The sequence below is a fragment of the Triticum dicoccoides genome, chromosome 2A, assembly GCF_002162155.2.
Source record: "Triticum dicoccoides isolate Atlit2015 ecotype Zavitan chromosome 2A, WEW_v2.0, whole genome shotgun sequence".
NCBI classification, from domain to species: domain Eukaryota; kingdom Viridiplantae; phylum Streptophyta; class Magnoliopsida; order Poales; family Poaceae; genus Triticum; species Triticum dicoccoides.
The window spans coordinates 523,091,738-523,235,916 of NC_041382.1; positions in this window are offsets into that span (position 1 = coordinate 523,091,738).

Sequence of the window (144,179 nt, forward strand, 5' to 3'; positions counted from 1 at the left end):
ATGCAAAGAGTATATTGGCAGCGGAAAGTAAAGCATGCAACTTGCAAGAATGTAAAGGGAAGGGTTTGGGGAATTCAAACGCAATTGGAGACAAGGATGTTTTTCCCGTGGTTCGGATAGGTGGTGCTATCCTACATCCACGTTGATGGAGACTTCAACCCACGAAGGGTAACGGTTGCGCGAGTCCACGGAGGGCTCCACCCACAAAGGGTAACGGTTGCGTGAGTCCACGGAGGGATCCACCCACGAAGGGTCCACGAAGAAGCAACCACCCACAAAGGGTCCACGAAGAAGCAACCTTGTCTATCCCACCATGGCCATCGCCCACGAAGGACTTGCCTCACTAGCGGTAGATCTTCACGAAGTAGGCGATCTCCTTGCCCTTACAAACTCCTTGGTTCAACTCCACAATCTTGTCGGAGGCTCCCAAGTGACACCTAGCCAATCTAGGAGACACCACTCTCCAAGAAGTAACAAATGGTGTGTAGGTAATGAACTCCTTGCTCTTGTGCTTCAAATGATAGTCTCCCCAACACTCAACTCTCTCTCATAGTATTTGGATCTGGTGGAAAGAAGATTTGAGTGGAAAGCAACTTGGGGAAGGCTAGAGATCAAGATTCATATGGTAGGAATGGAATATCTTGGTCTCAACACATGAGTAGGTGGTTCTCTCTCAGAACATATGAGTTGGAATTGTGTATGTGTTCTGATGGCTCTCTCCACGAATGAAGAGGAGGTGGAGGGGTATATATAGCCTCCACACAAAATCCAACCGTTACACACAGTTTTCCAATCTCGATGGGACCGAATCAAAAAACTCGGTCGGACCGAAAAGGTAAACCTAGTGACCGTTAGAGATTTTCGGTGGGACTGACATGCAACTCGGTAGGACCGATATGGTTAGGGTTTGGGCATAACGTAATCTCGGTGAGACCAATTACACAAACTCGGTGAGACCGATTTTGGTAATTAGCTAACCAGAGAGTTGGTCAGGCAAACTCGGTGGGACCGATTTGCTCTTTCGGTGAGACCGAATAGTTACAAAAAGGAAACACTGAATTTACATTGCAATCTCAGTGGGACCGATTCGCTCTTTCGGTGAGACCGAAAAGTTACGAAAGGTAAACAGAGAGTTTGCAATCCCATCTCGGTGAGACCGAGATCCCTATCGGTAGAACTGAATTGCTAGGGTTTGGCAGTGGCTTATGATAAATGAAACTCGGTGGCGCCGGATAGAAAGAATCGGTAGGACCGAGTTTGGCTTAGGGTTTAGGTCATATGTGGATATGGGAAAGTAGTTGAGGGTTTTGGAGCATATCACTAAGCACATGAAGAAAGAGGCTCATTAAGCAACACCTCATCCCTCCTTGATAGTATTGGCTTTTCCTAAAGACTCAATGTGATCTTGGATCACTAAAATATAAAATGAAGAGTCTTGAGCTTTTGAGCTTGAGCCAATCCTTTGTCCTTAGCATTTTGAGGGTTCCACTTTCACATCCATGCCATGCCAATCATTGAGCTTTCCTGAAATAATCATCTTGGAATAGCATTAGCTCAATGCGCTATATGTTGTTATGAATTACCAAAACCACCTAGGGATAGTTGCACTTTCAATCTCCCCCTTTTTGGTAATTGATGACAACATATAGATCAAAGCTTCGACAAATGATAATAAGCATGAAATATATCGTCGCTTTGAGAAGTATGTGACAAGTGAGAGCTCCCCCTAAATTTGTGCATATTTAAAATTTGCTTTGGACTGCAAATGCACAAAGAGTTAGAGTCATGGGTTACTCTTCCATGTCACATACATCTTGGTGGAGCGCTTAAAACGATAAGAATGAAATACATGCACTCATCACCAAGAATAGTGAATGATCACATAAGATAGATAAGATATATCAAGCATGCATAAGTGTAGCTTATGATCAAACACATGATCATCAATGTCTCACGAGCAATGACATAGTATCTCAAGCACTCAAAAGCAAACAAAGTTTGAAAAACCACCAAATAAAGCAAGAGAGAAAAAAGCAACACTCTCTCTCTCTCTCGAAGCCTATGATCTATACATTTTCTCCCCCTTTGGCAACAAGTTACCAAAAAGTTCCTAGAAAATGCATAGTGCTAAGTCGACACTCAGGCTTGATCTTCAGGTGGTGGTGAAGTCCGGAGCACTCCAAGGACGAAGCCTTCTGTAGACGTGGTTGGAGTTGAGGCTGAAGTGGATGCTGGAGCTGGTGGAACTGAGGCTGTAGCTGGTGCAGAAGTGGTGGCTCTGGTGTCAGCAACTGGCACTGCATATGATCTCTGAGCTCTTGGCGCTCTGGCAAATGCATCAGTTGTAGTCTTGCCTCTCCTCTCCTGCATGTCATCCTGAAGTTGTTCCACTGCAGACTGAATCTCTGTTACTTTGACATCCAAGTCATAGAACTTTTGTTCCATGATTCTCTCTAGGCTCTGCTGATTCTGAGTGAGGGTGGCCAGTCCTTGCTCAATCCTCAGTGTGGATGCAATCAAGTAACCAAGCTGCTCTTGTTTGGTTTTCAAGAAATACTCAGATGCCTCCTCTTGAGTTGGCATCTTGGCAGCTTTCTCCTTCCTTGCCTTCTCCTTCTTTGCTTGTGCTTGTGCAGATGATGGTTCATTCTCAGTCATGACCACTTGATTATCTTCAAAATCTGGACGGATGGGCAGGTGTTCCTTGTCCAGTAAGTATATGCCTGTGCCCATCTTTGAGTTGATGAGCTCCTGAATCTGTGGGGCATATCCACAACTCCTCTTCTGGTCTGCTACAGTCCTCTTGATGGTCTCTACCATGAGGCTCATCACCTTGAACTTATGTGGCACATCAAATATATGAAGCAAATTTATTGCATGGCCTCTGATCATCTTGTGATCTCCAGACTTGGGCAACAAGGTGTGCCTCAGTATCCAATTGATAGTTGGCAGCCCTGACAGAAGATAGTGCACTGAGCCAAATTTGAAAGTTTCAAGAGCCTCGTTTGGAATTTCCTTGTACATATTGGACATAGAGTTGTGGTCCATCTTCTTCTTGGCATAAATGTCCAAGTCATCTGCTTGCTCCTCTGGGGCATTAATGAGCTGTGCCCACTCAGCAACTGTTGACTGATATCTGGTTCCTTATGACATCCATACAATCCTCCCATTTGGATAAAAATGTGTTGTGGAGTAGAACTGCATGATAAGCTCCTCGTTCCACTTTGTGAGCTTCTGCCCAACAAAGTCTGCTACTCCACAAGTATTGAAGCTGTCATACACTCCAGGGTAGTGTTCTTCATTGTCCTTGATGTATTGCCAGTCAACCCATCTCATATCACAGACTATTGGCTTCTTATCAAGCAGCACTGTCTCATAGAAGTCCTGCTGTTCCTTAGTGTGAAATCTGTAATCCACAGCAGTTCTTCTCCTTGAAGCATACGGGTCTGCTTCTCTCCGCTTCCTCAGCCCTGAGTCTCTCCTGAGCTTCATATCCTCAGCCACAGGATGAGCATCATTGTGGTCTGGGATCTTGGGCTTTAGTTTTCTGAGAACTTGCTCTTCATCATCTTCTTCAACAGCTTCAGGCACTAGGGCCTTGTTCTTCTCAGAAGCTGGGATGCTTCTTGTATTCCTCTTTGGTGCTATCTTGAGCTTTGATGCAGCCTTGGGTGCTTCCTTGGGCTTAGATGCAGTAGCCCCTGATTGGATAGCATCACCCATTAGCTTGGGTACCTTAGGTGCTGGTGCAGCAACCTCTTCTTCTTCCTCTTCTTCCATGATGGAAGCCTTTCCAAGCACTCTGGCTACGGTCTTCTTCACCCTTTCCTTCCTTTTCTTGCCTTCATCAGCAACTGGCTCTATGGGAGTGGGCTTCTCAGAAATCTTGATTGAAGCTCTCGCCTTTGGCATAGGCTGCCTGCCTGCTGGCCTTTTGATCTTTAACCCTGGCTTTGTGCCCTGAGCTGGCTCAATTCTCTTGGAAGTTGCTTCATCTTCCTCTGCCACATAATCTTCATCCTCAAAATCTGAAGTTCTCTTCTTCCTCTGTCTGGTGGCAGCTTTTGGCAAATTGCTTGGGGTACTTCTGCTGCCATCATCTGAAGAGCTGGAGGGACTAGTGCCCTCACTCATCTGCACTTGCTACTCTGACAAGTTCTGGCTGTCACTCTGATCAGACATGTTGCAAACTCTGACTGCTGACCCTGTGAATAGGTTATAGATGAGATAGAGTGGATGAGCATCACAAAATGCAGAGATTTTTGCAAAAGAATGACTCAAAAACTTAGTTTTAGTTTCCCACTGAAATCATCTCGGATCTACCGATTTTTAAACTCGGTGATACCGAAGCAGTTTTGGAACCTAAACTAGTGAACTCGGTCAGACCGAGTCACAGTTCGGTGGCACCAAGACTGCTAGGGTTTCGCAGAGTTCCAAAATCGGTCACACCGATAAGTAATTCTCGCTTAGACCGAGTCTCACTTGTGCAATGGCATAAGCCAAATCAGTGGGACCGAGTTTTTCAACTCGGTGGGTCCGAGATGGTTTCGGCGGAAACCTAACCCTAAAATTTTCGAATCAAAACTAATCTACGAACGCATTGACTGGACAGGAGTGTTTCAATCATGGCAAGAATCATGATGATCACAATGTGCTAAGAATCAGATTAGGGAATAGCACAAAGATCGAGTCCATACCCTAGTTCGGCGGAGACTCGCTACGGCGGCAACGGTAGGGTAGAATTCCGTTGACGGTGATGGAGACCAGCGACTGGAGGCGGCTGGCGGCGAGGAGACGATCCGGAGACCAAGTTGGCAGAGCAGGCTATCGCGCGGGCGAAGGGGTTCGGAGAAATTTCCAAATTTTTGCCCGTGACTATATATAGCCCGACCCTGTCGGTGTGACCGAATGGAACGACTCGGTGGCACCGAGATGCAAAACTGTACACAGTTATTGTAACTCAGTGTGACCGAATGGTTCAAATCGGTTGCACCGAGATCAAAAACATAGATCAACTTAATGATCTCGGTAGGACCGAAAGTAGGGTATCGGTCAGACCGAGAATCATAAAGAGGTTTTGGAAGTTTAAGTCTATGAAGAATCGGGGACTCCAAGCGCTCCTCACACAGAGTGGTTCGAATCTGACTTGATCAAATTTTGTGATGTAGCATGAATAGAGTTTGAGATGAGAAAAGCATAGATAGCTAGAGGAGGTTCTTAGGCATTCTTGGTCATCCACTTGGCAAAAGGAAATAAAACCGAACAATCAAAACAACAAGTGGATGTCCTCGAATGAGTAAAATATGCAACCAGCATGCTCACACAATAAGATGGCAAATGAAATATGTGACAAGGCATGCACAACCAATTCTAGCATCTACCAAGCAATTTGCGATGACAAGGTCATCTATATATGAGTATATTGACTTAGGAGTCAAGTGAGAACACTTGATCATAGGTCATACTCATCGTTTAAGCTCAAGTGGGGTTACCACTTTTACATAAAGCATTGTTGTGTTCACATCTTTAGAGTTGCTTTAGCTCAAGTCTTAGAGTAAAGCTCCCCCTAGATGTGATATCCCCCCTTAGAGGGATGAACTAACCTCGGGTTTTGTCGATGATGACTTCATGTAGATGTTGAAGATGTGGATGCTCAATGTTGATGTAGATCACTTGGAGCTATCCCTTTGAGTGAATTGCACTTTCAATACCTACATGGGTTAGTCCCGCAAGGAACAAACAAGGATATCCATAGACATAGAGTGATGCACACACAAGATGATGTCCATGAAAACTTTTAGGTTACCTTGTCCCTTGTCTTACCAACAAGAGGGTTTGTGACTCCTTGAACTAGTGCAAGATGTGGAAGTTGATTGCACTTGTTCTTGCCAAAATGATAAGAGTGAAGTATGTTGGCGGAGTCACCCTCAAGAACTCTCTAGTTCTTCTTCTTTTGGATCCACACCATCTTGATGGGAATCCTTGGAGTTGTAGTCGTACTTGATGAAGTGGAACTTGAAGTAGTCTTGGGAATCCACTTGACTAAGGTCTTAGGAGCTTCTTCAAATGTATCAATTTCCTCTTGAAGCTTGTCCTTGCCTTTTTGCTTGTAGTCTTGTGGTGGAAGATCATCTTGAGCTTGTGTCCCCTTGAAAGAAGTATCATACTTTTCTTGTTGAGGAACAAACTTTGTCTTGGGGTATTGATCTTCTTCCCACTCAACTCCATTGGCATTGAACTTTCGTTCAAAACCAACACCTTGATTCTTCCGGTGCATTCCTTGCTTGCGCACAATTTCCTCGAATTGCTTACTCCTGGCAAGGCTTTTGTACACTCCTTTCTCTATAATTCCCTTCAATAAGCTATTTTCTTGCTCAAGTGTAACTTGGCTAAGAGAATCATTAGTGGAATCAAGAGAACTACTAGAAGCAACAATATTGGATTTAGCATGATCATTGTTACTGCTAGAGGAAGAATCTTTCTTGTTCTTGTTACTAGACTTGACTTGAGGCATGTAAGTCGATAAGAGTAAATGCTTGGCAATGTAAGGAGAACTTTTCTTGCGGAGATCATCATTGATTGCTTTTAAGAACTCATGCTCTTGCTCAAGATTGAGCTTTTCAAAGCGTAATTTCTCATGAGCTCTTAAAAGTTCTCGATGATCTTCGAAGATAGTTTCATGAGCTAACTTAAGAGTGTTTAGTTCTTTAGTTAGAGCCTCAATCTTCTCCTTATCATTGTCATTCATTTTATCTTGATTAGCATGATTAATTGACGTTTCATCATAGTATTCATCACTAGAGTTGTCAACAAGCAAATCATCACCTAACAAGTCATCTTCATCACTATTGAAATCAACATACTCGGGGTGTGTTACCTAGGACCTTTGGTCATGAAGCATCTTCCGATTCCTTCATTTGGTGAGTCAATGATGTCGTAGGAGTTGGTTGACACAAGTGCTAGACTGGCAACACCTTCATCTTGAGTATCTTCGGAGTCGGAGTGATAACTTCTCTCGGAGTGGCTGTCGGAGTCGGAGCCGGATACCCATTCACCAACATGAGCTTGATGTCTTCGTTTTGTGTAGCTCCTTGATGATTTTTCCTTCCTTTCCGTATCCTTGCTTCTCCGTGAGTATCTTCATTCATAACGATCATCTCTACTCCTTCTCTCTCTTGGTGGTGATTCTTTGCTTCTTCTTTTTGGAGAATCTTCTCTTCTCTTGTAGGGAGCCATACACTCATTGGAATAGTGTCCGGGTCTTCCACAACTGTAGCAGTTTTGCTCTCGACTAGAAGATCTTTTGTCATTGTAGGACCTTGACTTGAAGCTTCTATCTTTGCTTCTACTCTTGTAGAACTTGTTGAAGTTCTTCACCATTAAGCTCAATTCTTCATTGAAGTTTTGTTTCTCACTTGATGATGTAGGGGCTTCACATGAGGCTTTGTAGGCACCACTTGATTTGTTGTGAAGTTCCTCCTTATCCTTAAGTGACATCTCATGAGAAACAATTCTTCCAATCACCTCCGTTGGCTTGAGATCTTTGTAATTGGGCATCATTTGGATCAATGTGCACACGGTATCATATTTTCCATCCAAGGCTCTTAGAATCTTCTTGATGATGAATCTATCGGTCATATCTTCACTTCCTAAGCCGGCAATCTCATTTGTGATGAGAGCAAGCCTAGAGTACATTTCAGCGACACCTTCACCATCCTTCATTTTGAACTTGTCAAGTTGACTTTGAAGCACATCCAACTTGGATTCCTTGACGGAGTCGGTACCGTCGTGCATATCAATCAAAGTGTCCCAAATTTCCTTTGCATTCTCAAGATGGCTGATTTTGTTGAATTCTTCGGGGCACAATCCGTTGAAGAGAATATCACAAGCTTGAGAATTGTATTGCAACATCTTCAACTTATCCGTGGTAGCTTCACGGTTTGGTTCTTTCCCATCAAAGAAGTCACCTTGCAAACCAACACACACAATAGCCCAAACGGCGGGGTTATGTCCAAGAATATGCATTTTCATTTTATGCTTCCAACTAGCAAAATTAGTACCATCAAAGTAAGGACCTCTACGGTGATAATTTCCCTCGCTAGACGCCATACTCTCCTAGGTTGTGAAACCAAGGCTATGACCACCAAAAGCTATGAAGATCAAAGCAAATGGAGACCAAAGCACTGATACCACTTGTAGGATCGAAAGTATGTCTAGAGGGGGGGGTTAGACTACTTGACCAAATAAAAGCTTAACCTTTTCCCAATTTTAGTTCTTGGCAGATTTTAGCTATTGTAGGACAAGTCAAGCAATCATCACACAATTCAAGCAAGCATGCAAAGAGTATATTGGTAGCGGAAAGTAAAGCATGCAACTTGCAAGAATGTAAAGGGAAGGGTTTGGAGAATTCAAACGCAATTGGAGAAACGGATGTTTTTCCCGTGGTTCGGATAGGTGGTGCTATCCTACATCCACGTTGATGGAGACTTCAACCCACAAAGGGTAACGGTTGCGTGAGTCCACGGAGGGCTCCACCCACAAAGGGTAACGGTTGCGCGAGTCCACGGAGGGCTCCACCCACGAAGGGTCCACGAAGAAGCAACCACCCACAAAGGGTCCACCAAGAAGCAACCTTGTCTATCCCACCATGGCCATCGCCCACGAAGGACTTGCCTCACTAGTGGTAGATCTTCACGAAGTAGGCGATCTCCTTTCCCTTACAAACTCCTTGGTTCAACTCCACAATCTTGTCGGAGGCTCCCAAGTGACACCTAGCCAATCTAGGAGACACCACTCGCCAAGAAGTAACAAATGGTGTGTAGGTAATGAACTCCTTGCTCTTGTGCTTCAAATGATAGTCTCCCCAACATTCAACTCTCTCTCATAGGATTTGGATCTGGTGGAAAGAAGATTTGAGTGGAAAGCAACTCGGGGAAGGCTAGAGATCAAGATTCATATGGTAGGAATGGAATATCTTGGTCTCAACACATGAGTAGGTGGTTCTCTCTCAGAACATATGAGTTGGAATTGTGTATGTGTTCTGATGGCTCTCTCCATGAATGAAGAGGAGGTGGAGGGGTATATATAGCCTCCACACAAAATCCAACCGTTACACACAGTTTTCCAATCTTGGTGGGACCGAATCAAAAAACTCGGTCGGACCGAAAAGGTAAACCTAGTGACCGTTAGAGATTTTCGCTGGGACTGACATGCAACTCGGTAGGACCGATATGGTTAGGGTTTGGGCATAACGTAATCTCGGTGAGACCAATTACACAAACTCGGTTAGACCGATTTTGGTAATTAGCTAACCAGAGAGTTGGTCAGGCAAACTCGGTGGGACCGATTTGCTCTTTCGGTGAGACCGAAAAGTTACAAAAAGGAAACACTGAATTTACATTGCAATCTTGGTGGGACCGATTCGCTCTTTCGGTGAGACCGAAAAGTTACGAAAGGGAAACAGAGAGTTTGCAATCCCATCTCGGTGAGACCGAGATCCCTATCGGTAGAACTGAATTGCTAGGGTTTGGCAGTGGCTTATGACAAATGAAACTCAGTGGCGCCGGATAGAAAGAATCGGTAGGACCGAGTTTGGCTTAGGGTTTAGGTCATATGTGGATATGGGAAAGTAGTTGAGGGTTTTGGAGCATATCACTAAGCACATGAAGCAAGAGGCTCATTAAGCAACACCTCATCCCTCCTTGATAGTATTGGCTTTTCCTAAAGACTCAATGTGATCTTGGATCACTAAAATATAAAATGAAGATTCTTGAGCTTTTGAGCTTGAGCCAATCCTTTGTCCTTAGCATTTTGAGGGTTCCACTTTCACATCCATGCCATGCCAATCATTGAGCTTTCCTGAAATAATCATCTTGGAATAGCATTAGCTCAATGAGCTATATGTTGTTATGAATTACCAAAACCACCTAGGGATAGTTGCACTTTCATTGTGGCAGTGTCCCGGGGAGTTGAGCTCCGAGGTGTTGTCGTCACAATTTTATCGTTGCAATTCTGGAATACCTGAGTTTCACCGACATCGAAAATCTCTTTTATGCAGTTGTTGGTGAGATAACCTCGACGCCACCCAGTACTGGGGCGGGAGTTCGGGAGTATTGCCATAACTTGTATAACGGATGCTTTTCGAAGGTTAAGGTAAATGATTTCCAAAGGTTTCTTGGTTATGTGTTGAAGGATGGATACATCTGGATGTAGGATTTGTTAGTTTTGGGTGAGATATTATGCTTCCCCTGTATCCCCAACACCTGATTGCATAACCGGAAAATTTCGGGAGTTTTTAAGTGGGAATTCAAGTAGCTCCTAGGATATCTCTCCGACAGATGTATGATATGAAATTGGGGTTCGATGTCTAGTGGTCCGCCTATTCACGGTTGGTTTTATAGTGGTCTCGTTGTGTCTTAAAGAGTCCTTGGCTATGCTGACTCGGGGACGCTTCGTATGTCATGTGTACTGCCTTGTAGATGATGGTGATGTACGATCGAGCCCGTGTAGGCACCACCACGAATACTTCGGACGAAATGTCTATCATATGTTTGTTCCGGCTTATTTTGCAAGCCCATCCTTGTTTTGTTTTGATTGTGGTATTCGAGTTGCTTCGAAGTCAAATGTTGATTCCATACCTTTCCTAAGTGTTGTTCTCATACTCCTATGTGAATAATAATCCTTCTTGATAATCGAGATTGTCATGTCAATCTTGTTCAATCGGTGTGTCTCTCTTCAAGTGGATCCGATCACTTCAACATTCGCAAGATCAATTATCAGTTCTTCTCAACGGTGTTTGGTTCATTCGTCCCAAATTGTCTTTGTTTTCCCACCCTTTTTCTTCAAGGACTTGGATTCCTTAATCAAGTATCTTTTTATGGATGTGAAGTCTCTCCGTTCTTTTCAATCAATGTTCTTACCCGGTGGTTCTCTTGAAGATGCTCTACTCATTCATCATTCTCCATTCTTTTCCTTCTCCGGTGGATTCAATGCAAGCTTTCGGTGTTGATCATATCTTTTTCATTGTTCCACATGCTTTCCAGGTTGGAAGTCCTTACCGAAGACTCTCTTAATCTTTCACTTCTCGCTATTGAATTGTTCCGGAGTGCTGAAGATATCTCGAAGATTCGTGTTTCCACTTTGCTTTCATTCAAGCTCTTTCGAGGATGTTATCTCATTCAAGCCATTTAATTCAACCGGTGCAATCTCTCTTTTCAAGCAATCTCTTAAACGGTGTTTCTTTTGAGTGAGCCCTAACCCACAGGTCTTTTCCCAGGATCTTACCTGACTCTTCTAATCTTCCCGGAGTTACTCTCAAATTCTTTTCCAAGTTTGACATAAGAATGAATTATCATCAGTCATATGTCCTTCTCCAAGATCTTTCAAATTCTTTTCATTGTTGGTTCAACCTCTCTAATTTTCATTCCGGAGTGCCTCAACAATTCATGGTGGTGTTTCTCGTCGTCATTCTCAGATTTTGAAGACCGAAGAAGAGTTTCTCTTTAAACTGTCTCCATTCTCTTCAAAGACTCGTGAATTCTAGCCTGTTGCCATCCTCTCATAATTTTTGATTGTGAGAATTCTTCTTACCCATCTGGTGCAATTCAAGAGTATTTTCAGTTTGATTCTCCGAAGCCCATCATTTTAGAAGATTTATTCATTCTAGCTTTCAGCTCTCGTTCTTCAAATCTTACCGGTGCTTCATTCAAGTTTTCTCTAATCAGTTCATGATCTCTTCGTTCTCATGTATCTAGATTGTCTCAAGTATGTTCGTTCATTTGCTAATTCTTACCGGTGATTCATCCTTTTACTTCATTCATTGTTCAATTCTTACGGTGGTTCTTCCAGGATTCTCTTCCGCTGTTGTCATATCAATTCATTCGTTGTTCCAATCCTACCAACGGTTCATTGAAGACCTTCCCAAGTTTGCGCAATATCTATCTTAATCTTTTCTACGAGAATAAGTAGTATGCCAAATCCATTGTTTGTCATCAATTTAAATTGGTGAAGGATAAGCATAATGTAGTTCTTATATTTGCTTCATTGAGTAAATTCAATTCCTTATTCCAGAGGTTCATCATATCACATTCTCGGTTCGAGATGCTTTATCTTTTCTTTTTCCTAGAGTTCCAACCTTTTTCAACTATTTCACCACGGAGATTCATCTAAATCGGTACAATGATTCACCTTGTGTTTTCAACTTCTCTTTGCTCCTGTTTGATCATTCTTTTGTTTAACGGAGTTCTTCATGAAGGTTCGACATGATGGTTCATCAAGGATTTAATTCCTTCTCGGAGTGTTCATCTACATTCTTTTCAGAGGAGCTCAAGCATTCTTCATCTTGCATCTCAAAGACCAATTCATTCTATCTTAACTTTTGTGGTGGTGTTATGTCATTTTCGATAATTTTCCTTCATGTTTCATGATTCACAAGTTATCAAGAATGAGATATCTTAAATCCATCAATCTCTTCATTGAAGTTATCTTGGGTTATATTTCACCTAAAACTTTCCCTAAGGATTGTTGCTAATTATGGTGCTTATAAATGATCCAAGTTTTTCATTTATCCTTCCGGTGAGATAGGTTTCTCGTCTCCTTGTTCTTATCAATCCAATTCTTTTTCCCGTGAGTGGCAGGTTGTCACCTCATAATTTGAGATGTATTCCATAAGACCATATCAATCTTATTCTTTTCGTTGTTGGTTTTCCAATAACTCCGTTCTAGCATTTGTTGTAAGCATGCTCTCTCAAGATCTTGTTTCCCTTCGTTCATTCCATTCCATTCTTACTTTTGTTCCGGAGGCATTGTGATGTTGCTCTCGTCAACCCATCTTCTTGTTTTGTCAGGATCGTGTTTTTTTCTTGGTTTAACCATTTAACCGGAGTGTTGTGTCCCTTTGCTCAAGCTTTTTCATTTTATCAAGTCTTCCATTCTCTTTTCAACCGAAGTGCTACCCAAATCAGTTCTTTCTTTTCCTCTTTCTTAATGGAGTGCTTTCAACTTTGTTCATCTCCATTGTATTCTTTTCTCGAAATGGCTTAACCTTTTCAAGGTTCTTTGGTTTCACTCGTTTGTACAAGAAGCAACTTAGTTTTACCTTTTCTCTTCCTCTTCCCTTTCCCTCCGGTGCCATCCTAGATCTCGGGACGAGATCCTCTCGTAGTGGTGGAGTGTTGTAACGCCCCAATATCGGAGCTTCAGATGCCTTCCAGGGTTTCCAGGTTTCGTCGTGTGATTTGTTTGGTTCATTGCAATCATCATTGCATCATGTGCATTGCATCATGTCATCATGTCATCATGCCATCATGTCATTTCTTTTTCTTAACTCAACTAAATAAATGGCATGGATCTGTGATCCATTTAAACCGAGGGAATTCACATGGTGATTCTCTTTATAACATATCCTCCCGATATTAGGGAGCTATATTAAATATTCCATTTGTTGAAATTAACCGGAACACACTTGCAAAATAAATCTCAATGCCTTTGTTATCACAACTCTTGGCCTTTAACTTTGCTATTTATTCTTTCATCATATTCCGAGGTTCCTCCAAAATCCGAACATTTTTGGGCACTGCTAAATCCAAGTTCTAGTTCAAACCCATTTGAATTAAATTCAAATGAGTTTGAATTTACATCCTTCAATCTTGGACTTTTCTATTTTTCTCGGAACAAACTCATTTTTACGAGTCCAGGAAAATTATCTGCTTGCTCAAATTTTTCCCTAATCCTCTCTTTCTTTTTCTTCTTTCTATTTGTTTTTCTGATAAAAGAAAATAGAGGAAGAGAGAAGAGTGCCAGCCCAACTTCTTTCGGCCCAAACCTCCCTAGGCATAGCCTTCCCTCTCCCTAGGCTGGCCTCCCTAAGGCCCAGTCACACTCCCCCCCGTAACTCTAGGCCTCCCGCTCGATGCCCTGGCCTCTCCCTCTTGTGTTCCCCTCGCGCCGCCAGAGAGAGAGCCCTGGATCGATTCCCATCTTCCTTCGCTCTCTTGCGCCGCCCGAGCCTCTGGCTCGATCTCCCCTCCCTCAGCGCCATCTCTCCCTCGATCCCATCTCTCGCTCTCTCTCATGACCAGCGCCGGCCTCGTCCCCCTCTATCAATCACGTCGTCGCCTTCCTCCTTCCTCTCCTGCAGCTCGTCCCCGACCACCTAAGCCGAAGCTCCCGCTGTTGCGCCTTGGACAGGAGGTCCCCCATGGAGGCCCGCCTCACTTGTAGCGCCCGCTCCTCCCTCTACCCCGCCTCTGCGCCGTCGTTCCCCATGGCCCCTGCCGGCCAAGCTCAGAGGACCGCCACTCCACATCCGGAGTGCCCCTGCTCCCTTCTCCTCCTCGCTGCTGCTCGGCGCCTCATCAGCGAGCTCCTCTGTCCCCTCCTTCGTCAGTGTCCCTGTCGGGCCCCTCTTTTTCCACGCCGTCTTCATCGAGCACCAGGAGCTCGACCTCGTGCCCTCACTGCTGCACTGCCACACCACGGCAACCGAGCCCTACTGCCGCTGCTCTTCTGCACGCCATCGTCCGCGACCACCAGGGGGCTGTTGCTCGCCTCACACCCCTACTGCCGGCGACCGGGGCCACTGAAGCATGTCCGCCGTCGACCCTTGTTGCTATAGGACCCTCCTCATCGTGCACCTTCCCCATATTGTCTCATCTCGGTCAAGAATGAGACCGCAAAGTATCCGATGACTTAGATGTGCCAAGTACCTCGTCGACAAGTGTACAACTACCGTCGAGTTGAAACCACCAAGTACGACGATGTCCCCAAAGGGTTCGGTTTCATCAAGTTCGACTACAATGACTAAAACATGTGTATCACTACCGTCGACCTCTGAAGAACAGGGTTTTGCCGAGTACCCCTTCGTTTTGTCAAGACCATCAGGTCCCTCGACGACAAGTGCACGACTACGCGGATTGTACCAAGTACCCCTTCGTTTCGACGAGACCGGCGGGTCCGAAGACCCTAAGTACCACGACAACCCCGAAGGGAGTCGAGTGTGTCAAGTTCACCTTCGGAACATGTTCCACTACCATCGTCGAGATCGCGAGAACCGCTACCTTCGACCCTAGAGCATGCGAGAACGTCTACTTCCCTACACCGCATCGAACTCGAACCCCTCCGATAATGCACGCTTCGAAGGTATAACCCCGAGACGACCACCCGTGAATGAATGCATGTGTGACGTATGAAATGCTCGCGTTTGCACCATGCCTGACGTGTTTCTTGCATACTTAGATGGTGTAGTTTTGTTATGCCTCACCTCTTGCCATGTTAACCAACATTTAATTTTGTTGAGTACATAACCGAGAGAGAACTAAATAATTGATGTGGTGTTCCTCAATATGCAACTCGTTGCATATTGAGCTCCAGTTAATTTGTAGGATTCCTTATGCACTTTGACATGCATGCTTCATTAAACCGGACATGCATCATACTTGGTTGTGCATCATGCCATGTTTATGTGAGGGTTGTTTACCATGTTGTTTGCTTTTTCCGGTGTTGCTTCTTCGGTCTAGTTCCGATAACATCGCGTTTGTGAGGATTCATTCGTCTACGTCCGTTTGTCTTCTTCATGGACTCGTTTTTCTTCCTTGCGGGATCTCAGGCAAGATGACCATACCCTCGAAATCACTTCTATCTTTGATTGCTAGTTGCTCGCTCTTTTGCTTTGCCTATGATGCGATACCTACCACTTGCTTATCATGCCTCCCATATTGCCATGTCAAACCTCTAACCACCTTGTCCTAGCAAACCGTTGTTTGGCTATGTTACCACTTTGCTCAGCCCTCTTATAGCGTTGGTAGTTCCAGGTGAAGATTGGAGTTTGTTCCATGTGGGAACATGGATATTGGTTGGGATATCACCATATCTGTTATTTAATTAATGCATCTATAGACTTGGTAAAGGGTGGAAGGCTCGGCCTTATGCCTGGTGTTTTGTTCCACTCTTGCCGCCCTAGTTTCCGTCATACCGGTGTTATGTTCCTTGATTTTGCGTTCCTTACGCGGTTGGGTTATAATGGGAACCCCTTGACAGTTCGCCTTGAATAAAACTCCTCCAGCAAGGCCCAACCTTGATTTTACCATTTGCACTAACAACCTACCACCTTCCCTTGGGTTCTGCAGACTCAAGGGTCATCTTTATTTTAACCCCCCCCCCCCGGGCCAGTGCTTCTCTAAGTGTTGGTCCGAACTGAGCTGCCTGCGGGGCCACCTCGGGGAAACTTGAGGGTTGGTTTTACTCGTAGCTAGTCTCATCTGAGTGTGCCCTGAGAACGAGATATGTGCAGCTCCTATCGGGATTTGTTGGCACATTCGGGCAGCTTTGCTCGACTTGCTTTACCATTGTCGAGGATGTCTTGTAACCGGGATGCCGAGTCTAATCAGATTGTCTTAGGAGAAGAAATATCCTTCATTGACCGTGAGAGCTTGTGATGGGCTAAGTTGGGACTCCCCTGCAGGGATTGAACTTTCGAAAGCCATGTCCGCGGTTATGGGCAGATGGGAATTTGTTAATGTCCGGTTGTAGAAAACCTGAAGTTGCACTTAATTAAAATGCACCAACCGCGTGTGTTACCGTGATGGTCTCTTCTCGGCGGAGTCCGGGAAGTGAACATGGTGTTGGAGTTATGCTTGACATAGGTTGTTCTAGGATCACTTCTTGATCATAGTTTCTCGATCGTGCTTTTGCCTTCTCTTCTCGCTCTCATTTGCGTATGTTAGCCACCATATATGCTAGTCGCTTGCTGCAGCTCCACCTCATACCTTTTACCCTACCTTTAAGCTTAAATAGTCTTGATCGCGAGGGTGTGAGATTGCTGAGTCCCCGTGACTCACAGATACTTCCAAAACCAGCTTGTTGGTGCCGATGAAACCGTACAGGTGACGAACCAAGCTCAAGGAGGAGCTCGATGAAGATCGTGTTCGTTATGTTGTTTCCGTTTCCAGTTGATCAGTAGTGGAGCCCAGTTGGGACGATCGGGGATCTGTGTAGCTTTTGGGGTAGTCTTCTTTTATTTTGGGTTCCGTAGTCGGACCTTGATTGTATTTGGTTGATGTAATGCTTTATTCATGTAATTGTGTGAAGTGGCGATTGTAAGCCAACTATGTATCTCTTTCCCTTGTGGATTACATGGGTTGTGTGAATATTACCTCACTTGCGACATTGCTTTCAATGCGGTTATGCCTTTAAGTCCTGCTTCGACACGTGGGAGATATAGCTGCATCGAGGGTGTTACACATGACCTCTTTTAGTGGTGGGCTAGCAGATGTAGGGGAAAGTAGGTGTTACTGTCCACCCAGGGTAAAGAGTTAGTGTTTCTGAAAGACTGTGTCTCGGGCATCCGTTTCTCAAACACCAAGTAGTGTGATAAATTCAACGGAGGAGATCGAGTCTTGTGGGGAAAAGTGCGCAAACCTCTGCAGAGTGTACAATCTAATCATGGTTAGCCGTGTCCCCGGTTATGGACATCTTGAGTATCTAGTACTTGGATTTTCCTATTGTATCTCGTCACTCTTAATTAAATTGTTGGGTTGATAATTACTTTTAACTGGGATTGAGTTGGAGGAACCTTCTCAATGATGTTTCAATCACGATGATAGTTAAATAAAATTTATTCCTTTGTTGTAGGGAAAAATTGGCTTTTCGCAAAAACTATATAACCATAGAGCCTCCACCAGCCATATATGCATATAGTGATAGCCTATTTCTGTTCATTGTTGTACTATGTTATTTTGCCAGCATATTCCATGTGCTGGCCCGTTTTCGGGCTACAACCTATCATGTTGCAGACTTTTCAGACGAAGAGTAAGGTTCGCTAGGTCGTTGCCGTACAGCTCAACTATGCCGTTGGAGTTGATGGACTCATTTTATCTTCTAAGCCTTCCGCTGTTATCATGTTAGATGGCCTTAATCCATATTTATTGTAATAAGTTCTCTTTGGAGACATTCGATGTAAGAAGTGTGTGATTGCTACTCTGTTATAAATCCTTCGAGTACTGTGTGTGTCAGCATTACCGATCCAGGGATGACACTGAAGCACATATACTTGACCGTTTGACGTCGGGTCGCTACGCTTTTACTGCCAGAACCATTTGCAAAGTTCCATGACCATTTGTTCTCTTTTTATTTTTGCCAGTAATTTATTATTCGAATTGGAAATTTTGAAATATGAGACGTGCAATTCAAATTCTCAGCACAATGGTTCAACAACGAATCCATAAATAAAATTGCCGGTACAATATGTTCAGTAATTATAGGATTAGGCAGCAATTAACTATGATGAACCACAATATTTAAAGGCGGTAAAGGTGAAGAGACAAGTGTAAATCATTTTGACTGCCGACGGTGTTGAAGAAGCGGAATGCCCATAATGTGCCTTCCTGCATGCCGTAGGCACGAACCACTTTTCTCCAACCCCTTGTGATGATCACCCGCCTATCCTTCACCGGCTTCACGAAGACTTCTAGAGCATTATCATGGTAGCATGCATTATATACTTTAACCTTAGTTGCCTCCACTCCGTTCATGTAGTTTACAAGGTAATCATCAGTAAATAGCTTCAGAAACCATTGAAAAGAGAAAATATCAGATACTAAGGTCTAATAGAGTAACTTGTTGTGGGCAGGGGGAAAAGGCAACACATTAGTTACCATCCTAAAGTTCACTGTTGTCTTTGACAAAGTGTAAATAAAGAGCTTAATTCCAATCACCTGTTTCTTTCGCCTAACAATCTTTCTTAGTTTCCTCCCTTGACGCTTGTTCATGAATATCTCATTGCCCCATACGCAAAATGGATCGAAGCGTGGATCAATACCGCTCATATATGTACCTACAAGCAACCAGTAAATGTTAGAAGATAAACTGAGATTGCATAAATGATGTAAAATACAACTACCTATGTTCCTAAGTACAATTTTTTTTAAGATTTCAATATGAACTACATACGGATGTATATAGAATTATAGATATAATTTAGATTAGAATCTAGATTCACTCATTTTGCTCCTTTTGTAGTCTATATTGGAATCTCTAAAAATACTTATATTTCGGAATAGGTGGTGTATAAGACATGGGATACAGCTAACCTCGACGGCAAACAACAGCATCGCCCATTGTAGCCCTATGTAAGTACATGGAAAGCCAATGCTAACTACAACAGGGTTAACATCCACCAAAAATAGCAAATGGTAATAAAATGGCAGCATCTGTAGTGATATCTTCATTTCAAAAGAGTAGCACAGTAGCAAAGGGACGGATTAAAAAATGGATACAACTGTTAATGGCAACAGGCTTAACAACATCCCAATTCATGTTTTGTAAGTTTGTAGCCATTGAAATACAACTCTTTAAAAATGGATAGAACTGTTAATTGCAACAGGCTTAATACACATTGAAACTGGTACTGATAAAAATGCAATTAGCAGAGTTAAACATCATAGGGCAGGTGCTGCCAGAGTAGATAATGGCCCAGTTGTCTATAAAAAGGTAGGGAAAATAGCTAAAACGTGTTAGGCATGTTTACTACAACATGCTTAATACATCAACCGTACAAAACATAGCCATTAATTGCAACTAGTATTGGTAAGATTTAACTGGTGAGTACATACTTGGTAAGTCCTGAGAGGTAGTTGCTGGGGCACTTCATCTTGGCCAGAGCCCGCCCAAAGTCAGCAATGGCGGAGGCGAGCTGTTCCTCCGGGTCAAAACGTGGATCAGTGCCACTGACATGTGTACCTATAGGCAACCAGTAAATGGTAGAAGTTAAAGTGCAATTGCACAAATTTTGTGAAACACTGTAAGACATGGGATGCAGCTCACCTCGACGGCAAACAAAAGCATCGACCGTTATGACCCTGCATAAGTACATGGACAGGCATGTTAAGTACAATAGGGTTAGCATCCACTAAAAATAGCAAATGGGAAGCATCTCTAGCGATATCCTGAGTCATGTATTGTAAGTTTCTTGCTGGTATTGGTGAAGTTGAGCTGGACACGGTAATATTTGAACATCACACAATGTGCAGTACTGAAATAAACAAGGCATGACCATGCTTAGCTTAACACATCAACCGTACAAATCATAGACGTTCCAAGTGGTATTGGTAAGATTTAGCTGGTCAGATCTTACCTGTTAAGTCCTGGAGGGTAGTCGTTGGGGGACTTCATCTGGGCCAAAGCCTGCACCATGTCAACGATGGCGGCGGAGGCGAGGTGTTCCTCCGGGTCAACACGCACAGTGGCCATCGCGCCATGGACTGCCATCAGCTCCTGGCGGTGGGGATTTGGAGGTATGAGGATGCTTCACAAGCGCCATTTAAGCAATCAGGCCGGGGCGTGATAGAGATCGGTGGGTTACCTGACTGGATCCGAGCAGAGCGTAGATGTGTTTGAAGTTGTGGTTGCGGCGGCGGTGGTTTGAGATGCCGGTAGGGGGAGGCGCGAGGGGGGGATACTGAGGGTGGGGATGTGGTTGGAGGAATAAATTCTGAAATCACGCGCCTAATGAAAATTTCGCTGCGAAACTTGAAACTTGGGCGGGGGAAACACACAACACAGACGAAGCGTGTAAAATACTCCTATGCGAGAAAAAAGAAAGTTGGTAGATCCCGTCTCCAAAAAATGTACACGTGTACTTGATTTTTTTGGTGAATGGTATGCCTGGTTTATTAGAAAACATCGCATAGGTAACTGACTTATGGGTCATTAACGGAAAAAAATGCAGACGGGTACGGCATAGAAATTGTGTGTTTTGTGATCTAATGATTAACACAAAAAAAACACGGGCACACATGCTAATCAACGCTCAAAGCCCTCAAAGGATGCTCTTACTGACATTGTATGTTAATACTACAAACTTAAAGTACTATTGGTAATTTGCTCTAATACTACAAACTTAAACTACTTCTCACATGCTGCCATCGGGGCATGCTGGCCAGACGCTGGTGTTCTCCTGCCTGGCCTTGTAGGCGGTAGCCCACCGTGCTTCGATCTCCGCCAAGCTCTCCACACCACGGTGTGTAGCCTCTTTTTTCTTGTGGCGGCGGGACTCTCTTTTCTTGACTGCTTTCTACCTTTTCCACTCCTTCTATGCGGCTTTGGCCGCCTCTAGATCCACCACCCATTCGGCCATGGCAGCCTCAAAGTCCACCCATGTAACTGTCTGGCCGCCAGCGATGCTGAACTCAGCGCGGCCAGATGCCATCTCTTCCTTACCATGTGTGCGGCCGCGGGCGGCGAGGAACGGGAGCGGCGGGATGCCATCGCTTCCTTACCAGTTATTGTGCACCACGGTGCCATGGACGACACATGGAGAGAGCTTTGGGATGGAGGGGCTGGGCAGCCGTATAGTGCTATGGTATTCAAGAGCTCAACGACAAACGACAACAGACATTTGGCTTCCCTTATAATTTTGGTCGTTCATTATCGCACACGGTTCATCTCCGTCGCTTTCGGAAACACTGTGCGCTGAGCCTATTGTGTGTAGCGTTATGATTGGCCGGAACCCCAGCCACGCGAATCGTGCATGTGCACCGTAGGATGCGCCGCGATCGAACGACAATCCACGTCCCTCACATCACACCCGTGCACCTATAGCTGGATTGGATTAATATGCGCTAAATGCCTAGAAAATGCACATAATACCCTTAATATGGTAAATGAGCCTGGAAAAATGCCAAATTTGAACACTGTGATTTGCATGGTGTATGTTTGTTGTAGAAAAAAACTCCAGGGCAAAGAACGAAGAAAATTTGGATCCCCCTTCAATCTTGGTGATTTCCCTCTCGAAAGCGTGGAAATTCTTTGGTGATGGTTCGATTTATGAAGGCCATGCATGTAGACATAAGCCAAACCTTCTCTAATTTTTACCAGTGCACGGTGAGGTCATACCATGGCACACCATGCTAGGCGTCATGTTTTTCAAGCATTTATTTAATTTTTCTATAGTTGAAAACCCAATAAACAAACGTTTGTGGTTGACTATTGCCACACGTTTCATCGAAATATCTGTCCCTTCCTTGTAAAAGGCATGAGAAATTTACTAAATGGCATGAGCATGGTTTTCCATGCCGTTCTTGTGCACCCTTTCATGCACCGATTGTTTGAACTTGAATTATGTGCATCAATGCCTAGGAAATGCACATAATCCCCTAAATATGGCAAATGAACCCGGAAAAGTGCCAAATTTGAACACGGTGATTTGCTGGTTGTATGTTCATCGTAGAAAAAAACTCATGGACAAAGGAAATGTGGACCCCCCATTCAATCTTGGTGATTTCCCCCTCGAAACCATGAAACTTCCTCAATGATGGTTTGATTTATGAAAGGCGTGCATCACGACATAAGGAAAACATTCTCCAATTTTTATTAGGGCATGGTGAGGCCATACCATGGCACCATGCTAGGTGTCATGTTTTCCAACCATGTGTTTCATTTTTTGTACAGTTGTTAACCTAGTAAACGACGCGTTTATGGTTGACTATTGCCACACATTTCCTTGAAATATCTGCCCATTCCTTGTAAAAGGCATGAGAATGTACTAAATAACACTAGCATGGTTTTCCAGACTATTCTTGTGCACCTTTTCATGCACTGATTGTTCGAATTTGAATTATGTCCATTAATGCCTAGAAAATGCACACAATCCCCTAAATATGGTAAATGAGCCCGGGAAAATGTCATATTTGATAACGTTGCATTTGAGGTTGTATGTTGATCGTTGGAAAAAAACTGAATGACAAACTAGAACGGAAAGTTGGATTCCCCTTCAGTCTTGGGGATTTCCCTCTCGAAAGCATGGAACTTCCTCGGTGATGGTTCGATTTATGAAGGGCGTGCATGACGACATAAGCCAAACCTTCTCAAATTTTTACCAGGGCATGGTGAGGTCATACCATGGCACCATGCCCGACATCATGTTTTTAAGCATTTATTTCATTTTTTCTATAGTTAAAAACCCAAGAAACAAAAATTTGTGGTTGACTATTGTCACACATTTCATCGAAATATTTGTCCATTCCTTGTAAACGGCATGAGAATTTACTAAATGGCATGAGCATGGTTTTCGAGGCTGTTCTTGTGGACCCTTTTATACACCGATTGTTTAACCTTGAATTATGTGCATTAACGCCTAGGAAATGCACATAATCGCCTAAATATGGCAAATGAACCTGGAAAAGTGCCAAATTTGAACACGATGATTTTTAGCTTGTATGTTCATCATAGAAAAAAACTCATGGACAAAGGACAAAGGAAATTTGGATCCCCCTTCAATCTTGGTGATTTCCCCCTGGAAACCATGAAACTTCCTCGGTGATGGTTCGTTTTATGAAAGGCGTGCATGACGATATTTTTACCAGGGCATGGTGAGGTCATAACATGGCACCACACCAGGAGTCATGTTTTCCAAGCATGTATTTCATTTTTGTATAGTTGTTAACCCAGTAAACGACACATTTATGGTTGACTATTTCCACGCATTTCCTTGAAATATCTGCCGATTCCTTGTAAAAGGCGTGAGAATGTACTAAATAGCACGAGCATGGTTTTCCAGACCGTTCTTGTGCACCTTTTCATGCATCAATTGCTTGAATTTGAATTATGTGCATAATTAATGCCTAGAAAATACACATAATCCCCTAAATATGCTAAATGAGTTCGAAAAAATGTCAAATTTGAACACATTGCATTTGAGGCGGTATGTTGATCGTTTGAAAAAACTGAATGACAAACTAGGACGGAAATTTGGATTCCCCTTCAATCTTGGTGATTTCCCTCTCAAAAGAATTGAACTTCCTCGGTGATGGTTCGATTTATGAAGGGCGTGCATGATTACATAAATCAAACCTTCTCAGCTTTTAACCAGGGCACGGTGAGGCCATACCATGGCACCATGCCAGGCGTCATGTTTTTCAAGCACATATTTCATTGTTCTATAGTTGATAACCCAGTAAATGACGCGTTTGTGGTTGACTATTGCCACACATTCCATTGAATTCTCTACCCATTCCTTGTAAAAAGCTTGAGAAATTACTAAATACCACGAGTATGGTTTTGCCATACCGTTCTTGTGCACCCTTTCATGCACCGATTGTTTGAATTTGAATTATGTGCATTAATGCCTACAAAATGCACATAATCCCCTAAATATTGTAAATGAACTCGGAAAAGTGTCAAATTTGAACACGGTGATTAGCAGGGTTTATGTTCATCGTAGAAAAAACTCATGGATGAAGGACAAAGGAAATTTGGATTCCCATTCAATCTCGGTGATTTACTATCACACATGATTGATCCCCGTCTCCTCTGTGAACCGTGTGTGTTCACTCACACATGCAAAAGGAAAAAAGAAAACCCTCGCCCACTTCATCCCCACTCACTCGTCGCGGACTCCTCCGCAACTCTACACCCTAAACTCGATGGCTATTGGCCGCGGGCGTAGGTCGTGCTCCAAACAGCAACGGATTTTGCCCCTACTGCTTTCTGCCACCTATCTGCACCGATATTCTAGACTCTGGTCGATTGGGGTTTTCTGTGGGAATTGAGCCGAGATTTTTCTCATGGAGAAGGTAATCAACTTAATTAGCAAAATATTCACTCATCTCTTATCGTAGTCCGTCCGTCGTTGTTAATCAACCAGCGGAAATCGCCATGGAATCATTTTTGTTCTAGCTGATTCGTGGGTGTCCATTCATGTGTCCATAATGCGAGCACAAATCGGGGAACTGTTGTCGTGGCCAGTCGGAAACCAAGTTCTATCTCACCATTCCGTATGACTTCGGGGAGCGCTCGGTATGTTCAATCTCAACCTACTACTGTCGGCATGGCCTAAATTTGTGAACATATACCGTCTGTTGTTACATTATCTATATATTGGCATCAAATCTTTGTTACATTATCTATTTTTAATTCTATATTTTTGTACTTTGCTTTCATCTCTCTCTCTCTATATATATATATTGATCTGTTATATCAGTTACTCCCATATTTGCATCTTGCTCTCTTATTTCAATATATCTAATTTACGATCTTAATTTTCATTTTAAGCAGTACATCCCTTGCTTTGCAAGAACAGGAGTAGAAGGAAATCTTGGGCTTTACTTCGCTGATGACTCCTAGGATGTCATATTGACAACACATCCTGGATTTACAATGACGGTTAGCGTAAAACTTGAGAAAGATGGTCACTGCTATTTAAATGCGGACCTTTGGAGAAAAATGCCTAAGTGCTATGAACTGAAAGCTGGCAATAAAATTCTAGTGCATGCAGTATAGCCTGGTCTAATTAACATGGATGTTTACTTCCCCAACGTCATCAGCCGATCAAAGTCTGATCGAGGTTAGTGTCCTTTCAACTTTCTCCATGATGTCATATTACTATTTAAGCAACCAATTGATCACTATTTAAGCAACCAATTGTGATATCATATTCCGACTCTGTTCCTAGGCAGTAACAAATTCTATTTACCAATTTATGCGCAGTATATATTCTTCTGTCATGTTCTGAATAAATAATACCTTTCCAACTTTTAAGAAGGATATGTTGGATGCATAGTGAATGATCTGTATGTTACTAAGGGTAGCAAATTTCACTGGAAGGACTTGAAGCATGTCATAAACTTTGTTGATAATCTGACATAGATTGCACAATGTATGAACGTTGGATTTTGGATGGGATTAATTAGACCTATGGTGCACACACTGAACAAGACCAATTGTGTGCACAAAACGCTGGTAAAAAGTCTTATTTTAATGTTGATGCTCATAAACTATATATATCTTGAACGATATGTTACAATTGTTTTTAATTCTACATTTCAACAGAAATTGCCCCCTGCAGCAGTTCCTGGATCGATTTCCCGGTGTGGTCGAATTACACTTGTGCCTGCTAATAAAGCCAAAGTGATTGCAAGGTACTACATTTCTCTCAGAAATGGAACCATTCAAATTAACAAGTTCTCGCTTCTCGTGGCAATGCATCCATATTGGAAAATTGGAGACACTGTTCTACTCATGCTCTACCAAGACATAGGAGGGCTCCTCCTTTTCATTGACGAGATGTTGAGTTGCCGTGATCAAGCTGCTTCCAGTGGATAGTTGTGGTTGTTGGCCCTTAGCCTCTTAAAATGTGCTAGCTGCTACTATATATGTTAAAGTATATAGATATGGACCATATGGTTGTTGGACCTTAGTAGGGCTGGACCAAAAGCTCGTAGCTCGCGAGCTTAATGAGCGCTCGATAGTTCGGCTCGTTAAGATCGGAGCTCGCTTCTTAATGAACAGAGCCAATCATTGATTTCAGCTCGTTAAGCTTAACGAGCTTACCAAGCGAGCTAACGAGTTTCACGAGTAGCTTGTTAAACTCGTTAGTAACAACATAACACATATTTTCATCTTACATGGCAAACTTTTTGTAGCTCCTCAGCCCATCAATTAAATCTAATCGATATATGAGGCATCAAACTAGTGCATTTCTTTTTGTAGTCATCATATTTCATATTGAAAACCACACATACACATTCATCCTGTATATCATAACACATTATAATTTGTTAACGACCACTCGCGAGCACTCACGAGCTTAACAAGATTCAAACGAGCCGAGCCGAGCAGTGTTTTCTGCTTGTTAATCTTAACGAGCTTAACGAACTGAGCCTTAACGAGCACGAGCTTAACGAGTACGAGCTTAACGAGCCGAGCTGCTCGTTAGTCCACCCCTAGACCTTAGCCTCTTAAAATGCGATAGTTGTTACTATGTTAAGTATGTAGATATGGACCATATTGTTGTCAAAACCATGTTACGAAGATCCTCCTTTTGTCGAATAGTGTAACCACTATATATATGTTACTCAAAGTTGTTACCCATGTTCATAAATTTTCATGGAAAGTATTAGTATCATACACAATTCATTGAGTTTAAGCGTCTGCCCGATGTCTAGAAGGCATTTGCATATTAACTGTCCATATTGCAAATTCACACACATGTTAACATAAGGAAACGTATGTGTAAAATACTAATCATCGCACATGAGTACTCGCAGACACATCGTGTGTGATACTCCTAGCCACCGCAAGCAACTAGTTTGCATTTTTCAATGTTTTTTGTACACATAGAATCACACACGAAGTAACTATATTGACCATGTGTGTTGTAATTTATCATCGCAAACAGTTCATCTGAGCCGGCTGTTTGCCACGTATCACACACATCTTGTTTACACGACTCGTACATGTGAACTGTATGCCGCATATCACATACATCTTGTTAAGTTGAACCGTTTCTGTTGTGTTCCCTAATCGAAAATAGTTCGTCCGAGTTAACCATATGCCGTATATCGCACACACATTGATATGGTTGCCCGTTTCTATTGTTCTACCTCATCGCAAACAGTTCGAATAGATTAACCGTGTGTCCTGCATCGCACACACATTGTAATGGCTACCCGTTTCTGTTGTTCTGCCTCATCGCAGACAGTTTGAATGGATTAACCGTGTGCTCTGCATCGCACACACAACTAAAATCTGAACTGTGTTTGATGGCTCTGCCATCGGAAACGTTTTGCAGCTTTTTTGACGGGTCTTTACACCATTGTTTGTGATTATTGCATCACACATATTTTCGGCAAAGGGTCTCTAATCATAGTGTCGCGTTAGCAGTATCCTGCAGTGGTGACACACCCCTGAGTTCAAACCTTCTTGGGTCTGTAGAACCCTGAATCTGACACTTACTTGCTTATCCTAAACTACTTAGTATAGGTTGGTTAGTGATCCACCAGTGACCCTCCTCACCTCATCCCAGTTGCCCCCGCTTTATCTCCGATGACTCGATCAATGTGATCGACGTCCAGAGCCTGACACATCACATCACACCCCCCTAAGTTACTATCGAGTGTCAAGGGTGATACCTCGTATACTATCGAGTAGCTATTCGGTCGTGGTCATCGGGGGTGATTCCTCCATCACCACTCCCTATGAAGACTATCGTGCAACCCTCAGGTTTGGACCATCGAAGGTGATTCCTCCAAGTCCACCTTGACGGTTACATCAAATGGAATCCATCGAGGGTGATTCCTCGGATTCCCCCTTGGTGTTTTGGACACACGGTTACTTTGAATTTACCGCAGAACCATGACTGAAGTCGGATCAACCCCGAGGGGTACCCGCGAGAGAAATGTGAATTTGAGTTGACCGTGAGTGTACCCGCGAGTTGATGTGTAGTCGGGTTGACCTGGATGGTACCCGCGAGATAATTACGTGGCATAGCTGGGGATTCGGGGCCCTTGCCTTAAGTCCACGAGACGGGGCAATGGGGTCACATGATTGTGAGTCTTTGCTCATTACCGCACCCTACCAAGACACTAATAGTTTGGATATGTGATCTGAGTAGGCCCCTGGCATTTTCGCACTAACCACCAAGCAGGAATATGTATGGGCACTCTTCGTCATATGTATCAGCCGAAAACTCTCCGCACGTCAGCGATTGAGCGGCACACTCCTGGGTGGCCCGTATAAGCACCTTCCTTGTATAATAAGGTTGCCAGTAGTCATCCCTACCGTCCACACGACGTGCAGGAGTGAAAAGGGTGATGGGCCCAAGACCCCCGCGTGCTTAGGATGTAGATCGGTGTGCTGGCCTCTTTGTTAAGCCTAGGTAGGACTGTGGAGTGTTGATCGGCCGTGGCCGGTCATGACCTGATGGTGTGTCCGGCCGGAGTTGATCAAGCGTGTTGGGTAAGTTTGTGCACCCTTGCAAGGAAGTTTAATCTATTCGAATAGCCGTGTCCACTATAACGAACACTCGGAGTTGTATCTTGACCGATACAACTAGAACTGGATGTTGAGGCATGAATTGGATATGATGGCTTCGGGATGGCTTTCTCGCAGGGAGTCGATAAAGGATCTCTGGGCATTAATGCTACAACATACTTACTTTATAATATGCTATTATGTACTCTTCTAGATGCTGCAAGATGCTTGATGATGCTAGTCTTCGATAGGCTAGGCTTTCCCCTCTATTCTGCCATTTTGTAGTTCAGTCCATAGATGCAGCCATTCCTTTGATATCGATGCATACATAGAACAGTTCTAATGTAAGTCTTGCGAGTACTTTGGATGAGTACTCACGGTCGCTTTGCTCCTTCCTTTCCCCTATAATCGATTGCTATGATTAGATGACGGATCCCAGGAGCTAGACGATGCTACCAACGACTACTGCTACCCCCGAGGGTGCCTACTTCTGCATGGAGATGGCCAGCGACCAGGAGTAGTTAGGAGGCTCCAAGGTAGCTGATACGTCTCCAATGTATCTATAATTTTTGATTGTTCCATGTTGTTATATTATCAATCTTAGATGTTTTATAATATTTTATAGTCATTTTATATCATTTTTGGTATGAACCTATTGACATAGTGCGAACTGCCAGTTGTTGTTTTCTGCATGTTTTTACATCACAGGAAATCAATACCAAATGGAGTCCAAATGCAACGAAACTTTACGAAGATTTTTTTGGACCAGAAGACACCCAATGGGCCAAGGCAACTCCTAGGGGTGCTCCGAGGGGAGCACAACCCACCAGGGCACGCCAGGAGGCCCAGGCGCGAACTAGTGGGTTGTGCCCACCTCGGGTGCCCCCCGGACCGCCTCTTTGCTCTATAAATATCCTAATATTCCAGAAACCCTAGGGGAGTCAAAAAATTCAATTCCAGCCGCCATAGAGTCCAGAACCACCAGATCCAATCAAGACACCATCACGGAGGGGTTCACCACTTCCATTGGTGCCTCTCCAATGATGTGTGAGTAGTTCTTTGTAGACCTTCGGGTCCATAGTTAGTAGCTAGATGGCTTCCTCTCTCTTGTTTGATTATCAATACAATGGTCTTTTGGAGATCCATATGGTGTAACTCTTTTTGCGGTGTGTTTGTTGGGATCGGGTGAACTTTGAGTTTATGATCAGATCTATCTTTTTATATCCATGAAAGTTATTTGAGTTTCTTTGATCTCTTACATGCATGATTGCTTATAGCCTCGTATTTCTTCTCCGATATTTGGGTTTTGTTTGGTAAACTTGATATATTTATCTTGCAACGAGAAGAGGTGCTTTATAGTGGGTTCGATCTTACGGTGCTTGATCCCAGTGACAAAAGGTGAAGCAACACGTATGTATTGTTGCTACTAAGGATAAAATGATGCGGTCTATCTCTACATAGATAGATCTTGTCTACATCATGTCATCATTCTTATTGCATTACTCAGTTTCTCCATGAACTTAATACACTAGATGCATGCTAGATAGCGGTCGATGTGTGGAGTAATAGTAGTAGATGCAGGAAGGAGTCGGTCTACTAATCTTGGACGTGATGCCATTATAATGATCATTGCCTGGATATCATCATGATTATTTGGAGTTCTATCGATTGCCCAACAGTAATTTGTTTACCCACCGTTTGCTATTTTTCTCAAGAGAAGCCACTAGTGAAACCTACGACCCGCGGGTCTCTTTCTCATATTATTTGCCTTCGCGATCTATTTTATTTGCCCTTTATTTTTAGATCTATTAAAACAAAAATAAAAAATGCCTTGCTGCAATTTATTTTATTTGGTGTTCGATCTATCAATATTAACAACTCTCTCACGTCCGTTTGCCAATTTGTGGCGCCAGTACCCGAAAGGGATTGACAACACCTTTTACACGTCGGGTTGCGAGTATTTGTTATTTGTATGCAGGGGCTGTTTATGTTGTGTGGCTTGGTTCTCCTACTAGTTCGATAACCTTGGTTTCATATCTAAGGGAAATAACTTCCGCCGCTGTGCTGCATCATCCCTTCCTCTTTGGGGAAATACCGATGTAGCTTCAAGCAACATCAGTAGGAGGCCTTGCCTTTTCAATCATCGTTGCTTTTGTGCTAGCCTTCTTAAGGAAAACTTGTTTAACTTATGTCTGTACTCAGATATTGTTGCTCCAGCTGACTCTTGTGCATTCGAGCTTATGTATTTGAGCCCTCGAGCCCCTGGCTTGTAATATAAGCTTGCATGACTTTAAATTGTGTATAGAGTTGTGTTGTGATATCTTCCCATGAGTCCCTGATCTTGATCGTACACGTTTGTGTGTATGATTAGTGTATGATTGAATCGGGGGCATCACAAGTTGGTATCAGATCCGGCTGCCTGTAGGTATCCCCCTTTCCAACTCCTTGGCCGAAGTTGAGTCTAGTCATTTCAAAACTTTTACTAACATTGTTGTGTGGCTTACGGACCCACTTCACAATTGGGTGGTATTAGTATCTTTTATTCCTCATCTATACTCTGGATTCTGATCTCTCTTCTTTTCGGGTTAAATGATTTTACTAACTCTAACTTTAGGTCCTCGTAACTACTTCCTCCTGGAGGGCCCCTCACTCCAGAAGGTCGTATGATTCACCAAAAGGCTCTGAAGAAACTTTTTGCTGTTTCTTGAGGCCCTTGTGCCCACTGCCTTTGCAATGCCCTACCACCGATAAATCCTCATGGATAACTACCTACATTCGTCATTCATACATTCATCCCTAGTTGCTCTTGTTAATATAAGATGCCCTGAAATACTCTCCGAGGTTTTGAGAATCCTTTATGCCTACTGCCTTGCAGTTCTTGTCTCACGAATACCCCTATGGATAACTCTTCACACTTATCGAGGATTTGTCCATTCCTAGTTGTTCTTGTGTTTCACAAAATTCTTCGAAATAGTATTTGATAAATCCTTAGTAGCCTATTGCTCCTAAATTCCTTGCCTTCCTACATTATGGTCAATTCCATATTTCTAGTAATCTCCGTTGGCATCCTTTGTCATCATTTTGAGTCCCTTGATTCAATATGTTGCGAATGCTCGCAATCCTCAATCAGATCCTAGTATTCATCCTTACGACTCAGACGTCATTTTAAACATGAGACGGTTCTCAACCAATCAAATTGCCATCGATTGTACCCCCTAAGCCTATTCAACTTACCCATCCTTAATTAGAGCGTTTGCTTTTGATCCCTTAATTTGGAAATCACAATTCCTTTGCATTTGAGCTTTGAATTAGTCGGTTGTTTCTATAATCGGATCTCCTTGCATTCTTTCTTCTTCTGGATGAGTGCCGATGCTCACATCAGATCCCTTGTGGACCACCAGATCCTTTGTTCGATTTTATTCGACATCGTCCTTCATATTCAATAACCTTGTGAGCCTTTCCTCGGATACATAATGCCTTTGGTAAATTGTACCCACTGCTTTCTCAACCACACTATGCTTTCGAGCTTGTATAATTTACTCCTGAAGTTTTCGTTATATGTTCCTAAGATGCCCTGACGGGTTGAACCTATGCCTTCCATAATATGTGTGAACTCGAAGATTATGCGGGTAATATCTACTGGCGTTTCGTCGGATAAATTTTCAACTCTACAACTTCTTCGAAGATGAGAAGTGAATGAAAGGTTAGGCATTGAAGAAGTGGGACTTGACCTTGAACCTTTGTGTTCATGCCCATGGGCCCATGTGGAACTTATCACGGAAGCTTCTTGTATTAGTAGTAAACCCCTTGTTATAAGTTCATCTAGTATCTATGTTTGGTCCTTTGCAACCGTGGTTCCGACCATGATTATTCTCCTTTGATTCCATTTCTTGGACAAGTTAAAGTACTTGTATTCTATAGATCATTTCACCCATCCAACCTCTATTCTGCTCTTCCTTCGAGTATTACCCTCTGGTATCTCGATGATATCACATAGCCATGTTTCTTATTAGGAGTCTTCTTCAAGTATTACGTTCACACTGATTCCAATTTTCCCAGGTTTTGAGTTGTTAGACACTCAAGGACCCCGATAACTGAATTGAGTCTACGTGGTAATTCAACAACTCTTGGTAATATCCATTGCTTACGAGTTTGTACCAGATCATGTCATTCCTAGCTTGATCGGCTATGTCATTATCGTGCTAAAGTTAAATGTGCTACCTAGTCCTTATTCCTGTGGCACAAGTTTCGATAATGAGCTAAGATTACGTCGATCTTCCTCGTCATATCATTTGACCTCGAACGGCAAGCTTGATTCCGAGTTTGTGTCGTATCTATGGTTCTGATAACCTTTCGCTTCATCATTCCTTTTGCTTGATGGCGTCGTTGATAAATTACATCTTTAAGACACCTCTCGACAAATGTGCCGTGAGTCATCATCAACATTCTAAACTCTTCCATGATATCAATCGAATTCATTATGAGAAATACCATCCTTGCCCCTCAATGATTTGTTTATCATCGATAACACTATTGCCTTCCCTCCAACACAAACTTGTTCCTAGTATGGAGCTCCTTGCTGTCCGGCTTGTGTTATGTTCCACCATGGAGTATTACCATCTTTTCTGTCAAGAATATTCTGAGAATTTAACCACCTCTTAAGAATTCTTGATGCAGTGATACTTCTCGCCATCTCCATTCGTTTGTTGGTCCTCGTGTTGTTTCTAACCGAAATGTAAACAGGTGAACAATGATGCATGGATTCAGTACTTCTAGCAACCCTATTGCTTTGAAGTGAATGGTCGATAGTTTCATTCTAAGGCTTTTGGTTATTGAATCATCATTCTAACATTGATCCTGCTACTTGGTCCATGTTTCCAGGTGCACCTTCGTTCAATGTCTAATTGTGGATGTTCTCCTCGAACATACTTCATTATATACGTTGGTGTGCCCAATGCTATCACCTTGTTCACTTAATTGTGGAAATCCATGTTTATGGAAATCAAGATGAATTGTTGCTGAGCCCGTCGGCCACATCCTCATCTTTTCCTTCCTGAAATTGTATGACTTATTTTATAAGTTGTTTCCGATGTATCCTTTGTGTATCCAAAGTCCGACCTTTACCTAATTGGTTATCTACTTGTTGTCCTATCTTGGATGGGAAAGGTATACTCTTTGATACTCAGGTATAAACACATTTTCCTTTCCATTGTTCTGATTAATATACTAATCACATTTTCCTTTCCATTGTTTTGTTTAACCTTCTTATAATCTAACTTATCTCAGCAGTGATGATTCCCTGCTTATGTAAGCACCTCGGCATACAACTCTGGCAGTAAGACCTGTTACTACTATTGATGACATTCCGGTAACTACCAATGGATGAGAACTTTGCCTAGTGGTCCGCCTCATCTTAACGAGTAGGAAAATGGTTCTATTCATTCCTCGCCCTTGGTACCAACATTGTTGCCAACATAACTCATCGGCTATCCTCTAACCTGTCCTGCTATCATGACCGTGCAAGATGTCAGCGCCCTTCCTACTTTTAACCCACATGGTGAGCCCATAACCCATAGTTCCCCAGGATCAAAACCTGACTCTCCTGTACACCCCTATTTCTAAAGTTATTTCTCGCGCTTGGCTTCGTAGCTAGATCACGAGCCACCTTCCTAGAGATGATCTACTCTAGTATCAAACACAATATTTATTCTTGTTTCTCTAAACCCCTTTCACCTTTTGATTAGGCATCGAATGATTGCCTGCCCGTTCGAGACTTCCCATGGGGCCTTCTTACTTTGCTCTCGATCTTTCTTAAGTTTCAATTCGAGAGTTACTTTCCGCCACCTTCCCTGATGATATCTGCCAGATAAGCAACCTCAGAGAGGCCCGTTCTGCCAAATTTACCCCTTATCCTTTTCATAAGTATGATGGAGTTTCCGAAGAAAGGATGACGACTTCATGATGATGACTTGAAGCAAAGAAATAAAGACATCAATGTAATGGATCGACCTCTCCGACAAGAGTAACCAAAATCGAGAACCCTTGCTAGAATTCCGTAACCAGAACCTTTCCCCCTTACTCCGCCTCTTAAATCTTGGGACAAGATTTCTTATAGTGGGAAATTTGTAACACCTCGGTAGTTAAGCTACAGTAATCACACACTAATGGTGCCATGTCATCGCAATTAATTTGCTAAACCACACTTTGATAAAAACCGGGTTCAAATTCAAAATTTAAAATAAAGTCAAAAATAATATTTCTTCAAAATGAAAAACTAAAATGTTCATAATGTTCCAAATAATCACTAAGTAATTGTCAAGGTGAAACCAATGTTTTTTGACATATTAGTTGATACATCCATTTTGCATCATGTTTTCATATTGTTATTTAAAGTGTTTTTATGCATTTTAACACTTTTTGGAGTAATTCTAATGCCTTTTCTCTCATAATATGCAAGGTTTACACAAAGAGGGATAATACCAACAGCTGGAATTCTGGACCTGAAAAAGCTATGTCACAGATACCTATTCTGCCCATCTCCAAATGAGATCAAATTTCACGAAGAATTATTTCGGAATATATAAAAATATTGGAGAAAAGAAATACAAGAAGGGGCCACCCAGGTGCCCACTAGGCACCAAGGCGCGCCAACCGCTCTAGGCGTGTCCTGGTGGGTAGTAGGCCCACTGGCCCACCTCTAGTGCCCATCTTCTGGTACATAAGGTCTTTTGAACTAGAAAAATCAGCACAGGATTTTCGAGACGGAATACCATCGTCTCGAGGCGGAACTTGGGCATGAGCACGTTTGCCCTCTGGCGGAGTGATTCCGCCGGGGGAAATTCCCTCCGGGAGGGGGGAAATTGAAGCCATCGTCATCACCAACAACCCTCTCATCTTTGGGAGGCTGATATTCATCAACATCTTCAACAACACCATCTCATCTCAAACTAGGGTTTAATCCTATGCTTAGATTGTATCTTAATTCCTTTTTCATAGTTGCAGATGCTTGCGAGGGGGTTAATCATAAGTGGGAGGCCTGTTCAAGTAAGAACGACACCCAAGCACCGGTCCACCCACATATAAAATTATCAAAGCAGCGAACGTGAATCAAACCAACACGATGAAAGTGACTAGATGAAATTCCCATGTGTCCTCAAGAACGCTTTTCTTATTATTAAGAGATCATTCCGGCATGTACTTTGATACAAAAAGGATTGGGATATCTTGCTGCACTTTATTTACCGTTACCGTTACTTGCTTGTTACAAATTATCTTACTATCAAATTACTTGTTACCGACAGTTTCAGTGCTTGCAAAAATTACCTTGCTGAAAATCGCTTGTCATTTCCTTCTACTCCTTGTTGCGTTCGACACTCTTACTTATCGAAAGGACTACGATTGATCCCCTATACTTGTGGGTCATCAAGAATATTTTCTAGCACCGTTGCCGTGGAGTGAAGCGCTCTTAGTAAGCAGAAATTGGTAAGGAAAAAAATTATATTACATGCTAAAATTTATTGTTACTTGCTACTATGGAAAACAATGCTTTGAGGGGTTTGTTCAGGGTATCTTCACCTTGACTGGAAGCACGAAGAGTTGCCCCTAAACCCACTACACCTACTGAAAATATTGGTTATGAAATTCATTCGAGTATGATAGAGAAACTGCTCGCTAATCCTTATGCGGGAGTTGGAACACTACATCCTCATATGCACTTGATCTATGTGGATGAAGTTTGTGGATTATTTAAGCATGCGGGTTTACCCAGAGATGAAGTTAAGAGGAAGGCGTCGAATTTCGGGTTCCGGCAGACCCTTGAGGTTCGAACACTGGGGTGCGCGCGGAGATTTCGCCTTCTACCTACTTGCACCCCTCCGCCTTGCTAAGATCTAACCTATGGAAAGAACAACACAAGAGACACAGGGTTTATACTGGTCTGGGCCACCGTTGTGGTGTAATACCCTACTCCAGTGTGTGGTGTGGTGGATTGCCTCTTGGGCTGATGATGATGAGCAATACAAGGAAGAACAGCCTTGCGAGGGTCTGTTCTTGGCTGAGGGGATGAACTGCTAGGAGGAGTTCAGTCACCCTTCTCTCTCTCTCTCTCTCTTCTCGATTCTCTCTCCGATTTCCATCCCCCTCCCCTGTGGGTGGCTAGTCCTATTTATAGGCAAAGGCCCTGGGCCTCTTCCCAAATAATAAGCGGGAAGGGCGCCAACAATTGGCCATTTTGAAGGGGAACATCTGGTACACTTATCCCGACTAAAGTTGGTCCTCGCCCGCCAAAGGCTCTTGTGGTGACGCTGGCTTGGGATCCACAATGAGTTCCTCCCTGCTGTTGGACTGGTCTTGGTCTCGTTGCACCGAAACGGGTGCCTTTGCTTGATGCTCTCGCCTGCGCTTGCTCCCTTTGCACCAAAGAGGAAAGGAGGACACTGCGCGGGCTGGCGCATGCCTGGCACCCTTGGTCGTCATGGCTTGCTTCACGGGCACCTCGTGAGGTACACCGCCTTGATCTCTCCGCCTCCTCGCGAGCCAGCCTGATGAGGCCGTGCCTGAGGAAGCTCCATGTCGTCCGCCCCGCGAGGCTTGACCCCTCGCGAGGGTCTTGGGTCTGTGTTGATGAAGATGGGCCGTGCTGGGCCCCTCCTCGAGCCACGCTGTAGGCCGCAGGCAGGCAAGTCTGGGGACCCCCGTTCCCAGAACACCGACAGTAGCCCCCGGGCCCAAGGCGCGCCCAGACTTGGCCGTGCAGGGAGGCGAAAGGGCAAGAGCGAAGCGCCGCGGGCCCTAACAGCCTGCGGCCTTGGGCACTGCGCGGCGGTTGATTGGACGTGGGCATCTCCACTTCCCCACGGCGCCTCGGCAACTGCATGGATTGGACAAGTCCCTACATGCAAAGCGGGTCATGATTACCTACGATCATGGGGGTCGACGGTTGGCCCTCGCCGGCTACAAGTACGGATCGGCACGCACCCTTCTAGTTCATCCCCCCTCGCTTCTCCTTCTTCTTCATGGCCCCGTCGAGGAGGTTCTCAGCCGCAGAGAAGGGGAAGGCTTGCCAGGTTGAGCCTGCCTCTCCCCCGCCCAAGCGCGGCCGAGGGCGCCCTCGCAAACATCCTGTGGCCACCATGGCAGCTCCCCGCGGCCGTGGAGACGATTTCCAACACGATGACGGGCGGACTGCTGCGGCCGGGGGGCGTGCTTCGGTCGCGCGTTCCCCTAGGCCGCGCTTTCACGCTGCAGAGGTGCTGCCGGAGTTTGTTGTGTGGTCGGCGGAGCCGACTAGCACCCAGCTTCAACTTCCTCGCTTCCTCCTCGGCAAGCTCCTGGCCGGCGCCCCGGGCGGCCTCTGGCTTCAGGCAGACGGCTGCTGCAGCCGGGCCTCATGGGCTTCACTGGAGGTCTCCGCAGCCGGGAGCCTAGCGTTGACCCGCGGTTGGCAGAAGTTTGCCCGCGCGCATGGCCTGAGCCGTCGGTGCACCCTGCACTTCAAGTTTGACGGTGATGCCACCCTCTACGTGAGGGTGTTTGGGGAAGATGGTCGCCGCGCAGGGTGCTGCCCTGAGGACGACGACCGCGGCCGGGAACCTGGCCCCGGCGATGATGGAGAGGATAGCGCTCGCGTGATTGGCGGCGCTCAGGGTTCCCCAAGCTTCACCGGTTCTTCTTCAGGCGGCAACTCTTCTAGCGATGGCCGCGGTCAGCCTCCACGCCATCGTACCTGCTTGGGAGGTGGTAGCGTGTCTGCCCGCCGTCGTGCCTCGGTGAAGCGCGAGAGGGAGTCTGCCTGAGCCCCGGAGGCAGCTCGAGTCTTCCCTGCAGGCCGGTGTGAGGCGAGCTGCGCCTGATTTGTTCTTTCTTTTCCTTTTTCCTGCGTAAAAATACAGTAGTGTGGAGCCCCGCGGGGGTGTGTTTGGGTTATTCCTGTTGATCATCGCTTTGCTTCCGTTATCGTGCCTTCCGGCTACGTGCCCGCGCGTGGACAGTTCTCGGTCCCAGCCGTGGGGGGCGACTGACCCAGGCCCTGTGTTCGTGTCGCGGTGCCCGTGGGGCACGGACTGGAGGGGTGCTCCTGTAATGGGCCCAGGTCGCGAAACCTTTGAACGACTAGGACAGGAACACTCGCGAGGGCGCTCGGCTGCCCCCCTCACGAGGCCTTGCATAAGAGAAATCGAGGCAGGAGAGTAAAAAGTCGAAGAACCACAAGCCAAAGACAGCAACAGCTTCAATAAAACTTTGAATGAGAATGAACAAGCCAACTGCAGAAAGAAAATGAAAAAGCCGCGTCCAGCACCTAATCTAGTCTTCGACGTCTTCTCACCAGCGCGGAGCTAAGTGCTGCCACTAGGCGTGGGAGGGAGCCCCAGGGCCTGAGGCCGGCGCTCCTGAGACTCCGGGGCATGTACAGCCCCAACTCATTATTACGTGAGAGTGTCACGGGCGGCGAGCTTCACAGGCATTGGCCTTCTTCACAGGCTCCGGGCCTTTCTTCGTGGAAGCAGGCTTCACGGGCATTTGCCCTCTTCACAGGCTCCGGGCCCTTTCCAAAACGCGACAGCTTCACAGGCATTCGCCTTCTTCACAGGCTCCGGCAGTTTTCCAAAACGCGACAGCTTCACAGGCATTCACCTTCTTCACAGGCTCTGGGCCTTTTCCAAAACGCGACAGCTTCCCAGGCATTCGCCTTCTTCACAGGCTCTGGGCCTTTTCCAAAAAGGATAATCTTCACAGGCATTCGCCTTCTTCACAGGCTCTGGGCCTTTTTAGGGGTAGAACCTCCGAAGGTGCTGGATGTTCCATGCGTTCTGGACTGGCACCCCCTCCTGAGTCTCCAAGCGCGCGGAGCCGGGCCTGGAAACATGAACAACCTTGAACGGGCCCTCCCACATGGGAGAGAGCTTGTGCAGTCCCTCCCTGGAAGAACCCTCCTGAGCACGAGGTCTCCTACCTCGAGAGTTCTGGGGCGGATGTTGCGGCAGTGATATCATTGCAGTGCTTGTTGGTACCTTGCCGCTCGCAGCGCAGCTTCTCGGCGACGTTCCTCCCCCAGCACGAGGTCCATCCCCCGCATGGTGTCCTGCTGCGCCTCGTCGAACGCCAGGACCCGCTCGGAGCGACGTCTGACCTCGTGAGGGAGGACCGCTTCGGCTCCGTAGACCAGGAATAACGGGATCTCTCCAGTCGGCTTGGTCGCGGTTGTGTGGATGGACCACAACACGGACTGAAGCTCGTCGTACCAACCTCTGCCGCAGGCCTCCAGCTTCTTCTTGAACGTCCTGGTCTTGAGGCCCCTTAGGACCTCTGTGTTGGCTCGCTCGTCCTGGCCGTTGCTTCGGGGGTGCGCCACCGAAGCATAACATATCTGCGTTCCAAGGTTAGCACAGTATGTTTTGAAGAGGTTACTAGTGAACTGCGAACCGTTGTCTGTGATGATGCGGTTCGGCACCCTGAACCGGCTCACGATGCCCCTGATGAACTTGACCGCGGAACCCGCGGGGATGGTGCGGATGGCCTCTACTTCAGCCCACTTGGTGAACTTGTCCACGGCGACGTAGAGGTAGCGGTAGCCCCCTGGCGCCCGAGGAAACGGGCCCAGGATGTCCAGCCCCCAGACTGCGAATGGCCACGAAAGGGGTATAGTCTGTAGGCCTCCTGCCGGCTGATGGATCTGCTTGGCGTGGAACTAGCAGGCCTGACAAGCTTTCACCAGTTCGACGGCGTCATTGAGTGCGGTGGGCCAATAAAACCCACTGCGGAACGCCTTGCCGATGAGGGTCCGTGATGATGAATGACGTCCACAGTCTCCGCTGTGTATATCTTCCAGCAGTTCCTTTCCTTGCTCCCTGGAGATGCAGTGCAGGGATACATCGTCTGGTCGCTTCCGGTAGAGCTCTCCATCCTTGATGCAGTATGCCGTGGCCTGCCGTGCCACACGCTCCGCTTCCTCCTCCTCCTTCTCCGGCAGGGTCCCTTGTGTTAAGTAACTCCGGAGCTCCGTGATCCAGCACCCCTCCTGAGGTTCCATCGTCAGGAGAAGGCATGCTCCTGAGGCCGGGCCACAGACCGGGGATCCTGAGGCAGGCAGCTGGGGGAGCTCCTCCCGAGGCTGAGCCGTGTTTGACAATGACGTCAGGGCTGAGGGCTTGAAGAGCCGCTCCTCGAAGACGCCAGGCTCCTGAGGTAACCGCCTGGACGCCCATTTGGCGATGTCGTCGGCCTCCTGATTGGTGCCACGGGGCACATGCTGCAACTCCAACCCCCAGAACTGCTTCTCCATCCTGCGGACCTCCACAAGGTAGGCTTCCATGTGCTCATCTTTCGGCTCGTACACCTTGTTGGAGAAATCGACAAGGAGCTGTGAATCGCCCTTGATGGTGAGGAGTTTCACCCCCAGGGCAGCTGCGGCCTTCAAGCCCGCTATTAAACCTTCATACTCCGCTATGTTGTTGGAGACCTTTTCACCTTGCTGGAAACAGAGCTGTACAGCGTAGTAGAGCTTGTCCTGAGTGGGCGATATAAGCACCGCCCCAGCCCCAGCGCCATGCCTGGAGAACGCCCCATCGAAGTACATGACCCAGCCTTCTGGCGCCTCGCTTCCCGGGGAGAGCGACCGATCCTCGTCGGCCTTGAGGCCTGGTGCCTCCGTCCATTCTGCCACAAATTCCGCTAATGCTGCCCCCTTGATGACTCTGGTCGTGCTGAATTCGAGCTGAAACGCTTGCAGTTCTATGTTCCACTCAGCGACCCTTCCAACAGAGTTAGGGCTCCTGAGCACTCTCTCCAGGGGGTATGACGAGACGACCTTGATGGGGTGACCCTGAAAATAGTGCCACAGTTTGCGCGAGGCCACCAGTAGCGCGAGGAGGAGCTTCTGAGGCATGGGGTACCGTGCCCTCGCATCCCGCAACACCGTGCTGACGAAGTACACTGGGTACTCAACGAGGTTGGGTGCGTCAGTGCTGGTGGCGCCCTCCGGAGACCATGGTGCCTCCTGAGGCGATGAGGCCTCCTGAGGCTGGCCATCTGGGAGAGGGGCCTCTTCCGCCTCCGGTGCACTCCTCTGCGGCGGCTGATCCTCCTCAGTCGCGGTGGCGGTTTCTGTGGGCCTTCCTTGTTCCTGTTTTGCCTTGTCCCAGGCTGCTACTGTGGTTTTGATTCGACGTTCCTCCCTAACTGCCACCAGGGCTGCGCTGGCGGATTAGGGAGTGGCGGCGAGGTAATGCACCAGGGGCTCTTGAGGGCGCGGAGCCACCATGACCGGAGGGCTGGTCAGGTATCTCTTGAGATCCTGGAACGCCTTGTCGGCCTCTTTAGTCCATTCAAAGGGCCCCTTTTTCTTCATTAGCTGGAAGAAGGGCGGCGCTCGTTCCCCCAAATTGGAGATGAAGCGCCCTAGCGCAGTCACGCTCCCAGTGAGCTTCTGCATCTCTCTGAGGGTCTTTGGCGGGCTCATGTCCTCGACCGCTTTGACCTTTTCCGGGTTAGCCTTGATGCCTAGATGGGACACAAGGAAACCCAAGAGCTTGCCCGAGGGGACTCCGAACACACACTTCTCTGGGTTGAGCCGCAGGTTCACTGCGTTGAGGCTCGCGAAGGTTTCCTCCAGGTCTTGTATCAGGGTCCTGACCTCCCGAGACTTCACCACAATGTCATCGACGTAAGCCTCAACATTCTTCCCGAGCTGCGGGCCCAAGGTGATGTGCATCAGCCACTGAAAAGTCGCCCCTGCGTTACGCAGCCCGAATGGCATGCATGTGTAGCAGTACACCCCACACGGGGTTAGGAAGGCTGTCTTTTTGACGTCTTCTACCGCCATCTTGATCTGGTGATACCCAGAGAAGGCATCCAAGAAGCATAGCAAGTCGCATTCTGCGGTGGAATCGACGATCTAGTCGATGCGGGGGAGCGGGAACGGATCTTGCGGGCATGCCTTGTTGAGGTTGGGGAAGTCGACACACATGCGCTCCTTCCGTCCCTTCTTTGGCACAACGACAGGGTTGGCCAACCAATCCGGGTATCGGACCTTGCGAATGACCCCAGCGGCTTCTAGTTTGCGGGTCTCTTGGACGATAAAGGCCTGCTTTTCTGTGGACTGCTGCCTTGCCTTCTACTTCACAGGGCGCACATTGGGGCACACATTGAGGTGATGCTCGATTACGCTCCTAGGGATCCCCGCCAACTGGTCAGGCTCCCAAGCGAATACCTTCTTGTTTGCGCGCAGGAACCTGACCAGGGCCTCCTCCTTCTCGGGCTCGAGGTTGGCGCCTATGGTGAAAGTGGCATTGGTGGACCCGTCCTCATCGATGGGTATCTGCTTGGTTTCTGCCTTGTCTTGGGTGAACAACTATTTCTTCTTGGCGGGTGCAGCCCCCTTGGGCTCGGGGGTCTTCGAGTCGGCGGGCTGTACCGACGCCGCCATCTTGAAGGCGAGCTTGAGCACTCGCAGCGCATCTCCGGTGTCCCCGTGCATGGTGAGGACACCGCTGCTCCCGGGCATCTTCATGAGGTTGTACGCCGGGTGCGTCGCGGCCATGAACTGGGCCAGCGCTGGGTAGCCGAGGATGGCATTGTAGGGGAGGCCGATGGGGGCGATGTCGAAGTTGACCAGCTCCGTGCGGAAGTTGTTGTAGGTGCCGAAGGTTACTGGGAGCCGGATCTGTCCCAAGGACCTGGATGATCCGCCCCCAACGCCTGAGAAGGGCCGGCTGGGTTGCACCCGTTCCAGGGGTATGCAGAGGAGGTTGAAGGCCTCAACCGAGAGCACGCTGAGGCCCGCACCGCCATCGATGAGAGTTCTGGTGACGGCCACCTGGCAGATGGTGGGGGTGCACAGCATGGGGAGCGCACCCGAGCAGGCCGAGTTGGAGGGGTGGTGCTCCGAGCTGAAGGTTAGGCCGGCCTTGGGCGGCACCCGGTCCGGGAGAGCCCCCTGCCGCGTGGAAGCGGCGCTGACCCAGCGGATGAACGGCTTGACGTGGTGACTCGTAGGCGGCGCTTCCGAGCCGCCCAGGAGGGCCGCGATGACCGGGGGTGTTGGTGTAGTGTGGTGGGCGGGGAAGAGGCTCCGGAGCTCTTCCCAAGAGGCCACGGAGGCTGCCGGCAGGTGGAGCAGCCATGCGCGCGGAGCGCCGGTGAGGGCCATGGGGAGCTAGTTGGTCATGACCCTATCGTCACCTCCAGCTTTGAGGATGGCCTCCTCGTACGCCGGCAAGAAGGCCAGCGGATCAGTCGCGTCGCTGTAGCGCGGCGGCGTCATTGACTTTAACTTGTCCGGCCACCGTACCCGTCGCAGGGCTGGGGCCAGGGCTCGGAGCCCCCTGGCCCCCGTGCTGGCGCCAGCGGGCGGAGCTGGCGGCGCGCTACTCATCGCGAGGCAGGTTGTGGCGGTGGCGGAAGGGAAAACTCCGGTGCACCCCTACCTGGCGCGCCAAATGTCAGATTTAAGGTTCCGGCAGACCCTTGAGGTTCGAACATTGGGGTGCGTGCGGAGATTTCGCCTTCTACCTACCTGCACCCCTCCGCCTTGCTAAGATCTAAGCTATGGAAAGAACAGCACAAGAGACACAGGGTTTATAGTGGTTCGGGCCACCGTTGTGGTGTAATACCCTACTCTAGTGTGTGGTGTGGTGGATTGCCTCTTGGGCTGATGATGATGAGCAATACAAGGAAGAACAGCCTCGCGAGGGTCTGTTCTTGGCTGAGGGGATGAACTGCTAGGAGGAGTTCAATCACCCTTCTCTCTCTCTCTCTTCTCGATTCTCTCTCCGATTTCCATCCCCCTCCCCTGTGGGTGGCTAGTCCTATTTATAGGCAAAGGCCCTGGGCCTCTTCCCAAATATTGAGCGGGAAGGGCGCCAACAATTGGCCATTTTGAAGGGGAACATCTGGTACACTTATCCTGACTAAAGTTGGTCCTCGCCTGCCAAAGGCTCTCGTGGTGACGCTGGCTTGGGCTCCATAATGACTTCCTCCCTACCGTTGGACTGGTCTTGGTCTCATTGCACCGAAACGGGTGCCTTTGCTTGATGCTCTCGCCTGCGCTTGCTCCCTTTGCACCAAAGAGGAAAGGAGGACACTGCGCGGGCTGGCGCCCGCCTGGCACCCTTGGTCGTCATGGTTTGCATCACGGGCACCTCGTGAGGTACCCCGCCTTGATCTCTCCGCCTCCTCGCGAGCCAGCCTGATGAGGCCATGCCTGAGGAAGCTCCGTGTCGTCCGCCCCGCGAGGGTCTTGGGTCTGTGTTGATGAAGATGGGCCGTGCTGGGCCCCTCCTCGAGCCACGCCGCAGGCCGCAGGAAGGCAAGTCTGGGGACCCCCGTTCCCAGAACGCCGACAGAAGCTTTTCCCTTTATCTTTGGTGGTAAAGAATTGACATGGTATAGGATACGCGATGATATTGGGGTTGGAATTGGAATCAACAGAAATTGGAATTTCACCATAAGTTTTATCCTATGCATCTAGTTCATCATCATCAGAATTACATATATAATTTTTGGCCTCGTGAAGGATAAAGTATCGCTCTAGCTTTGGGGAATCTTAAGTCAATGTTATATTCATGCCCCAATCATGAGCTCTCAAGAGAAATTATTATTCATAATTTTTATGCTCGGCTTTCTCGTAATGATCAATCCATGCTCGATACTTCTTGTGTTTGTTCTTTTATGAAGAAGACTATTGAATTTAGGTGGGATCTCTTAGAGAGAATTAAATGCAACTCTGAAGATTGGGAACTCGATGAAGGTAAACAGTCAAGTATTAAGCTTGAGTTTTGATCCAATTGTGCCTACTGCCTATATTGAAAACCCACCTTTCCCTGTTAGGATAAAGGAATGTGCTAATGTGTCAATAGTGGTTTTCAAAAGTAATATTAAAGCACCTAAACCCTCTGAGCAAATTAAAGTAGAACTTAGTGTTGCTATGGTCAAAGATCTCTTAGTCGATGATATTAATGGGCATATTATTTATTTCTATGATGAAGCACCTAGAATTGCCAAACCCGATACTGAAGATAAGAACAAGCATGTTGTTGGCATGCCTGTCATCTTAGTTAAAATAGGAGATCACTGATATCATGGTTTATGTGATTTTGGTGCTAGTGTGAGTGCTATCCCTTTTACCTTATACAAGGAAATTACGAATGATATAGCACCCACTGAAATAGAAGACATATATGTCACTATTAAACTTGCTAATAGAGATACCATCACACAACTTGGGATTGTTAGAGATGTTGAAGTCTTGTGTGGGAAAATAAAATACCCTAATAATTTTCTAGTTCTTGCGTCCCCACAAGATGACTTTTTCCCCATAATATTTCGAAGACCTTTCTTGAACACTATTAATGCTAAGATATATTGCCATAAAGAAACAATCAGTGTCAATTTTGGTGATGTGTCTCATGACTTTAATTTCTCTAAATTTCGTAGACAACCTTATAATAAAGAATTACCTAGTAAGGATGAAATAATTGGTCTTGCGTGTGTTTTCATACCTCCTACTGATCCACTAGAACAATATTTGCTAGACCAAGAATATGATATGCAATTGCACGAAAAGAAATGAAATAGATAAATATTCTTTGAACAACAACCTATCCTTAAACATAATTTTCCTATTGAAACTCTAGGACGTCCTCCTTCGCCTAAAGGTGATCATGTGTTTGAATTAAAGCAATTCCCCGACACTCTGAAGTATGCTTATCTTGATGAGAAAAAGATATATCATGTTATTATTAGTGTTAACCTTACAGAACACGAAGAAGAGAGATTATTAAAAATTCCGAGGAAGCATGGTGCTGCTATTGGATATACTCTTGATGATCTTAAGGGCATTAGTCCCACTCTCTGTCAACACAAGATTAATATGGAGCCCGATGCTAAACCCGTTGTTGATCACCAACAGCGATTGAATCCTAAGATGAAGGAAGTGGTAAGAACAGAAATACTAAAACTTCTGTAAGCGGGTATAATCTATCCCATAGCTGATAGTAGATGGGTAAGTCATGTTCATTGTGTCCCCGAGAAAGGAGGTATTACTGTTGTTCCTAATGATAAAATGAACTCATTCCACAAAGAATAGTGTCTGGTTATAGAATGTTAAGTGATTTTAGAAAATTAAACAGTGCTACTAGAAAAGATCATTACCCTTTGCCTTTCATTGATCAGATGTTAGAAAGATTGTCAAAGCACACGCACTTTTTTTCTTGATGGATATTCGGGTTTCTCTCCAATACCTGTTTTGCAACCTGGTCAAGACAAAGCCACCTTTACTTGACCTTTTCGAACTTATGCTTATAGATGTATGCCCTTTGGTTTATGTAATGCACCTGCTACCTTCCAAAGATGTATAATTGCTATATTCTCTGACTTTTATGAAAAGATTGTTGAGGTTTTCATGAATGATTTTTTCGTTTATGGAACTTCTTTTGATGATTGATTAAGCAACGTTGATCGAGTTTTGCAAAGATGTGAACAAACTAATCTTGTCTTGAGTTGGGAGAATTGCCACTTTATGGTTAATGAAGGCATTGTCTTGGGGCATAAAATTTCTGAACGAGGTATTGAGATAGATACAACTAAAGTTGATGGAATTGAGAAAATGCCATGTCCTAAAGACATTAAAGGTATTCGTAGTTTCCTTGGTCATGCTGGTTTTTAGAGAAAAGGCATACGCCCAACTTTATAAATAAAGCCACCAGGCAGAATAGCAACACACATCACGAACCAAACAAACCCACACAGAGTAGTCCCATAGTTTTAAGGGGAGGTACATGGCACCCAGGCCAGCACACGGCACACAGGCCGGGAAGACTGTAAGCGACATAGCCAGCAACTAGTCGATGCACCACAAAACATCTAAGCAAGATGCTCCTGTCTGGATAGGGAAGACGTCGAGGCCCGTACTTTAGATATCAGGAGATCAAGAGCATCCCGGTCCTCTGTCTTAGTCAATGATCTCCACTTCTGCAAGAACACACAGGATTTAAATAAGAAGTCAACAGGCTTAGCAGAGAAAACATGCTCGATGGTAAACTTATTCCTAATCGTCCACAAAGACCAGCAGATTGCTCCTACCCAAAAAACTCGTTTAGTAACTCCAACCAAATTATTAGCGAGAGTCCGATGTTCAGAGAAGGACGCAGGGTCCCAGGGGACCTAGAGCCACGATCTAACATAACTCCAGACCAACTTAGCCAGAACAACTAAAAAATATATGATTCGTGTCCTCCAAACCACCACAGAGGGCACAAAACTCCGATCCCGAGCCATTCCTTTTACGGATTTGGTCAGCCAGTGGCAGATGACCTCTAAAAGCTTGGGAAAAGGAATATCTTAACTTTCAGGGGGATGTGGGCCCACCAAACCTGAGTAAATCTGTTGGTGGGAGATCCACCAATAAGCTTAGAGTAAAGATATTTAACTGAAAAGAAACCAGAGGAGGTGTGCGGCAACAACACTGAGTCTGTGTTCTCCGAGAGCGTAGGTAAGAGAGCAGAGAGCCTTTGCCATTCTTCGAACTCTATAGGAGAAAGGGATCATCGGAAGGCCAAGTGTCAGGACCCCGATCCTTGTCACGACCGGTTTTCCAATAAAATGTTTATTGAGAAGCCGATCTTTTGAGTCCAGTATGAGGAAAAATCCTCCTTACTGGTAGACAAAATTCTTGATACAGTAAGCCAGTAGCATAAAATATATTACAAGGTCGAGCTAAGGCTGCTCAACAAATTATTACAAGCACGCCAATAAATATACATAATGGCGGATATGACACAATGGTGTAGTGGCATACTACTGACTCGAGATAAAAGTGGTGGTGGAATATCATAGTGGAGGGTGGATAACACGGCTCCTAAACTGGCAGCTCATCGAGCGTCGAGGTGAGGCTCGATGAATTTTATTAGGGTAGCGGAAGCGGATATAATACAGTAACCAAATCCAGGATCACTCGAGACTGACTGGGACTCCTCTAGGCATCGGACTCGCTATCGAACTCTTCATCCATGAGATCGCCTTCGTCAACATCTGGCCAAATCAACAAGCCAGGTGAGTACTTTGAAAGTACTCGCAAGACAGTTCGGACATAAGATATAACAAATGCATGCATGAATGCGTCATTAGTAATTGGTGTTGCACATTCAAATTTAATAATTATTGGAACAACATGGTAAGAAAAAAAAGGAGTCGGGCGGTAGTCTCCCCGAAATCTCAACAAATTAATTGAAAAGCCGATCGGGTGTCTGGAGCGACACCTCGAAGGGTGAACAAATAAATAATCATGCCGCAGTCGGGCGTCTAAGGGACACCACGAAAAGGGCTTATATTGAGAAGAAAACGACATGTGTGCCACAGTCGGACATCGGAGCGACATCGCAGAAAGGGCTTATATCGCAGGTAAATAACAAGCGTGCCACAGTCGGACGTCTGAGCGACATCACAGAAAGGGCTTATAATGAAAAGTAAATAACAGGCGTGCCACAGTCGGACGTCTGAGCGACATCACATAAAGGGCTTATACTGAAAAGTAAATAACAAGCGTGCCATAGTCGAACGTCTGAGCGACATCACAGAAAGGGCTTATATCAAAAGTAAAGGACAAATGTGCCACAGTCGGACGTCTATGCGACATCGCAGAAAGGGCTTAAATTTCATTATTCATAACTGTTAAGCTCACAACGATATAATACTCATAGGAAATGTTCAACACATAATAATAAACGGGTTAGTCCATCCACGGGAATAAGCATTTAACCGGACTTAACACTCATGTGGTTCACCGGAGTTTCTGTCACTGAGACTGACACTGGACAAGATAAGTTGAGCACAGTACTTGGACATGGATAAGATGATTCAAGGATTTTTTTTTGACTCTGCAGAGTATGTACTAAATTTCCCACAGCCAACGGATTTCCGTAGTCATGAAGGACTAGTTCCGTTTACGGTATTTCGGAAGAAACGCATCTAACCAGTACACACCCATCCCACCTCACGATGCCAGGAATCACCCTAGACCGCGTTCAAGAAAAACTTTGAGACGGGGAGATCACAATCTCGAATAGCATGGGATCAAATTTATATACGCGCGCTCTAAGGGGTGCCCCCCTCTCGGTCCCAACCGAAAACACCCATGCTCCCTGACCGGATGACTGGCTTTAATCCAGGGCCATGGAACCATCATCACGGCCTCGATTTGGTGTGTACCAGGAAAGTGGTTTGCAACTTACTAATCCATATCCCTTGCGGAAAACATGTGGTAGTACAGGAAGGGAAAACGGATGGGAACTGGACTGATTCATGTTGATACTGGAGTCAAATAGTCTGGCGTAAGACTGGCATGCTACAACACTGCCATCTTACCCATTCTCATGCCAACACAAGGCCATGCAAACTCACATCCAACAACTTATGGATTTTCGAAACTCACTTGCCTCAACTTTGCATGTAATATGACATTCATCGAAATGCTCATAAACATGTCATGAAACTACTTAATGCAAACATGCCAATGACACTCATCATATAAAAAGTTCAAAAATGCTTGCCTGGTTCAGAGTAGTCGGAGCCTAGCTCGGTGAAGTTCGCAGTTCCATCACCTCCTTCGGTATCTACGGTATAAAGAAACATACGTGCTAACGTAAATACCGTGAGGTGCACAAAAAAAATATTCCAAATATTTTTCAAATAAATCTGATAAAAAACTAGACAAAAATTTAAAGAGGGCAGAAAAAGAATCAATCAAAGATCATTTTCTACTTAAAAGTTATAAGAGTTTTTGTCCAGGGACCTTTTTGTAATGAAACAGAAAGTTTCCAGGGTTTTCTTTATAAAAACAGAAAACGTTTCAGTCTCGAATACGTCAGTCCAGTGGGAAGACGTATTTTTCCCGAAGGCGTTTACAGAAAACGTTTCAAAAATAAGAAAAAGCTGACGGGAAGGACCCACCCATCGGGTTTGAAAACGGAAACAGAGTTTTGGCGCCCGAGGGCCGCGGTGGTCGCCGGTGGCGATCCACGACGAGGCAGGAGGATCGGGGGTTACCAACATGTTCACCGTGTCCTTCCGCACCTGTGGGTGGTGGAGTTGGTCGTCGGTGAGCACCACATCGACGGCGGCCTCAACTCCGGCGGACGGTGGTTCGGGCGTTGATGGATCTCGCCGAGGAGGTCTGCAAGGATCGAATTGAAGCTCGGGTTAGCTCACTGGGTGCTCGAGGAGGTTACTAGTGAGGTTTGGGCGCCGGGGATGGCCTCACCGGAGTGGATCAAGTTGGAGGCTGAGGCGGATCGGGGCGGCCGGAGTTGGGGAAGAAGGGCCCCTCGAGGCTCTTCCAGTGGCTGAGCGGGGTCTGGTGAGGTGGTGAAGATGTGCGGGGTCGAGAGCGAGCATGGGGGCGCTATTTATAGCCGGCCCGAGGCGGTTGCCGTGAACGGGATAAGTCCGGCGAGTGATTACGGCGGTGCAGTGGCTGGACGGTTGGTTTAGGGCTTGAGCAACGTCTAGACCGAGCACTTACTCCATCCTGGTGCCTAACTCTGCAAGGCAGGGGCGGTTACGGCCTGTCCCCAACGGAACGGCCGTGCGGCACGTCGGCGGCAGAGAGCGCGCCCTGTGCGTGCCAGGCCACGGCGACGGTGCAGCGGGGTGTGCTGGCGTGCATGAGGCCACGCGGAGGGCAGGGGTGCGTTGGGCGGCGCCGAACGGCGTTGCGAGCTGGCGCTGTATTCTGTTGGCCGCCACGGGTGGTGCTGCCACCGCAGAAGCCGCCAACTCCGGTGATGCTCGCCGCCACCGACGCATGGAACCAGCCAAGTGCGCGTGCGGCGCTCTGGACAGGGAGGAGGGGCCGTGCACAACGCGCCAGGCGCACAGTTGACAGGTGACCGAACACTGACGAAGAAACGACACTGAAATCTTCTGAAACTCTGAATTTTTCTGAAAGTGCATAGTAACAGTGCTGGCCAGGTGTTCGACAGAATGATTTTGGTATGTGGGAGGCTCTCCTTGAGCTGAATTTTGGTGGGGTGGCCTCTCAGTGCATCTGGGGGCTGCCTGAATTTTGGTGGAATTTTTGGAGAAGAGAAGATATGAATTTCATCAAATTTGACAAATCTGGTCCAAACTTGCAGAGGCTGAAATTTGAAAAATTCGAAAAAAAGAAGAGTTGATCTTGATGGTTCTAGGTTGTGGGTGCTAAGGACTATCTAGAGGAGTTGTTTTGAGATCAAAACTCAACGGCAATTAGGTACTTGCTTTGAAAATCACCTAGGCTCAAAATAAATGACAGAATTGATTTGGGAGATAAAATAAATGAAATAAAATCCAAAAAATGGTTTGGACTTGTTGGAACAGAAAATTTTGATTGCCCCAAAATGGAGGGAGGGGTTTTGGGAGGTTTTATCACATGAGGCATGGTAAAACCATGGGTGGTTTCAAAATGAGAGAAGTCCCAAAACTCCTAGGGTTTCTTTTTGAAGAAATAAATAAATCCCAAGAATTTATTTGAGAAGGGAATAATCAGAAGGAAGTTTTCATAATTCAAACACCAGAGTTGAAGAAGATACAAAGTAAAAAAATAAAATCCTTGCCAACGGAAAAATGTTTTTGAGAGAGAAATTTTTGGAAGGATTTAAATGACCTTCCTCAAAACCAACAAAGTTTTTTTTTGAAAATTGAATAAAATTTTTTGGAGCGTCACAACACCTACCCCCTTAGGAAAAATCTCGTCCCCGAGATTTCAGCTGATCCTCAAATAAGTGTGGGTGTTCTGTCCGAAGAAAATCCTCTCTTTCCCAAGTTGCTTCACTCTCGGTGTGATTGCTCCACTGAACTCTGAAAAACTTGATGGTTTTCTGTCGGGTCCTCCTTTCAGACTCCTCTAATATTTTTACTGGATGTTCCCGATAGGTGAGGTCTAGTTGTACATCAATGTTCTCATGGGATACCTGCTTTTTTGGGTTGCTTACGCACTTCCTCAATTGCGAGACGTGGAACACGTCATGGACATCGGATAATTCTTCGGGTAAGTCTAGCTGGTAGGCTACAGTGCCCCTTCGTGCCACTATACAGAATGGTCCGATGAATCTTGGTGCTAGCTTTCCCTTAATCTTGATCGTTGCAGGCCCCTCATAGGTGATACTCATAGGTATACAAATTCACCGGGTTTGAATCTGACCTCACGATGTTTCCGATCGTAATAACTCTTCTGTCGGCTTTGAGTGGTCTTGAGTTGGTCCCTGATTAGCTTGACCTTTTCCTCGGCTTCTTTGAGCATGTCTGGGCCGAAGATATGGCTATCTCCGGTTTCTGACCAATTTAGCGGGGTACGACATCTCCGTCCGTATAGGGCTTCAAAAGGTGCGATTTGCAGGCTGGCCTGGTAACTGCTGTTGTATGCGAACTCGACATATGGCAGGCTTTCTTCCCAACTGGTCCCATAGGTGAGGACACATGCTCTTAGCATGTCTTCTAGAATTTGGTTTACGCGTTCGGCCTGTCCATCAGTCTGGGGATGGTAGGCTGTACTGAAGGCCAGTTGAGTTCCCAGAGCCTGTTGTAAATGATCCCAGAATCTCGAGACGAATTGAGTGCCTTTGTCGGATATTATAGTCTTCTGGACTCCATGCAGACAAACTATACGGGAGAGATAAATCCTGGCAAGCCTCTAAGTGGTGTAGGTTGTCTTCACTGGAATGAAATGTGCCACCTTGGTTAATCTATCGGTGATGACCCATATGGCATCATTCCCGTGTAGTGACCGAGGTAGTCCGACAATGAAATCCATCCCTATTTCATCCCATTTCCACTCAGGTATTTTGTTTGGTTGCAGTAGTCTGGCTGGTCTTTGATGCTCAGCTTTTATGCGTTGACAAGAATCGCAACATGCAATGAAAGTGGCTATATCCCTCTTCATACTGTGCCACCAAAATCTTTCCTGTATATCCTTATACATTTTGGTTCCTCCAGGGTGGATCGAATATGGAGCGGTGTGGGCTTCAGCTAGAATCTGCTGCTTGAGGTCCTCTATATTTGGCACGCAGAGTCTGTCTCCGTACCATAATGTTCCCTCATCGTCTATGACGAATTCCGAGGCCTTGCCCATGCTCACCTTTCTTTTTATGGCTTCGATGCTGGGGTGCCCATGCTGAGTTTCTTTAATTCTTTCAACAAGGTTGGGTTGCACTTCCAAATTTGTTATGGTGCCTTCTGCGACCATCATTAAGTTGAGTTTGGCAAATTCTTGTTGGAATTCAGGTCTCAAGCCTTGTAGACTGTTGTTGTCCGAGCTGGGGTTCCGTCTAAGAGCATCTTCCACTACATTTGCTTTTCCTGGATGATAGTGGATACCCACATCATAATCTTTTACCAATTCCAACCAGCGTCGTTGCCGTAAATTGAGTTCGGGCTATGTGAAAATATACTTGAGACTTTTATGGTCAGTATATATTTCACAACGATTTCCAAGTAAGAAGTGCCTCCATTCCTTGAGTGCATGAATGACTGCTGCCAATTCTAAGTCATGAGTGGGATAATTTTCTTCATGCTTGCGAAGTTGCCTCGACGCATATGCGACAACTTTGCCTTCTTGCATCAATACGCATCCGAGACCCCTTCGGGATGCGTCACAATACACTTCAAATTTTTTGTGTATGTCTGGCACAATTAGTACTGGTGCTGTCGTTAATTTCCTCTTTAGTTCTTGGAAACTTTTCTCGCAAACTTCCGTCCATTCAAACTTCTTGTCTTTCTTGAGTAACTGCGTCATTGTCTTGGCTATGGTGGAGAATCCTTCAATAAATCTCTGGTAGTATCCTGCCATTCCCAAGAAACTTCGTACATCCGTTACGCTGGCTGGTGGTTTCCAGCCAAGTACGGCCTTGACTTTTTTCGGGTCTATGGCAATACCTTCTTGGGTCAGTATGTGGCCCAGAAACCCTACTTGTTTTAGCCAAAATTCACACTTGCTGAACTTGGCGTACAATTGATGTTTCCTGAGTTCTCCTAGCACAATTCTGAGATGTTCCGCGTGCTCTTCTGGTGTCTTGGAGTATATCAGAATATCGTCGATGAATACCACAACAAACTTGTCCATAAACTTCATAAATACTTTGTTCATGAGGTGAACAAAATATGCGGGGGCGTTCGTTAGTCCAAATGGCATTACTGTGAACTCATACAGTCCGTATCTGGAGGTGAAGGCTGTCTTGGGGATATCCTCTGTTCGTACTTTTAACTGATGGTATCCCGACCTTAAGTCAATCTTTGAGAATACCTTGGCCTGAGCGAGCTAATCAAATAAATCATTTATCCGTGGCATCGGGTATTTGTTCTTGATTGTCACCATGTTAAGTGCTCGATAGTCTATACACAATCTCAGTGTTCCATCCTTCTTTTTGGCAAATAAAATTGGTGAACCCCAAGGTGAGGAGCTGGCTCGAATATATCCTTTGTCCAGTAATTCTTTTATTTTCTTCTTCAATTCTACCAACTCGGATGGTGCCATTCTGTATGGTTTCTTGTATATGGGGGTGGTTCCGGGTGCTAGCTCAATGCTGAATTCTATCTCTCGGTTTGGTGGCATGCCTAGTAGTTCTTCGGGAAATACGTCTGGAAATTCACACACTACTGGAACCTTGCTTAATTCAGAAACGTCCACCTTGTTCAATCTCGGTTGCCGGGATATTTTTCTCTCTTTGGCTGAAACTCTTATTGTATTCCCGTGGTGGTGGGTGAGAATTACGGTCCGGTTGAAACAATCAATAAAACCTTTGTTGGTGGTTAACCAATCCATCCCTAGGATGACATCCAGTCCTTTATTTTCCAATACAATAAGATTGGCGTGAAACTTCAATCCTTCAAACTCAATAACCACACCTTGGCAGTAACTCTGAGTAACTTGCTCAATCCCAGGGGACTTGATGATCATGGATTTTTCCAAGGGAAACATCGAAAAATTATTTTGCAAAGCAAAACTTTTCGAGATGAATGAGTGAGAAGCTCCAGAATCAAACAAAACCATGGCAGGTATTGTGTTGACAGGAAACCTACCGAGTATGATATCCGGGGCGTTCTGTGCTTCTTCTTTGGTCACGTGGTTTAGATGACCCTTCCTGTGGTTGTTATTGGGGTTGAAATTGTTTCGCTTGGGTGCTGAATTATTGCCACCGTTGTTCGGCTTTGGGGTCGAGTTCCTTGGCTTGGGGCACTACTTGGCATAGTGCCCTTCTTCTCCACATGTGTAGCAAGTAACGCCTGGGCGATATGTGAACTCCTTGTCCCTTGCATGGAAATTCTTGATTGGGTGTGAGACGTTTGTCGTGGGTTTGTGTGTCCCACCTTTTTGAAAATCTGTCTTGCTTCGGTGGTTGCGAGCAAGAGTAGTCTGGTCCCTTTTTCGCTTTCGGAAATCCTCGAAGTTGCGTCTCTCATTTTCCAAGGTAATGGCCTTATCCACTAGAGTTTTGAAATCTAAAAAAGTGTGCACAACCAGCTGGCATTTAAGCGTGGGCGCCAGACCGTCTAGGAATTTCTCCATCTTCTTGCTTTCAGTCATACGCTCTTCGTTGGCGTAGCGAGACAATAGAGTAAACTGACCGTTGTATTCTGACACCGTCATGGTCCTTTGTTTGAGGTCGTCAAACTCTCTCTTCTTGATTTTCATAAGACTTTTAGGAATGTGTGCCCCACGAAAACCTTATTTGAAGTCCTCCCAGGTTATATCATTTTCGTTGGGGTGCATGTGCAGGAAATTTTCCCACCATGATGCAGCTGCTCCTGTGAGATAGTGCGGAGCATATAGTACTTTCTCGAGGTCTGAACATTGTGCGATAATTAATTTTCTTTCCATGTCTCGGAGCCAATCCTCGGCCTCAAGAGGCTTGTCAGTATGAGAAAATGTTTGGGGACACGTCTTCTGTAGCTCAGATAACTTGGATTGCTGATACTGTCCATGGTGATTTCCCATATTGATGACTTGGTTCATCATTTCCTGGTGTTGTTGATGACTTTGCTCATAAAGGAGGCACATTTGGGAAAATGCTGTTTCACTGTCCTATTGACTCGACTGTCCCTGTGTGAAATTGTTGCCCGGTTGAGTGCCATAATTTTCCTCTAGCGGAGTTGGCATGGAGCGCGTCCAAGGACGAGACATTTTTCACTCTGGGGATATATTTTGTAAAACTCATAAGAAAGGGAAAAGAGTCGCAAAAATCAATAAATGCACAAAGATGGGAAATAAATCAAATGCTCCAGGATTACTCAAGATAGAAGATCGATTGCGCACGGAGAAGGACTGCTCATTACATATCTTACACGCAGGCGGTAATTATACACTACATCACTCAGGATATGCATACATATTCCTGACATGTTACTTAGGCTAGTTCACTTCTCCCAGTTCCTACATGATGCGCAAACAAGCTACTTCTCACAACTTATGTACACATAAACATATCGTACAAAGCGGTACATCGCATGGAGGCTAAGCGTACTCAGTCAAAGATGTTGACGATCTCCTTTGCCCTATCGAGGGTGAGGCGTAGAGAGGCTGGGGACTCGACCTCCTCCTCACTAATAGGCTCCAGACGTGAAGTGCTGCGCCGAGTAGATGGAGCGGGCGCCAGAGGTGGAGCGACACGAACAGGAATGGGCGCAAAGGGTGGTGCAGTGCGGGCTGGAGATGACGCAATGACTTGGTTGAATTCCTCGGTGGAAGGTAGGCGACGAGCAGTGGCGAGAGTGGTAGGTGCATAAGATGCTGAGGACGAGACGAAAGTCAGTGGTGGTGCGGTGTGCAGGAGCTCCCTCCTGTTGGCGGCACAGCCATGGACTGAGTCCATGCGGGCAGCCACGAAGTCGTCCACCAGGTTGTCGAAGGCTGCCTCCAAAGCCCGGAGGTACTCAATAAGCATCTCAAAAGCCTTGTCTCGTTCTCCTCTGGGGCAAAAGAACGCGTAGTGACAGGTGTATGGCACATGGTAGGGAAGGTAGCGGTAACGACGAGTCTTCATCGAGGGAAGGACATCCCTGAGACGGGCTATCGTCTCGCGGGCTGCCATCTGCATAGCGTGATTCTCTGTAGGCATGGCTCTTCCCAAGTACCGGAATCGGCGTAACTCAACATGCCCTCCCTTGAATTGCACCACGGCCTGGTGCATGGTCAGACTGTCGTTGACCTTGTGCTGGTAGGGTGTGAAGACTGGGCGCACAGATGGCCCCATCGTGACCTGAACGATGAAGGAGAGGAGCTTGACGAACCCATCAGGCACGTTGGCGAATGTCTGTGACTCGCAGTTGTTATCAGCCATCTACAAAAGTAGGCAAAAATTCTGAATGGTCAGATCATAAATTTATGCTGACTGTCAGAAAATGACTACATTTGCCAAAATATGAATTAGCTCTTATGCTAATAACCGATTAGCGATCGCACCTACTGGCTTCCTACAGTCAGCCTGGCTCTGGTACCAAGCTTCTCACGACCGGTTTTCCAATAAAATGTTTATTGAGAAGCCGATCTTTTGAGTCCAGTATGAGGAAAAATCCTCCTTACTGGTAGACAAAATTCTTGATATAGTAAGCCAGTAGCATAAAATATATTACAAGGTCGAGCTAAGGCTGCTCAACAAATTATTACAAGCACGCCAATAATTATACATAATGGCGGATATGACACAATGGTCTAGTGGCATACTACTGACTCGAGATAAAAGTGGTGGTGGAATATCATAGTGGAGGGTGGATAACACGGCTCCTAAACTGGCAGCTCATCGAGCGTCGAGGTGAGGCTCGATGAATTTTATTAGGGTAGCGGAAGCGGATATAATACAGTAACCAAATCCAGGATCACACGAGACTGACTGGGACTCCTCTAGGCGTCGGACTCGCTATCGAACTCTTCATCCATGAGATCTCCTTCGTCAGCATCTGGCCAAATCAACAAGCCAGGTGAGTACTTTGAAAGTACTCGCAAGACAGTTCAGACATAAGATATAACAAATGCATGCATGAATGCGTCATTAGTAATTGGTGTTGCACATTCAAATTTAATAATTATTGGAACAACATGGTAAGAAAAAAAAGGAGTCGGGCGGTAGTCTCCCCGAAATCCCAACAAATTAATTGAAAAGCCGATCGGGTGTATGGAGCGACGCCTCGATGGGTGAACAAGTAAATAATCATGCCGCGGTCGGGCGTCTAAGCGACACAATGGAAAGGGCTTATATTGAGAAGAAAACGACATGCGTGCCACAGTCGTACGTCGGAGCGACATCGCAGAATGGGCTTATATCGCAGGTAAATAACAAGCATGCCACAGTCGAACGTCTGAGGGACATCACAGAAAGGGCTTATAATGAAAAGTAAATAACAGGCGTGCCACAGTCGGACGTCTGAGCGACATCACATAAAGGGCTTATACTGAAAAGTAAATAACAAGCGTGCCACAGTCGGACGTCTGAGCGACATCACAGAAAGGGCTTATATCAAAAGTAAAGGACAATTGTGCCACAGTCGGACGTTTATGCGACATCGCAGAAAGGGCTTAAATTTCATTATTCATAACTATTAAGCTCACAACAATATAATACTCATAGGAAATGTTCAACACATAATAATAAACGGGTTAGTCCATCCACAGGAATAAGCATTTAACCGGACTTAACACTCATGTGGTTCACCGGAGTTTCTGTCACTGAGACTGACACTGGACAAGATAAGTTGAACACAGTACTTGGACATGGATAAGATGATTCAAGGATTTTTTTGACTCTGCAGAGTTTGTACTAAATTTCCCACAGCCAACGGATTTTCGTAGTCACGAAGGACTAGTTCTCTTTACGGTATTTCGGAAGAAACACATCTAACCAGTACACACCCATCCCACCTCACGATGCCAGGAATCACCCTAGACCGCGTTCAAGAAAAACTTTGAGACGGGGAGATCACAATCTCGAATAGCATGGGATCAAATTTATATACGCGCGCTCTAAGGGGTGCCCCCCTCTCGGTCCCAACCGGAAACACCCATGCTCCCTGACCGGATGACTGGCTTTAATCCAGGGCCATGGAACCATCATCACGGCCTCTCGATTTGGTGTGTACCAGGAAAGCAGTTTGCAACTTACTAATCCATATCCCTTGCGGAAAACATGTGGTAGTACAGGAAGGGAAAACGGATGGGAACTGGACTGATTCATGTTGACACTGGAGTCAAATAGTCTGGCGTAAGACTGGCATGCTACAACACTGCCATCTTACCCATTCTCATGCCAACACAAGGCCATGCAAACTCACATCCAACAACTTATGGATTTTCGAAACTCACTTGCCTCAACTTTGCATGTAATATGACATTCATCGAAATGCTCATAAACATGTCATGAAACTACTTAATGCAAACATGCCAATGACACTCATCATATCAAAAGTTCAAACATGCTTGCCTGGTTCAGAGTAGTCGGAGCCTACGGTGAAGTTCGCGGTTCCGTCACCTCCTTCGGTATCTACGGTATAAAGAAACATACGTGCTAACATAAATACTGTGAGGTGCACAAAAAAATATTCCAAATATTTTTCAAATAAATCTGATAAAAAACTAGACAAAAATTTAAAGAGGGCAGAAAAAGAATCAATCAAAGATCATTTTCTTCTTAAACGTTATAAGAGTTTTTGTCCAGGGACCTTTCTGTAATGAAACAGAAAGTTTCCAGGGTTTTCTTTATAAAAACAGAAAATGTTTCAGTCTTGAATACGTCAGTCCAGTGGGAAGACGTATTTTCCCCGAAGGCGTTTACAGAAAACGTTTCAAAAAGAAGAAAAAGCTGACGGGGAGGACCCACCCGTCGGGTTTGAAAACGGAAACAGAGTTTTGGCGCCCGAGGGCCGCGGTGGTCGCCGGTGGCGATCCACGACGAGGCAGGAGGATCGGGGGTTACCAACGTGTTCACCGTGTCCTTCCGCACCTGTGGGTGGTGGAGTTGGTCGTCGGTGAGCACCACGTCGACGACGGCCTCAACTCCGGCGGACAGTGGTTCGGGCGTTAATGGATCTCGCCGAGGAGGTCTGCAAGGATCGAATTGAAGCTCGGGTTAGCTCACTGGGTGCTCGAGGAGGTTACTGACGAGGTTTGGGCGCCGGGGATGGTCTCACCGGAGTGGATCAAGTTGGAGGCCGAGGCGGATCGGGGCGGCCGGAGTTGGGGAAGAAGGGCCCCTCGAGGCTCTTCCAGTGGCTGAGCGGGGTCTGGTGAGGTGGTGAAGATGTGCGAGGTCGAGAGCGAGCTCGGGGGCGCTATTTATAACCGGCCCGAGGCGGTTGCCGAGAACAGGATAAGTCCGGCGAGTGATTATGGCGGCGCAGTGGCTGGACGGTTGGTTTAGGGCTTGAGCAACGTCTAGACCGAGCACTTACTCCATCCTGGTGCCTAACTCCGCAAGGCAGGGGCCGTTACGGCCTGTCCCCAACGGAACGGCCGTGCGGCACATCGGCGGCAGAGAGCATGCCTTGTGCGTGCCAGGCCACGGCGACGGTGCAGCAGGGTGTGCTACCGTGCATGAGGCCACGCGGAGGGCAGGGGTGCGTTGGGCGGCGCCGAACGGTGTTGCGAGCTGGCGCTGTATTCTGTTGGCCGCCACGGGTGGTGCTGCCACCGCAGAAGCCACCAACTCCGGTGATGCTCACCGCCACCGACGCCTGGAACCAGCCAAGTGCGCGTGCGGCGCACTCGACAGGGAGGAGGGGCCATGCACAACGCGCCAGGCGCACAGTTGACAGGTGACCGAACACTGACGAAGAAACGACACTGAAATCTTCTGAAACTCTGAATTTTTGGCCAGGTGTTCGACAGAATGATTTTGGTATGTGGGAGGCTCTCCTTGAGCTGAATTTTGGTGGGGTGGCCTCTCAGTGCATATGGGGGCTGCCTGAATTTTGGTGTAATTTTTGGAGAAGAGAAGATATGAATTTCATCAAATTTGACAAATCTGGTCCAAACTTGCAGAGGCTGAAATTTGAAAAATTCGAAAAGAAGAAGAGTGGATCTTGATGATTCTAGGTTGTGGGTGCTAAGGACTATCTAGAGGAGTTGTTTTGAGATCAAAACTCAACGGCAATTAGGTACTTGCTTTGAAAATCACCTAGGCTCAAAATAAATGACAGAATTGATTTGGGAGATAAAATAAATGAAATAAAATCCAAAAAATGGTTTGGACTTGTTGGAACAGAAAGTTTTGATTGCCCCAAAATGGAGGGAGGGGTTTTGGGAGGTTTTATCACATGAGGCATGGTAAAACCATGGGTGGTTTCAAAATGAGAGAAGTCCCAAAACTCCTAGGGTTTCTTTTTGAAGAAATAAATAAATTCCAAGAATTTATTTGAGAAGGGAATAATCAGAAGGAAGTTTTCATAATTCAAACACCAGAGTTGAAGAAGATACAAAGTAAAAAATAAAATCCTTGCCAAGGGAAATTTTTTTGAGAGAGAGAGATTTTTGGAAGGATTTAAATGACCTTCCTCAAAACCAACAAAGTTTTTTTTTAAAATTCAATAAAAAAATTTGGAGTGTCACAATCCTAAGTCACACCGATCTAGCATGTAACACATCATATCACTTTGCGGCCTCACGCACGGTATTCCCACGGGTGCCACCTTACCTGGCCCAGGACTGTTTGCGCCTTTTGGCTCACGTATATGATAGTGTCACTAGCATCCATATGACAAAGACCCGGGCCGACATGACTAGTCGTGAACCCAAACTCGGGTTCAAGAACCCAGGAGTAGAATGCCTACTAATTAACTAAGTGGCATCACGGGATGCTTTCGAGAATGATGGCCAGAATCATCACACCGGGAACACAAAACATGGCTAGATTACTAGATGATCCTCTAAGACACCTAGGGTCATAATAATAGCTCCAACATATATGTCGAGGCAACAGAGTACCTCAAATCACCGATTAGTGTGGTTGAACTAGTCCAAAGAAACATCGGGAATGGAAAGGAGGGGTTTGCAAATGCATCAGACTATTTAGAAACCTGGGATGACTCGGACAGCATAACGGCTGTAAATGGTCAAAGATTTGAGACATCCAACGAAAATGGTGGCATAACCACTTAACATCACAATATCAAGGTTCTGAGATCAATTGCCAACACATGGAAGAAGTAGGAACTGAACTGAGGCCTAGAACCAACAATCCTAATATTCTATGGATTAGTAACACGTGAACCTAATAGAGAGATGAGATCCTAGTCCTTAACCCACGTAGGAAAGAAGAGGGTGACTCCGATCAGAAGGGCATAAAGTATAAAGGAGTAAAAAGAGCCTTACGTTCCTTTCCACAATCAATTCCATTACATAACTAAAGAATTTCTAGACCCAACTTCGGCCAGTTTGGCTTGGTAATCCTACAGGCAGTCAGGCTCTGATACCAAAGCTGTCAGGACCCCGATCCTAAGTCACACCGATCTAGCATGTAACACATCATATCACTTTGCGGCCTCACGCACGGTATTCCCACGGGTGCCACCTTACCTAGCCCTGGACCGTTTGCACATTTTGGCTCACGTATATGATAGTGTCGCTAGCATCCATATTACAAAGAACCCGTGCCGACATGACTAGTTGTGAACCAAAGTGGCACTGACTTACGGGGACAAGCATACATGACCCAGCCTCGAACGGGTTAGTCATCAGCGTGTGAATCCGGGTTGTAGCAGCTGGGCTAACAGGACTCCAGGAACCTGGGCTGTAGCAGTCTAGCAGGACTCCGGAAGTCACCGCATGACATTTCCCTGAAGGGACAGACATAGGAACGAAGTGGGACACATGCCGGCCAGTCTAGGTGTTCCGAAGCAGTAGTAACTGGGCTAGCAGGACTCCAGTGAACCGGGCTATAGCAGACTACCATGGCTCAGTGGAAGCACCAGACTACATTTCCCCATAAGAGAGGCTACCAAGGATAGACAACTAGGTTGTCGGATCCCACACATACCAAGCATTTCAAATCATACACACAATATGCTTGATATGTGCAAATACAACATGGAATCACAACAAAACTATACAACTCAAAGTATTTATTCATTAGGCTCCGAGGAGCCAAGTATTACAAACATGGGTCTCATGACCCCACATACAGAGCATACAAGCAACACGCACATGCGGAAGCTTAACTTGTCTGACTACAGACAACTACAAATGAAAAAGGCTGAGAAGCCTGACTATCTACAAGATCCTGCCGAGGGCACAAGATCGTAGCTGAGGTAACAAGCTAAACGTCGAAGTCCACGCGGAACTGCTAGCAATACTTAAGTCTCTCTGCAAAACATAAATTGAGCAAACGTGAGTACAAATGTACCCAGCAAGACTTACATCAGAACTAGCTACATATGCATCGGTATCAACAAAGGGGGTGGTGGAGTTTAACTGCAGCAAGCCAGCTTTGACTCGGTGGCTATCCTAAACTACGACTGTAAGGAACTCTTTTGAGGTGGCGCCCACGAGTCGACATACTCACCATAACAATACGACACTATGGATCCGCTCCTGTCTCCCTACGAGAAGGCCATCCATAGCACTCACGCTTATCTTGTGAGTTTTGGAGTATCCACTTAAAGTTATCTATGAACTGTATAGGCAACCCAGAAGTCCTTTACCGCGGACGCGGCTATTCGAATAGATCATTTATAACCCTGCAGGGGTGTACTTCTTCACACATGTTTCCACCACTTAGCGTCTGCACACGACATGTGCTCGGCAGACTTCAAGCAAAAGCCGACGTGGGTGTAGACCACAACCTGACTAACCACACAAGTCTCTAGTCCAGGTTTATCGCCTATTCGGGTTCCATCCGCGAGGAGATCCAGCCAGGGTTTCGCTCACAGCCCCAAACAATGTGTGCAGGGTTCCTGAGACACCAAACGGGCACCCGATACACCATGCCACGGTGTATCTACTGCATCATAGCCCACCCCTAGGGCCAGCGCTACGCACGGCCTCCAACACATATCCTACAAACACCAGAAACTAGTTGCAACTCCTGGACAGAGGACAGGGGTGGTTAATAAGTCGAGCGGAGTCATATTTCAGGGCCCAACGTGTGGTAGTAGCTATTAATGAATCACAAACACAGAACTCAGTTCCTGAGGACGGTTTCCATGAGACAACTGATACGTCTCCAACGTATCTACAATTTTTGATTGTTCCATGCTATTATATTATCAACTTTGAATGTTTTATATGCATTTATATGCTATTTTATATGATTTTTGGGACTAACCTATTAACCTAGAGCCCAGTGCCAGTTTCTATTTTTTCCTTGTTTTAGAGTATCGCAGAAAAGGAAAATCAAACGGAGTCCAATTGACCTGAAACTTCACGGAACTTATTTTTGGACCAGAAGAAGCCCACGGAGTATCAGAGATGGACCAGAAGAGTCCCGAGCTTCCCACGAGGGTGGGGGCGCGTCCACCCCCCTGGGTGCGCCTCCCTGCCTCGTGGACAGCCCAGAGATCCACCGATGTACTTCTTCCTCCTATATATATCCATATACCCTAAAAACTTTGTGGAGCAGAATAGATCAGGAGTTCCGCTGCCAGAAGCTTCCGTAGCCACCAAAAACCAATCTAGACCCGTTCCGACACATTGCCGGGGGGGAATCCCTCTCCGGTGGCAATCTTCATCATCCCGGCGTGCTCCATGACGAGGAGAGAGTAGTTCACCCTCGGGGCTGAGGGTATGTACCAGTAGTTATGTGTTTGATCTCTCTCTCTCTCTCTTGTGTTCTTGAGGTGGTACGATCTTGATGTATCGCGAGCTTTGCGTTTATAGTTGGATCTTATGATGTTTCTCCCCCTCTACTCTCTTGTAATGTATTGAGTTTTCCCTTTGAAGTTATCGTATCGAATTGAGTCTTTAAGGATTTGAGAACACTTGATGTATGTCTTGCACGTGCTTATCTGTGGTGTCAATGGGATATCACGTGATCCACTTGATGTATGTTTTGGTGATCAACTTGCGAGTTCTGTGAACTCATGAACTTATGCGTAGGGGTTGGCACACATTTTTGTATTGACTCTCCGGTAGAATCTTTGGGGCACTCTTTTAAGTTCTTTGTGTTGGTTGAATAGATGAATCTGAGATTGTGTGATGCATATCGTATAATCATACCCACGGATACTTGAGGTGACATTGGAATATCTAGTTGACATTAGGCTTTTGGTTCATTTGTGTCTTAAGGTGTTATTCTAGTACGAACTCTAGGATAGATTGGATGGAAAGAATAGCTTTGTGTTATTTTACTACGGACTCTTTAATAGATTGATCAGAAAGGAGAACTTTGAGGTGGTTTCGTTCCCTACAATAATCTCTTCGTTTGTTCTCCGCTATTAGTGACTTTGGAGTGACTCTTTGTTGCATGTTGAGGGATAGTTATATGATCCAATTATGTTATTATTGTTGAGAGAACTTGCACTAGTGCAAGTATGAACCCTAGGCCTTGTTTTCTAGCATTGCAATACCGTTTGTGCTCACTTTTATCATTAGTTACCTTGCTGTTTTTATATTTTCAGATTACAAAAACCTTTATCTACTATCCGTATTGCACTTGTATCACCATCTCTTCGCCGAACTAGTGCACCTATAGAATTTACCATTGTATTGGGTGCGTTGGGGACACAAGAGACTCTTTGTTATTTGGTTGCAGGGTTGCTTGACAGAGACCATATTCATCCTATGCCTCCCACGGATTGATAAACCTTAGGTCATCATCCACTTGAGGGAAATTTGCAACTGTACTACAAACCTCTGCACTTGGAGGCCCAACAATGTCTACAAGAGGAAGGTTGTGTATTAGACATCAAGCTCTTTTCTGGCGCTGTTTCCAGGGAGGTTAGCGCTTGAAGGTATATCTTTAGATATTGCAATCGAATCTTTTTGTTTCTTGTTTTATCACCAGTTTAGTTTATAAAAGAAAACTACAGAAAAAATGGAATTGAGTTTGTCTCATACGCTTCATCTTTTTAATATCTTTCATGAGAATGATGGAAAGTAAAATTGTGCTCAAGTGCTAGGAGAAGAAGTCTATAAAATGTTTGGCACTAAATCTTTGAATGATGAGCATGATTGCAATGTTGTTAGTATGAATTCTTTGAATATCCATGATACTAATGATGATTGCACTAGTCATGATGAAAATATCTCTTATAAGCATGTCGATTTTTGTGGAGTGCATAGAGTTTGCAAGTACATACCAAACAGGGAAGATAGATTTTGCAAGAGGCATAAGTATTTGGAAACTAAATGGTTGCAAGAAAGGCTAGATGTTTGTGCTGAAAATTTAAACTTTCTTGGCCCTACTTGTGAACTTTGCAATGAACGTTATCATTTTAGTACCCAATGCAAATTGTTCCATGATTGTATCATGTCCAAAAATTGTGATGACTTGATTTCCCTTGCACATCATAATGAACTTAGTTTGCTCTTGGGTTATGAGGAAATGAAACGTATATCTAAGATTATTCCAGAATTTGCCCTTTATAGAGTTCTTAGTTTTGATCTGGAAGAAATTTATATGTATTGTGCGGTGAATTTCATTGAAAATCCTTATATTGCGAATTACATAAAGAAAAGAAAACAAATAGAAGATGAAGAGAATACTAACGAAAGGGAATAGACGTCCCAATATCCTCCTATTATTTCTTATGATGAATCAGGTAACGAGGAGGAGCCTTCTATTCAATGAATCTCATCAATAAGGAGCTCCGGAAAGAGGGTTAAACCCACACATGATGTGAAGAAGAAAAAGAAAAGACGGAGAAGCAAAGTTAAAAAGTTATCCCTCCCAAATGTTGTTGCTCCTATTACTCCTTGTGATGATGTTAATTGCTATACTATTGGTGCTGTCCATACTATTAATGATGAGATTGATTATGCTTATGATATGAAAAGGCCCAAGCTTGGGGATGTTATGTTTGATGAAGATGATGTTTTGGGGAATATATTTGCTGAAATTAATGTTTGTACCAAGCTTGGAGATGCTACGTTTAATGAAGATGATATTTTTAGTCTCCCAAGTTTTGATATGCAAATTTATAATGATGATAGCATGCCTCCTACTTATGATGATTATATTGATGAAAGTGGGTTTGGAAGAGTGTCAACTTTAGGAAGTAATGATCCCACTATTTTGGAGAATTTTGAATCTTATTATGATAATTATGAAAGTGGATTTGGAGAGGTCATGACTTCATTTAGTGATGATTCCACTATCTTGGAAGAGGTTTCAATCGATTATGATGAGAACAAAGTTGCTACTTATGATAATTATTGTGATGATACATATGCTATGAAAAGTAGTGATGATTATATTTATAAAACTTGTCATGATTATGATTACTCTTTTTCTGAACATTACTCTTTTAATGTGGAAACAATTTATAGTATTCGAGTTTCTTATGATACTACCACTATTCCGAATGAGAAGAATTTTGCTTATGTGGAGAGTAGTAAATTTTCTATGTTTGTAGATCATGATAAGAATTCTCTATGTGATGGTTATATTGTTGAATTCATCCATCATGCTACTGAAAATTATTATGAGGGAGGAATATATGCTTGTAGGAATTGCAATAATACCAAGTTTCCTCTCTATGTGCTTAAAGTTTTAAAGTTATGCTTGTTTTGCCTCCCTATGCTAGTTGATTATTGCTCCCATAAATTGTTTGCTCACAAAATACCTATGCATATGAATAAGGTTAGACTTAAATGTAATAGTCATATTCTTCATTATGCTCTCTTTATGTTTCAATTCTTATCCTTTATGTGAGCATCATTGAAATCATCATGCCTAGCTAGGGGCGTTAAACGTTAGCGCTTGTTGGGAGGCAACCCAATTTTTAATTTTGTTCCTTGATTTTTGATCATGTTTAGTAATAAATAATTAATATAGCCTCTGTTTAGATGTGGTTTTATGTTTTAATTAGTGTTTGTGCCAAGTAGAACCTTTGGGAAGACTTGAAGAAAGTCTTTGCGATCTTGCTGTAAAAAACAGAAACTTTAGCGCTCACGAAATTTGCTGCCATTTTTTAATGGAGAGTTATATTTAGTTAATTATTTTTGAATATGATTAATAGACAAATTCCTCAGGTCCACCAATTTATTTGAGAATTTTATAATTCCCATAAGTATACGTTTGATACAGATTACTGCAGACTGTTCTGTTTTTGACAGATTATGTTTTCTATGTGTTGTTTGCCTATTTTGATGAATCTATGGCTAGTAAAAGAGTTTATAAACCATAGAGAAGTTGGAATACAGTAGATATTACACCAATATGAATATATAATGAGTTCACAACAGTACCTAAGTGGTGATTTATTTTCTTATACTAACGGAGCTTACGAGTTTTCTGTTAGGTTTTGTGTTGTGAAGTTTTCAACTTTTGGGTAAAGATTCGATGGACTATGGAATAAGGAGTGGAAAGAGCCTAAGATTTGGGATTCCCAAGGCACCCCAAGGTAATATTCAATGACAACCAAGAGCCTAAGCTTGGGGATGCCCCGGAAGGCATCCCCTCTTTCGTCTTCGTTCATCGGCAACTTTACTTGGAGCTATATTTTTATTCACCACATGATATGTGTTTTGCTTGGAGCGTCATTTTATTTTCTTTTGTTTTTCTTGCTGTTTGAATAAAATACCAATATCTTAAATTCTTAAATGTTAGATAGTCTTCACATAGTTGCATAATTATTCGACTACTCATTGATCTTCACTTATATCTTTCGGAGTAGTTTGTTGTTGCTCTAGTGCTTCACTTATATCTTTTTAGAGCATGGTGGTTGTTTTATTTTATAGAAATAGATGAAATCTCATGCTTCACTTATATTATTTTGAGAGTCATAAACAGCATGGTAATTTGCTTTGGTTATGAAACTAGTCCTAATATATATAGGCATCCAAGTGGGATATAATAAAAACTTTCATAAAAAGTGCATTGAATACTATGAGAAGTTTGATACTTGAAAATTGTTTTGAGATATGAAGATGGTGATATTAGAGTTATGCTAGTTTAGTAGTTGTGAATTTGAGAAATACTTGTGTTAAAGTTTGTGATTCCCGTAGCATGCACGTATGGTGAACCGTTATGTGATGAAGTCAGAGCATGATTTATTTATTGATTGTCTTCCTTATGAGTGGCGGTTGGGGACGACCGATGGTCTTTTCCTACCAATCTATCCCCCTAGGAGCATGCGCGTAGTACTTTGTTTCAATAACTAATAGATTTTTGCAATAACTATGTGAGTTATTTATGACTAACGTTGAGTCCATGGATTATACGCACTCTCACCCTTCCACCATTGCTAGCCTCTCTTGTGCCGCGCAACTTTCGCCGGTACCTTAAACCCACCATATACCTTCCTCAAAACAGCCACCATACCTACCTATTATGGCATTTCCATAGCCATTCCGAGATATATTGCCATGCAACTTTCCACCGTTCTGTTTGTTATGACACGCTTCATCATTGTCATATTGCTTTGCATGATCATGTAGTTGACATCGTATTTGTGGCAAAGCCATCGATCATAATTCTTTCATACATGTCACTCTTGATTCATTGCACATCCCGGTACACCACTGGAGGCATTCATATAGAGTCATATTTTGTTCTAAGTATCGATTTGTAATTCTTGAGTTATAAGTAAATAAAAGTGTGATGATCATCATTATTAGAGCATTTTCCCAGTGAGGAAAGGATGATGGAGACTATGATTCCCACATAAGTCGGGATGAGACTCTAGACGAAAAAATACAAAAAATAGAAAAGAAAAAAAGAGGCCACAAAAAAGGAGAAAAGGCCCAAATAAAAAAATAAAAAATGTGAGAAAAAGAGAGAAGAGGCAATGCTACTATCCTTTTACCACACTTGTGCTTCAAAGTAGCACCATGATCTTCATGATATAGAGTCTCCTATGTTGTCACTTTCATATACTAGTGGGAATCTTTCATTATAGAACTTGGCTTGTATATTCCAATGATGGGCTTCCTCAAAATGCCCTAGGTCTTCGTGAGCAAGCGAGTTGGATGCACACCCACTTAGTTTCTTTTGTTGAGCTTTCATACACTTATAGCTCTAGTGCATCCGCTGCATGGCAATCCCTACTCACTCACATTGATATCTATTAATGGGCATCTCCATAGCCCGTTGATACACCTAGTTGATGTGAGACTATCTTCTCCTTTTTGTCTTCTCCACAACCACCATTCTATTCCAGCTATAGTGCTATTTCCATGGCTCACGCTCATCTATTGCGTGAAGATTGAAAAAGTTTGAGAACATCAAAAGTATGAAACAATTGCTTGGCTTGTCATCGGGGTTGTGCATGATTTAAATATTTTGTGTGGTGAAGATAGAGCATAGCCAGACTATATGATTTTGTAGGGATAACTTTCTTTGGCCATGTTATTCTAAGAAGACATGATTACTTTGTTAGTATGCTTGAAGTATTATTATTTTTATGTCAATATTAAACTTTTGTCTTGAATCTTATGGATCTGAATATTCTTGCCACAATAAATATAATTACATGGATAAATATGTTAGGTAGCATTCCACATCAAAAATTATGTTTTTATCATTTACCTACTCGAGGACGAGTAGGAATTAGGCTTCGAGATGCTTGATACGTCTCCAACGTATCTATAATTTTTGATTGTTCCATGTTACTATGTTATCAACTTTGGATGTTTTATATGCATTTATATGCTATTTTATATTATTTTTGGGACTAACCTATTAACCTAGAGCCCAGTGCTAGTTTCTAGTTTTTCCTTGTTTTAGAGTATCGCAGAAAAGGAAAATCAAACGGAGTCCAATTGACCTGAAACTTCATGGAACTTATTTTTCGATCAGAAGAAGCCCACAGAGTATCGGAGATGGACCAGAAGAGTCCCAGGCTTCCCACGAGGGTGGGGGGGCGCCCACCCCCCTGGTCGCGCTTCCCTGCCTCGTGGACAGCCTGGAGATCCACCGACGTACTTATTCCTCCTATATATATCCATATACCTTAAAAACTTCGTGGAGCAGAATAGATCGGGAGTTCCACCGCCAAAAGCCTCTGTAGCCACCGAAAACCAATCTAGACCCATTCTAGCACCCTGCTGGAGGGGGGAATCCCTCTCCGGTGGCAATCTTCATCATCCCGGCGCTCTCCATGACGAGGAGGGAGTAGTTCACCCTCGGGGCCGAGGGTATGTACCAGTAGCTATGTGTTTGATCTCTCTCTCTCTCGTGTTCTTGAGGTGGTACGATCTTGATGTATCGCGAGCTTTACTATTATAGTTGGATCTTATGATGTTTCTCCCCCTCTACTCTCTTGTAATGGATTGAGTTTTCCCTTTGAAGTTATCGTATCGGATTGAGTCTTTAAGGATTTGAGAACACTTGATGTATGTCTTGCATGTGCTTATCTGTGGTGACAATGGGATATCAAATGATCCACTTGATGTATGTTTTGGTGATCAACTTGCTAGTTCCTTGACCTCGTGAACTTATGCATAGGGGTTGGCACACGTTTTCGTCTTGACTCTCCGGTAGAAACTTTGGGGCACTCTTTGAAGTTCTTTGTGTTGGTTGAATAGATGAATCTGAGATTGTGTGATGCATATCATATAATCATACCCATGGATACTTGACGTGAAATTGGAGTATCTAGGTGACATTAGGGTTTTGGTTGATTTGTGTCTTAAGGTGTTATTCTAGTATGAACTCTAGGATAGATTGAACGGAAAGAATAGCTCCGTGTTATTTTATCACGGACTCTTGAATAGATCGATCAAAAAGGATAACTTTGAGGTGGTTTCATACCCTACAATAATCTCTTCATTTGTTCTCTGCTATTAGTGACTTTGGAGTGACTCTTTGTTGCATGTTGAGGGATAGTTATATGATCCAATTATGTTATTATTGTTGAGAGAACTTGCACTAGTGAAAGTATGAACCGTAGGCCTTGTTTTCTAGCATTGAAATACCGTTTGTGCTCACTTTTATCATTAGTTACCTTGCTGTTTTTATATTTTCAGACTACAAAAACCTTTATCTACTATCCATATTGCACTTGTATCACCATCTCTTCGCCGAACTAGTGCACCTATACAATTTACCATTGTATTGGGTGTGTTGGGGACACAAGAGACTCTTTATTATTTGGTTGCAGCCTTGCAGGGTTGCTTGGGAGAGAATATCTTCATCCTACGCCTCCCATGGATTGATAAACCTTAGGTCATCCACTTGAGGGAAATTTTCTACTGTACTACAAACCTCTGCACCTGGAGGCCCAACAATGTCTACAAGAGGAAGATTGTGTAGTAGACATCAACAACCCACCATGTACTCCTACATGGCGTCTCACCGCTACCTTTACCAAATCGTGTTCACACACTTAGCTCACACACAGTAGGACATGTTCATCACCATTCCAATTCATCCCCGATGAATCAGACCTGACTCCACTCTAAGCAGTAGCAGGCATGACAAACAAGCATAAATGAGTAGGCACATCAAGGCTCAAACAACTCCTACTCATGCTAGTGGGTTTCATCTATTTACTGTGGCAATGACAGGTCATGCAGAGGAAAAGGGGTTCAACTACTGCAGCATGTAACCGTTGAATCGTTGTTGTCCTAATGCAGTAAAAGAGAGCAGGAGCGAGAGAGTTGGATTGTATCAGAATGAACAAGGGGGTTTTGCTTGCCTGGCACTTCTGAAGATGATATAGCTCTTCATCGGTGTCATCAAACTCATTATCGGAACATACATCTACTGGGGGGAACAACCACCGGAAAACAAGGAAGGACACAATCAATGCAATGTACCATACGATGCATGATCATGACATGGCAATATGAGTGTGTTGGCCTAATGCAACTACAACCAAATGGGTTTGGGTCATTTTGAACCAAAGGTTCAATCCCAAACTCAATTTATGAATTTAAATAGTGCCTTATCATGTTTTGCACTGAACAGCAAGGTTAAGTTGCTTTATCATGCATGAAACCAGTACAGATTGATAGATTGGATTTTTTTGATAATTTTTATATATAATTTATTTCATTCTGAGTTATAGATTAATTTCTATGACTTTTTGAAGTTTATACTATTTTCTGGAATTTTCTGAATTATTTTAAATCCAGAAAATGATTAACTACGTCAGCATTGCGTCATGCTGGCGTCAGCAGGTCAACAGGGCTACCCCGGGTCAAACCTGACCAGTGGGGTCCACTGGTCAGTGACACAGTGTTCGTTAGTGTCGCTGACAGGTGGGGCCGGGTCAACAGACACGTCAGCAAGTCAATACTGACATGTGGGGTCGGTCAACATGTGACGTGGCCAAGTCAAACTGACATGTGGGGCCCGTGAGGGTTAGTTTAATCTAAACGCAAACAAAACCCGGGTTAGTTAGGGCGTGGGGCCCAGCTGTCATTGTCATAGGGTTAGACTAATAACATAATTAGTACTAATCTAATCCGCCACATCAGCGTCACCGGAACCTCGCCGGCGGCGACCAAAACGACGGCGGTGTGGCACAGAAATGTGCTACGAGCGGCGGTTTGGCTCGCTGAGGGTACTAGGGCATAGCCCTTGCACCCGTGCATCCAGCAGAGGCAGCGGCAGGTCATGAGGTGGCTGGAGCTTGCCGGAGTGGAGCCCGCGGCGGCTGCCGGAGCTCGGGGTTGGTGCGTATTAGCTCTAGGAAGCACGGGAGGGGGAGCTACTGGTGGCTACGGACTCCTGGAGCTGCGTTGAGCACGGCAGTGTGCTCGGCTTCGAGGCACTATGGCTCTGGCCACGGTGGCGGCGAGCTTCGGTCGTGGTGGCAGACGGAGCTAAGGGATGGGAATGGAGTGGGTGAGCAAAGGAGAAGCATCAGGAGCTCACAGCGGATCCGTAGGGATGGTTAGCGGGCACGGGGACGCTCGAGAGGCGGCGAATCGACGACGACGATCTTCGGTGGCCGACGAGGGAAACGGCGGCGGTGGTGGCGTTGCGATGCGTCTGGGGCCTTGTGGCTCATCAAGGAGGTCGGGGACATCGATACGGAGCTCGCAGGCATAGCGAGGGGTCGAGGGGGAGGCAGTGGCTGCGGCAGCAGCAAGCGGCGGCGACGGGAGCGTTCGGTGGCGCCGCGGGAAGATGCAGAGGAGGGAGAGGAGGTCCAGCGAGAGAGGGGAGAGGTGCAAAGGGTCCGGGGGTGTCGTGCCGTCTCCCGGCACACCATGGCAGGGGCGGGAAGCAGGAGGTGGCGCGCGCGTGTGCGCGCACGGCGGCCACGCGCCCTACCTACTGGCTCGGGGAGGAAGACGATAGGAGGCGCCAGGTGGGCTAGGCCAGTGAGCTGGGCCGGCTACACATAGGTGGGCCAGGTAGTTCTTCTCTCTCCCTCTCTCTCTCTCTCATTTATTTATGTTTTCTAATTCTTCTGTAACTTTAGGGCTTTAATTAAAATACTAAAACTAACTCAAAAATCATGAAACTGCTCAAAGCCACTGTTTGCAATATATCCAACAGTAAACATTTCAGTTTATGATTATTTGGACATTTAAAATATTTTATAGCATTTAAATGCCCAAATGCAAATACTATATGATTTAATTCAGTGACCCTCTGTTGTCCTAGAAAAGTGTGCACCATTTTTGTCATAGGTTCTAGACCAAGGCAAAGATGATGAACATTTTAGAAGGGCATTTTGGGTTCGGTGAAAATGATTTTATTTGGACCCTAGTTGAATTTCATTTGCTGCTAGGGTTTATGAGCCCCCATTTCAAAGTTTCATAAAATTTAGACATGATGCATGGAGGCTAATGCAAAGGCAGGCAAGGCCTGAACTGGGGCTGTGACAACAAGTCCCAGTTATTAGCCGAAAGCTCAGCGATGGAGATATGTGGGTTGGGGAAATAAGAAAAAGTGTGACAAAACTCACAGAGAGTGATGAGTGTCCACACCACCAATCAAGCCAGAATCGAACAAACAAGCCATCCCCGACAACAAATTTAACATTAGCCCGAAAAAGAGGCATGACCTTAACCAAATCCTTCCAAAATTGTGAGCCTCCGCGAGCAGAGGCAAACAATGGGCTAGACCGAGGAAAATACTTAGCTTTGAGGATGGAGAACCATAAGATTCTGACACCAGTAGTCATAATCTTCCACCACCACTTAATCAAGAGACACTTATTCATGATGGCTGTGTTAATAATGCCCAACCGCCCAAGGTTTTTGGGTCCACACATGAGTTTCCACTTGACAAATCTATATTTGCGCCTATTGTCAGCCGCATTCCAATAAAAAGCACCTCTATGCTTATCGAAGCCTGCATGGGTGCTAGCCGAGAGCAGGTAAAAGCCCATTAGGAACATTGGTAAGGAGGATAAGCAAGCATTGATCAACGCCACTTTCCCGGCATTGGTATTGCATCCACCTCGCCAAGGTAGTACCATGTTGCCAACTTTAGCCATCGCAGGAGCGAAATCTTTCGCGTAGAGAACATATGGGGAAATAGGGGGACCAAGATATTGGAAGGGAAAGGAGCCCAATTTATAATTAAGAAGGTGGGCCACCCTTAAGGCCTAGGTATCATCCACACTAGTAACCATGACTTCACTTTTAGAGAAGTTAATCTTAAGGCCTGACAAGGCTTCGAAGCAGAGAAGAATAAACCTGAGGTGAGAAACATAGGAGTCATTTAAGTCTACCACAATAATAGTGTCATCCGCGTATTGGAGGTGGGTGACCCCTTCCGGAATGAGGTGAGAGATGACAGGAGAGATGTGACCATGAGAAGCCGCTCTGGAAAGAATACGAGATAGGGCATCTACAACAAAGTTGAACAGGATAGGAGATGCAGGGTCACCTTGTCGTAGGCCCCTACCATTGGCAAAGTAGTTACTTATCTGACCATTAACAGAGACCGTAGTATGGCCCCCCGAGACCAGCTGCATTACCTTTTGGACATAGGCCCCGTCAAATCCTTTGGCCAAGAACACCTTTCACAGAAAGGGCCAACTGACCGAATCATGCTGGTTTCTATAGGAGGTTTATTAAAGATTTCTCTAAGATTTCTAGGCCTCTTACTAATCTTTTACAAATGGATGTTTCATTTGTTTTTGATGATGATTGTGTAGAAGCCTCTGAAACACTTAAGAAAGCCTTAACTTCTGCACCTATTTTTCAACCACCTGATTGGAACTTCCCTTTTGAAATTATGTGTGATGCTAGTGATTATGTTGTTGGTGTTTTTCTTGGACAAAGATTTGATAAGAAATTAAATGGTATCCATTATGCTAGTAAAACTCTAGACAGTGCCCAAGAAATCATGCTACTACTGAGAAAGAATTTTAGTGGTTGTGTTTTCTTGTGATAAAGGAGGAGGGTTGTGATAGGCTTGGCGAGCCAACGTAAAAACTCAGCCACTCTTATGGAGATGAAACCCAAAAGATTTTCGTTGGGGCGTAACCCTCTCAGCGACGCGCCACATCGGAACCCGGGTGTGGTGGAAAATGGGCAAGGGCCGGGCGTCACCCCCCAAGTGGCGCGCCGTATCTTGATCCGGATACGGTGGCAAGTGAGCGAGGATCGGGTCGTCGCATCCTTAGTGGCGCGCTACATCGGCGCCCGGATGTAGTGGAAAATGAGCAAGGGTCTTCGCATTTGACTCGACGAGTGCGAAGGGTAAGGAAGCTAGCCGAGCCTAGGAGGATTCGCTTAGGTAGCTGGAACGTAGGGTCTCTGACAGGGAAGCTTCGGGAGCTAGTTGATGCAGCAGTGAGGAGAGGTGTTGATATCCTTTGCGTCCAAGAAACCAAATGGAGAGGACAGAAGGCGAAGGAGGTGGAGGATACCGGCTTCAAGCTGTGGTACACGGGGACGGCTGCAAACAGAAATGGCGTAGGAATCTTGATCAACAAGAGCCTCAAGTATGGAGTGGTAGACGTCAGGAGACGTGGGGACCGGATTATCCTGGTCAAGCTGGTAGCTGAGGACTTGGTTCTCAATGTTATCAGCGCATATGCCCCGCAAGTAGGCCACAATGAGAACACCAAGAGGGAGTTCTGGGAAGGCTTGGAAGACATGGTTAGGAGTGTACCGATTGGTGAGAAGCTCTTCATAGGAGGAGACCTCAATGGCCACGTGGGTACATCTAACACAGGTTTTGAAGGGGCGCATGGGGGCTTTGGCTATGGCATCAGGAATCAAGAAGGAGAAGATGTCTTAAGCTTTGCTCTAGCCTACAACATGATTGTAGCTAACACCCTCTTTAGAAAGAGAGAATCACATCTGGTGACTTTTAGTAGTGGCCAACACTCTAGCCAGATTGATTTCATCCTCTCGAGAAGAGAAGATAGGCGTGCGTGCCTAGACTGTAAGGTGATACCTGGGGAGAGTGTTGTACCCCAGCATAAGCTGGTGGTTGCTGACTTCCGCTTTCGGATTCGTGTCCAGTGGGATAAGCGTGCCAAGGTCGCTAGAACCAAGTGGTGGAAGCTCAAGGGGGAGGTAGCTCAGGTGTTCAAGGAGAGGGTATTTAAGGAGGGCCCTTGGGAGGAAGGAGGGGATGCGGACAATGTGTGGATGAAGATGGCGACTTGCATTTGTAAGGTGGCCTCGGAGGAGTTTGGAGTGTCCAGGGGAAGGAGAAGCGAAGATAAGGATACCTGGTGGTGGAATGATGATGTCCAGAAGGCGCTTAAAGAGAAGAAAGATTGCTTCAGACGCCTATACCTGGATAGGAGTGCAGACAACATAGAGAAGTACAAGATGGCGAAGAAGGCCGCAAAGCAAGCTATTGGTGAAGCAAGGGGTCGGGCATATGAGGACCATTACCAACGGTTAGGCACGAAGGAAGGTGAAAGGGACATCTATAAGATGGCTAAGATCCGGGAGAGGAAGACGAGGGACATTTGCCAAGTCAAATGCATCAAGGACGGAGCAGGCCAACTCTTGGTGAAGGACGAAGAGATTAAGCATAGATGGCGGGAGTACTTCGACAAGCTGTTCAATGGGGAGAATGAGAGTTCTACCATTGAACTGAATGACTCCTTTGATGAGACCAGCATGCGTTTTGTGCGGCGCATCCAGGAGTCTGAGGTGAAGGAGGCTTTAAAAAGGATGAAAGGAGGCAAGGCGATGGGCCCTGATTGTATCCCCATTGAGGTGTGGAAAGGTCTCGGGGACATAGCGATAGTATGGCTAACCAAGCTTTTCAACCTCATTTTTCGGGCAAACAAGATGCCAGAAGAATGGAGACGGAGTATATTAGTACCAATCTTCAAGAACAAGGGGGATGTTCAGAGTTGTACTAATTACCGTGGAATTAAGCTGATGAGCCATACAATGAAGCTATGGGAGAGAGTCATTGAGCACCGCTTAAGAAGAATGACAAGCGTGACCAAAAATCAGTTTGGTTTCATGCCTGGGAGGTCGACCATGGAAGCCATTTTCTTGGTACGACAACTTATGGAGAGATATAGGGAGCATAAGAAGGACTTGCATATGGTGTTCATTGACTTGGAGAAGGCCTATGATAAGATACCGCGGAATGTCATGTGGTGGGCCTTGGGGAAACACAAAGTCCCAGCAAAGTACATTACCCTCATCAAGGGTATGTACAATAATGTTGTGACAAGTGTTCGAAGAAGTGATGTCGACTCCGATGACTTCCCGATTAAGATAGGACTGCATCAGGGGTCAGCTTTGAGCCCTTATCTTTTTGCATTGGTGATGGATGAGGTCACAAGGGGTATACAAGGAGATATCCCATGGTGTATGCTCTTTGCGGATGATGTGGTGCTAGTTGACGATAGTCGGATGGGGGTAAATAGGAAGTTAGAGTTATGGAGACAAACCTTGGAATCGAAAGGGTTTAGGCTTAGTAGAACTAAAACCGAGTACATGATGTGCGGTTTCAGTACTACTAGCTGTGAGGAGGAGGTTAGCCTTGATGGCCAGGTGGTACCTCGGAAGGACACCTTTCGGTATTTGGGGTCAATGTTGCAGGAGGATGGGGGTATTGATGAAGATGTGAACCATCGAATCAAAGCCGGATGGATGAAGTGGCGCCAAGCTTCTGGCATTCTCTGTGACAAGAGAGTGCCACAAAAGCTAAAAGGCAAGTTCTACAGGACGGCGGTTCGACCCGCAATGTTGTATGGCGCGGAGTGTTGGCCGACTAAAAGGCGACATGTTAAACAGTTAGGTGTGGCGGAGATGCGTATGTTGAGATGGATGTGTGGCCACACGAGGAAGGATCGAGTCCGGAATGATGATATACGAGATAGAGTTGGGGTAGCACCAATTGAGGAGAAGCTTGTCCAACATCGTTTGAGATGGTTTGGGCATATTCAGCGCAGGCCTCCAGAAGCTCCAGTGCATAGCGGACGGCTAAAGCGTGCGGAGAATGTCAAGAGAGGGCGGGGTCGACCGATTTTGACATGGGAGGAGTCCGTTAAGAGAGACCTGAAGGATTAGAGTATCGACAAAGAGCTAGCTATGGACAGGGGTGCGTGGAAGCTTGCTATCCATGTGCCAGAGCCATGAGTTGGTTGCAAGATCTTATGGGTTTCACCTCTAGCCTACCCCAACTTGTTTGGGACTAAAGGCTTTGTTGTTGTTGTTGTTGTTGTTGTTGTTTTCTTGTGATAAATTCAGATCTTACATTGTTGATTCCAAAGTAATTTTCCAGATCATGCTACTATTAAATATCTTATGGAAAATAAAGATGCTAAACCTAGACTCATTAGGTGGGTTCTCTTAGTACAAGAATTTGACTTGCATATTACTGATAGGAAAGGAGCTGAGAATACCGTAACTGATAACTTGTCTAGGTTAGAAAATACTCTTGATGACCCACTACCTATTGATGATAGCTTCCCTGATGAACAACTAGCTGTCATAAATGCTTCACATAATACTCCTTGGTATGCTGATTATGCTAATTATACTGTTGCTAAATTCATACCAGCTAGTTTCACATACCAACAAAAGAAAAAAAGTTCTTCTATGAATGAATACATTACTTTTGGGATGACCCACATCTATATAAAGAGGGAGTAGATGGTATTATTAGACATTGTATACCTGAGCACGAACAGGAACAAATCATACGGAAATGTCACTCTGAAGCCTACTGAGGGCATCATGCAGGAGATAGAACTGCACACAAGGTATTACAATCTGGTTTTTATTGGCCTACTCTTTTCAAAGATGCCCGTAAGTTTGTCTTATCTTGTGATGAATGTCAAAGAATTGGTAATGTTGGTAGACGTCAGGAAATGCCTATGAATTATTCACTTGTTATTGAACCATTTGATGTTTGGGGATTAGATTATATGTGACCTTTTCCTTCCTCTAATGGGTACACACATATTTTGGTTGTTGTTGATTATGTCACTAAGTGGGTAGAAGCTATTCCAACTAGTAGCTGGTCATAACACCTCCATTAAAATGTATAAAGAAATTATCTTCCCAAGGTTTGGAGTCCCTAGATATTTAATGACTAGCGGTGGTTCACACTTTATTCATGGCGCTTTCCATAAATTGCTTGCTAAATATTATGTCAACCATAGAATTGCATCACCCTATCATCCTCAATCTAGTGGTCAAGTTGACTTAGCAATAGAGAAATAAAATTAATATTACAAAAAACTGTCAATAGGTCTCGAAAGAATTGGTCTAAGAAACTTGATGATGCACTTTGGGCCTATAGAACAACTTATAAAAATCCTATGGGTATGTATCCATACAAAATGGTTTATGGAAAGGCTTGGCATTTAATTCTTGTGCTAGAACATAAAGTATATTTGGCAATTAAAGAACTCAATTATGACTTCAAACTTGCTGGTGAAAAGAGGTTATTTGATACTAGCTCACTAGATGAATGGAGAACCCAAGCCTATGAAAATGCCAAACTATTTAAAGAAAAAAAATTAAAAGATGGCATGACAAAAGAATCCAAAAGTAGGAATTCAAAGTTGGTGAATATGTTCTATTGTAGAATTCTCGTTTTAGATTTTTTTTGCACGAAAACTTCTTTCCAAATGGGAAGGGCCATATATCATCGAAGAAGTTTATCGCTCTAGAGCTATCAAGATTAATAATGCCGAAGGCACCAATCCGAAGGTGGTTAATGGACAAAGAATTAAGCACTATATTTCACATACACCTATCAATGTTGAAACTAACATTATCCAAACCATGACACCGGAGGAACACATAAAACAAACTGTCCAGAACACTCCAGAACCCTGAAATGGAAGAGGTACGTGATACGGTAAGTAAACGGACTCTGAAAATTCCGAAAAAATATTTTCTGTCAGTTTTGGAATATTAGAATAAAATAAAATAAAATAAGAAACACTCGGGAAGGCAACCTGATGCGGAGCATCCCTCGACCATCCCCATGGATGTTACGTCACCACCCCATGCACGAAGAGGACCAATGACGAGAGCTCGCGCACATGCCATTGAAACTGAGGTTAACTCCTTCCTCTTCGAACTCCATTCGAATTCACACGAGAGTTGGGTCCTACCTCAAACGGAAATGTTATGCATTCTTAGGTACCATAGAGATGATCGTGAAGAGGCGAGCACAGAGACCCAAGCATCCATTAAGGAGGAGGAGGAGAAGGAAAGACAAGGAAAGCGTGAAGATCGGACCATCTGGACACCCAGGCTGCCCGGGCAGGAGGACCTCGAGTGCCCGGACACGCAGTCGCAGGGAGGGCAAAACCCTATGGACACCCCGGGTGCCCGGCTGCCGCCCGGGCCTCGCCCCAGCCCAACCCGGGTGCCCGGCCATCGCCTGGGCCTTGCCCCGGCCCGCCCCGGGTGCCTGGCCTCCCTCCTGGGCCTCGCCACCAGCCACCCCGGGTGCCCGGCCCCATCAGCGCCAAGGCCACGGCTCCCCTGACCGGTCCGGGTGCCCGGGCCATCATCCAGGGTGCCTGGCCACCTCTGATACGACTCCAGCGTATCTATAATTTTTGATTGCTCCATGCTATATTATCTACTGTTTTGGACATTATTGGGCTTTATTATCCACTTTTATATTATTTTTGGTACTAACCTATTAACTGGAGGCCTAGCCCAGAATTGTTGTTTTTTGTGCCTATTTTAGGGTTTCGAAGAAAAGGAATATCAAACGGAGTCCAAACGGAATGTAACCTTTGGGAACGTGATTTTCTCAATGACAAGACCCAAGAGACTTGGACCCTACATCAAGACACAAAAGAGGAGGCCGTGAGGTAGGGGCGCGCCTACCCCCCCCCCCCCAGGCGCGCCCTCCACCCTCGTGGGCCCCCTATTGCTCCACCGACGTACTAGAGAGAGGGTGAATAAAACGGCAAGGGTGAAGTGGGGGAGAGGAAAACGAGAGGCAAATGTCAAATAATGTAATGCGGGAGATAAGGGTATGTGATGGGTACTTGGTATATTGACTTTTGCGTAGACCTCCCCGGCAACGGCGCCAGAAATCCTTCTTGCTACCTCTTGAGCACTGCGTTGGTTTTCCCCGAAGAGGAAGGGATGAGGCAGCAAACTAGCATAAGTATTTCCCTCAGTTTTTGAGAACCAAGGTATCAATCCAGTAGGAGGCTACGCACGAGTCCCTCGTACCTGCACCAAACAAATAAATCCTTGCAACCAACGCGAATAGGGGTTGTCAATCCCTACATGGTCACTTACGAGAGTGAGATCTGATAGATATGATAAGATAATATTTTTGGTATTTTTATGATAAAGATGCAAAGTAAAATAAAATCAAAGTAAAAGCAAAAGGAAATAACTAAGTATTGGAAGATTAATATGATGAAGATAGACCCAGGGGCCATAGGTTTCACTAGTGGCTTCTCTCGAGAGCATAAGTATTCTACGGTGGGTGAACAAATTACTGTTGAGCAATTGACAGAATTGAGCATAGTTATGAGAATATCTAGGTATGATCATGTATATAGGCATCACGTCCGAGACAAGTAGACCGACTCCTGCCTGCATCTACTACTATTACTCCACTCATCGACCGCTATCCACCTTGCATCTAGAGTATTAAGTTAATGAAAACAGAGTAACGCCTTAAGCAAGATGACATGATGTAGAGGGATAAACTCATGCAATATGATGAAAACCCAATCTTGTTATCCTCGATGGCAACAATACAATACGTGCCTTGCTGCCCCTACCGTCACTTGGAAACGACACCGCAAGATTGAACCCAAAGCTAAACACTTCTCCCATTGCAAGAAAGATCAATCTAGTAGGCCAAACCAAATTGATAATTCGAAGAGACTTGCAAAGATAACCAATCATACATAAAAGAATTCAGAGAAGATTCAAATATTGTTCATAGATAGACTTGATCATAAACCCACAATTCATCGGCCTCAACAAACACACCGCAAAAAGAAGATTACATCGAATAGATCTCCACAAGAGAGGGGGAGAACATTGTATTGAGATCCAAAAAGAGAGAAGAAGCCATCTAGCTACTAACTATGGACTCGTAGGTCTGAAGTAAACTACTCACACTTCATCGAAGGGGCTATGGTGTTGATGTACAAGCCCTCCGTGATCGATGCCCCCTTCGGCGGAGCTCCGGAACAGCCCCCAAGATGGGATCTCGTGGATACAGAAAGTTGCGGCGGTGGAATTAGGGTTTTGGCTCCGTATCTGATCATTTGGGGGTACGTAGGTATATATATGAGGAAGGAGTACGTTGGTGGAGCAACAGGGGGCCCACAAGGGTGGAGGGCGCGCCTGGAGGGCCCACGAGGTATATATATGAGGAAGGAGTACGTTTGTGTCTTGACGTAGGGTCCAAGTCTCCTGGGTCTTGTTCGTTTAGAAAATCACGTTCCCGAAGGTTTCATTCCGTTTGGACTCCTTTGATATTCCTTTTCTTCGAAACCCTAAAATAGGCAAAAAAACAGCAATTCTGGGCTGGGCCTCCGGTTAATAGGTTAGTCCCAAAAATAATATAAAAGTGGATAATAAAGCCCAATAATGTCCAAAACAGTAGATAATATAGCATGGAGCAATCAAAAATTATAGATACGTTGGAGACGTATCAAGCATCCCCAAGCTTAATTCCTGCTCGTCCTTGAGTAGGTAAATGATTAAAACGGAATTTTTGATGCGGAGTGCTACTTGGCATAATTTTAATGTAATTCTTCTTAATGTTGGCATGAATATTCAGATCTGAAAGATTCAAGACAAAAGTTCATATTGACATAAAAATAATAATAGTTCAAGCATACTAACTAAGAAATTATGTCTTCTCAAAATAACATGGCTAAAGAAAGTTATCCCTACAAAATCATATAATCTGGCTATGCTCTATCTTCACCACACAAAGTATTTAAATCATGCACAACCCCGATGACAAGCCAAGCAATTGTTTCATACTTTTGACATTCTCAAAACTTTTTCAATCTTCATGCAATTCATGAGCGTGAGACATGGATATATCACTATAGGTGGAATATAGTGGTGGTTGTGGAGAAGACAAAAAGGGAGAAGATAGTCTCACATCAACTAGGCGTATCAACGTGCTATGGATATGCCCATCAATAGATATCAATATGAGTGAGTAGGGATTGCCATGCAACGGATACACTAGAGCTATAGTAATGAACTCATTCTTTATTTATCTTGGTGTTAAACCTACTGTATTCCAACTTCTCTATGGTTTATAAACTATTTTACTAGCCATAGATTCATCAAAATAAGCAAACAACACACGAAAAAACAGAATCTGTCAAAAACAGAACAGTCTGTAGTAATCTGTAGCTAGCACAAGATCTGGAACTCCAAAAATTCTAAAATAAATTGCTGGACGTGAGGAATTTATCTATTAAACATATTCAAAAATAATTAACTAAATAGCACTTTCCAAATAAAAATGACAGCAGTTCTCGTGAGCGCTAAAGTTTCTGTTTTTTACACCAAGTTCAACAAGACTTTCCCCAAGTCTTCCCAACGGTTCTACTTGGCACAAACACTAACTAAACACAAAAAAACACAACCAAAACAGAGGCTAGATAAATTATTTATTACTAAACAGGAGCAAAAAATCATGGAATAAAAATAAAATTGGATTGCCTCCCAACAAGCGCTATCGTTTAACGCCCCTAGCTAGGCATAACAAGCAAGGATAGATCTAGGTATTGCCATCTTTGGTAGGCAATCCATAAGTGGCTCTCATAATAGATTCATAAGGTAATTTTATTTTCTTTCTAGGGAAGTGTTCCATGCCTTTCCTTAATGGAAATTGGAATCTAATATTTCCTTCCTTCATATCAATAATTGCACCAATCATTCTAAGGAAAGGTCTACCAAGAATAATAGGACATGAAGGATTGCAATCTATGTCAAGAACAATAAAATCTGCAGGCACATAATTCCTATTTGCAACAATAAGAACATCATTAATTCTTCCCATAGGTTTAGAGGCAATCATCAAAATCACATAAACCTAACAAATCACACAAAGCCTTTGGAATCGTGGAAACACAAGCACCCAAATCACATAAAGCATAGCATTCATGATCTTTAATTTTAATTTTAATAGTTGGTTCCCACTCATAATAAAGTTTTCTAGGGATAGAAACTTCCAATTCAAGTTTTTCTTCATAAGATTGCATCAAGGCATCAACAATATGTTTAGTAAACGCTTTATTTTGACTATAAACGTGAGGAGAATTTAGCACGGATTGCAACAAGGAAATAAAATCAATCAAAGAGAAATTTTCATAATTAAATTCCTTGAAATCCAAAATAGTGGGTTTAGCGACATCTAGGGTTTTAATTTCTTCAATCCCACTCCTATCAATTTTAGCATCAAGATCTAAATACTCCGAATTCTTAGAACTCCTTCTAGGTAAAGGTGGATCATATTCAGTCCCATCATTATCAAGATTCATATTGCAAAACAAAGATTTAATAGGGGACACATCAATAACTTTTAGATCATCATCTTTATTTTCATAGGAACTAGAAGAACACACTCTTATAAAGGCATCTTTCTTAGCACGCATCTTAGCGGTTCTTTCTTTGCACTCATCAATGGAAATTCTCATGGCTTTGAGAGACTCATTGATATCATGCTTAGGTGGAATAGATCTAAGTTTCAAAGAATCAACATCAAGAGAAATTCGATCAACGTTCCTAGCCAACTCATCAATCTTAAGCAATTTTTCTTCGATCATAGCATTGAATTTTTTTGCGAAGTAATAAATTCTTTAATATTAGATTCAAAATCAGAGGGCATCTTATTATAATCTCCATAAGAATTGTTGTAGGAATTACCATGATTATTAGAGGGATTACTAGGATAAGGCCTAGTGTTGAAATTTCCTCTATACGCATTGTTACCAAAATTGTTCCTACCAACAAAATTCACATCCATAGATTCATTATTATTATCAATCAAAGTGGACAAGGGCATATAATTAGGATCAGAAGAAACACTTTTACTAGAAAATAATTTCATAAGTTCATCCATCTTTCCACTCAAAACATTAATTCTTCTATCGCATGCACCTTTTTATTAGTACTTCTTTCAGTATGCCATTGAGAATAATTAACCATAATATTATCTAGGAGTTTAGTAGCTTCTCCTAAAGTGATTTCCATAAAAGTGCCTCCCGCGGCCGAATCTAAAAGATTTCTAGAAGCAAAGTTCAATCCGGCATAGAATTTTTGAATAATCATCCACAAATTCAACCCATGAGGAGGGCAATTACGTATCATTAATTTCATTCTCCGCCAAGCTTGTGAAACATGTTCATGATCAAGTTGCTTAAAATTCATAATATCATATCTAAGAGAGATGATCTTAGCGGGAGGAAAATACTTACAGATAAAAGCATCTTTGCACTTATTCCATGAATCAATACTATTTTTAGGCAAAGACGAAAACCAACCTCCAGCCGCATCCACATCCGCTCCGGGTACCCGAGTCCCTTTACCCCGGGTGCCCGGACCCCTCCGTTATGCCTATGCGGATTTAGGGTAAAAAGAACCTTGTACCCCTTTTTCCTCTTATTTTGTCCCTAGCCTATATAAACTCTTCCCCTAGCTCATTCTTAGGTTAAAGTATTTGAGAGACATTAGAGAGCTTTGCTCCTTGTATCCCCCTCCTCTTGGAGATGAAGACCCCTCTTTGGGAAGAATCCTTGTGGATTATCAAGGCCTCCTCTTGGAAAATATCAACATCAAGACCTCATCTCCTTGGAGTGGGAAGAACTCTATCCTACTTGCTATTTTCCTTGAATTGTTCTTGTATACTTGTGGATCTCATGTATACTATGGATGTGTGATTTGGGTATGTTTGAGTGATTTTCCCCCTTGTGTTCGTGTGTGTTCATCTTCCCCCACCCCCTCCTCCAAATGTGAAAAGATCTTCCCTACGGTTTCACCCTACAACATCTTGGTATCATGAGCAAGGTTGATTCGCATCTTGGAGTCCCATCCCCCCATTTGCTAGCCTAATTTCATTGCTTTTTTGTCCGAATTTGAAAATCCCCACAAAAATAGCCCCAAAATGTTTCTTGCAATTTGTTTGATCTTGTGATATTTGGTTGTTTTGGTCCATGGATTTGTTGTTTGGCAAGTGGATCTAGCACCTACCCATCCATCCCCACCCTTCCGACCATGAAATCCATCGAATTTGACCACTTCCCAAAAATTCCGACCCAAATCGGAGACCCCCGGGCACCCGCACCTCGAACCCCCAGGTGCTCGCACCCCCGGGCTTGTTTGCCCCTGACCACCCCGGGCACCCACACCTCCCACCCCCGGGTGCCCCCCCCCCGAATCAGCCCAACAACACCTCGGTTTTGGCCATAACTTTCACCCCAAAGTCCTTTTTTGTGTTCTTGAGCTAGTTTTGTAGCTCTTGACATCTCCCATCAACATACATCATTACCACCACCATTTTCCTGCATCAAATTTTTCATCATAAAAGCATCCACCTTCCGCATTTGATCGATTTTGAGTTGCGGTTTCCGTTTTCTAAGGTGTTTCGGCTACTTAGGAACGGTTTGACATCGACGACACCGCTCTTCATCATCGCATCGACCTCGACATCGACAAAGACCACTTCATCCTCATACCATCTGTAAGCAAGGACAATAAGCTCAATGAAACCTGGTACATTTCCTTGCCATTGCATTGATAACCCGAGCCATTTTGCGTCACTTACCCATCGAGACTAGCGAGTTGAGAATTGTCGGGCCATGCTATATTGTGCACCTTAGTGATACGCTTGCTCTGCATAGCTACATTTAGCGTGCAAATCATATTGCTATAATCTTTGTGCCATAAGTCTCTCCCATGCATATCTCACATACTTATCTCATTTCATACTTGGCTCGAGCATCAAGCATAGTCAAAAAAAGCTTTTAAGCAAAAGGGGGGAACAAAGAGCTTGTAAGCAATAGCATTGAGCCATTTTGCATTGCTACATCATCTTGGTCATTACATACATAGCATATTTGGGATTGAAGACGGCACGTTTCTCTCATAGGTTGGTGCACAAGCGTATCTAGCCCATCTGAGAAATCGAGCTAGCGTCTCTCTTGCATCCATACAACAAGAGCATTTTCCATGGTCACACATCTTGAGCTCACTCCTTGGTTGTGCGGATCCCATCTATCTTCCGTGTGTGTGTGTGTGTGTGTTCCTAGTGATATCCTTGGGTTTGATCTATTTTGCTTTACTTGCAATTTTGTGAACCTTCTCAACCTATCAACATCTTGACTAACATTTGCTTGAAATTTTGTGCCACTCATCCTAACCAAGCTCCTCCATAAGCTTTACTTGTATAGGTGTCAGAAACAAACCCGGTCCAATTCTACTATTGTAGCATTACATTGAGTGATACTCAATACATCCTCAATCTTCGGAAAAGGTAACTTCGGTATTGTTCTCTCATTTTCCTACTCACCACCACTTGGTTATGATGGATATGCAAAATTCTTCGGTGAACCCACTTTTCGAGGAGCAAGGTGATGAACGCGACTACGTCACCAAGAACCACTTCTTCATAGCCCAAGGAGCTCTCCATCAAGAAAGTGAAGCTTTTGGTGAGCGCATTGAGAAACTCGCCACCGACCTTCGTCAATCGGAAGCAAGGAACCATGACTACCTCGATGCCAAGCTCACTACACAAATGGAAGAATTCCTCAATATGACCGTGAGCCGCGCGTGTTCCTCAACCTCTTCTCGATGACGGTGCCACTCAAGCCACCGCTCAAGTCATCAATCTTCAGCCAACTATTCTTCCGATGCAAGTCCTCCCCGAGCTCGCTTTCATCGATGTGAGGACCCCCAAGATTGCCAAGCTCCAGAAAATCCATTCCATGGCAACGGTTTGCAAGACCGAGTCCGAGCATGTGAAAGGGCGAGACACCAAGCACAAGATGTTGAGGACCAAGTGCAACCTGCCCAAGTGCAACGTTAAGCACCTCAAGACGGTGATGCAATCCGACAAGCACAAGAGCACCATGAAGCACAAGCACTCAAAGCACAAGGCGCACTCCATGAGGCCATTAGAGCCATCGATGAGCACAACTACCAAGTGCGTGAACAAGAAGAAGCACTTCGTCAAGCACGATAAGAAGAAGCCGCCCGATGTGAAGAGCAACAAGAAAGGTGAAACCAAGCACATATGCCTCGTCCTCCTCCACGCCAAGAGTGACACCAAGTAGAACAAGTGCTTGAAGACCCTCCTCCATGCCAAGAGCGACATCAAGAGGAATGAGCATTTGAGGACCTTCCTCCACACCAAGAGCGACATCAAAACCGCCACTATGATGAAGAACTACACTACGGTAAGCTCAAGTTCACCATGCTCAAGTTCTTAGGAAGCAATGATCCTGAAGAATATCTCTCATGAGCATTGAAGGTCAACAAGATATTCCGTCTTCACAAATATGACGAGGAAAAGAAGATCGCCATGGCCTCTCTTGAGTTTCAAGACTATGTCCTCATTTGGTGGGAACAAGTGATCGAGCGACGACAAGTGAGAGGCGAACCACCCATCACAACTTCGACGCAAATGAAGGATGTCATGAGAGCTTGCTTCATGCCTACACACTACACCGTACCCGTGATCTTTTCAAGAAATTGCAACTCCTCAAGCAAGGCACGAAGATGGTGGAAGAATACTACCAAGAAATGATGATTTCCATGATAAGAGCCAAAGTCAAGGAAGATGACGAACAAACTATGGCACGCTTCTTGAACGATCTCAACCACCCAATCAAGCGGATTGCCGACTTCCAACCCTACTCCAACCTCCTCGAGTTAGTTCACCAAGCAACCAAGTCCGAGTGACAAGTACAAGATGACTTCAAATACGCCAAGTACTCGTCCAAGACCTACGGCTCATACACTCAAGCTCCCATGGCTTCGGCACCTCCTACCTCGACTAGAACATCACCAATTACCTCAGACAATTCAAGTTCCAGGCAAGTTACGCCTTCCTCAACTCGTCCTCTTGCAAGAAACTATAAATCCAAGACTCCCTCATCATTGGTGCCACCATATGATCCCGTCAAGACAAGTTCTCTCAAGTGCTTCACATGTGGTGGCCGAGGACACAAGTCCTTCCAATGCACCAACAAGAGAACCATGATTTTCAATGATGATGGCACATACGACTCCATGAGTGAAGAAGAAATGTAAGCCCTTGAGCACGCGGCCATGCACCGGTGTGTGAACGAAGATGAAGATGATCAAGTCTTTTGTGACAATGATTCAAGTTCCGCCCTCATGGTCTCCAAGGTCTTGATGCTCCAACACCAACAAGACGATCAAAGACCAACGGTGCCACATCTTCCACACCAAAGCGGGCATCAATGGGTGTTCTGTGAAGGTCATCATTTGGCAAGTGAAGAGCTATGTTCCAAGCTACAATTGGTCAAGAAGAAGCATCCTCGTCCCTACAAGGTCCAATGGCTTAGCGACTCTGGTACCATTCAAGTGGAGCACACCGTACAAGTTTGCTTCAAGATCGGCGCCTATGAGGACACCTTGGAGTGTGATGTGGTTCCTATGACCGTGTGCCATCTACTCTTAGGTAGAACTTGGAATTCGACCACGGCGTCATCCTCAACGGAAGAACAAACCACTATAGCTTGAAGATGAAGGGAAGGGAGTATGTGCTACGACCCATGTCACCAAGTCAAGTGATCGCCGACAAGCAAGCATCCACCCATCGCAGAGAGACTAGTGAGAGAGTGAACCACCACAAAGAGAGTGAGTGCCATAAGCCCCAAATGAGTGACTCTTCATCGAGAGACAAAACCTAGTCCTCCTAGCCACCAAAAGAGAGATGAGAGAAATGTGTGAGAACCCATCGAGTATCATCCACTATGTTCTACTATGCAAAGATGAGGTGGCAAGAACTAACCCTCCTAATCCTCTCCCTCTAGTGTTCTCTACCTTGTTGCAGGAATTCACGGATGTCTTCCCTGATGAGCTACCTTCGGGTCTCCCTCCTCTACGTGGCATTGAACACCGGATCAAACTCATCCTCAGTGCACCTCTTCCAAACAAGGCTCCATACTGAGTCAACCCATAAGAAACTAAGGAGATCCAACGACAACAGACATGTATGTGAAAGATGAAGCCCTTGTGCCATCCCGGTCATTCTTGTGCAAAAAGAGACGACATCTTTCACATGAGTTTGATTGTAGACCCATCAACGCTATCACCGTTCGTTATAGGAATCCCATTCCACGCCTTGATGATATGCTTGATGAGCTTAGCGGCGCCACCATTTTCTCAGAAATTGATCTTAAAAGTGGCTATTGCCAAATCCGCATTCAACAAGGTGATGAATGGAAAACCGCTTTTAAAACTAAATTTGGCTTGTGCGAGTGGTTAGTTATGCCTATGGGTTTACCGGAAGCTCCTTGTACTTTTATGCGTGTCATGAATTTTGTGCTTCGCCCATAAATTGGACTGTTTGTTGTGGTCTACTTTGACGATATACTTGTGTTTAGCAAATCCCTCAAAGATCATGTAAATCATCTTAGGACTGTTTTGCAAACTCTTCGAAACGAACATCTTTAGCCAATATGGAAAAATGCACTTATGGTGTTGACAAGCTTGTTTTCTTGGGTTTCATTGTTTCTTCCAAGGGTGTTCATGTTGATGAGTCTAAAAGTGAAGCAATTAAAACTTGTCCTAAACCCACTAATTTGCAACAAGTGTGTAGTTTCCTTGGTCTAGCGGGTTTTTATCATCGCTTTGTGAAAGACTTTAGCACTATGCCCGCACTATTGCATGCCCTTAGTATGGAAAATGCACCCTTTGTTTGGGGACCTTCGCAATCTACCGCATTTGATGAGCTCAAATCTTAGCTTACACATGCTCTGATTCTTACTTTGCCTAATTTTGACAAAACTTTGGAGGTTCATTGCGATGCTAGTGGTAATGGAATTGGCGGAGTTTTGATGCAAGAAAAGTGACCCATTGCATATTTTAGCGAAAAACTTTCCGGTGCTCAACTTAATTGTCCCATCTATGACAAAGAATTGTATGCTTTAGTGAGTTCATTGCATGTTTGGGAGCATTATCTTTGCCCACATGAATTTGTCATACATACCGATCATGAGACACTTAAGTACATTAAAGGTCAAATCAAGTTCAATAAACGACATGCTAAATGGAGTGAATTCATTCAATCTTTCCCTTATGTGATCAAGTACATTAAGGGCAAATAAAATGTTGTGGCGGATGCTCTTTCCCGCAAATGCATGTTAGTTACTCAACTTGAATTGAATGTTGTTGGATTTGAACATATCAAAGACTTGTATGATCACGATGTTACTTTTTCTACTCATGCTAAGTGTTTGACACATACATCTTGGGAGCGATATTATATCAAAAAATGGTATCTAATGTGAGCTAACAAACTATGCATCCCCGAGTCTTCTCTTCGTTTGTTACTTTTGTAAGAGGATCATGGAGGAGGACTCATGGGACATTTTGGACGCGGCAAGACTTTTTCCATGCTCTCCAAGAGCTACTTTTGGCCCAAGATGCTCCGCGATGTCTCACGCTTCACCAACTGGTGCTCTACATGCCGCAAAGCTAAGTCACAAGCTCAATCCCATGGTTTACATGTGCCATTTCCTATTCCACTTCAACCATGGGAAGATATTAGCATGGATTTTGTGCTTGGTTTACCTAGGAATCAAAATGGCAAGCATTCTATATTTGTTGTTCTGGACCGATTATCTAAAATGGCACATTTCATCCGATGCAATAAGATAGACGATGCTTCACATGTTGCAAATCTTTTTTGTAGGGAAATCTTGAGGTTACATGGAGTGCCAAAGACAATTGTGTCGGACCGAGACGTCAAGTTCCTAAGCTACTTTTGGAAGACGTTATGCGCCAAACTTGGCATCAAGCTACTATTATCGACGACCTATCATCCTCAAATCGATGGCCAAATGGAAGTCACCAACCGGACACTATCTACTCTCCTACGCGTGTTGATCAAGAAGAACATAAATGAGTGTGAGGAGTGTTTGCCGATAGCCTAGTACACCTACAACCGAGCAGGACAATCTACTACCAGGAAGTCCCCCTTCGAGGTTGTCTACGGCTTCAACCCTTTGTTGCCTGATACGTCTCCGTCGCATCTACTTTTTCTAACACTTTTCCTCCTTTTTTGGACTCTAATTTGCATGATTTGAATGAAACTAACCCAGACTGACGCTGTTTTCGGCAAAACTACCATGGCGTTGTTTTTGTGCAGAAATAAAAGTTCTCGGATTGGAACAAAACTTTCCGAGGATTGTTTATACAATAAAAGAGAATTTTTTCAGCCAGGAACTACCGAAGGGGGGCACCTGGGTGGGCACAACCCACCAGGGCGCCCCCCCTCGAGGCACGCCCAGGTGGGTTGTCCCCACCTGGTGGCCCCGCAGACCCTGAAATGGATGCTATAAAATCACATTTTCCCGAAAAACCAGGGAGGAAGAATTATCGCATTTCATGAGACGGAGCCGCCGCCATCGCATTTTCATAAAATGCCATCAATTATGCACCAAAAAAATCATATTAATTGATGGCATTTTATGAACATGCCACCGTTTCTCGCCATTTCCTCACCGATTTCCCACCGCCACCTAGTGATATTGCACACAAACCTAGGCGGCGCACCGTGCGTGACACACGGAGGCAACAAGAACAGCCTATAGCACATCCACCTTTTCCAAGCATGCCAACCAACCAAAGTGCCGCCTCTGCCATCAACCTCCTCGACGAGGAAAAGGAGAAGGCGCCACGGCCCGTCGAGGCCGAGGCGCTCTCCGGCAACACGATAGATGACATCGTGATGCGCGTCATCGCCAGGGTTGAGCAGACCCTTGCTGCATGGTGCTTCAGTGCCGCAAATCAAGATAGGCATGTCAGCATCGAGAGGTTGCAGTTCACCATGCAACATGATCGATGGCGTGTCGCATAGCAAGCTAGGCACGTCCGTGTCGATAGGTTGCGGCTCGCCGCACATCAAGACCATTGGAGTGATGCAGAGCGAGAGGCGCGGCACGCCGCACAGCAAGAGCAGATCCATCGGTACTTGCCTGCTGTCGACACGGTATCGTAGCTGGGTACATGTCCCGTCAGTACCCCCATTCCTCGCCAGGAGTGGGTAGAGGCCGTCTGCGCCGTACTTGCACCAGAGGCCGGCCGCCTCGTAGTTGCATCAGACGCCCGCCGCGCCATTCACATGGGTCGCACCGTTCGCCTTATCTGCGGCCCGCTCGATGCCAATGCGCTGGTCGCTAGGCTCAACCGCCTCCTTGGCCCAAGTGTCCACCTGGGCATAGTAGAGGAACATGGCCATCGCATCCTCGAGCTGGTGATCTCCCATGAAATAGCCAACTTGAAGCTCGAGATCGTGCTCTAGATGTACCGCGAGCGTGTCGACCGCTTGGACGAACGCCTGCACGAGTTCAGGCAGAGACAAGAACTACCGTAGGCAAGGGTTGTTGGTCATGATCTCATGGACGTGTTTTATTTTGTTGAGTCATTTCAATGTGCATCTTTGGTTGATCCGAGACGTGTAACGGGGTTTATCTCCGCCAAACTATCCCCTCGGGGTACTTAGCTTTTGAGTCTTATGCAACATGACACCGTGATGCTCATGTGTAGTGTTTGAGTTCTTTATGACTAAGGCAAGTTAGAAACCTTTTGCACTTCCATTCATATTTTATTGCTAGCTTCTATGGTACCGTGTATTGCCCACTCCACATTGGGACTTGGAGCCAACTTTGCAGGTACATCCAAACCCGTCGGAGGACTTTCTCTTGTTCTCCTACACATGCATAAGACACCTCATCTCCATAAAATAACCACCATACCTACCTACATGGCATTTTCATAGCCATTCCGAGCATATCGCTATGCACTACCATCATTTTACATTACATGATTAGAGACATGTTCTCATTTTTCTTGCATGATCATAGTATGGCTAGCTCAATATTTTCATGACTTGTGTGTTTTTTATGTCTATGCTACGCCCGATCATTGCACATACTGGTACACTACCAGAGGCGTCATCGTATAGAGTTTCTCTAATGTTTTCAGTTTTGAGTTCTGATAACATTCACTTGAAGTGAGTCATTAAAAAACTATGATGATCATCATTATTAGAGCATGCCCCAGTGGGGAAAAGAATGGTCGAGACGTATAAGTCCTCAAAAAAGTGAGGATGAGGTCCATGAAGTTATTCTTAAAAATAAAAAAAGAGGAGGAAAAGAATAGTTGAGACTCGCGAGTCCTCAAAAAAGTGGGTATGAGGTCCATGAGTCTGTTCTAAAAAATGAGAAAGGGGGGCTTGCTACTATCCTTTTACCACACATGTGCTTCAAAGTAGCACCACTTCATGCATTGTAAAGTAGAAAGTTTCATGAGCTTCCTATTTCATACTAGCGGGGAACCTACACTATAGAACTTGGCTTGTATATTCTGATGAAGAGCATCTTCAAAAGCTCGAGGTCTTCATGAGCAAGCAAGTTGGATGCACCCCCACTTAGTACATAGGAGAACTTTCACATATTCATAGCTCTATGTGCATCATAGTTGCATGGCAATCACTACTCCTTGTGTTGACATCGATCATAGGGCCTTCTCCATTCCTAATGGTCAGCTGCATTGATACAAGACTTTCTTTGTTTTTGACTTCTCAAAACCCCAACCATTTTCTATCATTCCCTTAAGCGCGAGGCATAGGCTTACGCCCAGTGCTACATAGGTAGTGGAGCGGTGGAATAATGCAGACAGATCAGTTTGCTATTGTACCTGGTATGCCCCCCGTTGGTGTTTTTGAAGCGATCGCTGATGCTTGATTTCTTTTGTCTTTGATAGTTACTGTTGTGTTCCTAACATAATATTGACCTTCTCTCTAAACCTTTGGCAATGGGAATTTGGGATCCACAAAAATATTTTCCTCTTTCTTAACCTCCATGGCAATGGAACTAAGAGGATAGCTTGTATTACTCCCTTTCTAGTTAACTTTTGCATGCTTGCACGATGAACATGGATATCACTTTTGGGTTTTGGTTCAATATATGCTTTATAGTTGGTACCAATGAGATTTTCGTAGTCAACCTTCTTACTTGAGGACGAGCAAGGTTTAAGCATGGGGGGCTTGATGGCTCTATATTTTACGCATTTCTAGAGCTCCTTTGTTGCATGTTCTCTTTATATATTATGTCCCATTGAACCAAATAGTTATCCATTATGCATGTTTACCGGTATTTGCACTTATCATTGTGAGCATTGCACATTTAGTATTTTAGTTGGTTTTTATTAGCTTTCTTTGTTTTCTTGTGTCTACAGGTGTTTTGGAGCAACCTAGGACCAAGCACGATGAAAGAACAAAGGAGGAGTTCAATACGGAGACACCCAGGAGGCAGACTTAGCCATTTCAGAGGTCAAAAAATGTAATTTTCCAAAGTGCTCCAAATCAAGATCTAATACCAGAAATGGAACAGTGTCGATCATACGAATCCAACAAGCCCAAGAGCATCAAATTACGAGCCCGTATGAAGATTTGGCGGTCGTTTTACCGGAGGAGGTCAAAGTAAAAGACAACGTTCTGAACGACAGCGCGCGGTCGTTTGACGTGCAAACAGCTCCAAAAGTTTCCCTTACAGACGTAATTCTTCACCGATTTCGTCCTTGTTCGATACCATGGGATCCTTGGCTCGTAAAGAAGAGATTGGGAGAGGATTACGCTCATTGTGAGCCCTTGGATGAAGCCCATCAAAAGAGGAGGCTTGGGAGGCTCTCCATATGACACATTGATATGTCTTCATCATATCTATAATTTTTTATTGTTCCATGCCAATATTATACAACTTTTACATACTTTTGGTAATATTTTATATAATTTTTTAGGACTAACATGTTGATCCAATGCCAGTGTCAGTTCCTGTTTGTTGCATGTTTTTTGTTTCACAGAATACCCATATCAAACGAAGTCCAAATGCAACACAAATTTACGGAGATTTATTTTGGAACATATGTGATTTTTGGGAGGTGGAATCAATGCAAACGGAGGCCCACAACCTCCACTAGACACCAGGGCGCCCCCAGGCGCGTGGTGGTGGGTAGTGTCCGCCTCGTAAGGCGGTTGTTTCCCTTCTTTCACCGCAACAACTATAATATCCGGAAAAAACATCGTGTTAAAATCTCAGCGCAATCGGGGTTACAGGTCTTCGAATATTTAAGAAACGGTTTCGGCCTGAAAACAGGAACACGAAACAGAAGTGAACAAAGAATATATCCAATCTAGGAGGGGCTCCTTCCCCTCCGCCGCCATGGAGGCCATGGACCAGAGGGGAAACCCTCCTCCCATCTAGGGGGGAGGCCAAGGAAGAAGAAGAAGGAGGGGGCTCTCTCTCCCCCTCTCTCCCGGTGGCGCTGGAGTGCCGCCGGGGCAAGGATGGTGACGGCGATCTACATCAACAATCTTGCTACCATCAACACCAACTTTCTCCCCCCTCTATGCAGCAATGTAACCTCTCTATTCCCGTTGCAATCTTCTATTATATAATTAAAATAAGAGTCAAACAAGCCATCATGTTCGTCCACATATGCTAATCTTTTTTACGCCGTTTGATTAGAATAACAATGGCTGAGATTTAAAGTTTCTTACGTAACATGTAAATTATATGTACATGTATTATTGAACTTCTATGTTGTCACATTAGATGCACATATAGAAGAAAAACGTACGCAGCTGAAAAGAAGATGCATTGATCCAGATATGTCAACAACCAATCGCATTACTACAGTAAAAAAAGGCAATAAGAATCCACGCCAAAAAAATTCCATATAGTAGAACCACGTGGGTATCCTCCCGTAAAAAAAACAATCGGATTCCACATGAAAAAAATCCATATAGGAAGAAGCGTTCCAATAGGACCCCACCAAACCAATTATAGCCAATAATTAGGGCCGGCGCTATGCACAATTACCGATGATGCATGGAAGAAGGAGAAAAAAAAGAATTAGCCACATGTTTTGTTGGGCTACGAGATACATTATGGGCTGCCTATTGGGCATATTAACTATATGCGTTCCCTTGGGCATTTAAGTGAGCGAGGGAAACTAAAATTAAATTGATTATACAAAAGGATATCAAAAGAAATTTACGAAAATTAAGTATTTTATTAAATCTATAAAAGGCAATTAAACCATTTAATTTTAGTGGGTCGAACAAAGCATAAATATTTAAGAGCATTACTTTAAATAGTTACATTGGTCGAGTAAAACTAATACCATTTTATTCATCAAAGATCTATTATATAATTAATACAGAAGAGAATATGTGATCATGTTCAACCACATTTTCCAATATTATTTCCACCGTTTGATCAGAATAATAGTGGCTGGGATTTAAAATGATTTTAAATAACATGCTATTGTTTATATATCAACATATTGAACCTCACGTGTACCCATATACAGTATATGGTAATATATCTGGCTAAAAGATATGATCCACGGATTCTATAACGGTTGAGATGAAGAAAAAGTCACGTAGATACAAGTCCAACACCATCTGCCATCACGTAGTAATATGAACCATGATGTACTAGGACACCTGTGCATATACATCAACGACTAATACAAATCGTGATGTACGGGTACACCTATGCTTTTTGGCCAAGAAGGACTAACTATCCGTGTCAATGAGGTATAGGACAAAAACCTATTACACTAGCTATCATGTGTCGTACACTAACACAATGAGTGTAAAAAAATAACACACAGTTTGAATACGAAAGTTAATATAAAACCTTTTTTTGTGGGAAGAGATTTAAAGCAAAACTGAAGTATAATGATATTAATAATCCAATTTTGATTCAATAAAAATAGAAGTACTACAAAAATACGGAACGGGTAATAAGAACATTCTATAATTTAATTAAGATTATTGATCACCTTTTTATTAGATGAAAATATATGTACCAACGCCTAGCAATTTGAATACAAACAAAATTAACAACCTAAGATATTATTTTTATTAAAACAAAATTATTATTATCAATCTTTCTATTACTATATTATTATTGAAACAAATGAAACGGCTTAATATATGGATGATGTAATCAATGACATCAGCCAGTGAATATGCATTGGTCACGATACTTTTTCAGCCTTTTGTTGGACGGCCATACGGGCTCCGAGACAGGTACTTGCAAAGGAATTTGAATATACAATAGCACGGACGTAGTGCAATTGGAGTTGTTTTTTGGTGCATCTACAACCCGTTGTAGTTTCTTAGCTTTCACTGAACATGGTCAAAATATATTTTCAGAAGCTTTTTTTTTCTCACTTTCAACTTTACAACGTCGGTGCAGCATGGCGAGCATAACAAGTCAGTAGTGTATATGCACACACGCGTCAGTGAGGCTTCTGCCAGAGGCGGCTCAATGTTGTCCTGATGGGGATTGGCCCAACACAAAGGTCTTCTCCCGTGCTGCCTCAAGAAGCGAGGCTCGACCTAGGTTCTTCCGCGAGAAGCACTGTCTTAACACGAAAATACTTGATAGGAAATCGACAGGTTTCTGCTGGCAGACCTAGGCTTCCGAGAGGTCTTTAAAACTCCAGCCAGGCTCGACCTCCATTGGTGGCAGCACACAAGCGATATGAATGCCAGTGATTTAACTCTAATTTTTGCGCTAGAAGGAACCCCAATAAGCTCTGGACAATCTTATTTTTACATCTAAAAAAAGTTCAAAAAATTTACATCTATAATTGTTACGGAGGTGGAATCAAAAACCTTTTTAAGGAGAAGATTAGTTAGAGCAACAAAGGTTCGTCGTAATGGTTTACTGGAGACATTCATCATGCTTGGGCCGACTTCGATTACGAGCCATACTGAACAGTGAAACAGGTAAATAAGCTAGCATACACTCAAATATATAGGAGCTTGATATGATGTAGACAATTTGGAACCTAGGAACACGAGTAGCTACACTACAAGTTTATACAAGCACACCATGATATGCGCTAGAAAAATATAAGATGAAAACAGAGATGAAGTGTAAAAACAACTCCCTCCGTACCAAAGTATAAGATGTTTTTTCAATTCATTTGAACTGTAAAAATGTCTTATATTTTGGTACAAAGGTAGTATTTAAGAAGTGTTAAAAATGCATATAGTTGATGAGTATATACAACCACAAACCAGACGAATGAATAAAGAGAAACAAGTTCAAAATATGAGTCATTAATGCTATACTTAATTCTTGGTGAAAACATCAACATAACCAATAAGGAAATCATCCAACCGAGGTGCTCCTTTTTTTGTGAATTTTCTATTAATATGATGCATTGAAGTGAGGGGCTTCCAAGTGAGAGGTTATCCAAAGATGCATGGACAATAGGAATTCAATCAATAAGATAGGTGCATTCATTCGACAACATCGCTTCCAATAAGATAATATAAAGCTAGACGTGTTTTTTTTATAATGATTAGATTTTATTTTGGTAGAACAATTCCCATGAAAAGTTTGTTGGAGGGATACACATATTGACCGATGATGAGTAAAAGATGAAAAATAGGGATTACTGTAGATGTTAACAAAATGATAAGTTTGTCCACAATATGGTAAAATGACAAAGCTAATGCCTTGACAAATCAAATCGAATAACGAGTTGCAAGAAAGAAAGTGTTCACAAAAAAACACCAAACATAACTTCCTATACTAAATCTAGCCGCGCAAATGCGTGGGTCACAACGCTAGTTCTCTACTTAAACATGGTGCTCAACACTATATATTATTATCCAATGATATGTGGATATCCTATGATGTTTGAGTAGATCTATTTTGTCCTGTGGGCTGATTGATGATCATGATTGGTTTGAGTTGTATATTTTATTTTTGTGATGTCCTATGGTGCCCTCCGTGTCGCGCGAATGTGAGGGATCCCTGGTGTAGGGTGTTGCAATACCTTCATGATTCACTTATGGTGGGTGGCTAGAGTGACATAAGCTTATGCCCGAGTAAGGGGGTTGTTGCGTATGGGAGTAAAGAGGACTTGTTACTTAATGCTATGGTTGGGTTTTACCTTAATGATATTTGCTAGTTGCGGATGCTTGTTAGAGTTCCAATCATAAGTGCATATAATCCAAGTATGGAAAGTATGTTAGCTCATGTCTCTCCCTAATATAAAATTGCAATAATCATTACCGGTCTACTTATTGATCACCTAGGGACAAATAACTTTCTTGTGTGACAAAAGCTTTCTACTAAACTACTAAATTTATTAGCTTGCATTTTATTCGTAGTTTTATTCTAGCAAAGTACTTCTACTTATATTCTTGGTCTAGGTGAAGCAAACGTTAAGTGTGCGTAGAGTTGTATCGGCGGTCGATAGAACTTGAGGGAATATTTGTTCTACCTTTAGCTCCTCGTTGGGTTCGACACTCTTATTTATGGAAAAATCTACAATTAATCCCCTATACTTGTGGGTTATCAAACATCTACACAACCCTAGCCATCGTCTCCATCTTCTCGACTACCACGCCATTCATCTCCTACACATCCAAGTTTATCTCCATTGCTACTCCACCACCAGCATAGAGAAGGTACAAGACCAAGAGGAAGAGGAGGATGCTCCACACGCGAGCACTGGCTTTCGGGCCGACGCCCTCTCCATCGCGCTGCCACCGCCATCATCATCACCATCTTCACCTCCTCCCTTCACCGGCCCTATGCTGGCTTGTAAATTGACCCTTGCCTTTAATTATGTTTGAGTAGATGCATTTGTTCTCAAGGATACATACGAACTATTTTATGATTAGTATTATTATTTCCCAAGTGATCCAATGTGTTCTTGTTCATGTCCAAGTTAGTATTCTTGCGAGTGTTGAGAGGAGGCCTCGCTTGCACTATTGTCGTGATTGGCCATGGAGGAACTACTATCATTGCATAGGGTAGGACATTGAGAGAATTTGGGGTGATAGCAAAACCTCAATAACTAGTCTTTGCAGAGTTGATAGGGGAGTTCAGGTTAAACCATATCTGGCCGCGTCCTTGGGGTTACCCTTAATTATCATGCGATTGTAACCCTATTGGGGGAGACTGATACGTATGTTTTGCATCATGTTTTCCTACTATTATTTATGATGTTTTTATGCATAATAATGCTTTTTGGAGTAATTCTAATGCCCTTTCTCTCATATTATGCAAGGTTCACACAAAGAGGGAGAATACTCGCAGTTGGAATTCTGGACCTGAAAAAGGTACGTCAGGCCACCTATTCTGCATAACTCCAAATGAGCTGAAACTTCACAGAGAATTTCTATGGAATATTTAAGAATTATTGGAGAAAATAACTACCATAGGGGCCCACCAGGTGGGCACAACCCACCTGGGCGCGCCCTGGTGGGTTGTGCCCTCCTCAGCCCACTTTCGGTGCCCTTCTTCTGGTATATAAGTCATTTTGACCTAGAAAAAGTAATGAGAGGACTTTCGGAACGAAGCGCCGCCGTCTCGAGGCGGAACTTGGGCAGGAGTACTTTTGCCCTCTGGCGGAGCGATTCCGTCGAAGGAACTTCCCTCCCGGAGGGGGAAATCATCATCACCAACTATCGGCGTTCTGGGCACGGGGGTCCCCAGACTTGCCTGCCTGCGGCGTGGCTCAGGTGGGGGCCCAGCGCAGCCCATCTTCGTCAGCTCAAGCTCAAGACCCTCTCCAGGGGCCAAGCCTCGCGGGGCGGATGATAGAATGCTTCCTCAGAAGCAGCCTCATCTGGCAGGCTCGCGAGGAGGCGGAGAGATCAAGGCAGGGATACCTCGCGAGGAGCCCGTGACGCAAGCCATGACGATCGAGACCAGGCGGGCGCCAGGCGGGCGCCGGCCTGCTAGTGTCTTTGTTTCCCCTTTGGTTCAAAGGGGGCAAGCACAGGCCAAGGCATCGGGAAAAGGTTACCATTCCGGTGCAACGAGACCAAGACCAACAGAGCGGCAGGACGGAGGTCACCGTGGAGCCCAAGACGGCGTCACCACCAGTGCTTTTGGCAGCCGAAGACCACCTTTGGTCAGGATAACTTGTACTAGATGTTCCCCTTCAAAATGGCCAATTGTTGGCGCCCTTCCCGCTCATTATTTGTGGAGAGGCCCAAGGCCTCTATAAATAGAGCTAGCCACCGCACAGTGAAGGGAGAGAGAAAAAGGAGAGAAAAGAGAGAAAAAGGGGGGTCTCCATTGGCGCGCCAGGTAGGGGGTGCGCCGGAGTTCTCCCTCCTGACGACCCGCTCTCCCCCAACATCGCATCCCGCCCTCATGGCGGACAACGTGCCGCCCACTCTAGCAACAGATGCCGGCACTGGGGCCAGGGGGCTCCGGGCCTTGGCCCCAACCTTGCGACAGGTGCAGTGGCTGTCGGATTTCCGGTTCCGGCAGACCCTTGAGGTTCGAACACTGGGGTGCACGCGGAGATCTCTCCCCTACCGATCTACGTCCAACCTCCTCACGTGATCTAAGCTGGAAAGAACGAACAACACAAGCGACACGAGGTTTATACTGGTTCAGGCCATCGTTGTGGTGTAATACCCTACTCCAGTGTGTGGTGTGGTGGATTGCCTCAGGGGCTGATGATGAATAGTACAAGGGAGGAACAGCCTCGCGAGAGGTGTTCTTGAGCTGGTGCGATGAACTGCTAGGGTGAGTTCAGTCACCTCTCTCTCTCTGCTAGGGCTCTATCAGATCTCTAGATGTCTAGGTGTGTCGATCCCCCCATGACTCTCTTTCTCTAGATGTCTCGATGTCTCACCGTCCCTCGATGTCTCCTCCCCTTTTCTCTCTCTTTTCTCTCCTTTTTCTCTCTCCCTTCACTCTGCGGTGGCTAGCTCTATTTATAGAGGCCTTGGGCCTCTCCCCAAATAATGAGCGGGAAGGGCGCCAACAATTGGTCATTTTGAAGGGGAACATCTAGTACAAGTTATCCTAACCAAAGGTGGTCTTCGGCTGCCCAAAGCACTGGTGGTGATGCCGTCTTGGGCTCCACAGTGACCTCCGTCCTGCTACTCTGTTGGTCTTGGTCTCGTTGCACCGGAATGGTAACCTTTGCCCGATGCCTTGGCCTGTGCTTGCCCCCTTTGCACCAAAGGGGAAACAAGGACACTGCTTAGCCCGGCGCCCACCTGGCGCCCACCTGGTCTCGATCGTCATGGTTTGCGTCACGGGCTCCTCTCGAGGTACCCCTGCCTTGATCTCTCCGCCTCCTCACGAGCCTGCCTGATGAGGCTGCCTCTGAGGAAGCTTCCTGTCGTCCGCCCCGCGAGGCTTGGACCCTCGCGAGGGTCTTGAGCTTGAGCTGATGAAGATGGGCCGCGTTAGGCCCCCACTTGAGCCACGCCGTAGGCCGCAGGCAGGCAAGTCTGGGGACCCCCGTTCCCAGAACGCCGACAGTAGCCCCGGGCCCAAGGCGCGCCTGGGCTTGGCCTGGCAGGGAAGCAAAGAGGCAAGCGCAAAGCGCTGCGGGGCCCAATAGCCTGCGGCCTTGGGCGCCGCGTGGCGATTAATTGGTCGTGGGCGTCTGCGCTTCCCCATGATGCCTCGGCGACCGCACCTGCATGTAGAGAAACTGGTTATGATTACCTGCGATCGTGGTGCTTGGCGGTTGGCCTCCTCCGGCTATAAGTACGGGGCTGCGCGAGCCCCTTCAGTCCATTCCTTGTTGCTGCTCCTTTCCTTCTTCTTCCTTGTTCTTGCTTCTCCTTGCGTCAATGGCACCAATCCGCCGGTTTTCTGCAGAAGAGAAGGGAAAGGCCCCCCGAGAGGGTCCTGACCCACTTCCACCAAAGAAGCGGCTGGTCCTCTGCCACCGAGATGAGGGTGCTCAGCAGGAGGCACCGAGGCCCTGGTATGAGCGGCCGCCGCCTGGGTATCCGTTACCCTTGTACGGCCGTGTTAAACCTGGGCAAACGTCGGGCCGGGCCGGGTTTCGGGCCGGGCTTGTAAAAGCCCGACCTTCATTTCTCAAGCCCGAGCCCGGCCCGAAGCCCGAAATACTCCATATTTTCAAGCCTGAGCCCGGCCCGAAGTCAAGCCTGAAGCCCGAAAGCCCGGTCCGAATGCTATTTTCTAGTACGCGCACATGCAAGCCCGGCCCGAAGCCCGAAAGCCCGGCCCGAAATACGGGAAAATTGAAGCCCGAGCCCGGCCCGAACTATCTTTCAGGCTGCAAAACAAAGCCCGAGCCCGGCCCGAATGTCAAGCCCGGCCCGGCCCGGCCCGAGTTTTTCGGGTCGGGCTCGGGCCGGGTCGTCGGGCCGGGCTGCCCATGCCCGGGTTTAGGCCGTGTCATGGGTCCTGGGGGAGAAGGCGTCGAGCGACACCGACGGTGCCGCCCTCGACACCGGCGAGTCACGGTGGTGCGTGTCGTTCCTCCTAGAGTCCACGCCGAGCGCTCCTCTCACGAGCTCGTGCTCCACTCCGCCATGCCTCCGAGCTCTTGGATTTGCCTTCCTCCCTCCTTCTCCTCCAAGATGCCGCCGAGCAGGGCTCTGTAGCTCTGGCTGCAGCACGCCGACTACAGTACCCTTGCGATCAGGGGCTGATGATGAATAGTACAAGGGAAGAACAGCCTCGCGAGAGGTGTTCTTGAGCTGGTGCGATGAACTGCTGGGCTGAGTTCAGTCGCCTCTCTCTCTCTTCTAGGGCTCTATCAGATCTCTAGATGTCTAGGTGTGTCGATCCCCCCATGACTCTCTTTATCTAGATGTCTCGATGTCTCCTCCCCTTTTTCTATCTTTTCTCTCCTTTTTCTCTCTCCCTTCACTCTGTGGTGGCTAGCTCTATTTATAGAGGCCTTGGGCCTCTCCCCAAATAATGAGCGGGAAGGGCGCCAACAATTGGCCATTTTGAAGGGGAACATCTAGTACAAGTTATCCTGACCAAAGGTGGTCTTCGGCTGCCAAAAGCACTCGTGGTGACGCCATCTTGGGCTCCACGGTGACCTCCATCCTGCCGCTCCGTTGGTCTTGATGTCGTTGCACAGGAATGGTAACATTTGCCCGATGCCTTGGCCTGTGCTTGCCCCCTTTGCACCAAAGGGGAAACAAGGACACTGCTCAGCCCGGCGCCCGCCTGGTCTCGATCGTCATGGCTTGCGTCACGGGCTCCTCGCGAGGTACCCCTGCCTTGATCTCTCCGCCTCCTCGCGAGCCTGCCTGATGAGGCTGCCTCTGAGGAAGCTTTCTGCCGTCCGCCCCGCGAGGCTTGGCCCCTCGCAAGGGTCTTGAGCTTGAGCTGATGAAGATGGGCCGCGTTGGGACCCGACTTGAGCCACGCCGCAGGCAGGCAAGTCTGGGGACCCCCGTTCCCAGAACACCGACAGTGGCCGCACAAGTTCAAGCCCGAGATGCCGTTGCGCTACAACGGTGCGATGGATCAGCGGGATGGGCGGAAACGGATTGTTGTTACTCGTCCTCCGCATGGCGATGAAGGCGCCGCATGGGGCGGGCACGCCCGCGACGGCCCGCGACGACAGTGCCAAGCTTGCACTGGAAGAATTCCCCCCAGAGTTCGAGGGTGGGGAGGACGCCAAGAAAGCCATCGCACAGGGCGACGAAGGCAGACAGCAGCATCACCGCGTTTGGAGTTAGGTGATGTGGCTGGAGATGATAAAACTCGAGGAAGGACTGGAAGAACCCGCTCGCCGGCAGGCCGAAGCCGCGCAGGCAGTACGAGCGGAATATTACCTGCTCGCCCTCCTCCGGCGCCGGCGAGATCTCTGTCTCTGGCGCGAAATGAACCCGCACGTAGTTCGCGCCGGGCAGCCGCGTTTGGCGGAGGAACTCGACGTGGTCGTCATGGACGTTGGAGCCATCCCAGGAGCTCGACAGCTCCATGGGGACGGCGCGGCGACGAGAAAGGCGCGGCGGCGGAGAGCGCGTGGTCACGACTGAGTGATGGCGAGCCAAGAAGATTAGCAGAAGAGCCGGGCGGCGGCAGGAAGCCGTGGCGACAGAGAGCAGGAAGAAGAAGAAGGAAGGGGCGGAGCAAGGGCGAGCGTGCAAGCGTCTGCCGCTCCCCCTTCTCCCCCCTACTTATAGCCTCGTGCGGCGAAGCCAAGGAGGCAAGGCGTGGGGGCGTGGGATTAATTGCGCCCACTCCCCCACGTCCCACAATTATTGTGCCTTAACGGCGTGTGGTAACCGCCGCTGGGAGGCGCGCGGTCCATCCGGGCCGCAGAAGATCCGCGCGTGGACCGAGGCCTGGTTGTGGCGGGCCCCGGACTGCGACAGCATCCCGTCGCGCACGTGGGCTGGCAGGCCCTTCCAGCCGTAGGGTGCTATGTGGTGCGCAAGCGGCAAGCGGTGAGCTCGCAGCCTGACTCGCACACTGCCTGGTTCCCCCCTTCAAGCTTCGAAGCCCTCCAGAAAACGGCGCACCTGATCAAAGCCGGCTCCCAGCTTCCGGCTCCTCAAGATAGGAAGCTGATTGAGCTTCTCGTCTTTTTTCTGCCTCGGAGCCCAACCAGCTTTAGGGACTACTGTCGGAGTAAATAACCACGGGTAGCCTAGCCGGCTCCCCCTAGCTCTTCAGCAAAATTATAGGCCGATCGAGCCTTCAAGCATCTAAGGCGTGGGGCCGCCTTCCCCCAGCCGGCTACCTTTCAGGCCGGCTGCAAGAAGGTGGCCCGACCATAAAAACCTCGTAAAGAAAACCACGAGAGGGCCGGCTCCAAGAAGCCGGCCGTGAGAAGGCCGACTCCAAGAAGCCGGCCGCCCTCCAGCAGGTGGTCAAGATCGTGCCCTCAGAGTCTGCACCCACATAACGGTGATGAGACGGGGCATGGCTATAGTGAAGCCTGCCACCCCCGAATCTCGGAACGCGCATGACCACAGTGCGCCGTACGGGGCGGCCATCACCCGTCCGGCGTGGCCCTGTTGCCATGTTGACCATGACGTCACCCACGGCGAGCTGTCAGTACGACCCGTGGGTGGTGGGCCCCCTCAGTCAGGGAGAAGCCTAAAGGCGGCCAGGCCTCCCCCAGTCGGCCTGGGGTATGGCCGACTCCCAATAGCCGGCTAGTTCACTCCCTCAAAGGAGGCGCCTCATTAAGGAGATAAGACGAGGTAAGGCTACAACGATAAGCCGCCCGGCAGCAGCACTGTAGCCATGCTTACCACGACAAAGCCCTCATCACCAAAGGCGAGGCAACAGTAACCAGCCTCCGACAAGACCCCCGAGCAGTGGGACCGGCCTGTCGACCAGAAGGCCGGCAACTGGCGGGGTCCACCAGTCGGCGGGCCCCATCGGTCAGCGGAGAAGCCGGCGAGCGTAGACACAGACGGTTAGGGCCCATGCCCAGCCGGATTACCATTGTACCCCTGGGGGTAGGCCTATATAAACCCCCCCCCCCAGGGCACCCATGCAGGGGGATCCCCTTTTCAGTAGTTTTAGACACCACATCGAGAGGAGAAGCAAGCTAGCCTTGCCCTTCTTCATCCTTTCACCGAACAGCTCAAGGAGCCTCTTGTAGCTACTTGTCGATCTAGTGACCATGCGGAGACCCCGCAGAGCAGCAGTAGGGGTGTTATCTCCACGGAGAGCCCTGAAGCTGGGTAAGATCCGTCGGCGTGCATGTCTTCGCCTTATCCCGTTTCCAGGCACCGGTGATGTTTTATTGGCTCCCACAATGATAAGCCACCCGTTGGCATATGTCGCACCAACCACCCGACATTTGGCGCCCACCGTGGGGTCAGGTGCACCGTCGTCTGGAGACCTGTTCTGGATGGGAACCCTCTTCCTTCCCAGCGAGCATAGCCAGCCCGGCTCGCCCAATGGCGCTTGCCCCGACGCGCTGCAAGGTGTCGCCGATGCCTGCGCGGCGAGCTGCCTCGCCGATCTTCTTGGCGAGGCTCGCATCTTCGACGAGCCCGCATCCGACGCGGGCACAGGCTGCCCCGAGAGCCACCTCGTCAGCCTCCTCGACCAACTCCACGTCTTCGGTGAGCTTGCCGCGGACTTGGTGTCGGTTGGCTCCACCGACCCGATGCTTGTCGACTCTGACACGGTGTCGCTTGACGCCTTCCCCACCAACGTAGTAATCGTCAACGACCCTCTTCCTCGAGCCGACAGCAGCGGCAGCGCCATCACCGAGGTACTGGTCATCAGCCTCGGCGCCGCCTCTTGCGAAAACGCCCACGACGCCCTACAGACGGCGCTGCACGACTTGTCCGCCCCCATCCCGGCCGACGCCGATGCCAAGATACTGGAGGCGCGCCGCCTCGCCCTCGTTGCGGAGGGCCAGAAGCTAGCCTCCATGAGACGCCTCGCCGAGGCTCACCAGCGCGGAGTCGACCGCGCCGCTTTCGACACACCGCTTCCCGACGGGCCGAGCCGCGTCGGCGTCATCAAGAAACGTGGCGCGGCTATCACCGACATGCTGGGATCAGACCGCCCAGTCTATGCCACGCCTCTCGAGAACCTACGCGCCGCCCAGGCGGCCGTAGACGAGCTGAATGGACTGGGGCCCGACAAGCTCCCCTACATGACCAGACGCATCCAGCAGCTCATCGACGCGGCCACAGAGCGGCATGAAGCCGGTGTCCGCGCCGAAAGTCCTCCCCCACACTGAGAGCACGGTGCGACGTCCCGAACGCCGACTACGGGCAACACCCGTGCAAGGAAAGAAAAGGAGCCGGAAGCCAGCCGCAGCCGGACTCGAATGTCCATCGAGCGTGACGCGGAAGGCCGCCCTCGAGCTGTGGAGTGGCGAGGCGACCCGCCTCCTCCTCCGCCTCGTGGGGAGAGATATCCTACTCCGCCGCCTGTCACGCATCCGACTCTCAGCGGTCGACTGGGCCGCCGCGAAGGAGTCGGCGAGAATGACGCCCGCCACCGGATCGAACGCCTAGCGCGATCCCTGGCTCTGGAAGAAGAAGATGATGTCGGCGCGCCTTGCTTCGGCCCCCGCATCCGCGATGAGCCCATACCCAAAGGGTTCTCGCTCCCAAGAGACACGCCCAAGTACAACGGCTCCGTCAAGCCGGAAGATTGGTTGATCGACTAATCCACAGCGGTTCGCATAGCGAACGGTAACAGGCGTGTTGCCATGAAGTATGTCCCCCTCAAGATCCAAGGCACGGCGCGCACCTAGCTGAATAGCCTCAAGCCTTACAAAATCAACAACTGGTTAGACTTCACAGAAGCCTTCATCCGCAACTTTACCAGCACCTACAAACGGGCTCCCAAGCCCCGACAGCTCTCCTTGTGTGTACAAGGGCCCAATGAATCGACTCGCGACTACCTCACGCGTTGGGCCGAGCTCCGCAATTCCTGCGTGGGGGTGCACGAGGTTTAGGCTATAGAGTACTTCACCGCCGGGTGCCGAGAAGGCACCCTCCTCAAGCACCGACTCCTCTGCGACGAGCCGACTACCCTCGACAAGCTGCTGGTCATAGCTGATAAATAAGCCACGGCCGATTCCTCAATGAAGACCGAGCTCCGAGTAGACGCCTCCGGGAAGGTGCTCCTTCCGAGTCCCAAGACGCCGGCAGGAGACTCCAGCCGACACCCGTACCAGAACGACCACAAGCGCAAGGCTCCCATGCCGCCTTCCGCCAATCGGCAGGTGGCCACAGTCGAAGACGAACAACCCGAAGGGCGGCCCACGCCCAAGAAGCAGAAAGGCAGTAGGCCAGCTTGGCAGCCGGCTTTCTCCTATGAGCAAGCACTTGATGCCCCTGCAAGTTCCACAGCAGCGCGAAGCCTTCAAACCACACGACCCAAAAATGCTACTGGATCACGCGGATCAGCAACGGTGAGGGGATAGCGCCGCCTCCGCCTGCTGGTCAGCCGCCTCCGACCCCTCAGCAGCCGAACGCTCGACCAGCAGTCGGGGCTATTCAAGACGAGTTCCCCGACGAGCATGCCGCCTACGTCGTCTTTACAAGCCAACCAGAAGACCGGCGTAGCCGACGCCGACAGCATCAAGAAGTCAACGCAGTTGCCTCCAACAATCCCGAGTTCATGCACTGGTCAGAAAGGCCTATCAGTTGGAGCCGAACTGATCACCCAGAGGTGATGCCATCTCCCGGCTCTTACGCCTTGGTTTTGGATGCCACCCTCGCAACAGACAGGCGAGCTGCCCATTTCTCCCTCGTGCTGATATATGGCGGGAGCAGCATCAACATACTATACCGTGACACCATGGAGAAGTTGAGCATCAAGACGAAGCAGCTCATGCCTAGTCGGACTGTGTTCCATGGCATCATACGCGGCATGTCCTGCTCCCCAATCGGCAAGATCAAGATAGATGTCCTCTTCGGGGACAAGGGTCATTTCCGCCGAGAGGCAGTGTGGTTTGAGGTAGTGGATCTGGAGAGCCCTTACCACGTGTTGCTTGGCCGACCTGCTCTGGCCAAGTTCATGGCTGTACCCCACTATGCCTACCTCAAGATGAAGATACCGAGTTCCAAGGGCATCATCACCATAGCCGGAGACTACAAGAAATCCTCCGAGTGTGCGGCAGCTAGTAGCCGGCTGGCCGAGTCCCTCGTGATTGCTGAAGAGAAGAAGATACTGGATCGACTCGTGGCCATGGCCGGCAAGCAGCCGACCCTATCCCCCGACCCCAAGGAGTGTGATGCCCAAGGTTCTTTCCAGCCGGCCAAAGAAACAAAGAAGGTACCTCTGGACCCGGAGCACCCAGAAAGGTTTGCCGCCATTGGGGCAAGCCTGGACAGCAAAGACGAAGGCGAGCTCGTCGATTTCCTCCGTGAGAATCAGGACATCTTCGCATGGTCCCCCAAGGACATGCCGGGTGTTCCGAAGGAATTCGCCGAGCACAAACTACACATCCGAGAAGGTGCGAAACCAGTCAAGCAGCCCCTCCGGCGACTGTCGGAAGAGAAGAGAAGGATTGTAGGAGAAGAGATAGCCCGGCTTCTGGCAGCTAGTTTCATTATGGAGGTTTTCTTTCCAGAATGGCTTGCCAACCCGGTCCTCGTGCTGAAGAAAAATAACAAGTGGCGCATGTGTATAGACTACACTAGCCTCAACAAGGCCTGCCCCAAAGATCCCTTCGCCTTGCCAAGGATTGATCAAGTGATAGACTCCACAGCCGGATGTGAGCTGTTGAGCTTCTTGGATGCTTACTCAGGCTACAACCAGATAAAGTTGGATCCAGCTGACCGCCTAAAAACCGCCTTCATCACACCATTCGGAGCTTTCTGCTACCTGATTATGACATTCGGCTTGAGAAATGCCGGTGCCACTTTTCAGCGTTGCATGCAGAAATGCCTCCTCAAGCAGCTCGGCAGAAATGCCCACGTCTATGTAGACGATATTGTGGTGAAGACGGAGAAGCGCGGTACCTTGCTGGAAGACCTCAGAGAGACATTTGAAAACTTGCGCCGGTTTCGGATCAAGCTCAACCCCGAGAAATGCGTGTTCGGAGTACCAGCCGGCCAGCTTCTAGGCTTCCTGGTCTCCGAATGCGGCACCGAATGCAACCCGATGAAGATCACGGCCATAGAGAGAATGGAGATTCCCACCAAGGTACGAGACGTCCAAAAGTTCACAGGATGCCTGGCTTCCCTAAACCGCTTCATCAGCCGGCTAGGAGAAAAAGCTCTCCCCCTCTACCGACTCATGAAGAAGTCCACTCACTTCGAGTGGAACGACCAAGCAGACCAAGCTTTCCACGAGCTAAAGAAGACGCTGACCATGCCGCCTGTCTTGGCGGCACCGACTGAGAAAGAGCCCATGCTCCTTTACATTGCCGCCACTCGCCGGGTGGTCAGCACAGTTATGGTCGTCCAGCGCCCAGGAGAAGGCCGAGCTTAGCTAGTCCAGAGGCCAGTATATTATTTAAGTGAAGTATTATCTGCCTCGAAGCAGAACTACCCACACTACCAAAAGATGTGCTACGGTGTGTACTTCACCGCCAAGAAGCTCAAGCCCTACTTTCAAGAGCACCCCATCATGGTCGTATGTAATGCCCCGCTCGCCGAGATCATAGGAAGCCGGGATGCATCCGGCCGGGTGGCAAAATGGGCCATTGAGCTAGCTCCCTACACGATCTTCTACCAGCCTCGCACCGCCATTAAGTCCCAAGCACTGGCCGACTTCCTCGTCGACTGGGCCGAAACCCAGTACCTGCCACCGGCCCCCGACTCCACTCACTGGCAGATGCACTTCAATGGGTCCAAGATGCATACTGGCTTGGGAGCCGACACATCCTCACCTCTCCCAAGGGCGACAAGCTCAAGTACACATTGCAAATTCATTTTGCCGCCTCCAACAATGTGGCCGAGTACGAGGCGCTTATACACGGGCTCCGGCTAGCCAAAGAGCTCGGCATCCGCCGGATCCTGTGCTATGGTGACTCGGATTTGGTGGTCCAGCAGTCATCTGGCGACTGGGACGCCAAGGACGGGAACATGGCGAGCTACCGCTTCCTCGCTCAGCAAATTAGTGGATATTTTGAAGGATGTGAGTTCCTTCATGTACCACGGGCCGACAACGTGCGAGCAGATGCCCTGGCGCGAATAGGCTCCACCTGGCAAGCTATACCAGCCAGCGTTTCTCTCCGCCGCCTCCTCAAGCCGTCTATAAAGCCATCTCCAGAATCTGATTCCATCTTCGTGCCGCTTGACCCCGATGCGGTCAGGTCCGACTTGGGGAACCAAGCAGGCGGCTCGGGGACTGCCAGTCGCACTCGGCCCGGGAACTTCGGAACTCGGCCCGGGGGCTACTGCAGCCGGCCCGGGGACTGCATCGACACAACAGGCAGTGGCCGACTCCAACTCTTCACCACCCTGCCCACCCGCCCTGGTCACAGTAGCAGTTTTGACAGTAGAAGAAGTCGCAGCTCCATCATGGGCCCAGCCCATCCTCAACTTCTTAGTAAAAAGAGAGTTGCCAACTGACGAGATCTCGGCAAGACAAGTCCAACACCGAGCCGGAGCATACACAATAGTAAACCGAGAGCTTGTTAGGCGCAGCATCACTGGAGTCTTACAGCACTGCGTCGAGCCAGAGAAGGGCATAGCAATCCTCAAGGACATCCACCATGGTGAATGCAGCCACCACGCGGCCTCAAGATCACTCGTCGCCAAAGCTTTCCGCCATGGATTCTTCTGGCCGACTGCTTTGGATGACGCCAAGGAACTAGTCAAACACTGCAAAGGGTGCCAAGTTTTCAGTTCCAAGCAACACCTGCCGGCTTCTGCACTCAAGACCATCCCCCTCACCTGGCCTTTTGCCATCTGGGGACTGGACATGGTGGGCCCATTCAAGACGGAACGCGGCGGCATGACACATCTGCTCGTCGCTATGGACAAATTTACCAAGTGGATTGAAGCAAAGCCGATCAAAAAGCTGAATGCGCCAACTGTCGTGACATCCATTGCCGATATTACAACCCGGTACGGCATGCCGCATAGCATCATCACCGACAATGGCACAAATTTTGCCAAGGGAGCACTGGCACACTTCTGCGCAACACAAGGCATCCGGCTGGACCTAGCGTCCGTTGCCCACCCCCAGTCAAACGGCCAGGTCGAGCGAGCAAACGGCCTCATCCTCTCCGACATCAAGCCCCGACTGGTCGTGCCACTAGAGTGTTCGGTCGGCTGTTGGCTCGACGAGCTGCCGGCCGTCCTCTGGAGTTTGCGCACTACCCCAAACAAGTCAACCGGCTTCACCCCTTTCTTCCTTGTATATGGTGCCGAGGCTGTCATCCCAACTGACATCTAGTTCGACTCACCTCGGGTCACCATGTACACGGAGGCGGAGGCCAAGGAAGCACGAGAAGACGGCGCCGACCTGCTGGAAGAAGGCCGGCTATTATCCCATATCCGGTCCGCCATCTATCAGCAGGGTATGTGCCGCTACCACAGCCGGAAGGTCAAGCCAAGATCCTTCCAAGAGGGCGATTGTCGGTGTCAAAACCGACGGATCTCGGGTAGGGGGTCCCGAACTGTGTGTCTAGGCCGGAGGGTAACAGGAGGTAGGGGACATGATGTTTTACCCAGGTTCGGGCCCTCTTGATGGAGGTAAAACCCTACGTCCTGCTTGATTGATATTGATGATATGGGTAGTACAAGAGTAAATCTACCATGAGATCAGAGAGGCTAAACCCTAGAAGCTAGCCTATGGTATGATTGTATGTTGTGGTTGTTGTTCTACGGACTAAAACCCTTTGGTTTATATAGACACCGGAGAGGGTTAGGGTTACACAAGGTCGGTTACAAAGGAGGAGATATCCATATCCGTATTGCCTAGCTTGCCTTCCACGCCAAGTAGAGTCCCATCCGGACACGAGACGAAGTCTTCAATCTTGTATCTTCATAGTCTAATAGTCCGACCAATGGAGATAGTCCGGCTGTCCGGAGATCCCCTAATCCAGGACCCCTCAGTAGCCCCTGAACCAGGCTTCAATGACGATGAGTCCGGCATGCAGTATTGTCTTCGGCATTGCAAGGCGGGTTCCTTCTCCGAATACATCACAGAAGAATTTGAATACAAGGATAGTGTCCGACCCTGCAAAATAAGTTCCACATTCCACCATAGAGAGAATAATATTTCCGCAGATCTAATTTGCTGGCTTGTTTTGGCAGCATGACGTTATGTCATGTCCCGGTGATTATCCGAACCGTTTCTTTTAACCAGCCCCGCACATAACGCGAGGCAGTTTTTTGACACCTCTTGTCAAAGCAGAGATCGTGTCCCCTTATTACGGGATTCTCATCAATGCGTGCATGGGTAACCCAACCGCGTCATCAGTTGCGGCGCTTGGGGGATAAGCGAGTTTTACCAGGAAAGTGGGGACGCTTAGTTTCGTCCGCCCATATAACGGGATAAGGATTCACCATTCTATCCACGCCTTCTCCCTCCCTTACTCATCCGTTTTCGCACACTCAAGCTCTAGCGCCCAGGTCCACACTTCCCACCTCCACCTTCTCCAACCATGTCCGGAGCGGGAGGCAGGTGGATGGTCTCCTCCGTCACGGAGGGAGACATCAAGAAACTAAGGAGAGCCGGATACCTGCCCGACGACATCGCGCACCGGCTCCCAGATGAGGGGCAGCTCATCCCCACCCCCAGGCCCCATGAGAGGGTAGTATTCCTCACCCATTTCCTCTGCGGACTGGGATTCCCTCTCCATCCCTTCGTTCAGGGGCTCATGTTTTATTACAGCCTGGATTTCCATGATCTGGCCCCGAACTTTATCCTCAACATCTCGGCGTTTATCGTCGTGTACGAGGCCTTCTTCCGCATCCAGCCCCACTTCAGCTTATGGCTGAAGACCTTCAATGTCAAGCCGAAGGTGGTGGGCGGCCGCCAGGCGGAGTGCGGAGGCACCATGGTGGGCAAGATGCCCAACGTAACATGGCTCAAGGGCTCCTTTGTGGAAACCATAAAGGGGTGGCAATCGGGGTGGTTCTACATCACCAAGCCGTGCGACCCTGCATGGGCAGCGGCCCCCGAGTTCCGATCTAGCATTCCCACACGGCTCACCTCCTGGAAAGAGAAGGGCCTGTCCTGGGGTAGTTCGAAAGAGCTGACCGGACTCCAAACATGTATTCAAAACATGGTGAACAAGAAGCTCAATCTTGTCAACATAGTCCAAGTTATGCTCATCCACCGGATACTCCCGTGCCAACAACGGGAGTTGAACTTGTGGGAGTTTGATCCGGCGCAGCACCGAACTCTGAACAGGCTCTTCGACACGACTCATGAAGACGCCTGGAGGGTGTTGTTCAAAAGTGTCGAGGTCCCCCCCTATTACTGAGGATCGCGGATTCAGCGCAAAGCGCCAAGCCAGTGCGGTAAGCTGCTTTACCTTTCACAGGATACTTATTTTTTTATATAGATTGACTCTATGCGGGATCTAAACTCCCGTACCTTTGAAAGGACTGGCAGAAGATGGCCGGACAGATCGACTGTCTGGCTCCTTTGCCCGAAGGCCCCACAGACGCTCTTCTGGCGAAGATGTTGACTCCGGCCCCTTATACGGTGCCGGAGAAGACCAAGAAGGACAAGGGAACCTATAAGAGTTCCCAACACCAGGCGTCATCGGACTCACCGTCCGATGACTCTGCAGCGCACTCTTCCCCCGAAGACGAGGAAGAAGAAGAAGAAGATGCTACCCCACCGACTGGGGGAGACAAGAAAAGGAAAGCCGCCCCAACTGGGGAGGCCGGAGGGTCCAAGAAGGGAAGGACGCTCCTTCCGGATGGTTCCACCGCCGCCGACGAAGGCGAAGACAGGTGGTTTCACAGGGTCAAGCCCCCGGGGAGATTGTAAGTATTCGAATACCAGAGTAACTCATAGGATTCCTTTGTCGCACTGCTTTCCCTAACATCGAACGCAATTATGCAGGCCGCCATGATCCAGTATTGATGTATCATCGGATGGCTCCTTGGGCTTGTCGGACATGGATAGCGATCCAGTCCCGACCGCCACCTCCCCTCATCCTGCCAACAACACCGATGTGTTGTCTCAAGAGGCACCGGATCGAGGGGAGACGGTCCCGGAGGTGCCTCAAGGCGACCTTCCGGACTCCGGGAGCCAAGGGGACAGGGCCCCTAAGAGCTCCGAGTTCGGCCCTCAGCCGAACACCGCGCCAGAACCTCCAGCGGTTCCAGGCTTGGGCAGGCGGCCTCCTTCTAAGAGGGGCAAGACGCCTGTGCCAGTGACCTCTGTCCATCCAGAGGCGCCAGACAATCTACTGGAAGCACTTCGCAGTGCTTCCATCGAAGAGGAGCACCGCACTATCATGAGTGCGTTGATCCAGAAGGTTCAGTCCGCCAAGAGCGGATTGACTGAAGCTTGTGCTAGCCTTCTAACAGGCTTCGAGGTAAGTGTTTTAAAATGTAGTAGAAATATTACCGCATAGACAGTAGCCCCTGATGCTTTGTTCGGTGTTCACAAAGAAAAGCCGAACAGAGGATCAAATAATATCGCAGGAGTCTAATATAAGTGTGTCAATATGCATATGCAGGCTTCGCTGCTGGCATTCGCCGCAATAACTGCGGAGGTCACCGTACTGAAGCAGGACCTTGAGGGGTCCAGGAAAGAGCTCGGCCTTGCCAAGAGGTAGCTCGAGGAGAACAAGGGTAAGTAATATCATGTCTTATGTATATATAAAAGAGGACGCGATTGCAAAATAACAGGATCATCGTATGTTTGCCAGGGGCCACGACCGAGGTGGCGACCCTGAAGCAAGCGCTAACCAAGGCCGAAGATAAAGCGGCCAAGGAGCGCACCGAGCGAGAGAAGAACGAGGCTCGGGTGGGCGAGGTGCAGCAAGAGCTCCAGGCTCTTGTGGCGAAGCACGAGGCGTTGGAGGTTGACTCCAAGACGCAGGAGTCTGAGCTTGTCGCGGCCCTCGAGAGTGTAAAAAGTGCCAAGGCCGAAGCCCAAAAGGCCCTCCAAAAGATCGACGCGATGAAGAAGATATCGGCGGGTAAGGCTTTCTATATGCAAAGCAAGCATGTAAAAGTAAATTACCGATTACTTACCCGGATCCGGAGCTCTTCAGGAGCATTCGCAGATTTGCCCCGCAGTGTGTCCGATGCTGCACAATTTTACTAGGCCGAGGACGGAAGCTCGACGGAGAAGCTGTTCTGGTCTCAGTATGCTGAGGCCGAACATCCGGTGCCAATGAGCGACCAGCTGAAGCAGATGGTCGAGCTACATAAGGCGGCCGATCAGGCCATGAAGAGCTTTATAGTCCGGTTGTGGCCTGGCGACGCCCTTCTGAATAGCTTCTTCGGCCTGGTGAGGCGGCTTGTCGATGCCTGCCCGCGGCTGGAGGTCGTCAAGCGATCTGTCTGCATTGAAGGTGCACGCCGGGCTTTCGCCCGTGTGAAATTGCAGTGGGTCAAGCTAGACGCCGTGAAGCTGATCAAGCAGGGGCCGCCAGAGGGCAAGGAGCACCGCCACCCCGAGATGTACTACGAGGGTGTTCTGCTGGGTGCCTGTCTCATCGCGGACGAGTGTTCAAAAGATGTAATATTTGAATGAGGCTTGCTCGTTTTATCCTGCATGTAAGAAAACTTGTTTCATATGCGCTATGCAACGCTTGTTGGAATTTAAAATATTACCTTCTGTTTGGCTCTTTATCCAATCTGAGAGATGGCTAGTCCTCGGCTTCTGCCCCCATGCCACGAGTGCTGGGGTGTTCGGGATAAACCTGAGCACTCTTGTTCCCATGTTTGGGTCCTTTGAGGGAGGTGCTCAGCACAGCGAACAAGGCAACCGGACTAATAATGCTTTATCACTCTCACTTAGCCATAGAATTCTATAATTTCAAATTTCGGCGAAGCCCCTGGTATTCGGAAGGTCGAATTCGGGGTGCGATACACGCCTTTAAGCCGGACAGGGCCGGCCCCTCGCTCTAAGAGGCATAAGTCTTTAGGGACTTGAAAACCTCGCCGAACAGCGACCAGTCTCTCGCCTTATCATGACAATCAGTTTTAGCTTTCTCTACTGAGGTGTTGAACCCAACAGAACCGGGGCACAATCGCAGTAGTTCTCCTAGCGCTACCTTAGCCGATAGAGAGGAACGTAAGGTACCAAAACATAGGAGCCGGGCAAACCCAACATTTGACCAAAGACATGATTCGGAGCCGATGCATATAATGCTATAAGTTCGGGGTGCCGCACTTGTGAAAGTGTTCGGACTTTTCACACCGCATTGTGGGGTACGTAAGCCCCTGGTGTATTGACCGTACCATAGTGTACGGTTCCAAGGCGTCATTAATGAACACACACACACACACACACACACACACACATATATATATATATATATATATATATAACAAGAATGCAATAATGGTCGTAATGTCATGCATTGTTTATTAAAAAATTGCGTTAAAGCAGAGTGATACAGATAGTGCGATAAGCAAAGAGTAGGACTATGTCCCTTCCAAGGGCAAGCTGAGGAATGATATAAATTGAGTATTTCACTCATTACTGTAATCAACGTGGGAATTCTGTGGTATAACGTAGTTGTCTGCCTCCTTGGTTGCTGCATCATGTGTTCGGCAATAGTGCTGCCGGACAGTGTTTCCAGAGATTAAGGTCCTGAAAGAAAAAGAAAAATAACCGAACAGGAAGCCCCTAGTGCGGTTTAGGCCGCGTCTTGGGGCGTGCCGCAGTTGTGCCCCCCTCCCCACCTGTGCCCATGGTATTTTTAATGCGTAATTATGTACGCGCGGCACGAGTTTCGCCGCTGGGCTGGGATTGGGGTGGCCGCCGTATTGCTATGCGAGCTTAGATCGCGCCAGACGGTCTATTTGCCGATTGCCCTGAGCGCGCTTAAAGGTGTCCAGGCTGTGAAGCGCCAAACTGGTTGATTGCCTTGAGAGGCTGCTTTGCGTTTCTGCTGCGAGGGCTGCGGTGTGCTCCTCTGTTTGGAGAGAGCGCTATCTGTTTCCATTGACTGTAATAACTCCGCGAGGTCCTGGCATCTTGAGCTTGAGGTATGCATAATGCGGTACCGCATTGAATCTAGCAAATGCGGTTCGCCCGAGCAGCGCGTGATAACCACTGCGGAACGGGACTATATCGAAGATTAACTCTTCGCTTCGGAAGTTATCCAGGGATCTGAAGACCACTTCCAGTGTAATTGAGCCTGTGCAATGGGCCTCTACACCTGGAATGACGCCCTTAAAGGTCGTTTTTGTGGGTTTGATCCTTGAGGGGTTTATACCCATTTTGCGCACTGTGTCCTGATAAAGCAGGTTCAGGCTACTGCCACCGTCCATAAGGACTCGAGTGAGGTGAAATCCATTGATGATTGGGTCTAGGACCAGTGCGGTGAATCTGCCATGACGGATACTAGTGGGGTGGTCCCTGCGATCAAAGGTGATCGGACAGGAGGACCAAGGGTTGAACTTTGGGGTGACTGGCTCCAACGCATATACGCCCCTGAGCGCACGCTTCCGCTCCCTCTTGGGGATGTGGGTTGCGTATATCATGTTCACCGTCCGCACTTGCGGGGGAAACCTCTTCTGTCCTCTAGTGTCACACCCTAGCTAGTCATGCATCAGAGTGTGTGCATCATGTTTAAAATTCCATTTAATTTGAAATGGGGATTTGTGAAACCCTCAGAATCATTTCTGAAAAATGACCCAAATAAAAATTTCTCCAAAAGGGTCCAAGAAAATGCTCATGTTGCTCTCTGAAAATATTGGACAGAGATAAAAATCAAACCAATATTTTTAAGAGCTCATAGGTATTTATTTTGGGCATTTGGAATTAATGCATAAATATTTGCATTGGAAATATATTAGTTATATATATTAATATATGTCCAAAAATTATGCCACCTGTTGGGGAGCTCTGGAATAATATATCTAGCTCCTGCAAAAATTGGCATAAGGTTATAAAATGATTTAATATTTTATTTAAATCAAAACAAATGTCAGAAATTAGAAAACAGAAATAATTAAAAGGGAGCACCTTACCTGGGCTCCTCCCTGTCCGGCCCAGCCAGCTGGCCGGCCCAGCCCGCCTCCCTCCTCTGTCGTCTTCGTCCTCGACAGAGGGAGGGGAGTGTGGCCGGCGCGCGCGCGCGCCACCGCGCCACGCCACCTGCTCGCTTGCCTGCCTGCCCCTCCCCTCCTCGTCTCGATGCCCCGGACGACGCCACGCCCTCCCCTGCTCTCTCTCACTCTCCCTCGGTTCTTCCCCTCCTCTCCCTCGCTCTCTCTCTCACGGCCGAACACCACCATCGCCGCCGTTCGTCATAGCAGCCGTCACCGGCCACCCCTCGCCCCTCCGCTGAGCTCAGGAGCCCCGCCGCGACCCCCTCTTCCTCCCCACCAAGCCAAGCCCCTCCGGAAGCCCTGCATCACCGCCCACGTCGCCGTTCCCCTCCTCGGCCACCGGAGATCGTCGCCGTTGAATCGAGAGCTACCGGACGTCCCCGAGCCCGCTAACCATCCCTGCAGCTCCGCGGTGAGCCACTGACCCGATTCCCCCTTGCCCCGTCGTCCCTAGCATCCTGTAGTTGCCGTCCCCTTGAGCTCTGAAGCTCGCCGCCGCCGTGCCTCGTCGCCGCCGTGGCTGGAGCCGTTGTAGCTCGAAGCCGAGCACACCATCGTGCTCCACACCTCACCAGGAGCACGTAGCACGCACCAACGCCTCCCCTAGCGCCCTGCATCGCCTAACCCGCCGTTGGCCGAACTCCGGCCGCCGCTCACGAGCTCGCCGTCGTCGGTACCGGCCACCACAGGCACGGCCACCACCACCGTTCAACGCGCGGGAGCAAGGGCTCTCCAACGAGCCCAAGCACGGCCTCGCCCGTGCCCTGTAGCGCGTTTCCGCATCGCGTCGCCGTCTCGAGCCTCGCCGGCGTCATGTCGCCGGTGGGTTTGACCCACCTTGACCACGGCAGGACCCCCCCTGTGTCCCTGACAGGTGGGCCCAGCCCTGTTAGCTAATTAGGATTAGCACTAACCGAATTAGTTAAACTAACTACCCCCCCTGACACTGACCAGTGGGCCCCAGCGCCACTAATTCCTAATTAGGATTAAATTAACCCTGTTAAACCCCCCTGTCACTGACGTGTGGACCCCACATGTCAGGTTTGACCCCAGCCAGCCGCAGTTGACCGCTGATGTCATGCTGACGTCATGCTGGCGCAATATTTATATTTCTGGATTTAAATTAAATCAGGAAATTCCAGAATATTATTTAAACTTCAAAAATTCATAACTTTTATTCTGTAAATCCAAATTGGACAAATTATATATGAAAAATGATCAAAAAAATCCAATCTATCCATCTGTACTATTTTCATGCATGATCAAACAAGTTAAATTGATGTTTTAAGCAGAACAAGGAGAAGCACTTTAAAAGGCCATGTTTGAGTTTGAAATTTGAATCTTTGATTCAAATTTGTTCAAACCCTTCTGGTTTTAGTTGCATTAGCCCAACACACTCATATTGCCATGTTTCATGCATGCATCATATTGTTGCACATTGTTTGGTGATGGTTGTGTATCGGTGTCTTTTGCGACAGGTTCTGCCTCCGAGGAGTACCGTGATTACCCTAACGAAGAACCGTATCAGTGCATCGAACCATCAGGCAAGCAACCAACCATTTGATCATATCGATACAATCCCATGTTCTCGCTCCTGCTCTCTTTTACTGCATTAAGACAACGCGTTTCAAACTGCTGTGTGCTACGGTAGTTGAAGCCATTTCCTCTGCATGACCTGTCATTGCCACAGTAACTAGATGAAACCCACTAGCATGTGTAGGAGTTGATTGAGCCATATGTATGTGTTGTTCCTACCTTGCTATGCCTGCTATGCTTAGAGTCGCGTCAGGTCTGGTTCATCTGGGTGATGGGCTAAAGTGAAATGTTTAGGTCGGTAATGAGAGTGGTGTGGTGAACACGATTTGGTAAAGGTATCGATGAGAGGCCATGTAGGAGTACATGGTCGGTTGTTTCATTGAAGACGACCTTAAGCACTGAGATCTGTATGTGTGATTTAAGAATCAGCTACTACCATGCATTGGGCCCGAAACCAATGGACCCTCTCGGCTTCTTATTCACCCTAGTTCTCCGTCCAGGAGTTGCAAGTAGTTTCTGGTGTTTGTAGCCTACTGGAGGCCGTGGACAGCGCTGACCGTAGGGGTGGGCTGTGATGCGGTAGGTACGTGGCCGGGTGTACCGAATACCCGTTAGGTATCTCGGGAACCCTGTTCACATCGTTCGGGGCCGTATGGGAAACCTCGGCCGGACTCCCTGCGGATGGAACCTGAATAGGCGATAAACCTGGACTGGAGGCTTAGGTGATTAGGTAGGTCGTGGCCGACACCCACGTTGGGCTTCCGCTTGAAGGTTGCCGAGTACATGTCGTGTAAACGACGGTAAGTGGTGAGAGCGTGTATGAAGAAGTACCCCCTGCAGGGTTAACATGATCTATTCGAATAGCCGCGTCCGCGGTAAAGGACTACTTGGTTGCCTATACAGTTCATAGACAAGTAAATGAAAACTGTTAAAAACCTCAAGATAAGTGTGAGTGCCGAGGATGGCTCTTCCGTAGGAAGACGGAGGCGGATCCTCGGTAGTGTATTGAAGTGGTGAGTAGTGGACTCGTGTGCGCAAAACCATTTCAAGTTGGAGTATCGTAGGTTAGCCTAGCCAAGAGTCAATGCATGTATGTAGGATCTGATGTAAGTCTTGCTGAGTACCTTTGTACTCATGTTGCTATAATCTACATTTTTACAGAAGACGCTGCAACCCCTTCTGATGGGTTCTATGTAGACGTTGACATCAACGAGTAGGCTAAAGACCCAGGTGGTGACCCTGAGCTTGTGAAGGACCACGTAGTATAGCTAGGCTTTCCAAGCCTCTTTTATTTTACTAGTTGTCTGTACTCAGACAAGTTACTTTCGCTGCTGGTTTGTATGACTGTATGACTTGTATGTGGGGTCGTGAGACCCGTACCTTTGTGTATGTTATGTATGGCTCACCGAGCCTTAAATAAAGTACTTGTGTCATAGAGTCATGTTGTGATGCTTCGTTGTATTTGCACATATCGAGCATATTGTGTGTATGATTGAAATGCTTGGTATGTGTGGGATCTGACTATCTAGTTGTTTATCTTTGGTAGCCTCTCTTACCGGGAAATGTCTCCTATTGTTACCGCTGAGCCATGGTAGCTTGCTACTGCTCTGGAACACTTAGGCTGGCCGGCATGTGTCCTTCTTCGTTCCTGTGTCTGTCCCTTCGGGGAAATGTCACGCTTTGAGTACCGGAGTCCTGTTAGCCCGCTACAGCCCGGTTTACCGGAGTCCTGCTAGCCCAGTGCTACAGCCCGGACCCACTTGCTGATGACCGACACGTTTGAAGCTGGGTCATGAATGCCTGTCCCTGTAAGTCTGTGCCACTTTGGGTTTACGACTAGTCATGTCAGCCCGGGCTCCTTATCATATGGATGCTAGCGACACTATCATATACGTGAGCCAAAAGGCGCAAACGGTCCCGGGCAAAGGTAAGGCGACACCCGTGGGGATACCGTGCGTGAGGCCGCAAAGTGATATGAGGTGTTACCGGCTAGATCGATGTGACATCGAGTCGGGGTCCTGACAGCATTGGCATCAGAGCCGGACTGCCTGTAGGTTCTCCAAGCCAAACTGGTCGATGTTGAGTCTAGAAATTCTTTAGTTATATGTAGGGGAATTGTTTGTGGGATGGAACGTAAGGCTCTTTTTACTCCTTTATCTTATGACATTCTGATCTGAGTCAGTCTATTCTTCCACCGGGGGTTAAGGAATTAGGATCTATTCTCTGTATCAGGATCACGTGTTACTAATCAGTAGTACCTTATAAGTTTGATGGATACAAGCCTAGTTCAGTTCTTCTACCATATTATGTTGCTAGGATGGTCTCAGAACTTTGATATGATGATGTTGAGTGTGTATGAAATCCTTTGTCAAATGTCTCAAAATCCTTCTTGAGCATTTACAGCTGTTATGCTGCCGAAATTTTGCTAGAAATTCTAATGCCTTTGCATTATGATTGTGCTTTCAGATGGCCACTCGCGACCTCAATCAAGTGGTTCGCCTGACTCGATGCCTAGATGTACCCGGCCATACTGCCAAGTTGGTCAGGGTAATGACTGAGGCTGGATACCGCTGGTATCCTGAGTACACGGTCGAAGAGCAATTTCGGGACTTTAATCAAAGCCAGTATCTCTGCACTGTCAGGATATTTCCATCTTATCCTGGATCCACCGAGCCCCTTCACTGCTCCTATGGACTCGGGGTTACTATTGAGATGGCTGTGCAGGACGCCGCCTACTCTATGATGACCATTATGCGAGTCAGATCTGGTCTATTTCGGGACTCTGATTTCCGGTATATGCCAGGATCACTTCCGGGAGCACAAGGGTATCTCCAGGCTATCTATGCTGACCCCACCCAGGAGGATTCACGGACTCGCACCACTGCGGAGATGCTCGAGGATAAGGACCATGAAAATCGGGCCTTGAGGTTAGAGCTCTTCAATACCCGTGCTGACCACTGGGCCACTTTGACTCGGTTCGCACCGGCGGTGCAAGCTGGATATTCAGATATGTGCGATCTCTATCCTATGAGATCTGCTCTGCCAGACGTGATGGGTTGGCGTGATGTAGGAGGCATCACCCCACCTCGCGGTCCCTGCAGGCCACCGTCTGTTGGTCCAAGGCCTCATCCTAGCCCCTATGGTCCACAAGCTCCGCGAGATCGTCTGTTTACGGATGATCATGTTGAGCTTCCAGGCTATGGAGGTGACTTCTACGAGGACTACTACGGATCGGTCTGAGTTAGTGGTAGTATCACTAGTTCGCACTAGCTGTGTCGTCTATCATCCCGCGTGACTCGTGGGATATGACCTAGTTTGTACTCTTTCCGGAGGTGTAGAGAAATAATGTATAGGAGCTTGGAATGCCTCCGATGAGATGTAATCCTCTTTTCACCGTAATAGTACCTTGTTTGGTCTTGTACTAAACCCTGTATGGTGTGTATGACGATGGAATAAAGAAGCAGTTTCTGTATTTACCATGTCATACGGATGATCATCTTGCATTTCGAGTTATTCCTTACATTTTATATCCTATGTCGGAATTTTATCATCCTGACTAAATCATTGTCTTGTTTACCTAGGATGGTCAACACGCGCACTAACCCTGCTCCTCAAGAGCAGGCCGAAGGCAGTGAAGTCAGGGATGCAAATCTGCCTCATCCTCCTTCCCTAGCCGAGGTTATGATGGAAGCTGAGAGAAACAAGCGGGAGACCAACCGTTTGTTGGAGCGTATTGAACAGAACACGGCACACCATCAGAGGACTAACGTGGTGTCACTCAGTGATTTTATCAAATTACATCCACCCACGTTCCACCACTCCATCGAGCCTCTCGACGCTGATGACTGGCTTCGCAGTATCTCTCACAAACTGCGTTCCGCGCTAGTAGCGGAGGCTGACAAGGTCACCTTTGCTGCATATCATCTTGAAGGCCCCGCCAGTCTATGGTGGGAGAATTATGGAGCTATGTGCCCAGCGGGCCATGTCACTACTTGGGCTGAGTTCAGCGAGGCTTTCCGTGAACATCACATTCCGGAGGGTCTCATGGACCGTAAACGTGAAGAATTTTGCAGTTTCACCCAAGGCCGACTTTCTGTGGATGCTTACAGCAGGGAGTTTGGTAATCTCGCACGATATGCAACTGAGGAGGTGTCTACTGATGCCAAGAAGCAAGCAAGGTTCCGTAAGGGCCTTAGTCCTGAGCTTCGCCGTGACCTCCGTCTGCATGAGTGCACATCTTTTCAGAAACTTGTCAACAAAGCCATCAGTGCTGAAACTGGTCAGACTGACTATGACGCAACACGCAAGCATGGCCGTGACATGGGTTCCTCATCCGGTGCTGGTCCTCAGAAGCGCCGCGTGTGGGTGCCCAACACCGCCCTGCCACCCAGGTTCACACCGAGGCCATCCTTCCAGGCGCCTCGCCCCGTTCAACAGTCTGCACCGGCCAAACCCTTTGGGGGTCCAACTAACAATGCTCCTCCACGTACCAGTTCCGTGACTTGTTTCAAGTGTGGGGAATCTGGCCACTATATGCGTGAGTGTCCCCAGACCAACCCCAACCAGTCTGCTAAAGCTGCTGGCCGTGGCAAGCCGACAGGGAAAGTGTTCCACGCCAAGCCGGTCACCGCTTCACGTGGCCATGTCAACTGTATCTCTGCCGAAGAAGCTCAAGAGGATCCCAACGTCGTTCTCGGTACGCTTCTTGTTAATTGCCACCCGGCATCTGTTCTTTTCGATACAGGAGCCTCTCATTCTTTTATATCCGAAAATTATGCTCGTTTGCATAACGTTGCATTCTGTGACATGCCATCCACTATGGAAATTTCTACTCCTGGTTCTAGATGGCAGACCTCTAGGGTAAGTTATGGAAATGAAATCCAAGTCGACAGACTTGTTTTCCTCGCGTCCTTGATAGCCCTTAAATCTTCAGATATTAATATCATTCTGGGTATGGACTGGATGTCGGCTCATCAAGCCAAAATTGATTGCTTCTCTAGGACTGTTCAACTCACCCATCCTTCGGGGAAGATAGTCAATGTCTTGACCCGAATAGCCAAGCGACAGTTATTTTCTCTTAACGCCAGCCCTTTGCCAGACCTTGAGGACGTTCTGGTAGTCCGTGACTTCCCGGATGTCTTTCCAGAGGAATTGCCAGGTGTTCCACCTGACAGGGATGTCGAGTTCGTAATAGACCTCATTCCAGGAACCGTTCCGATTGCTAGAAGACCTTATAAGATGGCACCACTAGAACTAGCCGAGCTTAAGAAACAACTCGATGAGTCCTTGAAAAAGGGTTTCATCCGCCCTAGCTCATCTCCGTGGGCTTGCCCCGTCCTATTCGTCAAGAAGAAGGATGGTACGGACCGGATGGTTGTAGATTACCGACCTGTCAATTTGGTCACAATCAAGAACAAATATCCGCTTCCCAGGATCAACGACCTGTATGATCAGCTCGCTGGATCCTCAGTCTTCTCCAAGATGGATTTGAGGTTGGGCTACCATCAAATCAAAATCAGAAACGGGGACATTCCTAAAACGGCCTTTGTTACTCGTTATGGCCACTACGAGTACACCGTCATGTCCTTCGGTTTAACCAACGCTCCAGCCACCTTTTCTCGGTTAATGAACTCAATCTTCATGGAGTATTTGGATAAATTCGTCGTGGTTTACCTCGATGATATACTCATCTACTCCAAGAACGAGGAGGAACATGCCGAACATCTAAGGCTAGTGTTGAAGAAACTTCGAGAGCATCGCCTTTATGCCAAATTTTCTAAATGTGAATTCTGGTTGTCAGAAGTGACCTATCTGGGTCATGTAATATCTGGTAAAGGTATTGCTGTTAACCCTGAGCGAGTTCAAGCCGTCCTTAATTGGACTCCACCTGAATCGGTTAAGCAAGTTCGGAGTTTTCTGGGCTTAGCGAGCTATTGTCGTTGCTTTGTCGAGAACTTCTCCAAGGTTGCTAAACCTCTAACCGAACTCCTCAAGAAAGATAAGAAGTTCGAGTGGACTCCACATTGTGAGCACAGCTTTCAGGAACTGAAAAGACGCCTGACCTCTGCTCCCGTACTGGTACCGCCAGACTTCTCCAAGGACTTTGTTATCTACTGCGACGCCTCGCGACAAGGACTAGGTTGCATCCATATGCAAGATCGACATGTAATTGCCTACGCTTCACGGCAATTGCACCCACATGAGGAGAATTATCCTACTCATGATCTAGAGCTTGCAGCTGTAGTCTATGCACTTAAAACCTGGCGACATTACCTCCTCGGTAATCGTTGCGAAATATTCACTGATCACCAAAGTCTGAAGTACATTTTCACCCAACCGGATCTGAATCTCAGGCAAAGACGTTGGGTTGAGTTGATCACAGATTTCGACTTAGGAATAACTTACACCCCAGGAAAAGCCAACGTCATGGCTGATGCGCTAAGTCGTAAATCTTATTGTAACAACCTGATGTTACAACAAAGTCAACCGCTTCTCCATGAGGAATTTCGGAAGCTTAACCTTCACATTGTTCCTCAAGGATTTCTTTCCACCTTGGTGGCAAAACCTACTCTTACGGATCAAATCATTGCTGCCCAGAAGCGAGATAAGGGAATATCTAAAATCAAAGAGAACATTGCTAGCGGAGGTGCTAGTTGTTTCTCCACAAATGATCATGGTGTTGTGTACTTTGAGAACCGTCTAGTGGTTCCCAAGAACCAGCATCTACGGCAGTTGATCCTTAAGGAGGCTCATGTATCTCCTCTCACCATTCATCCCGGTAGTACTAAGATGTATCAGGACCTACGCCAGAGGTTCTGGTGGACTAGGATGAAGAGAGAAATTGCTCAGTATATTGCTAATTGCGACGTCTGTCGTCGTGTAAAAGCAGAGCATCAACGGCCTGCTGGCACCCTTCAACCCTTAGCTATTCCTGAATGGAAATGGGATAAAATTGGTATGGATTTCATTACCGGTTTTCCCAGGACCAAGAGAGGGAATAATGCTATTTTCGTCGTGGTCGATCGTCTTTCCAAAGTAGCCCATTTCTTACCTGTTCGTGAGAGTATAACCGCTAGCCAGCTGGCAGACTTATACATCTCCCGAATAGTGTCCCTCCATGGTGTTCCTTTGGAAATTAACTCGGATCGAGGAAGTCTTTTCACCTCTCGATTTTGGGAAAGCTTCCAAAATGCTATGGGAACCCGTCTCTCCTTTAGCACCGCCTTCCACCCTCAGTCGAGTGGTCAAGTGGAACGCGTCAACCAGATTCTAGAAGACATGCTTCGAGCCTCTGTTATCTCATTCGGAATGGACTGGGAGAAGTGCCTTCCATTTGCCGAATTCGCTTACAACAACAGCTATCAATCTAGCTTGGGTAAAGCCCCTTTTGAAGTTCTCTATGGACGACGGTGTCGAACACCCCTTAACTGGTCAGAGACCGGGGAAAGACAATCCTTTGGCCCGGATATGATTCAGGAAGCAGAAGAACAAGTTCGTATCGTTCGTGAAAAGTTGAAAATAGCCCAATCTCGTCAAAAGAGTCAATATGACCGAAAACATAAGGCTATGACTTTCGAGGTTGACGAGAAGGCTTATGTTCGGGTCACCCCTCTGAAGGGAACCCATCGTTTCGGTATCAAAGGCAAATTGGCTCCTCGTTACATTGGACCTTTTCGCATTCTCGCCAAACGAGGAGAAGTTGCCTACCAGTTGGAACTACCTCCGCACCTCTCCAGAGTCCACGATGTCTTCCACGTTTCTCAACTCAGGCGTTGCTTCTCGGATCCTATCCGTGGAGTGGACCACGAAACGCTTGATCTCCAAGATAATCTTACATATCGAGAGTACCCCATTCGTATCCTCGATCAGGCCGAACGTACCACCCGACGTCATAATATCAAGTTTCTCAAAGTACAATGGTCGCACCATTCTGAGGATGAAGCAACTTGGGAAAGGGAGGATCGTCTTCGACTCGAGTATCCCGCCCTCTTCCCGGAGGAACCCAAATCTCGGGACGAGATTCTTTTGAGTGGGGGTGAGTTGTCACACCCTAGCTAGTCGTGCATCAGAGTGTGTGCATCATGTTTAAAATTCCATTTAATTTGAAATGGGGATCTGTGAAACCCTCAGAATCATTTTTGAAAATGATCCAAATAAAAATTTCTCCAAAAGGGTCCAAGAAAATGCTCATGTTGCTCTCTGAAAATATTGGACAGAGATAAAAATCAAACCAATATTTTTAAGAGCTCATAGGTATTTATTTTGGGCATTTGGAATTAATGCATAAATATTTGCATTGGAAATATATTAGTTATATATATTAATATATGTCCAAATATTATGCCAATTATAAAGGAGCTCTGGAATAATATATCTAGCTCCTGCAAAAATTGGCATAAGGTAAATAAATGATTTAATATTTTATTTAAATCAAAACAAATGTCAGAAATTAGAAAAGGAAAATAAATAAAGGTAGAATCTTACCTGGGCCTTTTTACCTGGCGCCTCTGGCCCAGCCAGCTGGCCGGCCCAGCCAGCGGGCGGCCCAGCCCGCCTCCCTCCTCTGTCGTCTTCGTCCTCGACAGAGGGAGGGGAGTGTGGCCGGCGCGCGCGCGCGCCACCGCGCCACGCCACCTGCTCGCCTGCCTGCCTGCCCCTCCCCTCCTCGTCTCGATGCCCCGGACGACGCCACGCCCTCCCCTGCTCTCTCTCACTCTCCCTCGGTTCTTCCCTCCTCTCCCTCGCTCTCTCTCTCTCACGGCCGAACACCACCATCGCCGCCGTTCGCCATAGCAGCCGTCACCGGCCACCCCTCGCCCCTCCGCTGAGCTCAGGAGCTCCGCCGCGACCCCCTCTTCCTCCCCACCAAGCCAAGCCCCTCCGGAAGCCCTGCATCGCCGCCCACGTCGCCGTTCCCCTCCTCGGCCACCGGAGATCATCGCCGTCGATTCGAGAGCTACCGGACGTCCCCGAGCCCGCTAACCATCCCTGCAGCTCCGCGGTGAGCCGCTGACCCAATTCCCCCTTGCCCCGTCGTCCCTAGCATCCTGTAGCTGCCGTCCCCTTGAGCTCCGAAGCTCGCCGCCGCCGTGCCTCGTCGCCGCCGTGGTTGGAGCCGTTGTAGCTCGAAGCCGAGCACACCATCGTGCTCCACACCTCACCAGGAGCATGTAGCACGCACCAACGCCTTCCCTAGCGCCCTGCATCGCCTAACCCGCCGTTGGCCGAACTCCGGCCGCCACTCACGAGCTCGCCGTTGTCGGTACCGGCCACCACAGGCACGGCCACCACCACCGTTCGACGCGCGGGAGCAAGGGCTCTCCAACGAGCCCAAGCACGGCCTCGCCCGTGCCCTGTAGCGCGTTTCCGCATCGCGCCGCCGTCTCGGGCCTCGCCGGCGTCATGTCGCCGGTGGGTTTGACCCACCTTGACCACCGCAGGACCCCCCTGTGTCCCTGACAGGTGGGCCCAGCCCTGTTAGCTAATTAGGATTAGCACTAACCGAATTAGTTAAACTAACTACCCCCCCTGACACTGAGCAGTGGGCCCCAGCGCCACTAATTCCTAATTAGGATTAAACTAACCCTGTTAAACCCCCCCTGTCACTGACGTGTGGACCCCACGCGTCAGGTTTGACCCCAGCCAGCCGCAGTTGACCGCTGACGTCATGCTGACGTCATGCTGGCGCAATATATATATTTCTGGATTTAATTTAAATCAGGAAATTCCAAAATATTATTTAAATTTCAAAAATTCATAACTTTTATTCTGTAACTCAAAATTAGACAAACTATATATGAAAAATGATCAGAAAAATCCAATCTATCCATCTGTACTATTTTCATGCATGATCAAACAAGTTAAATTGATGTTTTAAGCAGAACAAGGAAAAGCACTTTAAAAGGCCATGTTTGAGTTTGAAATTTGAATCTTTGATTCAAATTTGTTCAAACCCTTCTGGTTTTAGTTGCATTAGCCCAACACACTCATATTGCCATGTTTCATGCATGCATCATATTGTTGCACATTGTTTGGTGATGGTTGTGTATCGGTGTCCTTTGCGACAGGTTCTGCCTCCGAGGAGTACCGTGATTACCCTAACGAAGAACCGTATCAGTGCATCGAACCATCAGGCAAGCAACCAACCATTTGATCATATCGATACAATCCCATGTTCTCGCTCCTGCTCTCTTTTACTGCATTAAGACAACGCGTTTCAAACTGCTGTGTGCTACAGTAGTTGAACCCATTTCCTCTGCATGACCTGTCATTGCCACAGTAACTAGATGAAACCCACTAGCATGTGTAGGAGTTGATTGAGCCATATGTATGTGTTGTTCCTACCTTGCTATGCCTGCTATGCTTAGAGTCGTGTCAGGTCTGGTTCATCTGGGTGATGGGCTAGAGTGAAATGATTGTGTCGGTAATGAGAGTGGTGTGGTGAACACGATTTGGTAAAGGTATCGATGAGAGGCCATGTAGGAGTACATGGTGGGTTGTTTCATTGAAGCCGACCTTAAGCACTGAGATCTGTATGTGTGATTTAAGAATCAGCTACTACCATGCATTGGGCCCGAAACCAATGGACCCTCTCGGCTTCTTATTCACCCTAGTTCTCCGTCCAGGAGTTGCAAGTAGTTTCTGGTGTTTGTAGTCTACTGGAGGCCGTGGACAGCGCTGACCGTAGGGGTGGGCTGTGATGCGGTAGGTACGTGGCCGGGTGTACCGAATACCCGTTAGGTATCTCGGGAACTGTCACACCCTAGCTAGTCATGCATTAGAGTGTGTGCATCATGTTTAAAATTCCATTTAACTTGAAATGGGGATCTGTGAAACCCTCAGAATCATTTTGAAAATGACCCAAATAAAAATTTCTCCAAAAGGGTCCAAGAAAATGCTCATGTTGCTCTCTGAAAATATTGGACAGAGATAAAAATCAAACCAATATTTTTAGTGGCTCATGGACATTTATTTTGGGCATTTGGAATTAATGCATAAATATTTGCATTGGAAATATATTTCTATATATATGAAATATGGTCCAAATATTATGCCATTTCTAAAGGAGCTCTGGAATAATATATCTAGCCCCTGCAAAAATTGGCATAAGTTAAATAAATGATTTAATGTATTATTTAAATCAGAACAAATGTCAGAAATTAGAAAAACAGAAAAAAAAATAAAAGGGAGAAGCTTACCTGGGCTCCTCCCTGTGCAGCCCAGCCAGCTGGCCGGCCCAGCCAGCAGGCGGCCCAGCCCGCTTCCCTCCTCTGTCGTCTTCGTCCCGACAGAGGGAGGGGAGTGTGGCCGGCGCGCGCGCGCGCCACGGCGCCACGCCACCTCTCTCCCTGCCTGCCTGCCCTCCCCTCCTCGCCTCGATGCCCCTGGACGACGCCACGCCTCGCCCCTGCTCTCTCTCACTCTCCCCCGGCTCTCCCCTCCTCTCCCTCGCTCTCTCTCTCACACGGCCGAACACCACCGTCGCCGCCGTTCGCCATAGCAGCCGACTCCGGCCACCCCTCGCTCCCCCGACTAGCTCAGGAGCTCTGCCTCGACCTCCTCTTCCTCCCCACCGTTCCACGGGTCTCCGGAAGCCCTGCATCGCCGTCATGTCGCCGTTCCCCTCCTCGGGCTCCGACCACCGTCGCCGTCGATTCGCCGTCTCCAGCGCGTCCCCGAGCCCGCTTCGACGCCCACTGCAACCGCGGTGAGCTACGCCACCGTTTCCCCTCTTCTCCCCCTCGTTCCCTCACCGTAGCCTCCTCCCCACCACGGCCGAACCTCCGCCGTCGCCGAGCTCGCCGTCGACGCAGCTCCGGTGACCATTTGGTCACCCCGGCGAGTCCAACGAGTTCGTAAGGCTCCATAGAGCATCCCTAGCGCCTCGCTTCGCTCGCCTTCGAGCTCCAACCCCGTTTCCGTGCACGACCGAACTCCGGCAGCCGCAGCCGAGCTCGCCGCCGTCGACTCCGGCCACCTCAGGCACGGCCACCACCACCGTTCGACGCGCGGGAGCAAGAGCTCTCCAACGAGCCCAAGAACGGCCTCGCCCGTGCCCTGTAGCGCGATCCCGCATCGCGCCGCCGTCTCGGGCCTCGCCGGCGTCACGTCGCCGGTGGGTCTGACCCACTTTGACCACGGCAGGACCCCCCCTGAGTCCCTGACAGGTGGGCCCAGCCCTGTAGCTAACTAGGATTAGCGCTAACCACTGTTAGTTAACCCCTGACACTGACCAGTGGGCCCCAGCGCCACTAATTAGTAATTAGGATTAATTTAACTCTGTTTAACTCCCCTGTCACTGACGTGTGGGCCCCACACGTCAGGTTTGACCTCAGCCAGCCGCAGTTGACCACTGACGTCATGCTGACGTCATGCTGGCGCAATAATTATATTTCTGGATTTAAATAAAATCAGGAAATTCCAGAATATTATTTAAACTTCAAAAATTCATAACTTTTATTCTGTAACTCCAAATTGGACAAATTATATATGAAAAATGATCAGAAAAATCCAATCTATCCATCTGTACTATTTTCATGCATGATCAAACAAGTTAAATTGATGTTTTAAGCAGAACAAGGAAAAGCACTTTAAAAGGCCATATTTGAATTTGAAATTTGAATCCTTGATTCAAATTTGCTCAAACCCTTCTGGTTTTAGTTGCATTAGCCCAACACACTCATATTGCCATGTTTCATGCATGCATCATATTGTTGCACATTGTTTGGTGATGGTTGTGTATCGGTGTCCTTTGCGACAGGTTCTGCCTCCGAGGAGTACCGTGATTACCCTAACGAAGAACCGTATCAGTGCATCGAACCATCAGGCAAGAAACCAACCATTTGATCATATCGATACAATCCCATGTTCTCGCTCCTGCTCTCTTTTACTGCATTAAGACAACGCGTTTCAAACTGCTGTGTGCTACGGTAGTTGAACCCATTTCCTCTGCATGACCTGTCATTGCCACAGTAACTAGATGAAACCCACTAGCATGTGTAGGAGTTGATTGAGCCATATGTATGTGTTGTTCCTACCTTGCTATGCCTGCTATGCTTAGAGTCGTGTCAGGTCTGGTTCATCTGGGTGATGGGCTAGAGTGAAATGATTATGTCGGTAATGAGAGTGGTGTGGTGAACACGATTTGGTAAAGGTATCGATGAGAGGCCATGTAGGAGTACATGGTGGGTTGTTTCATTGAAGCCGACCTTAAGCACTGAGATCTGTATGTGTGATTTTAGATACAGCTACTACCATGCATTGGGCCCTGAAATATGACCCCGCTCGACTTCTTATTCACCCTAGCTCTCTGTCCAGGAGTTGCAAGTAGTTTCTGGTGTTTGTAGCCTACTGGAGGCCGTGGACAGCGCTGACCGTAGGGGTGGGCTGTGATGCGGTAGGTACGTGGCCGGGTGTACCGAATACCCGTTAGGTATCTCGGGAACCCTGTTCACATCGTTCGGGGCCGTATGGGAAACCTCGGCCGGACTCCCTGCGGATGGAACCTGGATAGGCGATAAACCTGGACTAGAGGCTTAAGTGTTTAGGTAGGTCGTGGTCTACACCCACGTCGGCTTTCGCTTGAAGTCTGCCGAGCACATGTCGTGTGCAGACGCTAAGTGGTGGAAACATGTATGAAGAAGTACACCCCTGCAGGGTTATCATGATCTATTCGAATAGCCGCGTCCGCGGTAAAGGACTACTTGGTTGCCTATACAGTTCATAGACAAGTAAATGGAAACTACTAAAAGCCTCAAGATAAGTGTGAGTGCCGAGGATGGCTCTTCCGTAGGAAGACGGAGGCGGATCCTCGGTAGTGTATTGAATTGGTGAGTAGTGGACTCGTGTGCGCAAAACCATTTCAAGTTGAAGTATCGTAGGATAGTCTAGCCAAGAGTCATAGCTGGCTTGCTGCAATAACTCCACCAACCCTTCTTGATAATATGCATGTATGTAGGATCTGATGTAAGTCTTGCTGAGTACCCTTGTACTCATGTTGCTATAATTTACCTTTTACAGAAGACGCTGCAACCCCTTCTGATGGGTTCTATGTAGACGTTGACATCAACGAGTAGGCTAAAGACCCAGGTGGTGACCCTTAGCTTGTGAAGGACCACGTAGTATAGCTAGGCTTTCCAAGCCTCTTTTATTTTACTAGTTGTCTGTACTCAGACAAGTTACTTCCGCTGCTGGTTTGTATGACTGTATGACTTGAATGTTGGGTCGTGGGACCCGTACCTTTGTGTATGCTATGTATGGCTCCCTGAGCCTTAAATAAAGTACTTGTGTCGTAGAGTCATGTTGTGATGCTTCGTTGTATTTGCACATATCGAGCATATTCTGTGTATGATTGAAATGCTTGGTATGTGTGGGATCTGACTACCTAGTTGTTTATCTTTAGTAGCCTCTCTTACCGGGAAATGTCTCCTAGTGTTACCGCTGAGCCATGGTAGCTTGCTACTGCTCTGGAACACTTAGGCTGGCCGGCATGTGTCCTTCTTCGTTCCTGTGTCTGTCCCTTCGGGGAAATGTCACGCATTGAGTACCGGAGTCCTGTTAGCCCGCTACAGCCCGGTTTACCGGAGTCATGCTAGCCCAGTGCTACAGCCCGGACCCACTTGCTGATGACCGACACGTTCGAAGCTGGGTCATGGATGCCTGTCCCTGTAAGTCCGCGCCACTTTGGGTTTACGACTAGTCATGTCAGCCCGGGCTCCTTATCATATGGATGCTAGCGACACTATCATATACGTGAGCCAAAAGGTGCAAACGGTCCCGGGCAAAGGTAAGGCGACACCCGTGGGAATACCGTGCGTGAGGCCGCAAAGTGATATGAGGTGTTACCGGCTAGATCGATGTGACATCGAGTCGGGGTCCTGACACATGTTTCATGCATGCATCATAATGTTGCACATTGTTTGGTGATGGTTGTGTATCGGTGTCCTTTGCGACAGGTTCTGCCTCCGAGGAGTACCGTGATTACCCTAACGAAGAACCGTATCAGTGCATCGAACCATCAGGCAAGCAACCAACCATTTGATCATATCGATACAATCCCATGTTCTCGCTCCTGCTCTCTTTTACTGCATTAAGACAACGCGTTTCAAACTGCTGTGTGCTACGGTAGTTGAACCCATTTCCTCTGCATGACCTGTCATTGCCACAGTAACTAGATGAAACCCACTAGCATGTGTAGGAGTTGATTGAGCCATATGTATGTGTTGTTCCTACCTTGCTATGCCTGCTATGCTTAGAGTCGCGTCAGGTCTGGTTCATCTGGGTGATGGCCTAAAGTGAAATGTTTATGTCGGTAATGAGAGTGGTGTGGTGAACACGATTTGGTAAAGGTATCGATGAGAGGCCATGTAGGAGTACATGGTGGGTTGTTTCATTGAAGCCGACCTTAAGCACTGAGATCTGTATGTGTGATTTAAGAATCAGCTACTACCATGCATTGGGCCCGAAACCAATGGACCCTCTCGGCTTCTTATCCACCCTAGTTCTCCGTCCAGGAGTTGCAAGTAGTTTCTGGTGTTTGTAGCCTACTGGAGGCCGTGGACAGCGCTGACCGTAGGGGTGGGCTGTGATGCGGTAGGTACATGGCCGGGTGTACCGAATACCCGTTAGGTATCTCGGGAACCCTGTTCACATCGTTCGGGGCCGTATGGGAAACCTCGGCCGGACTCCCTGCGGATGGAACCTGAATAGGCGATAAACCTGGACTGGAGGCTTAGGTGATTAGGTAGGTCATGGCCGACACCCACGTTGGGCTTCCGCTTGAAGGTTGCCGAGTACATGTCGTGTAAACGACGGTAAGTGGTGAGAGCGTGTATGAAGAAGTACACCCCTGCAGGGTTAACATGATCTATTCGAATAGCCGCGTCCGCGGTAAAGGACTACTTGGTTGCCTATACAGTTCATAGACAAGTAAATGGAAACTACTAAAAGCCTCAAGATAAGTGTGAGTGCCGAGGATGGCTCTTCCGTAGGAAGACGGAGGCGGATCCTCGGTAGTGTATTGAATTGGTGAGTAGTGGACTCGTGTGCGCAAAACCATTTCAAGTTGAAGTATCGTAGGATAGTCTAGCCAAGAGTCAAAGCTGGCTTGCTGCAATAACTCCACCAACCCTTCTTGATAATATGCATGTATGTAGGATCTGATGTAAGTCTTGCTGAGTACCCTTGTACTCATGTTGCTATAATTTACATTTTTACAGAAGGCGCTGCAACCCCTTGTGATGGGTTCTATGTAGACATTGACATCAACGAGTAGGCTAAAGGCCCAGGTGGTGACCCTGAGCTTGTGAAGGACCACGTAGTATAGCTAGGCTTTCCAAGCCTCTTTTATTTTACAAGTTGTCTGTACTCAGACAATGTACTTCCGCTGCTGGTTTGTATGACTGTATGACTTGAATGCTGGGTCGTGTGACCCGTACCTTTGTGTATGATATGTATGGCTCCCTGAGCCTTAAATAAAGTACTGGTGTCGTAGAGTCATGTTGTGATGCTTCGTTGTATTTGCACATATCGAGCATATTGTGTGTATGATTGAAATGCTTGGTATCTGTGGGATCTGACTATCTAGTTGTTTATCTTTAGTAGCCTCTCTTACCGGGAAATGTCTCCTAGTGTTACCGCTGAGCCATGGTAGCTTGCTACTGCTCTGGAACACTTAGGCTGGCCGGCATGTGTCCTTCTTCGTTCCTGTGTCTGTCCCTTCGGGGAAATGTCACGCATTGAGTACCGGAGTCCTGTTAGCCCGCTACAGCCCGGTTTACCGGACTCCTGCTAGCCCAGTGCTACAGCCCGGACCCACTTGCTGATAACCGACACGTTCGAAGCTGGGTCATGGATGCCTGTCCCTGTAAGTCTGTGCCACTTTGGGTTTACGACTAGTCATGTCAGCCCGGGCTCTTTATCATATGGATGCTAGCGACACTATCATATACGTGAGCCAAAATGCGCAAACGGTCCCGGGCAAAGGTAAGGCGACACCCGTGGGGATACCGTGCGTGAGGCCGCAAAGTGATATGAGGTGTTACCGGCTAGATCGATGTGACATCGAGTCGGGGTCCTGACATCTAGTGTGCGGCTGCCGGGGCTCCTCCTCGTCATTGCTATGCGGCCCCTTGTCCTTGTTTTCGGTAATTAACTTGACGATCTGCTTGAACACCCAACAATCCCTGTTGGTGTGATTGGCTGGCTTGTCTGGGGTGCCGTGTATTTGACATGAGCGATCGAGTATACGGTCCAAGCTGGACGGACCCGGCGTATTTTGTTTGAATGGCTTTTTACGCTGACCGGGTTTAGAGCCTTTGAATCCGGCATTGACTACCGTATCCTCAGTATTTTCGCTGTTAATGTGGCGCTTATGCTTGTTGCGACATGACCTGCTATTGCCGTCCTTGGTATCTAAGGTACCATGGTTCTTTGATATGTTATTACTGCGAGCCAGCCAACTGTCTTCTCCCGCACAAAAGCGGGACATGAGCGTCGTGAGAGCTGCCATAGATTTCGGCTTTTCCTGACCAAGGTGCCGGGCTAGCCACTCGTCTCGGATGTTGTGCTTGAAAGCCGCTAAGGCCTCCGCATCCGGACAGTCGACGATTTGATTTTTCTTTGTAAGGAACCGAGTCCAGAATTGCTTGGCCGACTCTTCTGGCTGCTGAATTATGTGGCTCAAATCATCCGCGTCTGGCGGTTGCACATAAGTGCCCTGAAAGTTGTCGAGGAATGCGGCTTCCAGATCTTCCCAACAGCTAATGGAGTCCTCTGGCAGGCTGTTAAGCCAATGCCACGCTAGTCCTTTGAGCTTTAGTGGGAGGTATTTGATGGCGTGTAAGTCATCGCCGCAGGCCATGTGGATGTGGAGGAGGAAATCCTCAATCCATACTGCGGGATCTGTTGTGCCGTTGTATGATTCAATATTTACAGGTTTGAAACCTTCTAGGAATTGATGTTCCATTACTTCGTCTGTGAAGCATAAGGGGTGTGCGGCGCCTCTGTATTGGGCTATATTGCGACGCAGCTCGAATGGGTCTTGCCCACTGTGTTCGGCCCGGCCGGATTTGCTTTTACTGTATCCGGCGTGACGTTTGTCGTCTCGCAGAGTGGTGCGCCCTCGTGATCCATAGATCGATCTTGTATGCTTTGCCTTGTCCTCCAATATGTCTCGCAGGTCTGGCGTATCTCCCCATGCCTTTTTATTTGAATGGCGTTGGGGTGGAGGCTGAGCTTTTGGCTGGAATGCCTCTCTCTCGCGGCCACGAGGTGGCCTATCAGCCGTATCATACGCTTCTTCCTCAAGTCGGGGTAGTAACATGCGCCTTGGGTAACTCTTGGAGGGGCGCTCGAGTTTATATTCCTCGGCTGCGAGGACTTCAGTCCATCTGTCAGCTAGCAGATCTTGATCAGCTTGAAGCTGCTGCTGCTTTTTCTTCAGGGTATTTGCCGTGGCCATGAGCCGGCGCTTGAAGCGCTCTTGTTCGACGGGATCCTCTGGTACGGCGAATTCATCGTCGCCGAGGCTTTCCTCGTCTTCGGAGGGTGGCACGTGAATGTCATCCTCCTCCTCTCCGTCTGCCGTTCTCTCAGGAAAGCTGGCTCCTCCATCCTCCTGCTCTAAATCTTGCTGGAGGGGTTTGTTGTTGTCTTCAGCACTATCCGGGGTATTATTATCTCCTGTGCTGGTATCACCACTTTTGCTTTGGCGGGACTTAGAGCAGCGCCGCTGACGTTGGCGTTTGGGTTGCTTCTTGGAGGGGTCATCCTCCGCTATCCTATAACACCCTCGATGCGACTATAGCTCCCACGTGTCGAGGCACGACTTAGAGACATAATCGCATTGATGACATATGTCGCAAGTTAGGCAATCTTCACAAACATCTCATGTAATGTAATAATAAAAGGGGAGATAACATAGTTGGCTTACACTCGCCACGTCAATCAAGTACATAAATAACATTACATCATCCAAACACTCATGGCCCGACTACGGCGCCAAAATAAAAGAGAACCCAACATGCGACACGGTCCCAATCACCCTAACTGGGCACCACTACTGATCATCGGGAAAGGAAACATAGTATCGTTCAGAGTCTTCGTCGAACTCCCACTTGAGCTCATACGCGTCTCCTGGAGCGGAATCATCGGGCCCCGCGTCTGGTGTAATAGTAATCTGTGAGCCACAGGGACTCGGCAATCTCGCACCCTCGCGATCAAGACTATTTAAGCTTATAGGTAAGGCAGGGTGAATATGAGTGGAGCTGCAGCAAGCGACTAGCAAGTATGGTGGCTAACTTATTTGCAAAAGAGAGCGAGAAGAGGAGGCAAGGCGCGAGCGAGAAACTACAGAGCAACCTGCGCAAACATTACTCCATCACCGTGTCCACTTCCCGGACTCCGCCGAGAAGAGGCCATCACGGTAACGCACTCGGTTGATTCATTTTAATTAAGTTAAGGTTCAAGTTATCTACAACCGGACATTAACAAATTCCCATCTACCCATAACCGCGGGCACGGCTTTCAAAAGTTCAATCCCTGCAGGGGAGTCCCAACTTATCCCATGACAAGCTCTCATGGTCAACGAAGGAATAGACCTCCTCCCAAGACGTTCCGATCAGACTCGGTATCTTGGTAATTCAAGACACTTCGACAGGTTAAAACAAGACCAGCAACACCGCCCGAATGTGCCGACAAATCCCAATAGGAGCTGCACATATCTCTTTCTCAGGGCACACTCAGATGAGCCAGACGTCGGGTAGGCCAGCCCAGAGTTGCCCCTGGTAG